General features: G+C 44.1%; 2 protein-coding genes across 2 annotated transcripts; one reads left to right on the forward strand and one right to left on the reverse strand.

Annotated features, from left to right (window-relative positions):
• Window positions 1–14240: 14240 nt before the first annotated feature.
• Window positions 14241–16446, reverse strand: LOC103349623 (nodal homolog 2-A). The gene is made up of 3 exons (XM_008262228.4): window positions 16139–16446; window positions 14871–15535; window positions 14241–14524 (listed from the first exon to the last, which is right to left on the reverse strand). The coding sequence occupies exons 1-3, from the start codon at window positions 16317–16319 to the stop codon at window positions 14378–14380; spliced, it is 993 nt and encodes a 330-aa protein (XP_008260450.2). The 5' UTR covers window positions 16320–16446; the 3' UTR covers window positions 14241–14377.
• Window positions 16447–46996: 30550 nt separating this feature from the next.
• On the forward strand, window positions 46997–121654 carry MAP3K1 (mitogen-activated protein kinase kinase kinase 1). The gene is made up of 20 exons (XM_051853771.2): window positions 46997–47501; window positions 86621–86771; window positions 89081–89281; window positions 93825–94025; window positions 95188–95304; window positions 95684–95832; window positions 99723–99844; window positions 100666–100747; window positions 100865–101048; window positions 102935–103213; window positions 106693–106814; window positions 108617–108708; window positions 108976–109165; window positions 109459–110740; window positions 111112–111264; window positions 112488–112650; window positions 114317–114448; window positions 115262–115404; window positions 116388–116519; window positions 119082–121654. The coding sequence occupies exons 1-20, from the start codon at window positions 47023–47025 to the stop codon at window positions 119229–119231; spliced, it is 4524 nt and encodes a 1507-aa protein (XP_051709731.1). The 5' UTR covers window positions 46997–47022; the 3' UTR covers window positions 119232–121654.
• Window positions 121655–144179: the final 22525 nt, after the last annotated feature.

Here is a 144179-nt window from a genome sequence, read left to right on the forward strand (position 1 = left end):
TTGCTTAATAAGTTTAGGCTTTCAGAATCTTGCATATTCTATCTGGGAGAAGGGAAAAACCTCACAGCCCTGTTCACCAGTAAAACTGTATTGAAACATAGCCTGAAAGTGATGTGTCTAGGTATTTTTTACTAAAATGATGCATCGCTGTTGTTTCTATCGAATATCTAGTGGGTTCTGTACTCACCCGGGGAATACAGCTCTGAAAATAGTACTTCCTCTTGACCTATTTAAGCCCTCATTGTCTCCCTTTGCTTGCTTCCCCCTCAAATAGCTCACAGGGGCATCAGTCAATGTAAAGCTGTTACTCCTTTTCCTTGCTAGACCCACAGACAGGGGCTTTTATTTAAGATGAATCACCCAGTTCCCTCTTTCCATCTTTGATAGTTCAACATCTATGTGGCCACAAGGAAAGTTTTAAATAGCTCAACCTTCAGCTGTGTCTCTGGCGGGAACCAGGAGCAAGAAGGATGATCTTGTCTGAACAATCTGAAATCGATTCCTGCCTCGACAGAACACGTCCCGAAGTCTTGCTTCCCAGAAGAATGCAAGACTCGAAGCAGAACATCGGGGCTGAACCCATGATGGGCTGCACGGGCTCACCTTGAAAGGCCTTTGGCTCAGCTCCTCTGCACCTCATTATTAATTTACCTTGTGCTGCAGCCGACACTGGGAGAGGAACACCCAAGAGCAAACCTCCCCCAGGAAGCCCTACGGGCAAGGCACACAGGCCACGACTTGCGGTTTCTGGAAAGTCACGCCTGAGCAGCACAGCATGGAGAGCGAATCATCCAAGCAACACAAGTCTGCTTCTTTTCTAAACTGGCCCTGGAAAAGCACCCAAAAACATACAAGCCCAGTGATGGTCCAGAAGGTCATCAGATGAAGCAAAAGCATAAATCAGATAACACAGAGGACACCTTGGTGACATGAAAATGTGATACACTAAGGTTTTTTCAAAAGATTTGTTTATTTGAAAGGAAGAGTGACAGAGATCTTCCATCTCCTAGTTCACTCCCCATATGGCTGCGACAGCCAAGGTTGAGCCAGGGCGAAGCCAGGAGTCAGGAGCTCCATCTGGTCTCCCACATCTTCGGTGGCAGAGGCTCATGTACTTGGGCCACCTTCTGCTGCTTTCTCAGTTGCATCAGCCAACACTGGACCAGAAGCAGAGCAGCTAGAACTCAAACTCACGGTCCAATATAGGATTCCAGTTTTGCAAATGGTGGCTTCTCCCACTGCACCACAAAGGTAAGTTTTACACATGAAATGGAATGAATTGAAACTAAGAGATGGACAGGTTACTATAGCAAATATACTTGTTTAAAACTCCTCCATGGGCGCCCATGTTTGACTTGGCAGTTAAAAGACCCACACCCCACACCAGAGTACCTGGGTTCCGTGCCCAGCTCTGGCTCCTGATTCTAACTCCCTGCTGATGCAGACCCTGGGAGACAGCAGTGCTGCCTCAAGTAACTGGGTTCCTGCCACTCACAGGGAAGACCCAAAAGCTGGATTCAGTTCCCAGCTCCTGGCTTCTGGGTCATGCAGTCGGCATCTGGGGAGTGAACCAGCAGATGGGAGCCTCTCTCTCTCTCTCTCTAACAAACTTTTTGGAAAGCTTTTTCCTGGGGCCAGTGCTATGGTGCAGCAGGTTAAGCCACCGTCTGCAGCACCAGCATCCCACACGGATGTCAGCTCAAGTTTGAGTCCCAGCTGCTCTACTTCTGATCCAACTCCCTGCTAACTTGCCTGGGAAAGTGGCAGAGGATGGCACGAATATTTGGGTCCCTGCACCCACGTGGGAGAACTGGAAGAAGCTCCTGACTCCTGGCTTCAGCCTCGTCCAATCCTGGCTGTTTCAGCCATCTGGGGAATGAACCAGCGGATGGGAACAAATCAATCTCTCTCTCTCTCTGTAATTCTAAAACAACAACAGCAACAACAACAACAAACCAGCTTCCTCCAATGATATGGATGTAGGTGAATGTGTGTGTGTGTGTGTGTGTGTCTATACACACAAGATTTGTTTCTGGACTGACAATCATCAACAAATGGTCTGTTTATTTTTCATTTTATATTCAGTTTAAAGCTGTTTGATTGCACTTATTCACCATATGGGAGTGATGCTTCTTTCTAATATAGCCAGTGTTATTTGGGAAGTTGGATACAAAGCATTAAAATTTTCTTCTATATCCTTTTCTCTTTTTTAAAAAATATTTTTATTTATTTATTTGAGAGGTGAAGTTACAAAGAAAGGAAGAGGCAGAGAAAGAAGGCTTCCATCTGCTAGTTCACTCTCTAGATGGCCGCATCTCTGGCAGGTCAGAAACCAAGAGCCTGGAGCTTCTTCCAGGTCTCCCACGTGGATGCAGGGGCCCAAGGACTCGGGCCATCTTCTACTGCTTTCCCAGGTAATAGCAGAGAGCTGGATGGAAAGAGGAGCAGCCGGGACTAGAACTGCTGCCCATATGGAATACCAGCGCAGCAGGCAGAGGCGTACCCTACTATGCCACAGCACCGGACCCTCTGTTATTCTTTTCTGATATTTAAAAATTTAACATGCTGGGGCCGGTGCTGTGATGTAGCAGGTAAAGACCCGGCCTGCAGTACCAGCATCCCACGTGGGTGGCCAGTTTGAGTTCCAGCTGCTCCACTTCCAACGAGGTCTCTGCTATGGCCTGGGAAAGCAGTAGAAGACTGTGTGAGTCCTTGGGCCCCTGCATCCGCATGGGAGACCTGGAAGAAGCTCCAGGCTTCTGGCTTCGGATTGGCCCAGCTCCAGCCATTGCGGCCATCTGGGGAGTGAACTAGTGTGAATGGAGGACCTCTCTCTTTACCTCTGCCTCTCTGCAACTCTGACTTTCAAACAAATAAATCTTTAAAAAAATATATAACAAGCTTTCTAAAATTAAATATAATTTCCCATTCAGTTTTCCAAAAACTGAGGAAGAGTGAAGCCATCACATTAAATGTAGTGCTAATAGAAGACATTCTCTAGGAATCCAAGTGGATGTTTTCCTGTTAGCATTTTTATTCCACTGCCTGTGATCAATAGATTTTAGTTATCACAATTATTATTTTATATTCTAGTTAGAAAAAAAAAAGTCCTGAAATTAAAAAAAACTTAAAAAGCATCTTAAGCCCCACCAGGACCAAAAGTTTCCTGGATGCTAACAAGTTACAGGATGGTCATATTTTGAGCAGAGCTATAGAGGGGAAAAAAATGTAGATTTTGCATATAGTATGCTGCCCCCAGAGCTGTGGATAGATTTGTACTTCTCTGGTCCTGGTCCTCACAAAGTATTATTGTTTCATTTTCCCATTGTCCAAGCCCCAAGGCCCTTGGCCGAAGAACCAGGGCTCTGTGCTGGGTTTGAACTCCCCATCGGCAGAGGGTGAGAAGACCAGCGAGGCAATATGTGTGGAGGCCAGCACTGAACCCGTGCCACACCAGAAGAAGCGCCCCATTGCCCCTCCTAAGCCAAAACCGCCACGACTCCCCGTAAACAATCAGTGGTCCATTGCCTGTTATAAATAGGCTTTAATACACAACCAGCTGTCTGAGCGGGAGTTTATAGCTGTTGACCAAAGACACATTAGGGAAGGGAAATGAGAGATGTCCACATAGCAGAAGGGCCTGTGTGCAGCCTGTCAATGAGGCTGCACACAAAACACATACTTAAAATAATGTCAATGTGCCGGAATCCAAGCTAAAATTCCAGGGGCGGCCCGATGGGCTGAACGGGCTGGGGTCCTATTCAATAGATGCGGTATTCTTCTCCCACAGGCACCCTCGAAGTCAGGATGAGGCGTAAGTGGCAGTTACCAGCAGAAACCCTGGAGATGCTTCAGTGAGAGCGCGAGCAGCAGTGGTCCGCCCGTGATGAGAACTAAGCCTCTGCCCTGTCCCGTTTCCTGTCCTGTTTGCTTGTGTCTTTCCAGGACTTCTGCTCTTTGTCTTTCAGGGCTCCCCACTTGAGGGCCCCTCTCTAGGAAGAGTGTTGGGGAACTGTTTCTTTTTAACCAGGCCCAGGCCTGGGGGCAAGGTGATGTCTCAGAGGTCTGCTCAGGTGTGGTCTCCTCACTTATGAGGAGCTAGCATTGTGGCGCAGCAGGTTAAGCTACTGCTTGTGACAACAGCATCCCATATGGGCACCAGTTCAAATCTCAGCTGCTCCACTTCCAATCCAGCTCCCTGCTAATAAGCCTGAGAAAGCAGCGGATGATAGTCCAAAACATCTGGGTCCCTGCACCACATGGGAGACTAAGATGGAGTTGCAGGCTCCTGGCTTCAGACAGGCCCAGCCCCAGCTGTTGTGGCCATCTGGGGAGTGAACAGTGGATGGAAGATCTGTCTCTTCTTCTCTCTCTGTAATTGCCTTTCAAATAAATACATTTTTAAGAATTCACTTATGAAATAAAAAATAAGCCTCTTATGATTGCTTTTTTTTAGAAAGCTTTTATTTAAGGAAATCAAATTTACAATTGCTTTTGAACTATCCTGAAGTATCATCCATCCTATGATCCTGGATTACCCTTAAACTAGTGAAAGTGATAGAGGATTAGAGTAAATTAGAGGGAAAAAACATTTCCTCTGATTGGGAGACATGCAATTTTGTGCCGGAGCCTAGTTTTAAGAATTAGAAAGGAGTTGCCGCTGTGGCACAATAGTTTAAGCCACTGCCGGCGGCATCCCATAAGGGCATCAGTTCATGTCCTGGCTTCTCCGCGTCCGATCCAGTTCCCTGCTAATGCTCCTGGGAAGCATCGGTGGATGGCCCAAGTGCTTGTGTACCTTGCACTCATGTGGAAGACCCAGAAGCAGCTCTAGGCTTCGGTCTGTCCCAACCATGGCCATTGTGACCATTTGGGGAGTGAACCAGCAGATAGAAGCTCTCACTAACTCTACCTTTCAAATAAAACCTTAAAAAGAAATTATAAGTTCTTCTGTTTTAAAGATAGAAAAACTTGGCCGGCACCGCAGCTCACTAGTCTAATCCTCCGCCTGCGGCGCTGGCACACCGGATTCTGTCTCTGTTGCTCCTCTTCCAGTCCAACTCTCTGCTGTGGCCCAGGGAAGGCAGTGGAGATGGCCCAAGTGCTTGGGCCCTGCACCTGCATGGGAGACCAGGAAGAAGCACCTGGCTCCTGGCTTCGGATCAGTGCAGCACACCAGCCATAGCGGCCATTTGGAGGGTGAACCAACGGAAGGAAGACCTTTCTGTCTCTAACTCTGCCTGCCCCCCCCCCAAAAAAGAAAAACTTTAAACTGAGTAGATAAAGCATTTTGAGGAATCTTCAAAGAGATCATGGAAAATTGATTAAAAGAAGTTCATTGTGTCGCTCCCCGTCTTCGTGGAGGAACGACACAGGACCCTGCGCTGTTCTTCTGTCTGCTCGGCCCTCCCCGGGTTTGCTGCTGGTTCTTCCCGGGTTGGCTACTATCCCTTCCACCTCCGTGGAAGGGCAGTTCCCCCTGGCCACATTCCCCACTTCCGCAGGGGAGCGGCACACCGCCGGCCGGCTCTTCTCGGGGGCTGCACAGGTGTTCCCTTAGATGTTCCCCTTAGATGTTCCTGGTGCATGCCGTTTCTCTCCTCCTTTATAGTCCTCCTCCACCAATCCCAACTCTGCTACCCACACGCCGAGCACGCTGCTCTCCTCCAACCAGGAGCAGGTCCTACAGTTTATTGGTTGAACTGGAGGCAGCTGTGCGGAAGCTGTTTACTTCTCTCCCAGCGCCATATTGTGGGAGAGCAGATGCATAGAATAAGTCTTAATTCCAGTAACTTAGTCTAGTCCGAATTGCTCCCCACACATTGTGATATTAAGTTTTGAAATCCATGTGTGTGGCACCTTCAAAAAGTTCATGGAAATTGTATATTATGAACAAATTATGCATGGATTGCAATTTCTGCAGCCAAATAAACATTTTAATTCTTTTTCCCACTACCTTTCTAAAACACTCTTGCATGGTGATGCGTACAGACACATTTGCCGTATCTCCCCCCCGGGACTGTATACAGTACTTTTAGCTCAATAAACCGCTGCTGCTGAGTTCTCTCTTGCAAGTCCACACCTCCCTCGCTGTACTTTCGGAGGACTCAATGAGTTAGCAAAAGAGTGCCATGCAGTTAGCACTCAATAGCATAACCTATTTTCAGGTGTTTTTTTTTTTTAATTCACTTTAAACCTTGTTTTTTTTTTTTTCAGGCCAACTTTCTATTACCATCTAGTGTATACACAGAAGTGCACATGTGTGTACAGCTTGATCGATGGTCACAAACAGCGCAGCCATGAGGCATCAGTCCAGAGGAAGAATCAGAGCATTCCCAATACCCTAAGAGCTCCCCTCACACTCCTCTCTAGTCCCTTCACCCCACCCCTTCCCCAGCATGCGGTAACCACGATCGTAACTTTTGTTATCCTGAAGATAGCAGCATTGCTATTGTGTGTGCCAGAGGCCGTTTTATATTTTTATTTGAGAGGCAGAGAGAGATATACAGAGTGAGAGAGCAAGCGAGCTCCCATCTCCTACTTCATCTCCCACATGCCTGCAACAACCCCTGGATGATGTGGGACACAGATATTGTAATAGTAGGCTAAGTACCTGCCCCTAAAATGTTTAATTGCAGTAAAATCGGCATAAAATTTACCTTGACCATCTTTAAGTGTATAGTAGCATAAAGTACAATCACATTATTGTACAATCATCACCATAATCTACTCCAAAACTTTTGTCTTATAAAGTTAAAACTCTACACTCATGAAACAGCGACCACCCATTTCCCTCTTCTAGCCTTGGCAGCCACCATTCTACTTTCCATCTATGAATTTCACCATCATAGATACCTCACACAAACGGAGTCAAAGAATCTGTCCTAATTTTGCCTAGGTTTTTTTTTTTTTTATTGGATTTTATTTCAAAGGCAGAATAACACAGGAAGAAAGAGATCTTCCATCTGCTGGCTCATTCCCCAAATGGCCACAACAGCCAGGGCTGGACCAGGTTGATGCTAGGAGCCTGGTACTCCTGGGTCTCCCACCTGGGTGGCAGGGGCCCAAGTACCTGGGCCATTTTCTGCTGTTGTCCCGGGTACATTAGCAGGGAGCTGGATCAAAAGTGGAGCAGCCAGGATTTGAATTGGCACCCATCTGGGATGATGGCATTGCAGGCAGCAGGTTAAACTGCTACACCACAAAGCCAACCCCTACCTGGGTTTGTGTTCTATAAGAGTACACTTGTATAGGTGCATATGCCTGTGTGTCAGGCTTCTTTCCTTCTACGCCAAGTATAGCTGCCATCGCATTTGTAACACATTCTTATCATCATATAGTCCTTCCCTGTGAGTATGCCACAATTAATTTGTTCAACCGATAATGGCCATTTAGGTAGTCTTCAGTTTGGAATTTTTGCTAATACCACTGCTACATCTTTTGGTAAAATATATACCTGGGAGTGTGGGAGTATAGCTGCTAGATCACAGGGTATGTATGCATGTGCCCAGGTTTGGTAGATTTTCTATTACCTTTCTAGTTCAAGTCGCCATCGAGATGTGGCCTCTTGAGTCATATGACTTACAAGACCTATTTCACGAAGGAATCAATGATAAATACCCATGATGCTGTGGGCTCTGCCCAGAACAGCTCTCTCCTTAGTATTTATCAGCCCACTTAACCTCAACTTCCTCCACCCCAACCTTCATAGTCCAGTTCCATGGACCTTTCTATGCTTACCCGAGTGCCACTCTCCTACCTTTATTCCTCCTAGGCCACTGTGAGTGCTGCTTCACACAGCCTGCACCTTCTCTGTAGCTGGTTTGACAACTGCTCAACCCTCAGACTTCTGCTCCCTGAGAAGTGAGTCCAAAGTACAGAAGCACCCTCCTCGGAAGGCACATCATGGCACCATGAGTCTGCTTTCTCTGGTGAGTTCAGGTCTGCAGAAGAGGCTCTGACATCCTCCACTTAGCACCGGCCACCTTGGCTTCTTCAACTTTTAGGAGCTGCCTGTACATACAGATTAAACATATTCAGAGCCTCCACCTTGCGTTCTCCACTGATAGGAGACATGAGACTTAGAATATACACAAATCCGAAACACAGATTGGCAACAGCCACCATTTTTCATCTATTTCAACACCATTTTGATGCTCCAGCTGGTATCAAGACTCGCTAGTATTTAATAACACCTAACTCAAATATAGGGTAAAGTTACTGACTGGGACTTCAAGACCAGGGACAAGTTCTGAATGCACTGGACTGAATGGATCTTGAGTGTTGGACAAAAAAGCAATGCTCTGGAACCACATGGTGGCACTTACACAATGAGCGTGGCAATATATACTGCTGGCAAAAAGTTGGCTCAATTAACATTGCAAATTTCAACTAACATCAGCAACCTGGACGGACCACACAGGAATAATGTAAGTAGAAACCATGGCCTAAACCAAAATGTATTTTATTTGAATCTTTTCCCTCTTTCATTAAATGTAAGGTTATATCATGCTCATAATAGGACTGATCCTAATACCTTTTCTCCACACGTTACTCTGAGTTCAGTGAAATCTAAGTCATCAATGCACAAAAATCAATAGCCTTTGTATACACAGACAATGCCATGGCTGAGGAAGAACTTCTAAGATCAATCCCATTCACAATAGCTACAAAAACAATCAAATACCTTGGAATAAACTTAACCAAGGACGTTAAAGATCTCTACAATGAAAATTACAAAACCTTAAAGAAAGAAATAGAAGAGGATACCAAGAAATGGAAAAATCTTCCATGCTCATGGATTGGAAGAATCAATATCATCAAAATGTCCATTCTCCCAAAAGCAATTTATACATTCAATGCAATACCAATCAAGATACCGAAGACCTTCTTCTCAGATCTGGAAAAAATGGTGCTGAAATTTATATGGAGGCACAAGAGACCTCGAATAGCTAAAGCAATCTTGTACAACAAAAACAAAGCCAGAGGCATCACAATACCAGATTTCAGGACATACTACAGGACAGTTGTAATCAAAACAGCATGGTACTGGTACAGAAACAGATGGATAGACCAATGGAACAGAATTGAAACACCAGAAATCAACCCAAACATCTACAGCCAACTTATATTTGATCAAGGATCTAAAACTAATTCCTGGAGCAAGGACAGTCTATTCAATAAATGGTGCTGGGAAAATTGGATTTCCATGTGCAGAATCATGAAGCAAGACCCCTACCTTACACCTTACACAAAAATCCACTCAACATGGATTAAAGACCTAAATCTACGACCTGACACCATCAAGTTACTAGAGAACATTGGAGAAACCCTTCAAGATATTGGCACTGGCAAAGAATTTCTGGAAAAGACCCGGGAGGCACAGGCAGTCAAAGCCAAAATCAACTATTGGGATTGCATCAAATTGAGAAGTTTCTGTACTGCAAAAGAAACAGTCAGGAGAGTGAAGAGACAACCGACAGAATGGGAAAAAATATTTGCAAACTATGCAACAGATAAAGGGTTAATAACCAGAATTTACAGAGAGATCAAGAAACTCCACAAAAACAAAACAAACAACCCACTTAAGAGATGGGCCAAGGACCTCAGACATTTTTCAAAAGAGGAAATCCAAATGGCCAACAGGCACATGAAAAAATGTTCAAGGTCATTAGCAATCAGGGAAATGCAAATCAAAACCACAATGAGGTTTCACCTCACCCCGGTTAGAATGGCTCACATGCAGAAATCTACCAACAACAGATGCTGGCGAGGATGTGGGGAAAAAGGGACACTAACCCACTGTTGGTGGGAATGCAAACTGGTCAAGCCACTATGGAAGTCAGTCTGGAGATTCCTCAGAAACCTGAAGATAACCCTACCGTTCGACCCAGCCATCCCACTCCTTGGAATTTACCCAAAGGAATTTAAATTGGCAAACAAAAAAGCGGTCTGCACCCTAATGTTTATTGCAGCTCAATTCACAATAGCTAAGACCTGGAACCAACCTAAATGCCCATCAACGGTAGACTGAATAAAGAAATTATGGGATATGTACTCTTTAGAATACTATACCGCAGTAAGAAACAACGAAATCCAGTCATTTGCAACAAAATGGAGGAATCTGGAGCACATCATGCTGAGTGAATTAAGCCAGTCCCAAAGGGACAAATACCATATGTTTGCCCTGATCGGTGACAACTGACTGAACACCAAAAAGGAAACCTGTTGAAGTGAAGTGGACACTATGAGAAATGGTGACTTGATCAGCATAGCCCTGACTGTTAATGAACAACTTAATACATTATCCCTCTTAGTAGTTTTTTTGTCTGTTCTACTTAATATGACTTGTTTAATTCTGTAATTAATACAGTTATCCTTAAGTGTTGAAATTTAACTGAAATGTGATCCCTGTTAAACATAAGAGTAGGAATAAGAGAGGGAAGAGATGTACAATTTGGGACATGCTCAAGCTGATTTGCCCCAAATGGTAGAGTTAGAAACAAACCAGGGGACTCCAATTTAATCCCATCAAGGTGGCATGTACCAATGCCATCTCACCAGTCCAAGTGATCAATTTCAGTTCACAATTGATCATAATGAAAGGACTAAGAGTCAAAGGAAGCACATAAACAAGTCTAGTACCGGCTAATACTAACCAATAGAATAAAGGGGAGAATGATCCAACATGGGAAGCGAGATACTCAGCAGACTCATAGAATGGCGGATGTCCTAAACAGCACTCCGGCCTCAGAATCAGCCCTAAAGGCATTCCGATCTGGCTGAAAAGCCCACGAGAGTATTTCAGGCATGGAAAGCCAAGACACTCTGGCAAAAAAATAAATAAATAAATAAATAAATCTGTGAGTGAGATCCCAGTGGAAAGAACAGGTCTTCAAAGAAGGAGGTACCTTTCTCTGAAGGGAGGAGAGAACCTCCACTCTGACTATGACCTTGTCTAAACAAGATAAGAGTCGGTGAACTCAAAAGGCTTCTATAGCCTTGGAAACTCATGACTGGTGCATAGGGAGATTACTGATGCCATAAACAGGAGTGTCAGTTTGTAAAGTCAACAACAGGAGTCACTGTGCACTTACTCCTCATGTAGGATCTCTGTCCTTAATGTGCTGTACATTGAGACTTAATGCTATAATGAGTACTCAAACGGTATATTTCACTTTGTGTTTCTATGGGGGTGCAAACTGTTGAAATCTTAATGTATACTAAACTGATCTTCTATGGAAAAAAAAAAAAAAGAAGAAATTATCAATTCCCAACTTGACTCTCACTGGGATTAAACATGACAATAGGTCTGATTTCATCATCATTTAAAAAATCATCTATTTTTTTCACTTTATGTTTGTGTGGGAGCAAACTGTTGAAATCTTTACTTAATGTATGCTAAACTGATCTTCTGTATATAAAGAGAATCGAAAATGAATCCTCATGTGAATGGAAGGGGAGAGGGAATGGAAAAGGGGAGGGATGCGGGTGGGAGAGACGATATGGGGGGGAAGCCATTGTAATCCATAAGCCGTACTTTGGAAATTTATATTCATTAAATAAAAGTTAAAAAAATAAATAAATAAAAGAAATCTAAGTCATCACTTGTAGAACTCACCTTTAGTCTTGGATCAGCTGGGGAACATAGAGACACTTTTTTTTTGACAGGCAGAGTGGACAGTGAGAGACAGAAAGGTCTTCCTTTTCCGCTGGTTCACCCACCAATGGCCACTGTGGCCGGCACACCGTGCTGATCCAATGGCAGGAGCCAGGTACTTATCCTGGTCTCCCATGCGGTTGCAGGACCCAAGGACCTGGGCCATTCTCCACTGCACTCCCTGGCCACAGCAGAGAGCAGGCCTGGAAGGGGAGCAACTGGGACAGAATCCAGTGCCCCGGCGGGACTAGAACCCCGTGTGCCGGTGCCGCAGGCGGAGGATTAGCCTGTTGAGCCGTGGCGCCGACCGAGACACCACTTCTGAGAACGGTAATTTAGCATAAAGAGCACATCCTCTCAGATTATACATTATAGCTATCTGGATAAGTATACATTAAAGCTATCTAGATTAAGTTGATAGTGTAGATGAGAAAGGGCAGACATCAGTGAATTGGAATGAAAGACTGGAAAAGAAGTATTTATAAAACAGAATTTACTACGTGGTGGACTAGTTTACAAATCAATGGAGACATGTCTGGATAGTGGATAAAGTTCAGGCAGTTCACTATTTGGGGAAAAAAGGTGATCTTTATCAGCTAAGAATGCATTTAACTGCAAGTAAGCAAAGAGTCAACTAATTAACAGTGGCCTTAAAAGCCAGGATGTAATTTCTCACTGAAATCAAAGGTTGTTGCCAGCAGTAGCTCACACACTCAATGACACTGGAAGGCAGAGTCTGGCAAATTAGGGCCCAAGGGACAATCAATGCATTTATAAGTGACCCATAAACCAAGAAAGTGGTCTTTAAATGAGTGTAAAGAGAAACAAGCAATACTTTGTGACAAGTAAAAGTTATAGAATTCAAATTTTAGTGCCTATGAATACTTTATTGGAATCCAGCTACATTCATCAGTTCCCATTTCCTCAACGGCTGCTTGTATGTCACAACCGGAGTCCAGTGGTTGTAACCAAGACTGTCAGACCCTCAAAGTCTAAGGTGTTTACTGTCTGACTCTTTGCAGAAAAAGCTGGCCGCCCCGACCCAGCTTCCTTCTTTACAATCTTGATTACGTCACCCCCAGAAATGTAGTGTTTTATCACTATGAACCAAGCTCCCAGAACTATGGCCAACACTTTCCTGGAAACCCTGAAGACTCCCACTTCGACCAGGACAGAACATCTCATGGCCACACCCAGAAGCAAGGGGAGGCTGCAGTCTCTCCCAACCCAGAAATAAATTTCAGAAATATGATAAGGCTACGAACACAGAGTCCAAGACACACAATGATTTTTTCAAAGGAAAGATTAAGTAAATATGAAGCCTGTGATTAGAGTGGATTGAAATGTTTTTGCCAAAACTAAAAAGGAAGGAAGGAAAGATGGCTGTTTAGGAAGGCAGAGGGGGAGGGAGAGAGATGTGGTTGTCTTAGAATTACTTATGAAGTCTGTTTATGTTAATAAAAATTTTATAAAAAACCCAGAGGCAATAATGGCTGTGATTCACTTATTTACAACTCTTACTATGGTTTGTCTCCACCAGAACTCATACTGAAGCTTGGTTCCTAGTGAAACAGCGTTCAGAGGCATGGAGCCTGTGAGAGAGATTAACACTTTCCTCACTGGAGTGAATTCTCAGGAGATACTGGAGGGTTAGCAGGAGAGACTTATTATAGAGAGAGCCTGGCTCACTTGCCCTCACGTGCTCGGTACCTTAGTGATACCACCCAAGAGTCTAACAAGCCATTTTTGTATTAACTTCCACACTGGAGGACTTCCACGTATCTTATTTTGGTCTTAGGTTCTAAGGCCTTGTTACAGAGATCATTTGAGTGAATGCTATAATGGACCAACATTGGTTTCAAAGAACATTTGCAGTGCTTCTCTTTTCTGTGATCCTTGACAATGAGTTGAAACCCAACATCCATTCACTCATTCCAATTCAGAGTCAATGACACAAAGAGACAGACACTCAGCAGAAGAGACCCACAACAGTACAAGTTTTATTGAAGTGAAAAAAAAAAAAAGCTAACACCACTCAGCTGAAGTCATAGGCAGAAGCTTCTTGAATACAGGACTTAATCCTTCCATAAGGCCAAGGATCAATCCACCAAGGATCTGTCTTGAGCTATGTCCATCATTCCTGGAACCTCCCATGCAGTTGACAACCAGCACCCAATGGTTAGTAAAAGATCTGGTGCCCTACACCCACGACTAGCCCATGATAGAATGCTCCCTGGGACAGCGTTCATTTATTCCAAAGACAAGGATGCTGTCATTCCAAGGCTTATGCCCACTTTGGAGCAGCCCCAGGCCTATCACAGAGACAATAGCAGTGGAACAGCTTAGAAGGGTCCAAAGCAGAGCCCTATTTAATCCAGTTTTAGCCTCCATTTGAGCTCCTGTTTCCCCACCTAAATAACCCCTATAGTGGCACCAAGGCTGTCCTGTTCACAGGGTCTAGGACACAGCAATGGACATCCACCCACAATTAGCCAGCCCAGTGAAAACAATGACTAGAAACAGAATTTAAGGGGCCTCAGCCCATACTGGGAAGTATTAGAGTTAGCCCCATAATGCCTTCCTTTCTACCATGCTTTGAGAAATAGCCAAATCCCACCGCCCTCCAGGGGACTCTAATCAATATGAGGACCAACCCCAGCAGCTAACTAGAATCCCGAGTGCAAGCATGCGTGGGCCTGCAGGAGGCTCCAGGGCATCTCAAGAGCAACCACACTTTTCTATCAGGGATGTGTTCACATGGTGCACACTCATCTTGTGTTCGTCATCCTGGACCATCAAGGAGAGGAGCCTGACCTTGGTGGGAACACAGGCCCGGAAGAGCTGGGGACAGGTGGGTGCATCCCTCTGCATGAAGAAAAAAAAAAAAAAAAAAAAAGACATGAAGGCGAATGCCGTTACAGCAGCAAGCTTACAGCTGAGTGTATCAGGAGACTAGGCAGGGCTAAGTGGGAAACGAGAAGTCCTCGTATTGTGGCCACTTCAGACAGTCCTCAGGAAGCTGATGTTGCTCATGAGCCACGATGAAAAGGGATAAGGGTGCAACGAGGGAGAAGAGACTGACTACATTAGTGCTGGATTATGTTAGTGCTACCCTCAGTGGTTTGGGCTCAAAGGAGACAGGCCCAGAATGTTGAGAACTAAATGCCATCAGTTATAGCCCCAGAAGAGAAAGCAGAAGGTTCCAGCTTACCTTGTGGCACTCAAGGTTGGGCTGATGGAACTCACTGTTCAGGGCCAGGCAGGTTCCCTGACAGTGAGGGGAGCTGAAAGTCTTGGGGGCGACAATACACTCGCCCCAGGTAGCTCTGTGAAGGTTCACCTTGCGATCCACCAGGTGACAGAGCTTCTCTGCTGGAAGTGGAGTCTGGCCCGGGTCTACGTCCCAGGGATTCTGGCCCGGCGTTCCCAGGATCAGCTGTTCCACGTTAGTGATGAAGGGCTCCTGGACGTAAGGCAGGTGAAACAGAGGCGGCTGGCTGAAGGCTGAAGATATGAACAGCAGCACCATATCTCGCTTGCCTTGGGTGCTGGAACACTCATTCAGGCGGACATCGGCCACATCAGTGGATGGAATCTTTTCTTCTGTCAAGAGGGTAGGCACCACCTCCATCCAATATGTTAGTAAACAGTAGATCTCCAGTAAAGATCCAGTCTCTGAGTGATAAGATGAGAAGATAACGGGGAAAGAGCCCAGGAGGAATTTGGAGGGGCCCCTCCGATGATCCTTGAACTCCAGAATAAGCTCAGTAGCATGCGGGGCGTTGGGTACCCAGGCCCACAGCTGTACCAAGGAAATCCCCACGAAGGGAGCTGCCTCGAAGTAGAGAAGCCAGTAGCTGTGTAGGAACTGGGCACCTGTGGGGAAAGCAGAGGAGCTCCAGGAAGCTGCCATCACAGAAAGTCTCACAGAGGAAACCTATGAAAATCCCATCTCCCTTTAGGTCATTCTCTCCATTTACCCAGCCTTAGTGCATAAAGCCAAAGCTTAGCAAACCCAACTACGAAAGTCTGCTCTTGATTCCACAGCAGACGGTGATGGACTGAGCTTTCTCTATACTTGTCACCCCATCGCTGGAGTTAAATTAGAGAATGACAGTAGTAGGGCTGATAACCATCCCCATCACGTGACATAGGGCAAGCCACCTGCCCCATTAAGTCTCCTGCCACACCCTAAGTGGCCCAGGATACCAGCTGTGCACTCCACACTTGAGAGCATCAGGACATCAGCCATGGAAATGTAAGGCAACTACGTATCCAACCTGCAGAGCTGAGACCAGGAAACAGATTCTGTTCCTACTAGACCAGCTGAGAAGTATTCTTGCCCCTGATTTCTCGCTGGATCCAGAGGCCCAGGTATCCATGGTCATTTATACCCTCCCCCGACTAACTTTACAAATGCTACCAGGCAGTTTCTGGATCATCCCTTCCCTAGCAGAGACCAGAGTCCCAAATACTTACTTTTGGATGTGAGAGTAAAGCCATGTTGCCTGGCAACAAAGATCTCATTCACACGGGAAGGCAGAATCCGGGCAGCACAATCCAAAGGTTCCACCCAGCTAAAATGCATGCACAAGAACCCCAGGGCTAAGAGCCCAGAAAGAAGCCACGAGCAGCCCCTCCCCTGGCCACTGCCTTCCATTGCGCAGCTCTCAAATGCTGGGCTGAGCCCTTTGCTGTCTTTAAGTAGCCACCTGCCCAGGTGTGGGTCCTAGTCTGACCTCTACAGCTTGAAATCCAAGGAAACCTGATTTCAGGTGAGAGGCTCCGCTATGCCCAGGACAACTTTAATACCTCCTTAGAGACTGGGGTGTAAGCAGTAATCATGTAGAGCATTTCTCAAGCTCAGCCTCAAAGGAACGGGCACATCAGTAGTAGATAAGCACCCTTGGGTAGCAGGAGGGCGATTGTGCCAGTTCAAACACTGGCAACAAGGACAGGTGCGGACAGTTTACAAACACCCTATTTAACTCAACTGTGTAACCTCCAGAGGAGCGGCTCCTAGACTTCAGTTAACATCAGAATGATCTAGAGTCTCTGTTAAAACAGAGATTCCTGGGCTCCCTTCTGATTCAGTACGTTTTGGGCGGGGTCTGAGAACTCACCTAACAAGTTCCCAGTTGATGCTGAGGCCACTGAGGCAACTTGGGCAACCACTGACCCACCACTGGCACACAAGACACTCGGTACGTTGATGAAATGCTAACAAGCTATGCCTGTTACATTTTGCAGCCCTAGAATTCTTTTGAAAAATCTTTCAGATTAAAAGGACAAAGTTCGCTTCATTCGAAAGTACCAAAGGAAGCACCCACATAAGGAAAGTAGCATGTGGGAGTCATGCTCCCAATAGTCTTCGGTTTTGTTTGAGGATAGGGAAAATCTGCATCTTCCAAAGGTAAAAAAATCACAAACAAGAAGCTTATATTGTCCTCTTCATGCTGGCCAGTATTTATAAGTGATTGTTATGAGCATCCTAGATACATGTTAGTTATGTATATACATACACACATGTGTATGCATATGACGGTACTTCAAAAGGACAGTGGGAAATGAAATAAGGTAAGTTTATCTTTGTGCAAAAATAATTTGAAATCCATTCATAATTTTTCCATGATATACATTTTCCATTACTTTTTGAATACTCCTGATACACAGGTATGTATATGTATATTATATGTATATGTGGTAGGAATAATTTGGCAATTAAGCTCACCAGGTAAAGTATACTTCATTTACAAATTAATTTGCATTTCACAATTCCTGCTTTACTTGAAAGACCAAACCACACATATACACACATACACATACACACACATATACACATACGCACAGATAACATATACATACATATAAGCAAAAGAAACGTGAGGTTTATTCATTCTCTTAAAAACCAAACCAAAACAAAACAAAACAAAAAACATTTAGAGCCGCCACCGCGGCTCACTAGGCTAATCCTCCGCCTTGCGGCGCTGGCACACCAGGTTCTAGTCCCGGTCGGGGCATCGGATTCTGTCCCAGTTGCTCCTCTTCCAGGCCAGCTCTCTGCTGTGGCCAGGGAGTGCAGTGGAGGATGGCCCAAGTGCTTGGGCCCTGCACCCCATGGGAGACCAGGAGAAGTACCTGGCTCCTGCCTTTGGATCAGTGCGGTGCTCCGGCCGCAGCGCACCGGCCACGGCGGCCATTGGAGGGTGAACCAACGGCAAAGGAAGACCTTTCTCTCTGTCTCTCTCTCTCACTGTCCACTCTGCCTGTCAAAAAATAAAAAATAAATAAAAAAACATTTAGCATGTTTGGCTAAAGTTATGTAAATAGTCATATCACAAGTAATGAGAATCAGTATATTCCATCTTCAAAAACACTTCCCTGGCATTAGCTGATGAGTTTACACAGCAGTTTTGTGAGATGGCCATGATTACCCTTGTTTTGTGGATGAAGAAACTAAGAAGGAAGGAATGACTTGCCCAAGACAGGGCTGGGTTAGCTCATACAGAATAAAGACAAATAAATAAAGACAATTCCTTTGAATCTTGGTCTCTTAAAAATTAAGAAATACAAAACTGAACCAAAGGAGGAAATAACTCAATTTAGAAAACTGAACTTTGGTAAATGAAATCGGTATTTTTAACTGCTGGGAACAGAATATTGAAAGCTAGTAATTTGTATGCCCCCAAGGTTCCTAATTACCACCGCATCCTCTGTGTTATTTTTCTAGTCAATGAGAGATTGATGATAACTTTCTTTTGAGGTTATATTCTTTGCTTTTTAATGAGCAGCTGCTTGTGCAACTCCAGCTAAATATATAGTAAGCTTATGGAATTTCTAGTTAACATGGCTTTCCTTTCTGCTTATTTAAATTAACCTTCAAATCCTCAGAAAGCAGCAAAGGGGCAGCTCCCACCTGATCCCCCAGGCCTTCCCTAAATGGCTTGGAAAGCCGTATCAGGTGGATTGCATTAAGTAAAATACTGCGTGAATTTGTAAACTGCCTTAAATAGAGACCCTCAATAATAAGCTCACATGAGAAGCTTGTTTGCCTATTTTATAGCTAAACAGCTGCTGTTTTGTTAGTATCTTCTGCTTTTTTTAACGTAAGAAAATCTCAAAATGAATCATGCAGACAAGAGAGGCCAGGTTGCTTTCTGTGGTAACTGCTTTTGTATGACCATCTCCTAAGACTCTGAAAGTTTTGAAAAAGGAAGCAGCGAGAAGAGATAATTCACTAACCAGCACACTGAAGAAAATGTTGGCCAATACGTTCAACTTCCATTCCAATGGATTAGATTTCATGTGTCACTGCCATGCTGTATCTGATTGTGCGATGAGAACCTGGACTAGCAAACGGTGAGCCAGCTTCTCTGAGACTCTACAGAGCCTGTCAAAGGCCTCATCCCGGCAGTGAGGTAGGACTGACTTCTGACGTTGCTGACTTTGGCAAGCCCAGGCCCTCACCATTCAGTTCTGTCTGGATGTGGAAGAGTCAGAAGCAGATAAAGAACACAGAGATCCTAAAACGCCCAGGATCTTCCTGGCTCTCGGGATAATATACGTAAAGCCCTTGATAAACCATGAATAACAAGTTCCTTCTGAATGTCCTTGGACTTTGTACTTACAGTTACCTTAAAGCTTTTCCTTGAGAACCATGCCAGCTAACACACACACAAATTAACATTTACTCCAATATCTACATGCAGAGTAATTCATGGATAAATTATTTACTTATACATTTTTACTAATAAAGATGCACGTAATAGAAGTGGAGTAAGTATAAATAAGAATTATTTTTCATACTTCCTGCTCCTAATGGATTATCTTTGGAGACTAATGTTTCAATCAAATGTTAAGTTCATATTGAAAACAGGGATTGACAATTATAATTAACATATATGCTTCTAAATATTACTAATTCTTGTGCATTGCCTATATTAACTTGTTTGAGTTTTATTATCAGCCTTAGACAATAGGAATAATGATGTATTTCACAAATGATGAAATTGAGGCACAGACTTGCTACCTAATTTGTCCATGGCCACACAATGAATTCCCAAGCAGCAGGAATAGGATTTAAACTCAGGCTATCTGGAGTTAGACTGGAGTCTATCAAGCTTGAAGACCTGGCAAGTTATTCTCATGCTAACAATAGGTAACAGGAGCTCTCTGCATTAGCTTCCCTAACACCTGCCTGATGGTAGCTATCTTAGACTGCTTCTGATGTTCCTCTCTTGCATTGGAACTGAAGTATATTTTTGCTGAGAGACAGAGTGGGATATCTACCATTTTTGCTGGTTCACTCCCCAAATGCCAGCAACGGCCAGAGTTGGGCCAAGGTGAAGCTGGGAACCCAGAACTCAATCTGGGTCTCCCCTCTGGGTGGCAGGGACACAAGAACTCAAGCCATCACGTGCTGCCTCTCAAGGTGTGCATTAGCCGGAAGCTGAAATACAGGGCAGAGCTGAGACTCAAACTCAGGAATTCCAATATGAGATGTGGGTATCCCAAATGGTGTCAACCGCCACACAGATGCCAGCCACTGAAGTACTTCCATATTTATATAACAGCATTGAGCACAGCACATGGTACCTAAAAGGCACATGGTGGGGGGTTGGTGGCATAGTGGGTAAAGCCTGCAGTGTTGGCATCCCATATGGGTACTGGTTCAGGTCCCAGCTGTTCTGCTTCTGACCCAGCTCTCTGCTATGGCCTGGGAAAGCAGCAGAGGAGGGCTCAGGTACTTGGACCCTGCACCCACGCAGGAGAGCCAGAGGAAGTTCCTGGTTCCTGGCTTCAGAAGGGCCCAGCTCCAGCCGTTTGTGGCCATTTAGGGAGTGAACCAGCAGGTGGGAGATCTCTCCCTCTCCCTCTCCCTATGTCCCCCTGCCCCTCCCCCCCACTCCCCATCTCTCTGTAACTCTGCCTTTCAAATAAATAAATAAAAATAAATTTTAAAAGCACATGGTGGGCATTTTTTGAAAGGATAGTTGGAGAACAGAAAAAAATATTTGTAAAAATGGATAGATGAATGGATTTTGAACCAAACCGCTAGATATCAGCTGGAAATTAAATATCCCTGAGATAGGGATGCCAACAAGAGAATTCAGACTCTCTTCTTAATGAGGGATTGTCTTGTTGCTAAATCAACACAAGGAAAAAAAGACCATCTACTGATGCGACTCAAGTCTCTTCATGTAGGAATATGGTCCCTCATGAGTCTCACAGGTGTGTTCACTAAACGTGAAAATGGATCCTAAATATGTAAGAGGAGGAGAAACGATCAAGAAAACTTAGAAGAAGGAAAAAGGGAGAGTGCCTCGTCTTAGGAGCTGTGGTATGGTAGGTAAATGTGTGACGTGGGAAGGTGAGCAGGTCCAACAGTAGAAGCAAAGAGCCACAGAACTCAGTGTATGTACAGAGGAAGCTTCAGAAATCAGTGAAGGAAAGGGAGAACTATTCTAACCAGCTATTCATATGGAACAGTAAATCGGGCCTTATTAAATTAGGAACAATAAATTAGGCCTCATCTCACAAGGTTACAGATCTAAGAAAAATATATTAAAATATATGAAAAAATAAAACTTAGAGTGCATTATAATTAAGTATCTAGGCAACAAGAGACACCGCACACAAAATTTAAAAATTACACACTAATGGAGAATACACGCGCTGAACTTTCCCAAAATCAAGTAGCCTTAAATATAAACTTCTTAGAATTCAACACATCAACGTGAAGACAACTTTCCATTTCTTTTCAAACAGGAAAAGGGTAAGAACAGACAATGTCACCCAGGGATGATCAACAAATCCGTGAAAAGATCTCCTTCTCCCCAGCCATCAGGGAAATGCCAATGGAAACACATAAAACACCATCACACACTTTAAATATTGGCAAAGAAAAGGAAAAGTCGGATGATGTAAACAGCTGGGGGAGAGGCTGCGGGGGGCAGCGGCCTCGGCCAGTGAAGCTGAGTGTGCACCCCCAGCATCTGACAGTTCTTCGTCTAGAACTGCCCTGAGTCCGTGTCCCACCCAGCGCAGGAAAGCTGGGCGAGGGTAGCCCCGTTACAGCCTCTGCATCAGCACAGTGGTCCCCGCATCTGCTGCGGTTTTGCTTTCCAGTCTCAGGTCCCCCTGCTCCACCAAAGTCCGAAGGTGGTAAGTGGGAAATTTTAGAAGCCAACAATTCTAGATCACGCCCCTTCTGAGGGGTGTGGTGACAGCTCACGCCCTCCCCCTCCATTCTGCCTGGGGCTGTGAACCATTCCTTTGCCTATTAAATCCGCATGGTATATGTTACCCACCCGTTAGTCATTTACTAGTTGTCTCATGTCTGAGATCGGCTATCGAGGTTTCCAGCGTCGGAGCGCTTAATAACCCAGGGCTGTATCACAAAGCCTCGCCCATTCACCTCACTGGACTCCTGGGGGCAGTGTGTCAGTCATCACAGGGAACAGGAAGACACTGAGGGGGAGAGAGAGAGAGAGATCACACATGTAGCTTTTGTTGCAGTATATCATTAAAATGTTTCTATTCTATTATTGTTCTGTTTATTGTTTACCTAATTTATAAATTACACTTTATCATGACTCCATATGTGTAGAAAAAATATAATAGTACAATGTAATATATAATATATTACATTAATATATAATATATATAATAATATAAAATATAAATATAAAAGTACAAGGGTACTTTTAAAAGTTCATGGAAAACAGGATTAAGAGATATTTTCATGTAAAAAAATGAATCCATACAGTTTTTCTCTTTTTAAGAATTGTTATTTGGGAGACAGAGACAGACAGACAGACAGAGAAAACGCCCATCTGCTGATCCACTCCTCAAATGCCTGCAACAGCCCAGTACTGACCATTGATAGTCTTTCTCTCTCCCTCTCTTTTCCTCTGTTCTCTGCCTCTCAAAAGAAAAAAAAAAAGAAATTTAAAAAATATATATTTAGAGGCCTGAATTAAAGACATTCCTTGAATCATGGCACACTGTGTTACCCTCGTGGTATTTTTAATTTTTTAAATTTATTTTCTTATTCTTTCCGCTTTTTAAAGATTGATTGATTGATTTGAAAGTCAGGGTTGCAGAGAGGGAAAGACAGAGAGAGAGAGGTTGCAGCCGTTGGTTCACTCCCCAGGTGGCTGCAATGACCAGGGCTGGGCTAGGCAGAAGCCAGGAGACAGGAGCTGCTTCTAGGTCTTCCATGTGGGTGGCAGAGGTCCAAGCACTTGGACCAGCCTACACTGCTTTCCCAGGAGCATTAGCAGGGAACTGGGTTGGAAGTGGAGCAGCCAGGACTTGAACCAGCGCCCATATGGGATACTGGTAGCTGGTGGCTTTACCTACTATGCCACATTGCCGCCCCCTACTTTTTCCCTTTTATTCCCATCTCTCACTCTGTTTTCTCCTTCCCTCATAGAGAGCCATTCTGCCATTTTTAGTGAATAGGATGATGTTTGCATGTATTCTGATAAAATGCATATTATTGTTTTGTCTGCATGTATTTTTGTAGTAACTTCATCAAGTTATAATTCACAGTCAATTCACCCACTTAAAGTATACCAATCAGTGGTTTTTAATACATTCACAGTGTTGCAACCATCACTACAACCAATTTTACAATATTCACACAATCCTCCAAAGGAACTCTGAACCCATTAAGAGTCTCTTCCCTTTCTCCCCTCTTCCTGAAGTCTAAAAACCACTAATTTGCTTTCCAGCTCCGTGGATTTACTGATTCTGGATATTTCATATGAGTGCAATCACATAATATGTGGTCTTTTGTGTGTGACTTCTTCCACCAAGCATGTTTTCAAAATTTGTCATGTTATAACATGAATCAGAGCTTCATTCCTTTTTTAGGTAATATTTCATTTTATAGATGTACCATATTTTTGCTTTATCCACTCAACAGCTGATGTACATTTGGGTTGCCTCCAACTTTGGACTAAACAATGCTGTGTGGTGCATATTCATGACAAGCTTTTGCATGGCTGTGTATTTTCAGTTCTCATAGATGTGTACCCAGAAGCAGAACTCCAGGGCCCTATGGTAACTACTCATTTAACATTTTTTGGGGAATTGCCAAACTGTTTTTCGAAGGGACTGCATGATTTATAGCTCATCAGCAATTTCTCTACAACTTCACCAGCATTAGTTATTAAGTCTCTTTTTTTTATGATAGCCATGGGTATGAAGTGGTATTTCATTGCATTTTTGTTTTGCATTTCCCTGATAAAAATGTTGGGTAAATGCTCATTGGCTAGGTGTATATCTTATTTGGAGAAATAATCCCTTGCCCATTTAAAATTTGGAGTGTATTATTGAGTTGTAAGAATTTTTTTTTTATCTTCTGGATACAAGTCCTTTGTCATGGTTATCTTTTTAACTTCCCAACAGTGTCCTTTGAACACAAAAGTTTTTAATTTTAATGTAGACCAACTGACTGATTTTTTTTTCTTTTGTTGGCTGTGCTTTTGGTGTCAAATCTAAGAAATCACTGTCTAGCCAGTGCCGCGGCTCACTAGGCTAATCCTCCGCCTTGCGGTGCCGGCACACCGGGTTCTAGTCCTGGTCAGGGCGCCGGATTCTGTCCCTGTTGCCCCTCTTCCAGGCCAGCTCTCTGCTGTGGCCAGGGAGTGCAGTGGAGGATGGCCCAAGTGCTTGGGCCCTGCACCCCATGGGAGACCAGGAGAAGCACCTGGCTCCTGCCATCAGATCAGTGTGGTACGCCGGCCACAGCACGCCAGCCGTGGCGGCCATTGGAGGGTGAACCAACGGCAAAGGAAGACCTTTCTCTCTGTCTCTCTCTCTCTCTCACTGTCCACTCTGCCTGTCAAAAAAAAAAAAAAAAAAAAAAAAAGGAAAAGAAATCACTGTCTAATACACTGTCACGAAGCCTTTCACCCACATTTTTTCCTAGTTTTCTACTTTTAGCTCTTACACTAGTGGTATATGCCATTGGGTAGAAACCCTTCATTCTTTTGCATGTGGCCATCTAATTGCCCCAGAACCATTTGTTGATAATTATTTGTGCCTGATTGAATATACTTAGCACCCTGATCAAAAGCCCATTGACTCTAAATATGAAGGTTAATCTCTGAACTCTCAGTTCATTCCACTGTTCCATACATCCATCCTTAGGCCAGTATCGCTCTCTCAATTACTCTGTAGTAAGTTTTGGAATCAGTAAGTGTGAGTTTTCCAACTTTGTTCTGCTTTTGCAAGAGTGTTTGGGTGTGTATATTTTTAAATTTATAGTATATTTTATTTTCTATCCATATATCCTTTTTCACATTTGACTTCAAAACAAAGTCCTAGTGATAACTTTATATAAAAACTTCACTTTCACCTTTATAGAAAATTTTCTTTTGGAGGCTGACATAAACACTCAGGCTCCCCTTGCAGGGAGCACGGAAGCCGTGCAGGGCTAAATGAGACAGCTCTCCTGAACCAGCCCTTTCAGTGACAGTAGGGTTCTTCCTTGAAGTTTCTTCTCAGTGTAGTGTGCTCGCTCGCTCGCTCTCTCTCTCCCCCTGCCTTGTTTCATTAAACTCTTGAGAGATTTAGGACAATTGCTCTATCTCTGATAATTCTCTGAACAGCTCAAGCTGCAGCTAAGTGAATGTCATAATAATAGGATTTTTGGGGCCGGTGCCGCGGCTCACTAGGCTAATCCTCCGCCTTGCGGCGCCGGCACACCGGGTTCTAGTCCTGGTCAGGGCGCCGGATTCTGTCCCTGTTGCCCCTCTTCCAGGCCAGCTCTCTGCTGTGGCCAGGGAGTGCAGTGGAGGATGGCCCAAGTGCTTGGGCCCTGCACCCCATGGGAGACCAGGAGAAGCACCTGGCTCCTGCCATCGGATCAGCGCGGTGCGCCAGCCGCGGCGACCATTGGAGGGTGAACCAACGGCAAAGGAAGACCTTTCTCTCTGTCTCTCTCGCTGTCCACTCTGCCTGTCAAATAATAATAATAATAATAATAGGATTTTTGGGAATGTTTTTAAATTATGTATATAGCATGCACACACAGATAAGCACTAACCATAATGATATAGCTATGAAGCTATGAGCTAGGAACTCAAGCCAGGTCTCCCAAGTGGGTGGCAGGGACCCATGTACTTGAGCCATCCCCTACCACCTTCAAAGGCATGCCTTAGCAGGAAGCCAGAATGGAGGATGAAGCTTAGGCTTCCAACCCAACATATTGATTTGGGATATGGGGAATCTCAACAGGTGGCTTAAGTGCTGTGCCACACACGCACCCCAACATTGCTCTTTCTCCACACTCTGTTTGGATAATAGCTATTGAGAAAATGCTGAATTAGCCTGCCTGAGGATGCCACAAATCTCATTCCAGGACAACCTTCAGCAAAACAAATGTTCTGCCTCTCTTAAGAAGAGTTAGCAAAAGATCTGATGAAAGATGTGATGAGGAGCTGGTGAAGGCGTCAGCAGAGATTTTCGGGAAGTGGGCCAGTGGCATACGATGGAATAGCAACCGTGGCCAGCAAGACTAGCAGGTTTATGGGAAAAATTAGCAGAGCACTTTCAGCGAAGGGCCCTCTGATGACAGGTTCACCCGCAGACCTGAATTACAAGCAGCCCATGGACTTCTCCAATAGCCAAGGAGAATAGCTCCTGAGAAGAAGAACTGGATTAAGACATTCAGAACCCTAAAGCAGAAAAACAACAATAACCACAACTAACGCTAACCTCAGGAACAACAGTCGTTCTTCATGGAGTCACTGTGGGTAGCAGCCATAATCACGTAAACCCTGAATTCTTGCAAAACCTCACTTATACAGTTTAACTCTAGGGAGAGCAGAGGTGAAGTATGGTGAGAACTGAAGGGGGAAGAGAATTAAATTGTCTTCCAGCGACGTGGGAAGACAACAGAGGGAGCCTAGAATGAAATCATCAAGAGGTGGCAATAGAGAGAGTTGAAAGACGAAAGACACACAAACGAACTGCTAAAAGGACACCCCGTGGTCCCCTCTGAGGGCAGTGGAACTGGGAAGGGAAAGAGATAACTACTGTTTTTCGTCACAGGACTTGAGACACTGCTTGAGTCCTTAAGCTACTTTTATTGGTCAGACTGCTTGTTAAAGAAAGGAGGAGGGGTGCTGGTGCTGTGGCACAGTGGGTTAATGCCCTGGCCTGAAGCACCAGCATCCCATATGGGCTCCGGTTCAAGACCTGGCTGCTCCACTTTCAATCCAGCTCTCTGCTATGGCCTGGGAAAGCAGTACAAGATGGCCCAAATCCTTGGGCCCCTGCACCCACTTGGAAGACCCAGAAGAAGCTCCTGGCTCCTGGCTTCGGATCGGCGCAGCTTCAGATGTTGCAGCCAATTGAGGAGTGAACCACTGGAGGGAAGACCCCCCCCCTCTCTTTCTCTCTTTCTCTCTGCCTCTCCTCTGTGTGTAACCCTGACTTTCAAATAAATATATAAATTTAAAAAAAAGGAAGGAGGAGGAACAGGAGATGGACATTGAACTTGTGACCACTGCAGTAACTCACCAACAACCAAACTCTGGCAGAAGTGATGGAAATGAGGAAAATATGGGAATGCATTGAGAGCAGTAGTTTCTCAGGAAGCAAGGAAAAGACTCCATGCCTGAATGTGGAGGATTAGATGCAAAGCTAGGTGAACTCTCAATTTAGAGAAAAATAAACTAACATGACGTTGCTCATGCTGTTCTCTTACAATTAGCAAATTGTTGCCTACTGTGCTATCTGATTATGTAACTGTAGAAGTTAGCACTTGATTTGTATAGAGCTATCATTTTCATGAACTGTTACATGGCTATATCACTAACTGTACTATAAACTCCTTTGCTTTTTATCACTTTTACACACCCTCTTGGCTCCATATTACTAGGAATATAGTAGATTCTTTATAAATAATTCCTGGTTAATTGGTTTTGGTAGAAAAAACGGGCTTTACTTTTGATGCCCGATAAATGAAAAGACATCCAAATCTATAACTCCTGAGGTTATTTTATTCGTAAATACTTTATAAATGTTAGCTTCTGGGGAATTTTACTAACAAATACATACACAGTATTTTCTGTGCCCCAGACCCTGTTTTCCATGTTTTAACTAATTCAGTACTCATACTGACTCCAAAACATAGGTACCATTATAGTCATCACAGTTGTGGCCGAGGGGGGAGGAGAGAACGGGATTGGAGAAGATAGAGGTCATCGTAGATGAGTGGCTGGGAAAGAATTTATATATATATTTATTTAATTAATTTTTGTTTTTTGAAAAAGGCAGGGAGACAGAAAGCTGACATTACTGACTCACTCCCCAAATGTCCTCAAGAGCTAGAGATGGATCAGGCCAAAGCCAGGAGCTGGGTCCCCAGCCTGGGTGACGGGAATTCAAGTACTAAGACACCATGCTCTGCCTCCCAGGGTGCGCATTAGCAGGAAGCTGAATTACGAACCCAGGCACTCCATCTTAACTGCTCTGCCAGATGCCTACCTGTGGAAAGAATTTCTGAAGGAGAGAGGATATGAGCAGGCCACACTTTGGTTTATTGTAAGTTAATTTATCAAAAAATCAATTTGATAAATTTTTTGATTTTTTTTGTCAAAAAATTCATCTACAGCTCTGTCACCATATGGACATCAGTGCAGCCAGGAGCAGAAAGGAGCAAAAGTATTCAAACTGTGAGACTGACAGCCAAGATTGAGAATCCCTTGACAAGTCTACAGATCTCTAGCCCCAAACCTGCAGCAAAGCTTCAAGGAAAGTCCCCAGTAATGCAATAAATTGGTGGTGCAGCAAATAGATCATTTGTGGACTTGATTTTTGGTGAGCTGGTTTGTGGCAATGAATGGATTTCTGCTTCAGCATCTGGAACTGAAATTTACAAATATTGCTTAGTCCTATGGTCCTCAGCCTGATAACCTGGAATCCTTTTTTACCATAACCTACAGGGAGGAACACGCTTGACAGACCACACACATTCATGAACCAAAACAGTCACATTGTCCTTGGCTAAGACAAGGTGCTCTGGTGTTTCCTATTGTATTTCTCTTGCTTTAAAAAGAAAAATACTGGTTACAACACAATAATACAATTTCCTAATTGTTCAGTTGGTTATGACTCGTGGCTCAGGAAACCTGGTAACAGAAGGCTATTCCAACTGCCCTGATCTGATCATTATATCTTGCATGTATGTATTGAAATATCACACCCCATAAAAGTCCGGGGGTCCTTCAAAAGTTCATGGAAAGTGGAATTCAAAGGTAAGGCTATTTTGGTGCAAAAAAATTAGAAGTTGCAAATCACTGGTGTGAGATCCATGGCCTAAGGGGTTGCTGGGGAAGGGACATGCTTTGATCCTGGGAGACCCTCGCTGGCCTCTTCCTTTTCTCTGCCAAACTGCTCTGTTCCCCCTTTTCACTGATAGAACTTGCTATCTGCCACTTGTAGAACTTTCTCCGATTCTTGTTCCATGAGTAAACCAAACACTCTCTGAAGCTTTTCACCTCCTCTGCTCTCCTGTCTTGGAATCAAGTCATCAATACTCTAAAGCTTCCCAAGGGGACAAATTGCTGGTAATAAAAAGCACAGAGGGGATAAGTGTTGTGCTGTGTTGGCTGTATCTGTCCGCTCACCCCCTTTAAGACCTCTTGAACTCTAGAGGAAGAGGCAGAATTGCACATAGATTCTTGTGGTGGGTTTTCAAGTATAGTAAAGTCGATGAGTCATCGTTTCAAGAAAAAAAACAGTCTTGGGCTGCACTGATTGGGCTTTCAGCTCTTCTGGTTAAAAGCAGTATTTTATGATTTTATTTCTAATCCACTGACATGTAAGAATCAAAGGGAAAAATAGGAAAGGCACCCCATTTCATTTGTACAAAGGATATCTTTATTCTTCCTGGAATCAGCAATCTATAATGGGAAGACCCCGAATCTAGAATTAGAAGCTTTCCTGTCAATTTGTCAGCTAAGTGATTTTAGACAAGATGAAAAAAAAAATTCTCTCTTGGGCTTCATTTCCAACTATGAAAAATGGGCAGAATGACGTCTGCCTCAAAGAAGAGTTGTGGGAGTTGTGGCCCAATGGGTTAAGGTGCTGCTTGGGACACCCACATTCTGTATCCAAGTGCTGATTCAGGTTGATGACCCAAATATTTGGGCCCCTGCCACCCATCTGGGAGACCTTAAAGGAGTTTCTGATTCCTGGCTTCAGCCTGACCCATCCCTGGCATTGCAGGCATTTGGGGAGTAAACGAGGAGATGGAAGATGGATCTCTCTCTCTCTCTCTCTCTCTCTTCACTCACTTTGCCTTTGAATCAATATTATAAAAAAGAATTATGGGAAAATGAAATGATAATGCAAAAGGACACCCAGAGAGCCCTCAGCAAACATGGGTTGAATCAAACCCTAGTTCTCAGAATGGAGGTTTTTTTTTTTTTTTTTTTAACATTTTTAAAAGATTTATTTATTTGAGAGGTAGAGTTAACAGAGAGAGGGAGAGACAGAGACAAAGGTCTTCCATCCGCTGCTTCACTCCCCAAATGGCCACAACAGCTGGAGCTGAGCCAGTCTGAAACTAAGAACCAGGAGTTTCTTCTAAATCTCCCACGCCAGTGGAAGCAGGTGCAGGAGCACCAAGCACTTAGGCCATCTTCCACTGCTTTCCTAGGCCACTAGCAGAAAGCTGGGTAGGAAGAAGAGTAGAGGGACTTGAACTGGCGTCCATACGGGATGCCGGCGCCGCAGGCGGAGGCTCAGCCCACTACACCATAGCACCGGCCCCCAGAATGCAGTTTGTCCCTAATTTTAGTCTTTCCATCAGTGTCTTTAACATTTTCTAAATTTTGTTCTTTGGATTATCTGGTAGTCTTCCTCTATTCAAAAATTATCAACTCAGAGTGGGCATTTAGCCTAGAAATTAAGACACACACATCCTACATCAGAGTGCCTGGGTTCAATTCCCAGGTCTGGCTTCTGACTCCAGCTTCCTGCTAAGGCAGACTCTGGAAGGCAGCAAGGGATAGCTCAAGTTATTGGGTTCCTACCACCCACATGGGAGACCTGACCTGTATCCCCAGCCCCTGGTTCTAACCCTGGTTCAGCCTCAACAGTTGCAGGCACTGGGGTAGTGAATCAGTGGATGAGCGTTCTTTCTCTCTGTCTCTGTCTGTCTCTTAAATAAGTGAAATAAAAATTTAAAAGCAAAAATAATCAACTCACCTTGGGGGAAAATAAAAATCAAAAAAGGAATTTTAAATATTGCAATACAATAAAAAGGATGAAAATCTTGTTTGAGACGTTAATAAGCTCACAGATTAGTCTAGGCTCCTGAGCCTACATTGGTAGTGGAGGCAGAGAATCTGACTATAATTCCTCTGGGTGAGGAGAACAGCAAATTTCCACAGAGAACCCAACTGATTGTCATTTTGTGCCATCCATTTGTCAAGAAGGGCCTCTCGACTGTGACCTAAGCTGACCATTATTCTCATTCTTGATTAGGTTAATATGAAAGGTTATGGCAGGTGCTGAAATACTTCCCTGGAAAGTTCATGGAAATTGCATTCAAAGAAAAAGAAAGAGATACCAGTGTCGGGGGCCAAAAAAAAAAAAAAAAGAAAGAAAGAAAGAAAGAAACAAAACAAAAATCAGCTGAGTTAGAAGGAGCCGCTCTGCAGAGATGCTGGGCCAGCGTGGAGGCTGACAGCTCCAGATCGTGACACGCCAGACTGCCTGGGAGCCACCACTCCCCACTGCCAGAGCAGAGGGTGGACAGGAAGAGTTGGGTCTGCGCCTCAAGCGGCGTGGGGCTCCCCAGTCTGGCCAACGTGCCTGCATGGCGGTTGGAGAATGGACAACTGCAAATGCCCTGGAGCTCCTCGCTCTCCCTTTGGAATCTTAGCCCTGGGAACCAGTCAGCTATTTCAGGAAGAGAGAGAATGACGCCTAGAAAAAGGTGGCAACTTAAACATCAGCTGAGGTTCGTTGTTGTGCTGCAAAAACTGTAGCTTTTCCATTACAATCCTATATGATGTCCATCCCTCATAGTTTTTTTTATTTGAAGAAAACAATCCTAAATTTTGCTAAGTTCAACACATTTTGTCAATATCTTATTTCTAAAGAAGGAGATGAATCGTTAAAATAAAATTTTGGGCAAGTCTGAGATATAAAGGGATTTAAAAGAATGTGAAAGGGGACCAGTGCAGTGGCGGCATCCCATATGGTCACTGGTTCAAGTCCCGGCTGCTCCACTTCTAATCCAGCTCTCTGCTGATGGCCTGGGAAAGCAGTAGAAGATGGCCCAAATCCCTAGGCCCATGCACCCACGTGGGAGATCTGGAAGAAGCTCCTGACTCCTGGCTTCTGCCATTGCAGTTACTTGGGGACTGAACCAGCAGATGGAATATCACTCTCCTTCTCCTCTCTGTGTAACTCTGCCTTTCAAATAAATAAATCAATCTTTTAAAAAAGAACATGAAAAAAATATTTCCATGGTCTTATTCTGCATAGTCTAATGTTTTTCTTTCCTTAAAATGAGCTGGCCTCACAGTGTTTTCATATTTCCTAATGAAGTATGATAATATTCACGGATTTGACATTATCTTAGTAACAAACAGATAGTCTGTGGTTCTCCCAGCATTCTGAGCACTTCTAAAAGGAAAGTCATTCTTAGTTTACTTCTTACCTCAGAGTGGGCTAGGATCCTGGGTGCCATAGACTGAGGTGAGTGACTGCTACTGTTTAAGCTTCCTCATACACAGATTGTCATAAAGCATGACAGGTTGGCATAGCAGATTCCTCAACCACACATCTGAAGCCACAGACGGATCTCGCAGCTGCCAATAAATATGCAAGAAGGAGAGGGCTTTCTGCAGAGAGTCCTGTGCTCTAGGGCTGTTGCTGCAATGGTAATTTTATTTTTTCATGTTGGAAGTGATTTTCTTTGCAGTTTATTTTTTTCATGTTAGAAATGATTTTCTTTGTAGTTTAATCAGAGATGTAAGTCAATGATAGGTGTCCTTTTGGGAAATGCAGAGTGGTACCAAGTCCAAAACTATTGTTTCCCCTCATCTCTTCAGTTGTGTTTTTTTTTTCTTCTTGGCCCACCTTTTCCTTCTGCTTTGGCTGCAGATCTGTCAGCTGTCTGTCCCTCACTCCGCACCAGGTGAAGGATGCCTGGGATCACGGGGTCAGCTTTTACATGGGCATCAACCTGGAACTGTGAACAGGCAGCCCCTCCTAGAGCAAAGCTTGTTGAATGAGGACCAGCACTGGGAGGAAAAGTGACCCACCCTCTCCCATTCTGGTGCTTCCAAAACATCATTTTTAAAAAAAGATTTTATTTATTTATTTGACAGGTAGAATTACAGAGAGAGAGAGAGAGAGAGAGAGAGAGAGAGAGAGAGAGAGAGAGAAAGGTCTTCCTTCCATTGGTTCATTCCCCAAATGGCCGCAATGGCTGGAGCTGCACCAATCCGAAGCCAGGAGCCAGGAGCTTCTTCCTGGTTTCCCATGCGGGTGCAGGGGCCCATACTTGGGCCATCCTCCACTGCCCTCCCGGGCCACAGCAGAGAGCTGGACTGGAAGAGGAGCAACCAGAATTAGAACTGGCGCCCATATGGGATGCCGGCGCCTCAGGCGAAGGATTAACCTAGTGCACCACAGCGCCGGCCCCTCCAAAACATCTTACTCTCGGTGTCTCATAAGACCCTGTTTATTTAATTTAGAAATAAAATAAAGAGTTTTGTAATTTCACTATAAAGGCATCACAAAGAATTATTTTGAATGAAAACTATCCAGAGAGATTATATATTTGTAAGCAACTTTTTAAAAATCATTTATTTATTCCTTTATTCTCATTTTATTTGAAAGGCGGAGAGACAGAGAACACAAACAGAAAGAGATGCCCTGTGTGCTTGTTCAGTCCCCCCAATGCTCACAACAGCCAAGGCTGGATCAGGTTGACGTCAGGAGACAGGAATTCAATCTGGGTTTTCCACCTGGGTGGCAGAGAATCCAAGTACTTGAACCATTATCTACTGCTTGCCAGGGTGTGCCTTAGTGGGAAGCTGAATTAGAAGTGCAGGAGCTGGGACTTGAACCAGCCACGCCTGTATGGAACACAGCCATCCCAAGCAGCATCTGAACCACTGAGCCAAACACCTGTGCCTGTGAGCGACTTTGAGTTGGTGAGTTCCTGAAGGAGCTTTCTCAAAGATCCCAAACTACTACTGATTACTAGAATACAAGGACCTTGGAGTACTGGACCCTGTCACTGTCCAAAGGCGACATAAGATCTGAGATCAGGGCCAGCATTTGGCATAGTCGTAGGGACACTTCTTGGGGCATACATATCCCATATCATAGTACCTGGATTTCAAGTTCTGACACCACACCCAATTCCAGCTTCCGCACGATGCATAGCCTGGGAGTCAGCAGATGATGGCTCTAGTATTTTGATCCTTGTCACTCATGTGGGCCTCCTGGCTTCAGTCCAGCCCAACTCTGGCTGTTGCAGGCATTTGTGGAGTGAAACAGCAGATGGGAAATCTTTCCTTCCTTCCTTCCTTCCTTCCTTCCTTCCTTCCTTCCTTCCTTCCTTCCTTCCTCCCTTCCCTTCCCTTCCCTTCCCTTCCCTTCCCTTCCCTTCCCTTCCCTTCCCTTCTTTCTTTCTTACCTTCTTTCTTTCTTTCTTTTTCTTTCTCTCTCTCTCATATAAATAAAAAATTTTTAAATCTGAGGTCAACACAACTCTCTAAAATAAGCAACAAAGCAATATTAAGCATTGCTGACACAAAATTAAGATCAATAGATAAAGGGTTTCAGAGACCTTAATTTTTTGTGTATACAGCCTAAAGACCGGACATCCCCCACCCTAATAGATGCTGTAAATATTATCTTTTACCTATGCTAACATAATATGTAGCTAAAACAAACTCAGCAGAGTTTGGGTTAATTAGTTATAATAGCAATTAAAATTATGCAGTTAGAAGCCGGCACTGTGGTATAGCAGGTTAAGCTGTGTTCTGCTGGTGCCCTGGCTGTGGTGTATCAAGAAAAACCACCACCTGCTATGCCGGCATCCCATATGGGTGCCAGCTTGAGTTCTGGCTGGTCCACTTTCGATCAGTTCTCTGCTTTGGCCTGGGAAAGCAGTGGCAGATGGCCCAAGTGCTTGGGCCCCTGCACCCATGTGGGAGACCTGGAAGAAACTCCTGACTCCTGGCTTCGGATCGGCTCAGCTCCAGCCATTGTGGCCATTTGGGGAGTGAATCAGCAGATGGAAGACCTCTTTCTCGGTCTCCACCTCTTTCTGTAACTGTCTTTCAAATAAATAAAATAAATCTTTTTTTTAAAAAAGTGCATTGAAAATGAAATTAAAATAGTCCATTAAAAATAAATAGATAAATAATGAAAGAAGTCATTGGAAAGGATTTACATAGTTAAAACAATGAAGTTTTAAATGCATAACTTTAATTGTTATTATAGCTAATTAACCTGCAATAACTGCTGAGTTTGTTTTAGCTATATATTATGTTAGCATATGGAAGAGATAATATTTACAGAACACCCATCATGGGTCAGAAGGTCTGGCCTGCGGGCTGTATAAAGCCCACAGAATCATCAGGTGCAGCCCCACCAAGGCAACTGCAGGCAGGACTCGGAAATCAATAAATCCATAGCAAGCTGATTTTTAGGTTGATAATTTTGCATGTCCCATGAATGATGTTATAAATTTCCAAATGGTCCCTGGCAGGAACAGGGGCCCCTGTGAATGTTATGCACTTTAGATAAATTCAACCTTATTTATTGCTACCTCTCATCCCACTTTGAACCTCCCCCAAAAGCAAACCTCCATACAGGATTCTAGTGCAAACAGTAGATTTGGGAAGTGAAGGAAACACTGATAGAGGTATGGAGAAGTGAGGAGGGAAGGCAGCCAAGCTGGCTAGCACTGCTGGTGATTAGGACTCAATCCTGCTAGGAAAAAAAAAACAAATCTAGGAACCACTGGAGAACAAACCCCCCGAGTTATCTACTCAAGGGGCAAGAAAGCTGATATGCTGGTCAATGTTTAACAACTAGCTCTGAGAGCAGGTGGGAGGGCTCTGATTTGTAGCATTTGCCAATGGCTGTGGTGTAAACACTCCCATCATGGTCATCAAACTGTCAATGTGACATCACTGACCTTGAAGTTGACAAGAGGTGTGGACTTTAGGCATTTGTAAATTGATACAAGCCACCTCCAGAACACCACTGGGACTCCCATCATCAGCTAAGGAAATGCTTAGGGGGCCCACATCCTGTCTGCCATTTACTCAGCAAAGTGAGGCTCAGAGGCCAAAGAGATCTGGCACTTCCACGGAGACGTGGCTTGTATACACACAGTAATGATATGGGAGAGGACAAAAGGGGGAGGCTCCAGTGGTGACCCTTACATCTCCATATTAGTGCTGACTGAAGGGTGTGCAGCCTTCCCACGGTCACAGAACAAATCATGAAGGGCCAGGATTCAAACACAGACTTGCCTGATACCAAAGTGTCTCTGGGCCACACTCTCCTACAGAAAGCTTTAAATCTCACAGTGCATCAGTGAACAAAGAAAGTCATATTGTGCGACTTAAGATAGATCTAATTGCTTTACCAAGTAGATCTATACAAGCAATGGTTCAAGACAATAGAATTTTATTCCTGAGAAGGAATTCAAGTTGTTGGGGGTGGGGGTGGGGACAACCCTCTGTTTAATCATTCAGGAACCCTTTTATTCTGTTGCTTTGCCATCCCTCGGGCCATTGTAGTCATCTGTCCAGCTGCACCACTTCTTTCAAGCGGTGGCTCACATTCTACTGGTAACAGTCAGTCATGTGGCCATACCTAGCTGCAAGGTAGGCTAGAAAACATGGCACCTGGGGCTGGCCTTGTGGCTTCAAGGGTTAAGCTGCCTCCTGCGACTCTGGCATCCCATATGGGTGCAGATTCAAATTCTGACTGCTCCGTTTCCAATCCAGTTCTCTGCTAATGGCCTGGAAAAAGCAGCAGAAGATAACCCAAGTGTTTGGATCCCTGCCATCCACATGGGAGACGCAGATGAAGCTCCTGGCTCCTGGCTTCAGACTGGCCCAGCCACAGTTGTTGCTGCCATTTGAGGAGTGAACTGGAGGACAGAAGACCTCTTTATCCCTCTGTAAGTCTGACTTTCAAATACATAAATAAATCTTTTTTTAAGATTTATTTAATGGGGCCGGCACCATGGCGCAGTAGGTTAATCCACCACCTGGGTGCCATTATCCCATATAGGCATTGGTTCTAGTCCCGGCTGCCCCTCTTCCAATCCAGCTGTCTGCTGTGGCCTGGGAAAGCAGTAGAAGATGGTCCAAGTCCTGGGGCCCCTGCACCCACATGGGAGACTGGGAAGAAGCTCCTGGCTCCTGGCTTCGGATCAGCACGGCTCTGGCCGAAGCAGCCATTTCAGGAGTGAACCAACGGAAGGAAGACCTTTCTCTCTGTCTCTCCCTCTCATTGTCTGTAACTCTACCTCTCAAAAGGGCCATCACAGCCAGAGTTGCGCTGATCCGAAGCCAGGAGCCAGGAGCCAGGAGCTTTTTCCTGGTCTCCCACATGAGTGCAGGGGCCCCAGGACTTGGGCCATCTTCTTCTGCTTTCTCAGGCCACAGCAGAGAGCTGGATTGGAAGTGGAGCAGCCAGGACTTGAACCTGTATTTTATCAGCTACGTCAAAGCACTGGCCACAAATAAATAAATCTTTTTCTTTTTTTTAATGAAAAAAAGGTATCTGACTAAGCAATTGCTTCCAGCTACAATTACATGGAAATGAGCAGGAATAGGGGAATTGACAAGCAGCTGTCTCTAACACATCTTCCCATGTGTTTCAGGGGTGGGGAATCTTTCTCCTGCCAAGGGCCATTTGGATTTTTATAAAAATATAGCATTCACGGACCATACCAAATTCTCAACTTAAAAATTAGCCTTCTAGGCCGGCGCCGCGGCTCACTAGGCTAATCCTCCGCCTAACGGCGCCGGCACACCGGGTTCTAGTCTCGGTCGGGGTACCGGATTCTGTCCCTGTTGCCCCTCTTCCAGGCCAGCTCTCTGCTGTGGCCAGGGAGTGCAGTGGAGGATGGCCCAAGTGCTTGGGCCCTGCACCCCATGGGAGACCAGGAGAAGCACCTGGCTCCTGCCTTCGGATCAGTGCGGTGCGCCAGCTGTGGCGGCCATTGGAGGGTGAACCAACGGCAAAGGGAGACCTTTCTCTCTGTCTCTCTCTCTCTCACTGTCCACTCTGCCTGTCAAAAAAAAAAAAAAAAATTAGCCTGCTGTAGATTTATTGAATTTTGAGTCTTGGGAGTGGTTGCCTTGCGGGGCCAGACCTAATAATTTTGCACGACCTTATATGCCAGGTCAGACGTTCCCCATCCCTGTTGAGGCTATGCTATTACCTTCCTTTTCTTTGTATAATCAATTTTAATATCTACAGTGATTAAAATGTAAGTTTTTATAGCTAGTCTGCAAAGATTTTTCAAATGTAAGATTTGGAACAGCCTGGGACTTTGGGTTGAAACACGACGCACAGTGTAGCATGTTCTTCTCCATTCACAGATATGTGTTGGGGAAGATCGTGGTCAAATTTTCATTTACTTAAGTTTAAGGCACTGGGGAACAAAAGCTATGGTGAGGAAACAACTATGAATGATCTCCGGAATATTTTCCTGTTCAGTAAGAAAGTAACAGCTAGTCATAGAAAGACAACGAAGATAGTATATATATTGGAATAACAGACAGACATTGCAGCTTTGAGGTTAAAGGAACAGGCTGTGGAGCCAGGACATCTGCGTTCAAGCCCTGCCCTCACTGTTTCCTAGCCCAATAGCTTCACTTACCTGACCTGTGTTTCAGTTTCTTCATCTATATAAAGTGGTTTATTGTCTAGATTAAATTAATAAACGTGAAGCATTTGTCCCTGGACTGACACATAGTTAATGTTCAAGAAATGTCTATGAATCTATTTAATAGTTTGTAGCCCCGTTTGCTCTCTAGAATGTTCCATGATCCTCATCCCACGACGTTTCAGATTTGCCTCATGTGTTGCAGATGCTACATGCACCTGGAGGCATCTTTTTCATTTATGTGGGCTGATATCCAAATGTGCAATGCCTTTGGATCTTATAACCCTCAGCATCACCCTGACCCCAGGCCACTTTGTAAGGGGGTCTACCTTTTGTCTCCCTCCACCAGTAATCTTCACAGGGGACCCTAAAGGGCCTTTTCAAGGCCTGGGGTTGCCATCTCTCACCTTCCTTAAACTTTCCTGAGGCTCCATGGCTAAACACTGTTTTTCTGTCATTTTCTTGTTTCTTGGATCCCTACTTCCCCAAGTCTCCTCCTCCTCCCCTTTAATAGAAAATACAGAGAAACAAATTCCACCTTTTAAAAAGCAAATGCACAATTAAATTTGCAAACGAAGTACTATCATTTCTAGGAAATGGAACTCCCTGTTATGGAGGGATTGTCATGGTTGAAGATCTAATCCTGAGACCCTGTAGACAGTTGATGTTTTGTAGTCACCTAAACCAGCTCCTGCTTGTTGAGCATGTGCTATGTGTAAGGCTTGAGGGAGGCGAGGATGATGCAGTGGAATGCTCCCCACTTCCAGTCTCACCTCTGGTGGAAAATGTAGACATGGACATGAGCGGCCTTAACACAAAGCTGCTTTGTGAGTTCCTTGGGGGAAAGTGCATTGTCTAATTATCTCTACTCCCAGCATCTGGAGTAGGGCCTGGCCCCTGGCAAGTGCTTTAGCAGTACCTCCCTCAGACCTGGGCAGCGGGAGACTCTGCCCTTGGCCCTGTGGTTTACAGTACACCATGTATCACAAGTTTAGAAAACAAGTTCATCAAAGGACACAGCCGCCCTCCACTCTGGGCTGTGGTGTGCAGAGGGCTCTCAGCATCTCCGTAACCTTAAATATCTGGTCTGCTGCCCGGTGCCACACAGCCTTGGGGCAACACTGCTTCCTGTGCCTTGCTCCTGGCCTGTGGGTGTGCCGCCGCCGATGTTGAACAGCATTGCTTTAGAGGAAAGGAGGATCTCAATGGTGGACACATTTAGTAGGAGACAAATGTGCTAACTTGTCAGACCTGTCCCTTCAGATTATGGGAAAGCAATGGTTTCCCAAATAACAACAGTGCACATCCTATCACATGACCGTCCATGCTGTTGTTTCTCAATGTCCTGTGTCATGGGTCTCACACTACTTAATGTTTAAGGGCAGAATTTATAACGTTTGCACCTAAACGCTGAGGAACATTATTGTGGTATTAGACAATATGTATTGCTTAAATTTGTATTGGCATAGATTTAGAAAATACATACGAAGAGTCGCTATTCCTTAACTTGGCAAATATAAGACTATAGTGGGTGTTTTATTTTTTCTTATCCCTAATCTAACCCAATCAGGGATTTCAGAGTCCATAAGACACACAGGTCTTAGGTACTGTAGTTTGGTGTTCCTTTGCAATACACTGGTCACCAGCTACAAGTAGCCTTAGGAACTTGCGATGTGGCTTGTCTGAAACTAAGAAGTTTGAGATGTTCTGTATGTGTAAATTATGAGATTTCAAAGATCTAGCACCAAGGTAATATTGTGTACACTGACCGATTACATATTGAAATTGTATTTAAATATTGTGTGTGAAGTAAAATGTATTATTGACATTGATTTACTCTACTTTAAAATCTGACTACTAGAAAATTTACAATGACATCCATATATATAGCTTGCATTTTTTGCTTGCAGCCTATCTGACTGAACAGCATTCCTCTAGTGGTACCAATTGTGTTTGCCTTGTCAGCAGCTCTGGCCCCAAAGTAATGCAAATCAATTGCAAAGTGCAGGTGCAAATGTTGTAAACGGTGCAGAAGCAGAGAAAGCCACTGGAAGGGGTACTAATTCCTCAGGTTACCTGCAGCAGGATCCAGCCAACTTTGAACTAGTGAGCCATAAAGCAAGAGAAAACTACAAGGACATGAGTCTAAAACTACAAGTGAAAATGATAAGAGGACTCTGGGAAAAACGTGTAAAATTTTTTCACCAAAATGGTACCTGTGACTAAGCCACAAAAACAAAATGAAAAAAAAAAACAAAAACAAAACCCGGCCGGCGCCGCGGCTCACTAGGCTAATCCTCCGCCTAGCGGCGCTGGCACACTGGGTTCTAGTCCCGGTCGGGGCGCCGGATTCTGTCCCGGTTGCCCCTCTTCCAGGCCAGCTCTCTGCTGGGACCAGGGAGTGCAGTGGAGGATGGCCCAAGTGCTTGGGCCCTGCACCCCATGGGAGACCAGGAAAAGCACCTGGCTCCTGGCTCCTGCCATCGGATCAGCGCGGTGCGCCGGCCATGTCGGCCATTGGAGGGTGAACCAACGGCAAAGAAAGACCTTTCTCTCTGTCTCTCTCTCTCACTGTCCACTCTGCCTGTCAAAAAAATAAAAAAATAAATTAAAAAAAAAAAAACCACAAAACTCAACATACATCCAACAAGAGCAACCAACATGGCTCATTCAAGAAGAATCAGCACAGGTTTGGAAAGTGAGCAGAATTATGCTAATGTGACTCAGATTAAATTTCACAAGTTATAGCTTTAATTTTTTAATTTTTTTTTTTTGACAGGCAGAGTGGACAGTGAGAGAGAGACAGAGAGAAAGGTCTTCCTTTGCCGTTGGTTCACCCTCCAATGGCCGCCGCGGCCGCCGTGCTGCGGCTGGCGCACCATGCTGATCCGACGGCAGGAGCCAGGTGCTTCTCCTGGTCTCCCATGGGGTGCAGGGCCCAAGCACTTGGGCCATCCTCCACTGCACTCCCTGGCCACAGCAGAGAGCTGGCCTGGAAGAGGGGCAACAGGGACAGAATCCAGCACCCCGACCGGGACTAGAACCCGGTGTGCCAGTGCCGCAAGGTGGATAGCTTTAATCTTAAAGATTTATTTTATGTTATTTGGGAAGCAAAGCAATAGGGAGAGGAAGAAGCAGAGAGAGAGATCAATCTTCCATCCACTGGTTCACTCTCCAAATAGCTGCATCAGCCAGGTTTGTGCCAGACAGAAGCCACATGCCAGGAACTCCATCCTCATCTTCCACATGGATGTCAGAGGCCCAAGCACTTAAGTCATACTCGGATGCCTTCTGAGGTGTGTTAGCAGGAAGCTGAATCAGAAGCCGAGCAGCCAGGACTCCAATCCACACTGATATGGGACACAGGTGTTGTAAGCAGTGGCTTACCCGGCTGTGCCACACTCTAGGCCCTATGGTTTTATTCTTAAATATAAAATCCCAATTCAACTCTTTTTTCATTATTCACTACAAAATTTAGATTCTAAGGATATAGTCCATGAAATACACGCAAAAAGTTTAGATGGGCTCACTAACAAAAGGGACTCCTATAGCCATCTTGAATATTTGGCTTTAACTTAAAACAAACAGGGTTTTGTTTGGTTTAGTTTGGAGGTTTCCGCCAGTATTTGGTTGTAGGGCTATGGTCTCTAGGCCACTGTTAACAGTTTAATGTATCTTTTTCATATATTGCACTGTCTACAATTTTCAGCTTTAGTTTCTTTAAAGCAAAGCGATATGTGGAAAGTAAGTTCTCCCAGATTCAAATCCTTCCTTCCCAATGTTTTACAATGGTTATACCCACAACTAATTTGGCATATTTTTTTCAGTGTCTCCCCTCATTCATCTTTTCAAAATATTTAACTTCCTTGGAACAACTTTGCACACTCACACACTCATGTTTTATTGATAATCAACTAAGTCATATGTCATTAAATTTCACAAGGACAGTGCTAAGAAGTGCTATGGGGTTTGGGAATAAGTACAATGGATTCTCCTGGGGTCTAGAACTCACTTGGTGGGGACAGATGGGAGCAGGTGCACACCAGCCCATGGTCCTGAGCATTTCCTGTGCTGTGGCATCCCTCTGCACACAGCACACCACACCAGTGACTAGTATCTGCTCTTAGACTAACCAGCTAAGTGCAGGCTGATCAAGAGACTTTCAACTATGTTACTTACAGTGCTCATGGAGAAGGTCATTTATCCCACAGAAGACAAGAGTTTCTGACCTAGAATGCCTGGAAATGCCTGGGAAATATGGTGTCAGGAAAGGACTTGGACAAACCAAGTTCCAGCTGAGCTCCTGCTCAAGTATTCCATAATGAATATTTATAAGGCTGATAGAACACCAGCTTTTGCCCTGTTATCAAGGTTTTATTCTTCTTGTTTTATGTCTAAGACGTAGATCTGACAAACAGAGCTCTGATGTGAAGATATTCCCTACTGAAGGATCTGAAGTTCTATTGGAGTCAGCATGATAAATACACACCCACAAATAAAATATTCACAGGGGCAGTGGTTTGGCAGAGTGCTTAAGATGCCTGTATCACAGATTAGGGTGCTTGGGTTTTGAGCCCCAGCTCTATTTCCAAGCTAGCTTCCCGTTAATGTGCACCCCAGGAGGCCACAGCTCAAGTTCATGAGTCCCCATCACGCAAGTGAGATACCTGGATTGAATTCTGTTCTCCTGGCTTTGTCCTGGCCCAGCCTTAGGTATTGTAGGTATTTAGGGGAGTGAACCAGCAGATGGAAGATCTACATCTCTCCTTCAGGTAAATTAAAATTTAAAATAAATTTTTTTAAATTTTTAAACTTTTATTAGTAAATATAAATTTCCAAAGTACAGTTTATGGATTACAATGGTTCCCCCCCCATAACTTCCCTCCCATCCACAACCCTCTCATCTCCCGCTCCCTCTCTCATTCCATTCACATCAAGATTCATTTTCAATTATCTTTATATACAGAAGATCGATTTAGTATATATTAAGTAAAGATTTCATCAGTTTGCACCCACACAGAACATAAAGTATAAAAGACTGTTTCAATACTAGTTATAGCATTAATTCACATTGAACAACACATTAAGGACAGAGATCCCACATGAGGAATCAGTACACAGTGACTCCTGTTATTGATTTAACAATTTGACACTCTTGTTTATGGCATCAGTAATCTCCCTAGGCTCTATGAGTTGCCAAGGCTATGGAAGCCTTTTGAGTTCGCCGACTTCGATCTTATTTAGACAAGGTCATAGTCAAAGTGGAGGTTCACTCCTCCCTTCAGAGAAAGGTACCTCCTCCTTTGATGGCCCGTTCTTTCTACTGGGATCTCACTTGCAGAGATCTTTCATTTAGGGTTTTTTGTTTTGTTTTGTTCCCCAGAGTGTCTTGGCTTTCCATGCCTAAAATACTCTCATGGGCTCTTCAGCCAGATCCGAATGCCTTAAGCACTGATTCTGAGGCCAGAGTGCTATTTAGGACATCTGCCATTCTATGAGTCTGCTGTGTATCCCACTTCCCATGTTGGATCGTCCTCTCCCTTTTTTATTCTATCAGTTAGTATTAGCAGACATTAGTCTTGTTTATGTGATCCCTTTGACTTTGTAGATGGTAATATTGTAGATTTGTAGATGGTAATTGTAGATGGTAATATTTTATTATTTTTGTAGATCTGAAAAACAAACAATATCCAGAAAAGGAGACCATGTCTTGCATGTGCAAGTAGATGCTTAATAAATATAGGATGAACGAAGTACAGCCAGTGTGCAGTAAGCCTTTCCATGTGGGGTCTGTGATATTTATGCATGATGAGGAAATGCCCTGTGTTAAATTTAATCCTCCACATGAATGTGGTAAAGGAACTGAAGTGTGACCTGGGCGATTCCCAGCAGCACTACGTGGAAGCAGTGATCTGTAAAGCACCGGCTTAAAGGTTACCCAAGTCGTCACGCCACACATATTACTGTAAGTTCTACACCCTAGTGAGGATGGGAAGAAATAGTAACTGGAGTTTTCAGTGTGAAAGCAACCTCGAAAGAAATACAAGTGTTCTTTATGAAATTAAAGACATCCAATCATGCCAGTTCAGGTCTCTATTAGCTTCCTGGTTGACATATGTCTCTGGGCAGTGATAGAAAACTTGGATCCAGCTGCACCAAAATCAGACCTAGAGGCTTGACTGTCCTTAAAACTCAGAAAGTGCAGTAGCAGTCCGCTCTTATACAGTTAAATGCTCTCCAAAGCCAGCCTCGTATTCACCTATGGCAGAAGGAGAACGAAACACACCCTTTGATTATTTTTCTCCCTTAAAATCAGCCTGCGAGTGAGCCTTTGGCTTCAGGCCATCTTCCCACACTGGAGGGTCTGGGTCCTGTTCCAGGCTCCAGTTCCTGACCCCAGCTTCCTGCTGTTGCAGACCCTGGGAGGCACTGGTGCTGGCTCTAGTGGAAAGGTCCTTGCCACCCACATGGTAGACCTGACTTACGCCCCAGCCCAGTCCTGGGGAGTGAACTAACAGATGGGAGCTCTCTCTTAAATATATAAACAAGACTTTTTAATCAATGTGTCTGTATGCAGATGCAAACAACCACCTGAAGTAGTTGCATGAAAAATTAAAGGAAAAATGAGTCAAAGCACCAGACTTTTGGAAAGAGCACAGTTAAGTTTCTCTGGTGGTGTGAAAGGCATGCAGGTGGGAAAATGGTAGCTAGTCCGCGGCATGACACCGAGTGGCGTCTCATTTTGTCCCGTTTCACTCGCTACCAGAGGCAAAAGACAATGCTTTCTAGATCCCTTTTTTACTCTCCTACTCTAGCCAAACCACAATTCGAACAAATCTGAAAGGCTACAGACTTCCACTTTTCTTACAAGCACCTGAGTAAGCCTGTGCGAGGGCGGAAACGTGCACCCTTTTCAGTTTAGGATTTGGTGGGTGTGACAATCCAGGAAGACCTGGGGAATAACTACTGTTTGGTTTGGACAATGCACTTGACTGCCGTTAAAAAGCGTATAATTACAGTCTAAATGTAGACTGAAAGTTCTAACAGATTTACCTAAAGTTTCAAAATGTGTACCATTGGATGTAGCAATCTCAAGCTATCCTGTGACGGGCGGGCGGGACAGCAGCAGCAGAAGCACTGCGCTACTAGGAAACCAGGACCCTTTCTAAAGTCCACGTGGCATCACCTTGTCCCCCACTTAACATTACACCTGGGAAGTCAAAGGAATTATCTAGCAGACGGTTCAGGTATAGCTGTATACGAAGACCAGCACGAAGGCTCCCTCGTCTCTACGCGAGGGCAGCTCCCTCTCCGATGCTTCCATTAACTACTCCGCACAATAAATCTAGAGACGCTGCTCCTGGGAGATTGCCCAGCGCAGACGAGAGGGGACAGAAACGCGACGCAGAGCTCTGTCGGGGGAAAAAAAAAATAGGGGTGTGGGGGGGTAGGCGTCTAAAACCGCTAACACGCAAAGGTGAGCTTCTCCGCGGAGGCTCCCAGGGCCCGCGGGGCGGAGGGGACCCCGGCGGCCGCCCGGTCCCGCCGGCGAGAGAGACGTGCGGCGAGCGGCGTCGCAGCCGCCGAGGGCCGGGCGCCGGCCGCGGGTGACAGGAGCGCGCACTTCCTGGCACGGCGCTGGTTCCTGCCCCCAGACGCGCTCGGAGCGGCTCGAGGCCGAGCGAGACAGCGGCAGGGACCCCCGCCGCTCGGGGTCTCCCTCGCGCCCGGCGGTGTCAGGAGGTGGACAAGGTGTTACGGGCAGCTCTCGTGTTCGTCCCTGGGAACGGCGCGGTGGGGCAGGGGACCTGAGGGGAGGCACTCTTGTCTTTAAGCCGAAACACAACTTGAGCTTTTCGGGCCGCAGCACCCCGGGTTTGCTTTCGCTTTGCAGCGTGCGACAGCCCCGGGCACCACCTGCGCCACCTCCGGAGCGGAGCCGCGGCAGGGTCTGGGGGTAGGGGGAGGCCGGTCTGCGCCCGAGTTCCCCGACGCTCACAGCCAGGGGCCGTGCGGCTGACGGACCGCACCCCCGAGTTCCAGTGCATTGATTTCTGTAGCGAGCTCCGGGCAAGCCGGGGCGAGACCGCGGCGCGAGGCTCCTCCTGTCGCCGGTGCGGCCCGCACTACCTGGCAGCGCCGCGGGGGCAACGCGCACAGCCCAGAGCGCCCCCGCAGCCGACACCGCCGAGCCCACGCAGCCCGCCCGCGCGGGGCCGAGCGCAACGCCCGCTCCTTCCCACCTGCGGCCGCCGCCTCCGCCACCGTCGCGGGCCAGTCCGCACGCCCGTCACCCAGGCCGGGCGCCCGGCGGGCGGCGCTCACGCAGTTGGCGCAGCGGCCCTACGCCGGCGGCGCAGCGCCCGCCCGTCCGTCCGCCCGCCCCCTGCGCTCTCCCCGCCCCCTCCCTCCCTCGCAGGGGCCGAGCGAATGTAGCCCGCGAGAGAAAATGGCGGCGGCGGCGGGGAATCGCGCCTCGTCGTCGGGATTCCCGGGCGCCAGGGCGGCGAGCCCCGAGGCGGGCGGCGGCGGAGGGGCCCTCAAGGCGGGCAGCGCGCCCGTGGCAGCCGCGGGGCTGCTGCGGGAGACGGGCAGCGCGGGCCGCGAGCGGGCGGACTGGCGGCGGCGGCAGCTGCGCAAAGTGCGGAGTGTGGAGCTGGACCAGCTGCCCGAGCCGCCGCTCTTCTTCGGCGCCTCGCCGCCGTCCTCTTCCACGTCTCCGTCTCCGGAGCCCTCGGACGCAGCGGCGGGTGCGAGCGGCTTCCAGCCGGTGGCGGTGCCGCCGCCTCACGGAGCGGCAGGCGGCGGCGCCCACCCTGCCGAGCCGGCGGCCGCGCCGGACACAGGCGCCCCGAGCCCCGCGGGGGCCGAGCCCGGGGAGAAGCGGGCGCCCGCCGCAGAGCAGCCTCCTGCAGTGGCCCCCGCTGGGTGAGCAGCGCGGCGGGGACTTGGGGGGGCGGGCGGACGGGCAATGAATGAACCCCGGGCGGCGCGCACGGCGTCCTGGGGCTCGGCGCAGCGGGACCGCGCGCTGCTCGCCGGGACCTGCGCCCCCAAACTCCCCCGACCCCCTCTGGAGGCGGGCGGCGCCCCAGAACCCCGGCTGGGGCACGGGACGGGGGCGTGCGGGAGTTTGTTATTGTTTGCAGACATGTGACAGGCGTGCGAGCCGCGCTGCGGGGACCCGTGGCGAAAAGGTGTGGGGGGCCCCCCGGCTGGCTTTGTGGGGCTGCCGAGGTCGGGGCTCTCCGAGGAGCCAGGGCGCGGCGTCCCGAGGCCAAGCCGAGGGGGCGGGGAGAAGGCCGGCCGCGGCGCCCCAAAACGGTGTCCCCGGGGCGGGGGGCTTGGGGGGCGAGGCCCCATCGTGCTGCAGGGTGGGTGGGGAGCCCAAGGTCGGGGCTGGTGGGGGCAGAGAGGCAGGGCCGAGGAGAAAGCGGCAGGTCCCCGGGGACGTGACAGGCAGCGCCCCGCGGCCCGCCGGGGGCCTGGAGTCTCAGGGCAGGTACTGGGAGCCGGTCCCGGGCGCGGTGCACGGCCCGGTAACCCCTGTCAAAGCGCTGCTCCACGGACTGCAGGCTCGTGGGCGCTTGCAGCCTTGCAGGACGTGCGGGTTTTCGAACCTCGTCCCCCAGGGGTCTGTGGGTGCTCTTCGGGAATGCAAAGTTGCACCGCGAAGACGCGAGGGATCCCTGCTCGGAGTTTGAATGTGGCCTTTGAAGTTTGCGTTCGGCGGAGTGGTGCCGGAGCCAGGACCGGATGTGTCAGCCATTCAGTTTGAAAGCGGCGGTGACGGCTCCCCAGTCCCTCCGGCGTGGCCCCGGGGCCGCGGCGCGGGCGCGGTGCTTCCTGCTCCGCGCGGCTGCGGGGCTGCCCGCAGTTCTGGGGCGCCGGTGTTGCGGGCTGCGGCTCGGGGAAGCCCTCCGCTGCGTGTCTGGAAGGTCATTGGGACCCGCTGTGCTTTGGCCTCGCCCTGCTTTGGCTCCTGCAAAGTGTGTGTGTGTAAGATGATTGTGAGTGTGACAGCCGTAATCCTTGATCGTGGTCACAGGAATCTGACTAGTGTGTGCAGAGCGCGAAGTCTTGCAGGAAATGTTTTTGTGACAGTCGCTCGTCGCCCTTTGGAATTCTGGAACTTGGTGATGGGAATGAAGTGTGTTTTATTGTGAGGAGTTTGACAGTGGGAATCTGTGGTTTTGCTTAGATATCTAAAGCCAGTGGCACTTTTTGTGCCTTTGGTCAGTTCTTTAAAATCAGTTTATTATGTGGATGTGCCCCCCCCCAAAGAAACCTTAAAACTATGCTCAGCGCCATACCATGGCAGTGTTGAGACGGAGGGGAGGTCTGGGACTGGTATTTTTCCGTGTGCACTTGTACGTGTAAATTGGCATTAAAAACATTCCCCTGTACTTTCCTGTTTCTATGTGGATTAGATTCAAACTTAACTAGTATCACTCTTTGAAGGCAGTTGTTACTGCAAGTGAACTTTTTAATCCCCAGTTTGAGAGATTAATTTTACCTAATTTCATGAGACCTAGGTTTTCGGATAAATAATCTGGCAAACATCAGCCCTCTATTCACTTTCATGAGCTGTAAATGTAGTATAAGAGCAACCAGTGTAAATACAAAACTTGTTTAGTGTCATCCCTTGACACAGACCGAGAAGACTGGGGTGGAAGCAGACAGAATTGAGGAACTGAGTCGTCCATGCTTAATTTTTGGTTTTACAGTGTAGTTATGAAGGCTCCTCCCTTTGTCTAAGAGGTGTGTTATGGCACAGTATGTAAAATAACAGACAAATATGATCTTTTGTTTACTTTTATTAGCCAGAAAGCCGTTGGTTATATGTAAAGATTACATGTTATGTAAAGATTTCATTCTAATAAAATGTTGATTTCTTATACTTTTGAAATATAGTGTTCCCCCCATTTCCTTGACATGAGGATTGAATTTATTTGAATTTATTGGTATAAAACTGATTATGGAGAAATTACTTGGCATTAAATTCTTTTACTTATTTATATTGCATGATTTTATTTATACCATGTGTAGTCTTAGAAAAAATTTTGATGATAAAAATTCAATTAAAATCTCCATTGAACTTTACATTTTTGCTTTTTAGACAGGAATTACATTCATACTTTCAATTCAAAACTCTAACACTGAGATTTTGAAGTATTTTTGTGTTTCAATAATAAAGGTCTGGAAATCCCTTCTGTCTCAAAATTTATTTTTTTGAAAAGGCACCGCTGTGGCTTTTTATTTCACAATTTCCTTCAGTATCTGATATTTGGGTATGAAAATTGAAGATGCATAAAATACATTTATAAAGTATACATTTTACAAATAATAACTCATTAAAATTGAAGAACTTAAATCCCTCTTTTTCAGGGCAGTAACTGAAATGAGTGAGTTTTATGCCTGTAAATGGTGCCCAAGTGTTTGGAATTTTTCCTTATATTATGGAATTAGGGCCTTTTCTTCCTATTTACTGCCTTTGAAGAAAAATTACAGTGTTACTCCCCATTGAACAGGCTGTTGTGAACTTGGTAGATATAATTACTCCATCCTATTTTTGTAACTTAAAAAACCAAACTATCAATTTGCTGGCCCTATGAAAGAACAAGATATGCTGTACTTGTTAATGTTAGTTTTTGTTTAAAGATATTTCATAGACTGTTTTTATATTTTCATATAGCCCTCAGTTTCACTTCCTTGTAGGAGCTCTTCAACTGAAAATATAATTTGGTAACTTTTATCAAGAGAAGTTTTAAAATATCACTACCTAAAAATAAGTCCTTTACAAAATTAACTTGGTTATTTCACCAAAATAGAGGTAATCACATAACTTAGTCTTACATGAACTTTTAAGTTTTGTGGTTATGAACTGTCTTCGTTTCATTTTAAATTAGGTAAGAAAATTAATGCCTTCTTCAGAGATTAACTTTATTAAATATAGTTCTGGAAGAGAAATATAGAACTAGAATGGTTGCCAACTTCTGTTTTCTTTTCATATCTGATTTTGGCAAGGATGACTGGTTAACCAGCATTCCTTAATATATGATTTCCAATACACTATAATAACTCCATTTTGTTAGGAAAACAGGAAGTAGCCCTGTCCATTGATATTCTTTCACGTCTTCTGCAGCACTGGGAGCACAATGTGTTGCAAGTTTTAGAAATGGTCACTGACTTGAGGATGTCAAAATGTGGAGAGGAAGGAGTGTTCTTGTGCTTTCAACAGGGCAGAAAAACCAGCTACAGCTTGCCTAGGCTGAGTCTGCTCATCAGTCCTTGACACTGGCTGTGTGCATTCCAGAGGAAGAATTGGTGGGGTGGCAAGGTAGTTAATGGGGACTGGATTCCCCTGAGGAAAAACGGGCATTCAGAAAAGCTCTGTGTTAGTCCTGCTTTTCCATCTTGTACCCCAGTCATTTTCTTGAGGTAAGGGGTATCTTGGAAGGCAGAGAAAAAAATTATAACAGTCTCCTGAGGCTGCTTAAGAACTGTGTGTACTTGCACCCCTGCGACCTGGGAATGCTTTGCTTCTAATGCATAAACCAAGTATATCCTTTAAACTTGGTGGTTTCCTTAGTTCTGGCCTCTTTTTATATCCTAGGTCAAGAGAGAGAGCTACACGAGTAGAATGTGAGGAAATAGGTAATAATAGGAAAAATCCAAAGTTGTCTTTAAGACATAATGTAAGAACGTTTTTAATCCTGAAAGAAATAATTGGGTCCAGAATTATTATAAATGGTTCATTGCAAAACAATAATATTAGTCAAGAGCTCTTTTCAAGTTGTAAAAAATGTAAGAGGCTGTTACCGATGACTTAAAACATGTTCATTGAATAAATGACTATGCTTAGCTACCTTCATGCAGTCCCTTTCCTTGCCTTGTGTGTGTCAGGCAGGTTCCTTGTATATTATCTCACTTAATCATCACTGCAGCTCTCTAGGGCTTTGCACCTTCTGTTTCCAGACGGTGGGAACTTGCTTGCAGAGGTGAAGGCCCATGATCATGCAATTCGAAGACAGCTAGGATTCAGCCCCAAGTCGGTGTTACTCCACAGTCCATTGCTTTATTCTGTGGTGCCTCCTGTTTCCTTTTCAAATTAGTAATCAAATTAATTGATGGGTTTTAAGGAGAAAGTTGTTCTGCAGGAGAATAACTAGACTCCTAGCTAGGTCTCTTTGCTGTGTTAAATTTGTCTGCTAGTGTATACAGGCATACTTCAAAAGGTTCATGGAAAATGCAATTAAAAGTTAAGTTTAGGAACTGACATTTAGTCTGGCAATTAAGATGCCTGTGTCCCACACTGGAGTCGCTAGTTGGGTTTGAGTTCTCTCTCTGGCTCCTGAGTGCAGCTTCTTGCCAGTGGAGACCCTGGGAGGCAGCAAGCAATGGGTCAAGTGATTGGGTTCCTGCTACCCATTTGGGAGGCTTGGGTTGAGTTCCCAGCTCCTGGCTCTTGCCCTAGTCATTGTGAACATTGTGGGGAGTGAACCAGCAGAAGGGAGCTGTGTCTGTCTGAAGTTTATTTTGGTGCAAAAAATTTTGAAATCCATGCATGTAGAGGTCTCCAAAAAGTTTATAGAAATACATATTATGAAAAGCTATATGGATTTCAAAAGTTGCTGCACTAAAATTAGCTTTTAATTCCATTTTCCACAAACTTTTGAAGTCCCCTCATGTATAGTGCATACTTTTCCATAATCTGGCCTTGTGCATAGGATACAAGTATACTGTATTTAGTTCCCCCCATCATGTTAGGCGAAAAGGATAAGTGATTCGTGTTGAATGTTTACTTAAATTTATTGATGTATGCTATGCTAATCATAGGTAAAAGGAGGTCTAAAAAATTGGAATTAACACCACTGGTTCATCTTAACTCATTACACAGGGACAAATAGTTCCAGTGTTGCTGGACCCTATCCCTTTGTTATTGTTTTATATTTCATTCATTCAGCATTTATGAAATGTTGCGACGTGTGGTTCTGGTGGTGGATTGTAATGTAAGCTTGTTTGACAATATCAGGCAAAGTGCCTGAGAGAGAGGGGTGTAGGGGCCCCAGATTAAACTGGGTGCTCTGAGTCTGATCCACAGCATTCGTTCTTGTGCTGAGTCCAATGGTACCTTCCTGGCTTTCTGAGCAGTTAACTGGCCTTCCAGGTTAGTAGTGAAGAGTGGTGGGTTTGTCCTACCTGCTTGTACATTTGACCTGCTAGTTTTTGAACCTTTGGCCTCTTTCTCTTCTCTTAGGACAGTTACATGGTAGATTGGGGGGAAAAGGCTATGTAAATGCAGGTTCATTTCAATTTCAAACTGTTTCTACCTGCTTTGTTAAGCAGAATGTATACAGAACTGCAAGTTCAGCTGTGATTTTCTTTTCCTTGCAAAAGGAGAGCAAGAAATCAGGTATCTGCCAACAGGAGTTGTAAAATTCAGGCTTTATTGTTACTAATAGCAATCCTGCTAGTTGGGAAAGCGGCTTTAGGGAAATATAAAACACCTCCGTCAGGGGTCGGGAGCCTTTTTCTGCCAAGGGCCATTGAGATATTTATAACATCGTTTACAGACCAGACAGAATTATCAACTCAAAAATGACCATGCTATAGATTTATTGAATTACGAGTCCTGCGTGTAACCTGCCTGTAAGCCCTGGCAGAGCCTGATCGATGATTTCAGATGCCTTGGATGGCCCAGGGGCCTGACAACTCCCCTCCCCTGGACATAAGATAATATCGTTGCAGTATATACTGCATGGCATATCACGCGTGGTTGTTATGTTTGGTGTAGAAGGGAGTTCTGTACCGTTGGTCTGAGTCCTTCGGAATACCGGGTGGGTTAATTTGATAAAATAGAGTGAGGTGTGATAGCAGACCGGGGAGATTTGTTAAGACCCACCACGGGTATAGTTCTGAAAGTACATATCTGTCACCTGGGACTCATTAGTGACACCACCAGACCCTTTGAAGACTACAGGAAGTCTCTGAGCCACATGGTACAGCTCCACCATGTTGTAGTTAGTGTGTTGCCTGTGTTATGTGGAAACATCGTGATAGTAGGTGTGCATAGAACAAGGAGAGGGTAGATACTAGGCTGCAGGTGGAAGCTCTCCTCTTGACGAACAGACCTTTAAAGTTCTTTTCTTTGTTGCCTGAATAATCATTTAACTGATACATTATCAAATAATCTTCAAACTGGTCTTGCAGCATTCTGAATACCAAGTATCGGTTGATAGCAGACCTGGGATCCTGTCTTGTTATTTGCACCATCTCCTAGCACCTAGATGAGTTGCACACCTATGATTTTTTGGTGCCCCTGAATGTTAGCACAAATTGGTTTTTCCCAAGTGGTTATTTTTAATTAAAATTAAAATTACAGTAATTTAGTGTTCTAGCTTAAGGCAAGATTTGAAAACAAGAACTGTTGTGCATTTTTGTACATTGCTTGGTATTTAGTAGCAGCCATTGGTATTTAGCAAGCAGCATTAGTAATACTCATATCGATCAGTTTATATAATGTAAAATTACAATTGTTTGTGTATTTAAATGACTATTTGTAGTTATACAATAAGTGGAGCCATGCCCAGGCAGGCAAGTAAGGAGAAAATTGAGTTCCTGGTGTTTGAAAGTGTCTAGTTACTTGTGTTAACGTTAGCAGATCCTCAGGGTGGTCCTGTGCCTTCTCTTGATCCTTCTCTTCCACTCCCACCCCAGTCTCACTAGTACCCTTGGATCACTTACTGGCCATTCACAAATGATTGCAGTTTATTTTCCTAGCTATGACCTCCCCTGAACTCCAGGCCTGCACCTGACTGTCAGTGTGACATCCCACACTCAGATGTCCAAAACCAAATGTATAATCCTCCTGAAACCTTCTCTTAGAATATTCCTTCTCATTCCACTGCAGAACCGGAGCCGATGGGTCTTCCTAGACAATCGAGTCAGCCTCTCCTTCACCTCCCATGCGCTGTCGTCCTCAGGTGCTGGCCATCTGACCTGTCACGTTCCTAGGCCAGCTGCCCATCATCTGTCATTGGGACTGACGGTACAGCCTCTCTGTATCCTGTTTTCTCCTTAGTGATCTGTAATCCATACTTATGTGGCCAGAGTAAGTATTTCAGAATATAAATCTGATCATAACTTCCTCCCTCCAGAAAAGTAAATCAAATAACAAACTTAGAAATGCTTTCCATTTGGCTAAAGACCAGAGAATCCCCAGTGCACAGCACCAAGTCCCTGCCTGCTCTGGCTGCCACTTGCCTCTCAGGCGCTCTCAGCATACATTTGCTCTTTTTTTTTTTTTTTTTTTTGCAGAATTGCCTCCTTTCATTTCCTCAGATTCAGCCTTCTGCCTCCTGTCCTCATAGGTGACGTCCGCATGACGTCCGCGCCTATCTCAGGGAAGCCTCTGGTCCCCTAGATTGTCTCTGTAGCCCTTTGGAGTGTCCTCACTGTCAGTGTAATGATTTTACATGTGTTACCTCCCCTGATGAATGGCAGCCATCCCCAGAAGTCCCTGAGACTTGAGTGCTCGGGACCCGTTGCTGAGGAACCTAGCACCTAGCACAATGCCTGACATGGCGTGAAGATTCATTGACTAAATGGATGGAAGGGATAATGGCATGGGATGTTCCAGCTGGTGGACTATCTGTTCTTCCCCTTTGGTCAGATGTAGTTCACAAGCTAGCAGAGAACGGTAAAAGTCTAGACTATCTGTGTTTCCAAATTGTAGGTTTCTGGTAGACTCATTGGGAGGTAGCTGGACTTGTAGGCACGCCTAGTGCCTCAAGAGAAGTAGGACAGCCTAATGTGGTAGAGAGCAAATGGGTGTACTGCATGATCATTTTATGGGTAAGAGTTTGCTGTATGTATAGAATTCTTTACCTAACTAAAAATTTGAGATTACACATACACAGGTATCATGCACTAATATAATTACTCCTTTTTTCAAGTTCTCAGATACTATCTAAACTTAAGATTCTACTTTTAGGATTCATGTCTCCAAAACTCTACTTCATCCTCATTAATTTGACAATAATTCAACTTGGGATAAATAGAGGTTCACATTTACATTAAAGAAAAGATTTGTCAGGCAAGTACTGTATGAGAGTTCAGCAGCCAGGAACCCATGTGACAGAAAACGGTTTAACATTTATTTCTGGAAACTGAACCCAGCAGCCTCCCTTATCAAAAACATGATTTAGCACTAAGAAGTAAGACAAAAAGGACTCCACGCAGCCAAAGGTTCTGAAATAAAATCTGTGCTTTGAAGTCCTTTGATTTACACTTAGGAAGAGCTCCAAGGCGTTTGTCTAGGACTGTCACCAACTTAAGATGTTGTTCTTGCAGTCTTATGAATTTGCTGTCTCCAGCACGCAGCACCTAAAAGCAGGCAGTGTGAGCCCAACACGAGGCAGGTTCCCTTGAAGGCAGCAGCCTTGGCAGGCAGGACAGTAAAACATTGCAGTCGGGGGCCACCTGGTGTTGGTGTGGTCACTTCCACCTGGGAAGCCTCCCAGAGTATAAATGTATTACATTCCAGCACTGTTCAGCATGACTTTTGGATATCATTCTGATTTGTAAAGTGAATGTAATCAGGGCTGTATATCATAGCTTTTGTGTATCAAACTGGCGACTGTGGCTCATTACCAAAGAGTTGCTGTATACTCAGTGAATTGAAGTTAAGAGTGTCTAGTATAACAGAAAATGATCTTTGAAGTGGTAAACCTTAAGTTATCTGGAGGATGTAGTTTTGTAGCCCTGGTGATACAGAATAAATGAAGTATACTCTAGAATTGCGTACAGTTGGATGCTTGCTGCTCTTAGAAACATCTTGCGGTTTGTAGAAAAAAGTTTTTTTGCTGTTTTGGCTAGACTAATTTTATATATTGCACTTTCTTTAAAATACTTGTTAAGTATTAAACCACCCCCACCAGCACCAGTGTGTACTGCCTGTTTTCCAAGATGGATCACAAGGATGGTCAGGTACCAAGACCCAGCTTTGTAGCATTGACCAACCTAATTTACTGCAAGGATTTTGGTTTAATGAGATGGTTACTTGTGAAAACACTCTTTAATGTCTGCATGTTCTAAGATGGTATTTACTTGGATTTAAAACAGACATTTACAGTTTCTTATTCCTTCTTTTTCCTCAAAATACCTTAATCAGCTGGCTATCTCTTACCTATTTTCTGGATTTCTATTTGTGCTCTTAATTTATTTTCATTGAATCCCAGATTTTAAAAAAGGCACGATAGATTAATATGTCTATTTGTCTTTCTGGAAAAGTTCTAGCATCTTTTTTAAAAGATCTATTTGAAAGAGTTACACAGAGAAAGAGACATCTTCTGTCTGTTGATTCATACCCCAAGTGGCCACAACTGCCAGGACTGGACCAGGCCAAAGCCAGGAGCCCGGAACCCCATCCTGGTCTCCCATATGAGTGGCAGGGGCCTCAATTTTTGGGCCATCTTTGTAGCTGGATTGGAAGTGGAGCAGCCAGGACTCAAACTGTTGCTTATATGGGCTATCACTGTTGTGGGCAGCAGTTTAACTCTGTGCCACAATGCTGGCCCCAGTTTTAGTGTCTCAATCTAAACTTACTTTGAATATCAAAAATACATTTCAATTATTCTAGTGTACTGGCACCTCTCTGCTGTTAGACTATATTGTAACAAAGTCCTAATGGTGTTTCTGGGATTCAGAATTTGTCAAATTAAACTTTATTTATAAACGATTAGACAGTTCTTCTGAAAGCAGGATAATTTATCTTTTTAAAAATTATCTTTATTATTTAACTAACAGGTCTATACTACATATACCACTATACAGTTTACTTTTCTTCTTTACAATATATTGTATCTCAGCAAACACCCTTTTTAATGACTACATAATATTCCATCATCTGGTGTCTCATTAATTAACCAGTTTCCTATTTTAAACTTCTACCTTATTTCAGAAGTGAAATCGCCAAGTCAAAGAGTGTGCATATTTAAAAATTGGATCACGGAGCCCAGTGGCTCCTTTCCAGTTAACCTTGACATTGCTGCGTGTGAGATGCCCGTTGCTCTGCATTTTTCCCAAACCTTCCTACATTCTTCATCGGTTGCTCCTTTTTGCCAGGCAGGTGGATGAAAATGGTTTCTCCTTTTAAGTCGTGCTTCTTGGCTTATTAGCATCATTGTGTATCTTAAGTGTATTGACAGTTTCATGCTTTGATTTTCCTTTCACAGGTAGGAGAGAATTGTTTATTTCTGATCAGTTTGTAAGCTCTCTTTGTATAGTAGGAAGATTTGTTGTGGTTGTTTTTCCTCTGTTGACTTTGACGATGATATTTTTCCATTAGAAGCATTGGGTTTTTGTTTCGTATTTCAGTTCTTTGTTTTGTGCCTTGTGGTTTTTGTTTCATATTTCAGTTCTTTGTTTTGTGCCTTCTGTGTTTAGGTCATACAGACAGGCGTTTGTAGTGACTGAGAGTAAAGGTGTGTGGGTTCTAGGCAGGGTTGCCCCACCACCAAGCAGTGTGACTGAGGAGTTAACATCTTTGGCCTCAGTTCCCCCAGCTATAAAGTAATGATAATGTTTGTACTTCAGAGTTGTGAAGACTGGAAGAACTCACGTTTGTGTAGCTCTTGTAACAGTGGTTGGTGAATTGTGGACACTATTTGTAATAGCAGTTACTCCTGCAGCATTTCTACTAGTAATTTTATGGGTTTCAAAAGGTAATTTAATTTCAGATCCATCTGATGGTTAAGGGCTGACTTAGGGCTCTATTTTCTCCAAATGATTGGCTAGGTGACCCAGCACTGTTTATTGAGTAAAAATATCCCCTTTTTCATATACTGAATTTTCAGTATATTTGGAAATTCCCAACTATTTATTTCAGATCTTTTTCTTGCTCCAAGGGTCTGCATTCCTAAGTAACCAAGTTTCAAGTTTTATAGAATGGTGACAAGAAAGCCAGGCATTGACCAGAAAGAAAAGACGACACCAGGTGATTGTCAGCTGTACCTTTGCTGACTCATCCTTAGTGAAATTTTGGTGGCTAAAGCTCCTTGGCTGTACTGCCCGAAGCCCACATTGATTGTCTCCAGGACAATTCCTGCAGGCAGACAGCTCTGCCAGGCCCAACACCCTTCCTCCCCGGTATCTGCGTCCTCACACTCAAATTTCCTTGTCGCCTTGGGTGACCGTTTGGGTCAGCACTGCCACGATCTCCCTCATTGCTCTTAGTCTTCTGGCTCTCTTGGTTTCAGCTCCCCCCAGTCGCTGGTTTCTGTTGTTGCCACTTGCCTGCTGCCCTAACAGTCCTTTCTCCCTCTTGCTGTAGCTGCTAACCCAGGGTCAGGCCTCTGGGAGCCTTTGCTTCATCCTCAGCAGGAGCCTGTATCCCTTACCTAGCTCAGAAGGCCCTGGCAGCCGGGCCTCTGCTCGCCTCCCCACCCCTTCCGGAATAGCCCCCGGTAGTCCTTTGGCACTATGCTCGTGTTTTCATTATCTCAGCTGACCCCTCTTTCTCAGTGTGTTAGATGCTCTTTCCTCTATCTGGAACGCTTATGCCTTCTGCTCCGAGATTTTTTCTTGTGTTTTTATTCCCTTTGCAATATAGAAGTATTTGTATTCTACTAAAAATAAATGGAGCTATTTGTAGAACTTAGTACTATACTGTGGATTCTGCTAACTGTGGTTTAAAGTTTCTCAGTGTCAGAGATACTAGATTTGCCACTTTGAACCCTTGTAGTTTTTCCTCTCATCATCCATGCAGTTGTGTCTTTCAGATCAACAGTGCTTACAAAGAGGTGTTTGGAAAGCACACGTTATTTATTGGCTAGTGAATCAAATGTTCTTGTTTGTGTTAAAATTGCAGAGTGCAGTCTCAGGGAGGAGGTGCTGGTGCCAGGCCACATGTTGCTGTCCTTGAACAGAACCCGAGGCCATCATAGTTGAGACAACAGTTACGTTCAAATGCTTTAGGCGGAGAGCTTGAAGTGGATATGGGCACCTCCCTTGGAAGGTTTAGATCTACTGATGAGTTGCAGGTAAACCAGCAATCCACATGTGGGGTCACTCAAATCCCTTTTGGGCCAGTTTCTGGGCATTCTTTTCTGGAGAAATGAAAGAGCAGAGTGATAAGCTGGCCAGAGAGAGTAACTCTTCAGCGCCGCCAATTCCTCCTGGCCTTCAGGAAACACTCCCAGGTGAGCCAGGTGCCAGAGACCCAGCAGGGAGGAAGTCTCCTTTGAGCAGTCCCTTGGCCTGAGGAGGGGGTGACCTGGTGACAAGGGGGCTTCTGTCTTCAGGCAGCTGGGGGTGGAGGAGGTAGCTGTCTGTGATGGGAGCTTGGGCACCAAGCCTTAAAGAATGTGGAGGATGGAGGCAGGTGAAAGGAGTTGCTGGGAGGTTTCCTGGCCTGGGGCTGCGTCGTGAGCACCCAGGTCCAGAAAGCAGCAGCTGTAGGACCATATGGAAGATGGCATTTCTCGTACCAAAAGAGAAATGCAGATAAATAGTTTTGGTGGAGACAAGGTGTAGATGGGCACAATGACCAAGCTGGGGACAAGAGTCCCACCTCTGGCTGGAAGGAGCTCTCTGCCTTGCTCCTGCTCCCACTGGCTCATCCTTAGATGTCAGTGCTTAGACAAAATAAAAAGCCTTTGTTGTTGGACAGGTAACTGCAGTGCAGGAGGAAGTGGGTCAGGAGGCCCCAAGAAGGCGGAACTGTAGCGCTGTGCCAGGCAGTCCGAGGCCATCTGTCTGGAAGCTGTGCCTCTTCCCTCTCGTTTCAGAGTCTGACACAGTGGGCAGAGATCTCATGTGGGACAGAGTCCCTCCACTGTGGTCCTAAGTTTGGTTTTGGAACTGCCTGGCTTAATTTCAGAGACAGTACTGTGTCTGAACCTGGGCCCTAGGGATCAGACCTGTTAGCTCCTCACTGCTGATGGATTCCAGGGAAGTCACTTAACTTCTCTGAGCCTCAGGTTTCTCATCTCTAAACTGGGGTGACGAGATGATGAAGCCCAGTCTTGACTTGGAAAAATACTCCGTTGTGGCTAATGCTACTGGAAGTGACTGAGGACTGCCTGCTGAAACCTTTGGCCATACAGAGGACGAGGTTAAGAGTCTTGCTCAGGGTTACCTTGCTAGTTACTACTAGGTTAGCAAAAAGCGGTTTGTGCCGGTGCCGTGGCTCACTAGGTTAATCCTCCGCCTGCGGTGCCGGCACACCAGGTTCTAGTCCCAGTCGGGGCACCAGATTCTGTCCCGGTTGCCCCTCTTCCAGGCCAGCTCTCTGCTGTGGCCCGGGAGTGCAGTGGAGGATGGCCCAAGTGCTTGGGCCCTGCACCCGCATGGGAGACCAGGAGAAGTACCTGGCTCCTGGCTCTGGATCAGCGCGGTGTGCCGGCCGCAGCGGCCATTGGAGGGTGAACCAATGGAAAAGGAAGACCTTTCTCTCTGTCTCTCACTGTCCACTCTACCTGTCAAAAAAAAAAAAAAAAAAAAAGGCAGTTTGTGTGGGTTTTGCATTGTGCGCATGGTTCATTTTTCCTAGAATGATTTGCTAGGTGAGTATAAAACTGTGACTTTCAAAACTGTGCGATGCAGGATGAAACATTTCATCAGTAGTAGATAAATCAGACCTTTCATCACTGTGACCGAAGGCAGGTCCTCTGGGTTTCTCATCTGTGAAAAGAAGAGACTGTCTTACATAATCTCTTAGTTCCCGTCAAGCTCTAGCAACTTTCCAAAAATTTAATTTGAAAACTGTTTCTTGTGGCTAAATTTAGCTGTAATTTTTGAAACAACAATTGAGTTTTTGAATTTACCAGTTCTAGGTTTTGTGAACTGGGTACCCCAATGTCAAAGAGAAATACAGATGAAAAGCATTGGAGGCTCAGAAAAGAGAAATCCTGTTAGATGACATTAAATGACAAGAAAGATTATAATAATGCTAGGAGAATATTATTTTGCAAAGTGGAGAAAATAATGGAAAAGTAATTAGCATGTTTGTGTTTAACAAATGATAGTTTGAAACTAACTTTGAATTTAGTTTTTTTCCACATTACTGTTAAAAACTACCTTTTGTCCCCCAACTGTAAGTGCTTACAAAAGCATTCACCAGGGATCATCAGAATAAGCAAAGCGATCCTTCCTATGTTTATAAAGACCTTTTCATAAATAAATATATGTACACGCATACTTTTTTATTTAGAAATTTAGAAGTGCACTGCTGGGGAAGGCATTCAGCACGGCTGTTGCATCTGCTTGAGTCTCAGTCTGCTTCTCATCCAGTTTCCTGCTGATGTGCACTCTGGGAGGATGCAGGTGGTATCCTGAATGCTTGGATCTCTGCCACTTACGTGGGGTACCCTGTTGGAGTCATTGGCTCTTGGGTTCCTGGCCCAGCCCTGGCTGTTGGAAGCATTTGAGGACAGAACCAGTAGGTGGAAGATCTCTTTCTCGCTCTACCTTTCAAATAAAAATGGGTGGAGGAGGCAGGGAGAAACAAAAAGAGAAAGGAAGGAAGGAAGGAAGGAGGGAGGGAGGGAGGGAGGGAGGGAGGGAGGGAAGTGAAAGGGGAAAAGGAAATGCATTGCTCATTGACATGTAGTCACATAATTACAAAGCTGTGAAAAATTCAGCTTAATAATTTGCATAGAGTTGGCAATTACTGAAATGTGTGCATTTCACTATGAATCTTTTTTTTTTCCTTAATCCAATAATTTAGGGCCCATCTTCTAGAAAATGATGACTTTCAGGTAGATTTGGGATAAGGCCTTAACTGGTTTAGTCATTGTGGGCTTCAGAAGCCCTTTTTGTCTTCGACTCCTGGTGGTGATAAATACTGGCTCCTTCCTTCTCGGTCACAGCCTGTGCAGCTCCCTGGTTCTTACCACTGGGCACAGGTGTCCAGGTCTGTGCTGGGGGCACCTGTAGTGTACTGCTAGCAGTGCTCCCTGGACAAAGCTGTCGTAAGGAACAGGGTGAAGTCTTTCTGAATCTCCCTGACCTTAGCACCCTCCACCAGCTGACTGTCACTGGCTGTGAAAACTGGCTGTCAGTTTTTTCACCAGGAATAAGGTGGCTAGACTGCCTCCTGCACAGTGCAGACTGAACCCCTCCTGCAGTCCCCCTCTGCAAGAGGATTTGCCAGAGGAGTTTAAATACTGCCAAAGACACATGAGCACAAAGCCTTCCCTTTGTGGGTTCCTGTCCAGAAAGGCAGTTTTGGCATCAAAGAGAAAAGTTTGTACTCAAGACCTTCTTGCTTTTTCTTCTTTCCCTACTTCCTGGGCCAAGTTTTGGTGATAAGATATAAAATTATTAGTATCTGATGTCAGCTTATCTCCAAATTCAGCAACTTGCTGAAGAAATGTGTTCAGAATTACATGTGTAAGAACATATTTAATTCTTCCCCAAAATAATGGTACTTCAGAAATTCTGTGGAAAAATGGAATTAATACATAAGTTTATCTTGGTGAAAAAAAATTGAAATCCATGCTTAGTTTTTTCATAATATGCATTTTCTATGAACTTTTTTGAAGACCTCCTCATACTGAATGAGACAGATTTTAATTAATAAGAACAAATTAGTGGATTGCTACATTTCCTCAGTGCTTTGTTCAACATGAATCTCATTTATGAGTCCCTTATTGAGCCAGTGTGAGGTTGGTTTTTGTATCAGATGTAACCCATGTGCTTTATGTTTTGGATTCCCTATGCTGTATTCTTTCTCCCGTGCTGACTTCCTGTCCTCATGCTATTGGGGTTGCCTCTGCCCAGCTGTTTTATTTTGTGTGTATTTAAATTGCATGAGCTAAATTTCATATGGCCAGTAGTGTTAAAATCTGTCAGAAAAGTTAGCCTGAAGATATAGAAAATGTTATGCTGTGAGTTAATGACTTTTTAAAAGATTTATTTTATTTGAAAGGCAGAGTTACAGGGAGGGAGGGAGGGAGGGAGAGAGAGAGAGAGAGAGAGAGATGTCTTCCATCCGTTGGTTCACTCCCCAAATGGCTGCAACAGCTGGAGCTGCACTGATCCGAAGCCAGGAACCAGGAGCTTCTTCTGGGTCTCCCACACGGGTGCAGAGGCCCAAGGACTTGGTCCATCTTCCACTGCTTTCCCAGGCCATAGCAGAGAGCTGCTTTGAGTAGCTGGGACTCAAACCAGCGCCCATTTGGGCTGCTGGCACTGCAGGCAGTGGCTTTACCCGTTACGTCACAGTGCTGGCCCCAAGTTACTGATTTTTTTAATACCCAACCCAGAGTTGATTTTTTTTTTTTAATGTACTATAGGAGGTTGCCTGTGAAAAAGCTTTGATAATAGCAGTTTGCTTTGTAAAAAGTTTCTGATGAGGAATATAATATATTTGGAATATTGATACAGTCTTGCCCATGTGCCTAGGCAGCCACACCTGTCAGATCTTTTTTTTTTTTTTTTAAGATTTATTTATTTACTTGAAAGAGTTACACGGGGGAGGGGGGTGTCTTCCATCTGATGGATGGTTCACTCCCCAATTGGCCGCAATGACCAGAGCTACACCATTCCGAAGCTAGGAGCCAGGAGGTTCTTCTGGGTCTCCCACGTGGGTGCAGGGGTCCAAGCACTTGGGCCATCTTCCACTGCTTTCCCAAGCCGTGGCGGAAAGCTAGATGGGAAGTGGAGCAGCTAGGTCTTGAACTGGTGCCCATATGGGATGCCGGCACTTCAGGCCAGGGTGTTAACCCGCTGCACCACAGTGCCGGCCCCAGATCTTTTCAAATACTATATTCTTAAATCATTTAAATAGCCTGGAAATTTTAAACATTTTGGCATTCTAGGTCTTCCACAACTCTTTACCCATAACATTGGGTTAAAATTTTCTTTTTTTGGCATTGTGTGTGTGAGTTGAGGGTTCAGAGATCTGGTTGCTGCAGAGACCTGAAAGCCATGCTCCTCTGGGACCGTGTCATCTGCCATTTGCACCTGGGGACACTGGTGTGTTGGTGCTCTTGGCCGCTGGGCCCTTCACAGTCTCCCCCACGGCCCAGTGTTCTGAAGTTCCTTACACTCTGGGAAGTGGGAGCACACTAAGTCAGGGGCTGTCTGCTGCCCGGCACAGGTACCTCCAGGAACTGTTCTCCTGAACACAACTTGATCAGCAGCACAGCGGCCTGTTCTTGCTGTGGCATGGGGACAGCTGATGGGATTCGGTAAGGAGCCTGGATCAGCATGGGACTGAGAATAGGACTAGGTCGAATCAGTCTTTGGAACTTGGGCAGCAAAACCCCAATCAGACTGGCTTTCTTCTAGGAAGTTAGACTGACGCAGGAAGTGGGACCACCAGCCCTGCATTTAACTCTTGATTTGTAACATCTTGTTTTTTCTTTTTCTTTTTTGGTAGTTCAAGTTTAACCAGACCAGCTAGCTATGAGGGAGGCATTTGGTCTGCCATTTCAACAATTGGTATCCTGTTAATTTCTGTACTTACTAAATAAGATTTAAAATCATTGGTTCTTTCTTTTAAAACCTTAAACATTAAAAACGAAAACCTTTTGAACAGTGTTGTTTACTTAAAGATGTCTTTGATTGCCTATGTAGAACTAATGCAAACGTTTGAAACATGAATCCCTTGAGAATTTTCTTTGCTGTCGCTCCCCCATTCGCGGAGGAATGACACTAAACCCTGCGCTGTTCTTTCTTCTGCTCGGCCCTTCCCGGGTTTGCTGCTGGTCCTTCCTGGGTTGGCTGCCGACCCCTCCACCTCCGTGGAGGGGCGGCTCCCCCTGCCACTTTCCCCACTTCCGCGGAGGAGCGGCACACACCGCCAGCCGGCTCTCTCGGGGGCTGCTCAGATGTTATCTGGATGTTCCCTGGTGCATGTTGTCTCTCTCCTCCTTTATAGTCCTCTTCCTCCAATCCCAACTCTGCTACCCACACGCCGAGCACGCTGCTCTCCTCCAATCAGGAGCAGGATCAGCTCCTGCAGGTTGTCAAACTGATGAGGCAGCTGCGTAGAGGTTGTTTGGTCTCTTTCTCTCAGCGCCATATTGTGGGAGAGCAGATGCATAGAATAAGTCTTAATTCCAGTAACTTAGTCTAGTCTCAGTTGCTCCCCACACTTTGCCCTTTCAGTAGTCCCATAGTATACAGTGAGATCAAAGTCATACCTGGTGTGACTTTTTAAATTATCTGTTTGGAGCTCCTCAAATACAGAAAGCAGCCGTGAAACATTTTTACATGTTTTGTTGTTAACATGAAGTTCTACTAAAAGAAGGCAGACTGTAAACACAGACTTAGTCTTTAGTCTTACTGAGCAGGGTACAAGAGAAGAGAGGGGGCCGCAGGCCATAGATGGAGTTAAACTTCCTGCCTGTGCACATTGCTGCAGCAGAACAGGAGATAGCTTGTGTTTGGTGTGGCCTGAGTTAAAGGTGGCCATTGCACTTTGCCCTTGACACAGTGCCTGCCCAGATTTTGTCTCCAGTAAATGACCCGCCCATATCAGGGCTGTGGGACTACCCTGGAAAAGGAGGTGTTCCACTGGACCTGGGGAAGTGGTGTGGGTAAAAGGGTGGTGTGGGTAAAATCAGGACCTGCTTGCCTTGAGCCTTGGCTCACCCCTCAGTGTCCTAGTGTCCTTGTCTGTTTTCTTTCAGTTTTCTCTTCTTTTAAATTTTAATTGACGTTTTTACTTGAAAGTCAGAGAGAGAGAGAGATTCCACCCACTGATGATCCACTTCCCCAGATGCCCACAACAGCTGGGACTGGCCTGATCCAATCCAGGACTACCATGTGGTTATCAAGGACCCAACCACTTGAGCTGTTACCAGCTGCCTCCCAGGCTGCGCATTAGCAGGGAGCTCGAAGCCAGAGAGCACCCATGAGTGAAACTCAGGCACTCTGATATGGGATGCGGGTATCCCAAGCCAGTGCCCTGAAATTTCTCCTGTAATTTCCATCTAAATGTAGCTGTTAGAGATTATAAATGAATCCTTGGGGGAGAAAGCTGGTTTGCATTTCCAGTGATTTTAACTGTATTTCAGACTTCAGCATTCTTTTAGTTGGTGTGTTTAGTAATTTGAGGTAATAAATACATACTTTATTATATTTGTCTCTGTGCATAAAGATAATATACAGTAATAAAGCCCAGCACCTAGTGTAAAGTTGGCCTAGATGGACGTCAGTGCGTCTTTTCTCTTCCCAGATGGTAAAGCATGCCTGCTCTTCCAGTATGGGGCCTTTCTTTCTGTGTGCAGGGGCACCTTCTTTGATAACTAAAAGAGCTTAGTGGCTGTCAGAGAATTTAGTAATCTGTCTGCCCAACAAGCAAAGGCGATTATCTTTAACTGTAGACAGGTCACTCAGGGAAAACTGAAATCTCTGTCAAGGTAAGATAAATATCCTTGTCCTTCACTGTGGCTCCGACACTCCATTATTTTGTGTTCTTCACTACTGTCCCATGAGGCTTTTACATGAGCTGCTGGTGGAAACTCACACTCACTTCAACTCAGTACACTATGGTGCTAGTACCCCAGTCATCCCCAGGTCCAAGCTGGAGTCAGGGGAGGTAGGAGGTTCAGCTCTTGTGTCCTCTAGCTAGGTATTGCGTTCTTGCAGCTCGTTTCACGTGAACACTGAGGGGGACTTGCAGGTCCTACCGGAATTTAACAGGATTTGTGTGCTCTGAACGTGTTGCTAGCTTGATCGGTCCAGCCCTGGCTGTTGGTGGCCATCTGGGGAGTGAACCAATGTATGGAAGATATTCATATTCTCTCTCTGACTTTCAAATAAATGAAAAAAATCTTAAAAAAAAAAAAAGTGGACACACACACACACCCCACCCTAATATAGAAGATGATCCAGAGTCCGATTCCTGAAAATGATTTTGCCACATGCATTTTATTTACAAGTGACTTTAAAAAGAACATATATAAAGTAAGACATGCCTTACTTACCTTGTTATGATAACAGTGAACTCCGCCTGCTGGATTGAAGTTGCAAGGCCTCTGATGAGTTTCTGTGTAATGATATCTTTGCTGGGTGGAACGCTGGGTTGCTCAGAGTCTGACACAGGTGCCACGGATTGTCGAGTGAATGGCTGCTTCATCGTGGCAGTGGTAATTCCCTGCTAATAGACCTGGACTCATCCATACCTTTGAAAGCAGCAGGGAAATTTTAGCTCAGTTTCCTCCCAAAGGAGTGCCAGTACTTCCTGGAAGAGAGTGCAGAGGGCCTCATGGAAGATTCAGAGGGAAGAAGACTTTTTCTAAGGAGCAGATGACCTGCAAAAGTGATGTCTGCAGACAAGGGCTACAAACAGCTTTGGTTCTCCAGACAGAGCAGCTTTCGTGGGGTGCTGGGAGGGGAGCCGCTGTATTCCCCGATGGATGAAAGGAATGTGTGCCGAAGCTCAGTCCACTCTGGAGAAGAAGCCTGGAGGAAAAGGGAAGTGGAAGAGAGGTGGAGGCCAGAGGGTACAGAGACAAGCATTGAGGGGTGGGTTTGTGTGGGGTTCATTTTGTCTTAAGAAGAGGGGAAGAATGCTTGCAGGCCAGAAAGAGCAGAGAGAGCAGGAGGTTTTATAAAGTCATGAACATGCTTTTCTGAAACGTTTAGATTTGTCAAGGAGGAGGCCTGGAGGAGGTTCAGTGACAGGTAATTAGGGAGCCAGTCTTATGACATATACATAGGAGTTTTCCATTTACATTTTTACAGCCCATGGTAAAACAAAAATGAATTCGCTGAACAAATTCATTGAGACTTGAGTCTGCCAACACTAGGAACAGAGCAGTGGTGAAAGACAAAGCTCCCTGCTCCCGTGGAGACCGCGTTCATATAAGTGGTTACAAGTGTGCTTTGAACGCACTTTCATGGTTTCTGCTTGCATGGAGTTTTCACGTTTTGTGGACTTGTTTTAGGGGTATCTGAACACTTCCTGTAAGTGTGCAGAGGATTGCATTGTCTGCAGCCCTCTGGGTGGCTTTTTGCGTCTCTGCCTTCTTCCTAGCTGTGGCTTTTAGTCATCTCATAGAAATACCGTCCCTGTCCGTGTGTTACCTGGTCAGTGTGTGTATCTGAGTGGTAGCCAGACAGATGTTGGAGTAAAAAGGCATAAGGATGGCATCTCCTGGGAAGTGATCCAGGAATACTTTTGTGGTGATTATAAACTATCAAAGTTGGCCAGAGCCGCGGCTCACTAGGCTAATCCTCCGCCTGTGGCGCCGGCACCCCGGGTTCTAGTCCCAGTTGGGGTGCCGGATTCTGTCCCAGTTGCCCCTCTTCCAGGCCAGCTCTCTGCTGTGGCCCGGGAGTGCAGTAGAGGATGGCCCAAGTGCTTGGGCCCTGCACCCGCATGGGAGACCAGGAGGAAGCACCTGGCTCCTGGCTTCGGATCGGCGCAGTGTACCAGCCGTAGTGGTCATTTGGGGGATGAACCAACGGAAGGAAGACTTTGTCTCTCTCTCTCTCTCTCATTGTCTATAACTCTGTCTGTCTTTCTCTCTCTCACTGTCTAACTCTGCCTGGCAAAAAATAAATAAATAAACTATCAAAATCTTAAAATAGTTTTTAGAAAAATGATTTAGGGCCTATTCAGAAATACCTTTATAGATATCACCTGTTCCTCCTGTATACCGATAGTATACCTCCTGTGTACCTCCTGTATAATGGGCTAGATAGTGATAAGAGTTAGGGCTGAGACTTTGACACTTGCTCAGAGGGTCTTATCTCTGTAGCCAATAGGGAATGACTGGTTATGTATTAATGACTAATGTGACATTCCCTACACAGGTCTTTTGAAGTTTTGTCAGTTCACTGCCTGTGAATATGTGTCATCATGGCAGAGTTGTTGAGAATAACTGTTTCAGGTTGTTGTTGACCATTTGGCAAACTTGTGTTGGAGGACTGGAGTGGGAAAGGGACCCACAAGGGCCCTACACACTCTGCCATCCTAAAAATGTTTACTTAGAACAGTCTACAAAATTAATTGAAGTCTTGTGGTTTACCTTAATTCATTTGGATTTTGTGTTTTGGACATAATTGTATTTTTAACCTAAACTATATGCCCTTCTCACAAATCTCAGGATAAAATCAATACTCTACAAATAGAAGCTCTAGTTTTCATGTTTATGCTGAGGGTTCAAATACATCTGCCAGTGGTAGCCACCTTTCCTGCAGCCCCGAGAATCCAGGTTTGCAGAATCTGGATTCACGGTGCCAGCACTGCTCCCTCCTGGACCAGTTCCCGTTCTTCCTCTCAGGTGGCTTCCCTGGTAGGAGGCAGTCTCATGGCTCCTGCCTCTTCTCCCTTTCCAGCCATAATATCTGCGGGTTTTCTTCAAGGCTTTATATTCCCATGTACCACTGAGAAATCAACAACCATTAACAAAAATTATATACATGGGTAAGTTTCAAAAGTCTCAAAGTTATGAGAAAGGTTTTTTTTTTTTTTTGGATGAAATATAAATGAATTTAGATCCATGATTCTTAGCTTTTTTTACTCTCCAACTCAAGTTCATACTGGGGATGAAATCTTATTTTTCCCAAGACTAATGTTCTAGCTCTTCTCTCTTTCTGTAGTGTCCCCTGGGACCAGTGGCAGAACTGTAGCTTACACAGAGGCCTTAGTGAAGTCTATTGACATCTTTTTTCTTTTTTAAGATTTATTTATTTATTTGAAGGACAGAATTAGACAGGCAGATCTTTGATCTGCTGATTCACTCAAATGACCTCAATGGCCGGGGTTGGGCCAAGCCAGAGCCAGGAGCTTCATCGGCGTCTCCCACAGGAGTGCAGAGGCCCAAGCCCTTGGGCCATCCTCTGCTGCTTTCCCAGGCTCATTAGCAGGGAGCTGGATCGGGAGTCGAGCGGCAGGGGCTCCCATATGGGATTCCAGAACTGTGGCATAGCGGCTTCAGGCCCCATGCATTTACATCTTAGCACTCTCATATCCAGAAAGCTTTGCTTCCTTATAGCCTGCCATGTAGAAATACCAGACATAGGAGGGTCAGGGCTGCTGTGTTGAAAAATGAGCAAGTCCAAGAGGTTAAGTAGAGCAGGGAGGAAGAGTCATGTGTTCATTCATTCAGCACCTATGTATTGACCACCTCCCTGGGCCGGGTGGTCTGCCAAGGCAGAGGACATGAAGTTGAGACCCATTTCTGTCCTCCAGGATCTCAAGTCCAGTGCTAGTGACAGGTAAGTAAGAGGCCTTTATAACGGGGTGCTATTTGCTGAGTGAGAATACGGAAGAGCCCTGCACACTGTGGGTTAAGTGCTGTGGACCGTCGGGGAGACCGAAGGCAGCATCTGGGACCGCTTCTCCAAGGAAGGGAATGAGCTGGAGCTTGAGTATTGAGATAGAACCTGCAGGGTATTGAGACCAGGGGATGTGGCTAAGGAAAGCCAGACAAATTTGTGTTTCTGTTTATTGATACTTTTTTTCTTCTGTTTGCTGGATGAATTCATATTTTATTAACTGTCTGCTTTTTTTCTTTTAAAGAATTTTTATGTGATTTATTTGAAAGAGAGAAATCACTCATTCTCTGGTTTACTCCCTAAATGTCCACAAAACCAGGCCTGGGCTAGGCTGAACCAGGAGCCAGGAACTCAGTCTTGGTCTCCCGCATGGGGAGCAGGGACCAAAATCAGTGTGTCAGGACCTGCGGCCTCCCAGGGTGTGCATTAGCAGGAAGCTGGAATGGAGAACAGAGTCAGGACTTAAACCTAGGCATTCCAGTAAGGAATGCGAGTGTCCCGAGTGGTTGCTTAACCGCTGTACCAAATGCCTGCTGCTGTCAGCCTTTTTCTTCGATTTTTTTTAGTTTAAAAGTTTTGAGGTTGCTAACTTTGGCATAATATGAGCCAGAATGATAGTGAATTGAGTCAAAATTATTCTAGGTAAAAAGAATGTTCTATATATGCTTATGAAAAAGTCTATTGTCATAGTTTAAAATGGGAGTAATATAATTTCTATATTACTAGTTCTTTGTTCCATTTCCATTCAGATTGTTCTTTTATATTTGAAATCATTAAAATTAGAAAATGATTATGGTGAGTGTCTTTTGAAGCATCGAGCAAGCTAAGTAATAAGTCAAAACCTGCCAGTGTAAAGTAAATGCAATTATTTTGTTCTGCTAAATTGTAGCTTTGCTACAGTGAAAAGAATTGACAATTTATGAACTTGTCCAGGATCCCATTAAAATGAGGAAGACATTATTTACCAAGACAGTAATGATTCAGACTGCATTTAGGACAGGATGTTGGGGTTAATTTGCCTTCTTTTTCAAGCAATTAGTAGGCAGATGACATCTTTGCTATTGATAATTGCCTGGGACATTTTTCAGTGAAAGAGTGCCACCTACTGAACAAAGATTTTTCTTTTCCCCTCCTGTTGAGTTTGACTTTGAATTCTTAGTTTTTCTGACTGTCTGCTACAGTTGGCTCCAGTAGGTAGTTTATGCCTGACAATGTTCCCATCTTATGATGGATTAACCAGGGTCTCTGGGATTCTTAGAGGGAGCTGATACCTCCAAAACCAGGTGTAAAAACAAAATCTAAACATAAGCATGACTCACCTGTTTACAAGTCTCATTGCAGAGTACTTACTGGCTCAGAAGTCTGTGTGTGTGTTTGGTCTTAAGCTGTGTACATGAACTCTCAGTAGGAATAGGAGAGCAGATGCCTGGGCAGAAATGAACTAGTCTAAGGAATCATTGAGAGGAGTGGAAGAGCGCATAATATTGGCCTACTGGTTCTCCTGGGGATAATGCTAGTGGAGAGCTTGTTTGATTACAGCTTGGCCATTGGTCACTGAGAGGAATCCTGAGGTCAGGTTAAAATTCCGAAGACCTACTTCAGAGTAACTCCACTGGCGCTTTTTCAGTATATCTTAGCGATAATGTATTGTTTCATTGGCAAGAGGTTGAGAACATCAACACTAGCAAACATTCCGAACTAAGAATATTGTTTCAGAATTTTATATGGCCATTATTTTTAGTATATTGGCATACTTTTTGGTGTTAGCAGAATTTACATGAGGCATCGATCATCTCCAGCTTTTCTCTCTTATTGGACTATGCAAGTAGAAAGTCATGTTTTAAATTTAATTTTATTTTGAAAAGAGAGAGAGATGACCCATCCACAGATTCACTTCCCAAATGCCCATAGCAGCCAGGGGTGGGCCAGGCTGAAGCAAGGGACCAGAAATTGAATCCAGGTCTCCCATGTGGTGACAGGGACCCAAATTCATGAGCCATCAGCTGCTGCCTACCAGAGTACACATTATCAGCAAGACACTTTGATGTGGAATGTGGGCAGCCCAAGAGGTGTCCTAACCACTGTATTAAACACCTACCTCCAGGGAGATAGACTGTATGCTGAATTGATTTATGCTTGCTGATATAGATACATAGATAGATTAATCCCATATGGAATAATCTATATCAAGATTCTGAGGTGAGAAATAAAAATCTATAAGGTAAGATGTTAGAATTCATTCCACATGTCCTTTTCTGTAGTGGGTATTGTGGCACAGTGAGTTAGGCCACCAGCTGGGACGCCTGCATCCCATATCAGAACACCAGTTCAAGTCCTGGCTGTTTTCCCATCTAGCTCCCTACTAATGCTCCTGGGAGGCAGCAGATCATGGCCTAACTACGTGGGTCCCTGCCCCCCACTTAGGACACCCAAATGGAGTCTCATGGGTTCTGGGTTCTGAGTTCTGGCTTCAGCGTGATCCAGGGAAAAGAAATGGACAGTTTATGAACATTTGAAAGCATTGGGAGCTACTGGGTGATGGGAATGGCAAAGAATACTCTGTACAAATAAAGCACTGGGAGGTGCTCTCCAGATTGCACAGCTGAAGGGTGTCTGTGGGCCCAGTCCTGATCCTGCATCTCCCTGGCGGGAAGATTGCATTTATACCTAGACAGCAGCGCTAGTAAAGGAATCGTGATGTTCACACCAGCCAGCCCTAAACTGTCATCTTGGATCTTGATCCGGTTTTATAGGTTTTTTTGGTCCCCAAAGCTTTGTGAATTACTTAAGGTCACGTTGCAGGTTAATGGCACAGTCAGGATTTGACCTGGAGTTTCCAGACCCCAAACCTGACTATTTTTCTTTAGTTCCATGAAACTCCTACAACATAGAGTAGTATTCAGTGGCATGACTTTATTTTTAAGGAAATATTTCAAGCATACAGAAAAATACAAAAGGATTATACTAGAGAACAGAGTAATGAACAGATGTAGAACCTTTATCTGTATGTAATAAATGCTTTTGTTTTATCATACTTGCTGTAGTTGGGCTGTGTGCATATGTTTAAAAGAAATTAACACTAAAAAACAATTGAAGCCTCCTGTGTCCTCTGTCCTCCCTTCCCACCCTCTGTAGTCAACATTGTTACCCTCTGAAACCGCAAGAAATGGTTGTATTTGCTGCTGCCATGTGTTTTTCAGATAACATCACTAAAAGAAATTATGAAGCATTAGGGTGGGGAGAGGAAGGGCAAGGGTTTTGAAGCCAGAAAGACCTAGTTTACAAATCCAGAAATCCCATTTACTGTGGGTAATCAAGCCGCTTAAGCCTTCTGTGAGCATTTCTCAGAGCCTGATCACACTAAAGGCACGCTGAACTTTGTGGTAGCTGAAGAAGTCTTGTATTGAGATGCTGAGACTGCTGGTGGTGTTTTCTTCTCTGGATTTTTCTTAGTTGTATCGACTCACTGGAGTCCGTTTGTAGAAATGATCAGCAGGATTTCTTCAGTGTGTTCCAAGGAGCACAGCGTCCTCCAGGGTGTTCTGCTACAAGGCAGGGGACTTGCATGCCAACAGTGTGGAGAATCAAAACGCCCTTCAGTCTTACAGAGTCTCTGAGGTTTCCTAGGATAGGTAAACCTGACTACATTGTCTCTAGTGTTTCCTAATCTGCAGAATCTTAAGAAGGTTAGTGTGAAAGGGCAGTTTTTTGGCCAAAGCTACCATGCTAAGCAGAGATGACCTTGTGTTTTGTTGCTTCTGCTGTGGTGTCCGCTCTGCAGGGATCAGAACCTTCTGTCTCTTTATTCTCCCTTGCCTTGCCCAGTGTTTGTACATGCTAGCCGTGCCCACGTTCATTGAATCGAGTGGTTTGCTAGCGTCAGAAGCGGAGAGATGAAAAGCTGCAGTTGTCAGAAGGACGTTCTTCCTCATGCTTTTCACCAGCAAGAAGCAAGCAGTAATAATTCCAGTTGTTCCATGGGGTGGACGGAAACCATTCCCCTAGCAGAGACTTTGTATTCTTACTCAGCACTGTCACCACTGCCCCATTTCAGAACAGTACAAACAATTTAAGGGTTTTATTAATATAAAGGTACTCAGAATGTTAAAAATTTAACTTCTTTAAAGATTTAACTACTACTCTTAAAATGAGAACACACACACCCTGGGTACTGGTCTTGTTCTTTTGACCCGACTTCAATTCTGAGCCTGGACTACCACATTTCTTGAAAGATCATTGATAGAGTTGAATGTCACACACCTGTTCGGAGAAAGTACCAAAAAAAAAAAAAAAAAAACATAGTCCAGGGCCTCTGTGTAAGTAACTTGGATCTTTTTGATGAAAACTGAATTGTGAAGGGACAGCCCTGGTTTTGCAGATGGCTGCACTGTGCTGCACACTCCTGTTCCAGGGTCCTTCCGGGACGGCACAGCACATGGCCTTGCTGAGAACGGCCCCACAGTGGTGAGGTAGGAAGTGCCAGTGTGCTTCAGTAGAGTAGTGTGGTCTCAGTAGGTTTATGCATCACTGTCTTGTAAACACTTCCTAGGTTTGTCTAGGGCACAGAAGGGGAATTCTTGAAAGGAAATACACATTAGACAAATATTGTTTTAGAAAAAAAGATCATCTTTTTTGCTTGCTGATCTGTGTTCAACATTTAAGGAAGAGGATGCTCACAGCATCCCACTTTTCCTCCAAAGGGTTCTTTTAAAGGATTTTTGTCAAGTGTCAAGGACACAACAAAGGAAGGAATAAACAGTGGAATTTTTAGCACTGAATATAAAAAAATACAAGCTTTACAGGTTTTTGTTGGAAAGGGACAAATGGAAAATGGTCCCAAATTGATCTTAAACTCCATCTGGAACCACTGGCTCTCAGAAAATAGTTGACGTTACCGGTTGGATTTTCTAAGTGGTGGAGTGGAAGAGACCAGTGTGACTGCTTCCCTTGGACACAAGGCTGTGGAAGAGTATTACTGAGGCGCTGTTACAGAAGCGACTACTTTGATGAGTGAGATACAGGTAGTTTTGGAAACTATTTAGTAACTTTCAGAGAGAGCCAGCAACTTTACAGTTCCTTTATTTTGCCTGTCCTTTCTTTTGCAGCACTGTTTTTCTGTTAAGGTCTTCATGTATTTTGTGAGATGATTCTTAGAAAATCTACCAGACTCATAATTTTGTCCAGTTCTGATCATTTTTTACAGTTTCCACTTACCTACCTGAATATCACCAACAAATTTAGTAATGAGTGCTTTTCATGAAACTTGAGTCTTGGGTCACTGTCACGCTAACCCACGCTGGCCTCACTTGACCCCGAGCACAGACAAGGGCTGCTAACTCGGAAACCTGCCTGCCCTCGATGGCCCTCAGCTTCTGCTGCTGCTCCTCAGCTGCTTTTGAAAGAGAGTTTATCTGACCTCAGCTCGCTGGTGTTCCAGGGTTCTCATTTCCTTACCAGTCTAACTCCATGACTTATTTGATTCTCTTATCTTTAGGATTTTCTTGAATTCTTATAAATTTAAAGAGTATTGCATAGTCTTGGGTCTGCCCAACTCACTTCCGCCCCACCCCCAGGTCTGGCACATGTTGCGTTGCCTGGGTCCTCTTCTCTTCTTCAAGTTGAAGCTTCTGTTACAGTTTGACATTTTTCTCAGCCAGCCAGCACATATTGCTTCCATGGCTTGACAAAGTGCACATAGTTGGTATCATTCTTAAATAAATTTGTTGAGTTTCATGCTTATGTTTTAGCACATTTGGAAGGAAGAATTATTCTTTCTCCAGATTTGAGTGGAACATAGCATTTCCATTATTGAGTGATGTCATTAGTACTTGAATGTGATGGTCTTGATGGAGTATGCCAGCCAGACACAGGTGTACCAAGGAAGCACACTAACCAAGCTTGGACATTCCTCTGGGTCTAGGCAGGTATAATGAGTGATTTAGAAAATCTTTTTGCACTGTATCTTTTTCTTGTTTTATCTGAGTTTGAGCCATATGGACTAACGGCCCCTTTGTTTGATACTTAAACCTGTCCATCTGAAAGGCTAGCCTTGGTGTATTATTTTAAATGTGTCAATAACTTTATAAGCTGTTGAAGTAACATCCAAAATGTTTGTATGTTCATTCTAGTATACTGACTTATCCTCAAGGCAATTTTAATCCAATTCCTGTTTCAGTATTCCTTGTGAATATCTACGATCAGCAAAGATGCCTTTGAATCATAAAATTCTTCAGTAGAGTTCAACAAAAATTCATAAAAGGAGACAAACTTAGAATCTTTTTCTTCATTTAATGTATCCTCTACCTCATAACACAGGCTGAGTATTCCTGATCCCATATCAGAAGTGCTTTGGACTTCATTTTTTTGTTCAGATTTTGGAATATTTGCATATACATAATGAGACACCACAGAGATGGGATCCAAGTTTAAATACAAAATTAATTTATGTTTCACATCCACCTTACACCTGTAGTCTGATGGTCAGTTTACACAGTATTGTTAGTGTGCCTGCATTTTCACTGTGATCAATCATCCAAGGTCAGGTGTGGCATTTTCTGCTGTGGTATCATGTTGGCATGCAAGAAATTTGTAGGGGTTTTAAAGTGCCTCAGGCTTCAGACTTTCAGATTACAGCTGCTCAATCTATAGGACCCTACTCTGCAGTTGTATTTTATGCGCACATTATTTGATAGTTTTAATTGGCCTGAAATTTGTAGCACAGAGTTTGAATTCCCAGTGATAGTTTCCTCAGCCATCTCTTAGTTTATTCATTGTTCTGTAGAAGTACTAGTTGCTTTAGAACATGCAGTATAGGAGAACCATACAGTTTTCTTTCTGTTTCAACTTGTCTTCTCAAAAGGGAGCCTGGGACATGTAGTTTGCCCCATAATCTAGATCAAAGATAATTGAATAAAAAAAGATCTAAACTTGCCTACCTTGAAGAATGATTTGATACTGACTGGTAACAATCTGCGCCATTTGTAAATCCCCTATTCTTAATTGGCATAGTTGTTAAAAGAATCTTTTAAAAGATTTATTTATTTACTTGAAAGAGTTTTGGGGGTGCCGTGGGGGTAGCGATCTTCCATCCTCTGGTTCACTCCCCAGATGGCCACAATAGCCAGGGCTGGGCCAGGCTGAAACCAGGAGCTTCTTCTGGGTCTCCCATGTGGGTGCAGGGGTCCAAGAACTTGGGTCATCTAATGCTACTTTCCCGGGCACATTAGCGAGCACCTGGATTGGAAGCAGAACATCTGGAACACAAACCAGTGCCCATATGGAATGCTGATGTCTCAGGCTGCTTTACTTGCTAGACCACAGCACCGGCTCCTAAAACAGTCTTACAAATTACTAATTTAGAAATAGGGAAACCTTTCGTATCTCCTTCCTGTTCTCTTTGAGATTGTTTACACGTCCCCGAAGGCACTAATTTGTGGTGGGGGTTGCAGGCTGTTAAAGGCCGTGTGTTGCCATCACGTGTAAAATCCCAGCATCTTATGGTGTCATTTTCTAGGTCTGTGTCAAGTACAAATGACAGCAGCTGCTGGCACCTGCAGTTGTGTGTGCTGGGCTGGGAGCTGCAGGACCGGAAAGGAAAGGACATACACTGAGGGAACCAACCCTTTCCTTGTCTAGGTCAGCTGGGTGGAGGTATTTGCAATATGAGTGTCCCTTGTTTGGATTTGGTTTTGGTTAGTTCAATGCATAGTCTATATGTTTCTGTATCATGTTGTTTTTCAAATACAACTTTTCAAATTCTTGTAGTTCTTGCTAGTGAATATTTCTAATTTAAAACTTGAATGGTATTTTAATAGAAACTAATCCACAATTCCAGATAAAAGGATTTATAGGATGTGTGTGGTTATTTAGAATATTCTATAAACGTGAATCAATCAGAATCACTGAGGTGTTTTTAAACTGCTGGTGTTCATGGTTTATAATCAGTCACATTACTTTGTTATTTGGCTTCCATATTATTTAACTGTTGATGTAATCAGAGCACGAGTTTTTTCAAAAGGTAAATTCTGTACCTGTATCTGTCAAGGAACCAAATAGAGAGGTTTGCACACAATACTGGAAATAACACACACACGTACACACCCATAAAATGATTTCTGATAGAGTTTAGCATATTATAAAACTGAATGATAGTATGGCCATACTCAGACTAAGAAATCAGTTGTTACATTCAAGAGAGGGTGGTTATATGGGGAAAAGGTAGTACTTGCTTTTCCTTTTCACTGTAAATTCATAACACATATGCTGCATGGAGTTTTCAGAATCAAACATTGCCGAGTATAGCCTGGAATGAAATCTTCTTGGAATTGATTTTCATAATGTGAGCCATTTGTATACACGGTTACTTCTTTTGTAACCTTGGTTGTGTTGTAAAAACTGCATTGTCTAAAGATGGAAGGTTATTTAATCTTTCTTGCCAGAAGATAGGGTATCTTCAGAAAAACTGTTTTCTGGGAAACAGAATTGTACCAGTATTGGGATACAGATATTTCAGTTTTGTGTTTGCTTGCATATACATCAGATACAGGGCAACAAATTTTAATTTTAAGCACTTAAAATGTTCATTTTCCTATTCCCCTATAGGAGTCACTTGTATCTGAGTTTAACTTCTGCATTTTTTTAATATTCAGACTGTATCCCCTTGAACTTGTAATTTAACCTCTCCCTTGTCCTTTTTCTCATCTATAAGATGGGATAGTAACAGTCTTACCCCATGAGAAATGGCTGAGCTAATCCCTGTGGAGCTGCTAGTGCACTGCCCCTTGGGTGGGAAGGAAGCATTAGCCTCTCTGCTTCATCCCTTTGACTCTATCCTCACCCAAGGCATTCCTTCTCTTGTCCTTTCCCGGAAACTCACATTTTGAGGATCTCGCGCTGGACTTGCTCTCATCTCTCGCAAAGCATGTGAGTTTGAAGGGCTCTGCAGCCCCACCAGTGTGAGTACTTCGCAGTGGACTGCAGTTGGGTGAATTCCGCCTGTCCCAGGCCATGCAGTGTGTTTTCCAGGGTTCTTCAAGATTCCTTAGACACCAATAGTTCCAGATTTGCTCTATGTAGTGTTATTTAGAGTAACCTAACCGTTACAGAGGTCTTTATTTATGCTAAGGTTAAGTCCCATTGTTTCCAGGAAGGTTTTGTATGACCTTTATAGTGTTAGTTCCTTCTGTTACTATGAACTACACTACTAAGGAGCAGAATTACTGTGCTTCCTAAGTCTCACTGTGAACCTCCATGAAGCTGGTTTGTATCGGCAGCGTAGCTACCTGAGTGCTAACCGGTGAATCTGATTCAGGTTGTTGCGGCGCTGCTTTAGGGTCAGTCCTGCTGGGACAGGGGCTGGGGCTGGGTCCTGCTCCTCGCTTACCAACTGTGTGGCCCTCATTGGGACCCAGTCCCTCTAAGCCTCAGATGGCAGCCACCTTGCAGGGTTGCTGGGAGGCTGAAGTAAGTTAATACACATGTAGCGCCTAGCACCCTGTTGAGCATGTGATGTTAACTTGTGCTGTTACGACACAGCCTGGAAGTTATGGCTCCATAGCACTGCTTGTTGATTAGCATATTGCTCCATTGTAATGGTGAACCCTGCCACAGGTAACTGAAGAAATCATAGTGGACTTGGGAGGCACTATTTTTGCTATTTACCGAGTGTCCCCTGAGTGCCAGGCACTGAGCAGGACCAGTGTTTCAATTGGGCTCCTCAGGCTTTCAGAGAACAGAGACGTGTTTATTTCTTTGCAAAGTAAAGAATCCATGAAGAAGTTTTTTATTTTCTATTTTTTAAAAGATTTATTTATTTATTTATTTGAAAGTCAGAGTTACACAGAGAGAGGAGAGGCAGAGAGAGAGAAAGAAAGAGGGGTCCTCCATCTGATGGTTCACTCCCCAATTGGCCACAACGGCCAGAGCTGCGCTGATCCGAAGCCAGGAGCCAGGAGCTTCTTCCGGGTCTCCCATGCGGGTGCAGGGGCTCAAGGACTTGGGCCATCCTCCACTGCTTTCCCAGCCCATAGCAGAGAGCTGGATTGGAAGTGGAGCAGCCAGTACTCGAACCAGCACCCATATGGGAATGTGGTGCCCCAGGCCAGGGTGTTAACCCGCTGTGCCAGTTCACTGCAGCACACAGGCAACCCCTGGAGAACTAGTTACTCATCACCCAGAGCAGTATAGAAGTTACCAGACAGTATCTCACAGCACATGGAGGGGCCCAGGTATCGCTCTCATGTTTACTTTTATTGGTTATTCCCTCTGTAAGTTCATCTATTTCTGATTAATTTCTTTTCTCCCTTACTTCTGTCTCACTGCTTCTGCTTTTTGCCTTGTTATCTCTCTGTTTACATGCCTTGCTTGCTGCAGTGATAGGATGCATGTATCTTGCAGTCAGACTCCCAGAGAGAGAAAATCTGATTCAGATGTCTGGTACCAGTATAGTCTTTGGACCAACCTCATGTGGACAGCAGGGTGGGTTCAATGTAGAAACCGTGGCACCCTCAGCATCACAGCCCACCTTCAGACGGGAGGGCTGTGGCTGGGTGGGCCTTCATGCATCCTGACCAGAACACTGGGTTAGGTGCCTTTTGTGGCCTGTCCAGGACCATTTGGCATTAATGGTAGAAAAGTGAATAAAATATACCTGTACTGGAAGAGCTCATGACGTGATGAAACAGAAACATGCTTAAGCTTTTTTTTTTTCTTTTGCCATATGACAGTTAATACTTAGCATGCCAGGAAGGTTTAGCTAACTGCCATAGAATGGTGATAGGGATTCTTTATTGACAGCATGATGATGACAAAGGGTATTTCTAGTGAAGAAAATAAATCTGCACAGTGTCAAATATCTTGGTGTGCTTAGTATTTGCTGTGGGAAGAGGGCAGGAGTTAGCTTTTAAGGGGCTTCAGGAATAGGGTCTAGGTTATGGTACTGTGACCTTTTTAGGAAGATGATCATACCCAGAACTAAAAGGAAGCAAACTCGTAGAAGAATCAGCAGTGACTCGACCAGGTCAGATGAAGGGAAGACCATGTGGCTTCCCTGAGAAGGGCCATTGCGGCATCTCAGGTTTTCACAGGTGAACTCTCCAGGTTGAGAAGGTGTCCAAGACTAGAAACCTAACCTCAGGGGAGAAAGGATCCTTGAAGCTCTAAGTCAACCAGAAATCCACTCGCAGAAATCCACTTGGATATGTGTTTTGGATATCCCCAAAACAGCAGGAAGCCTCATGTTAGCTAAATAAACAGGAAAGGAAGCTAAAGCCTCATCTGTAGCAGTATTTTAGTTTCTGATTTTAGCTAGCTCAGATTGTATTTGCCTATTTTTTAAATCTTGAAGGTAGTTTTCTCAAAGCATGCTATGTTGCTAAAATCTCTTCTTTGTAAAAGTCAAATATATGAGCTATTATTTTAGTTAAACTAGCAGGTATTTTTCTAGTCGTGGACAAGGCAAAAATAATGCCCAAATATTGGTGTTTAAACCAAGGTAAATTAGATGTGGCTGGCATCACCAGGGACTTTGCAGCTGTTTAATTTTGTTTAAAAAAAAAAAAAAAAACAGATTTTTTTCCCCTTGCTATTGCTCTGATATTAATTGAATCATTAATCAATGTATATATACATGCATGCATGTCTGGTAAATATCAAAATCATATACATAAGTGTGTATATGTGTGTATATATATAATATGTTAGGATTATAACAAAATAAGCAAGGATGTAATAAAAATTTGTTTTTTTTCCCATTTGATTTCCATTTCAGAGACAAATGAAACTGAGTAGGTGTAATTTAATTTCTTCCTGGCAGGTAGAATAGGATTTACTGTATATTTCATTGGTTCTAAAATCCCTGTGGCTGTAAATTGTATCATTATTTTATATACCATGAAAAAAGTGGGGAAAACATGCCAATTAAATTACAATAACATTTGATTGTAAGTGGCATTAAAATTTCAGATATTAAAATGTGGAAATTATATTTTAAGATTAGTGATATGTAATTATTACTGATTATAAGAGACATTCAGATTTCAGGCATTAGATGTGGGTAAAATAAATTTTAAAATTAAAAGATAATTTTGAAGACGCGAGGAAGAACTCTGGTTTATATTTGCAGATTAATTCAGAAACAATGAAAATGTTTTATTGAAATTAATGAAATACAGAACTATGGAAAGATTCATTAACATTAGTAGTCATTAAACTTTAAAACCAAGAAGGTGCTTGGGATTGCCAAAGCTGATCATAAGTGATCGTTCACGTATAACGTGTGTGTTAGTGTCTGTTTTGAGTCACATGTGGTTAGATATGAGGTTTACGGACAAATAAAGCTTGTGGGCCCTGCCCTCCCTCGTGGAGCTCAGCGTTCATGGTGGGGGTGGTGGTCGGCAGTGCTCCTGAGCACTGGGAGAAGAGACAAGCGCTGTGAAGAGCTGAACTGGGAGTTCTCCTGTGGACTGAGAAGGACTCAGGCCTTGAGGAGAGAGAGGTCTTGTGGGTGGAAAGACCCAGGAGAAAGGGTGCGGAGTAGGAAACAGCCTGTGCCGGGGGAGAGGTCTTGGAGCCTCTGAGGCCTTGTTGAAGCAGAGGGTGAGGTGCGGCCTGGTTGGCAGGAGCTGAAGTGAGACCAGACCGTGCAGGGCTTCCTGGGTTGTGCTGAACACTGGGCTGTTAGTCCAAGCCTGGGGGAAGCCCGCTGGCCGGTTTTAATGAGGAAGTGACCCTGTGAGGAAATCTCCGTAGGATCCTGTGGCTGGTCCAGACCAGGTCAGTCAGCTACTTGCTCTGGACGTTGTGAGGGAAGGTAACATTTTCTTGAATACAGACATGAAATTGCTCAAAAGTTTTAGATTTTGGATTTTCCAGTTAGGATGCTTAACTAGTATGCAAATGATCTTTTCCAAAATTCAAAATAGCTGTAAGATCTGAAACATTTCTATTTCTGGCCCCAAGGAGTCCAGAGAAAGGATATTAAACCAGTATCAACGTACCATCAAAAAGCCTTAATTTGGGCCGGCGCCATGGCTCACTAGGTTAATCCTCCGCCTGTGGCGCTGGCACCCCAAGTTCTAGTCCAGGTCGGGGCGCCGGATTCTGTCCCGGTTGGCCCTCTTCCAGGCCAGCTCTCTGCTATGGCCCGGGAGTGCAGTGGAGGATGGCCCAAGTGCTTGGGCCCTGCACCCACATGGGAGAGCAGCAGAAGCACCTGGCTCCTGCCTTCAGATCAGCGTGGTGCGCCGGTCGCAGCGCGCCAGACATAGCGGCCATTGGGGGTGGTGAACCAACGGAAAAGGAAGACCTTTCTCTCTGTCTCTCTCTCTCTCACTGTCCACTCTGCCTGTCAAAAAATAAATTAATTAATTAATTTAAAAAAGCCTTAATTTGTACATTTTGGCCCAGCAGTGTTTCTGGGCATTTATTTTAAAGAAAAGATCTCAGATGTGTTCAGCTACTAGTACATTCTTCCTTACTGATTATAATAAGAAATTGGTTTAAATGATTATAATATTTTCAAACAAATAGAAAGGAAATGCAAATCCTGCAGATTTCAAGAGGGCCCCTTCATCCTAGACAGTTTATTTACATGAGAAGAGTCCTCTGTGTATTTGGGTAGGCTCTAGGAAGAGAGATACTGAAAATGCAAAGCAGAGGCAAGATGTTTGAGGGAAGAGACAGGTCTAGGGCCAGAAGGTGGGAGATGACCACCTTTGTTAGGTAGTGTGGGTAGCGCTTGTTTTTTGAGAGCCCCCTGGGAGCCTAACCACACCTCACAGAATTGGTACTGAAGGAAAGATTGCTTGCTGTTCAATCCACAGGTGAACTATGGTGTGCAGTCAGCCTGAGACTTGGTTCCCTCTAAATCTGAGCCATCCTGAGGACTTGTGGATGGAGCAGGATGGATTTGGGGGAAAACATTCTCCACTTCCATCCCCCCTCTGTACCTCAGTGTTCTTCACGCCCCCACCCAGCCACCTCTTCCCCTGCTTGCTGCACTCAACTCTGCCTTCTCTTGTCTCCTTCCTCTTTTCCCTTCCTTCCCTCATGCTTCCTCTGCCTATACTGCTGATATTCATGTTTTATAATATAATCAGAGCACGGAAAACCACCAACCATTTCAAGTAAATGAAATAGTCTTTGTTTCTTTTTTTTTTCCCCCATCTCATATTGCTTCTTCCTAGGTGACAGCTTTTACATCTGTGTGGTACTTCAATTTTCAAGGTTCAGATCAAATGTTGTTGCTAGTTGTATTCCTTAAAACACCTAGACCAGTCCCTGGCACAGGTGTTTAATCTCCGACAGTATCAATGCTTCTGTGAAACCTGGACTGCTTTCTGTCCTTAGTTTTAAGTTGATGTTTTGCTGCTTCTCTGAAGATTTTGCTTCGAAGCTTTGATTAGCTGAAAAGTCCTAGAGGAGTCTGAACTACATTTTAGTAAGCTCAAGGTTATCGTCTCTGGTATTTCCTTTTCCTGGCAGTGGAGGAAAATCATTTTTCTTTAGCTTTATACACTTTCCAGAATCATTGTCGAAGATTAGCTTGGTATTTTAAAAATCATTATTTCTTCCACAGTAAAATTTTCCTTAGGAAATGAACCATGTTTTAAAAACCACACATATTGTGGTGGGTGTGTACATACGTCTGCAGATGGATATAAATATATTTTGAAGTTGGTCATTTTCCTAGGCATGCTTTACCTGTTAGACTTTGTAGAATTAATTTTCACAAGTTCTTAGAGATTGTTTTATTCCACTAACAAAGTAACAAAGTTACAATGTTTGTTCCAGGTGACTTTCACTCTGTAGATATGGAGTACCCCAAATACTTAGATATGGAGTACCCCAAATACTTAATGAATTGTTGGTCTAGGAAAATGCAAGTTTAATCATTTAGGCTTTGAAAAATTATTTCAGGACCATAAAAGACATAGTTGCGTTTCACCTACCCTATTAAATATTTAACTCATTTCAGAAAATAAGCATCCCTGCCAGACTCTGTCTGTACTGATTGATGTTTCTGGAAATTCTGGGAGTTCAGGATCATAATACAGCCTCCTAAATACTTGTCTGATGTAGACGTGGTGGCATTAGAAGCCATGCAGTCCTCATGAATGTGTTTGTTGATATAGTGCTTAATGTCTGGGATCCATCTTGTTAGCTGCCCAGGAGCAGAAAGAGTCGCTGTGAATGTTGCCAGTAAGCCTGCAGTTTCTAAATAGAACTCTTCTTTTATAAGGCATGGTTGTCAGACAATGTTTAGCACTACCTGCTTTATAATAGTTTTACAATAATGTTAGTATACAGTTCACAATACTTTTATAACTTTCGTGACCCATTTGGCGTTTTCATCTGTTATCTTTTAAAAAACCATTTATTTATTTATTTGAAAGGCGAGTTACAGAGAGGGAGAGGCGGAGGCAGAGAGAGAGAGAGATCTTTCATCCACTGGTTCATTCCCCAAATAGCCACAACAGCCAGGGCTGGGCCAGACTGGATCCAGGAGCTTCATCCAGGTCTCCCATGTGGGTGCAGGGGCCCAAGCACTCACTTGGGCCATTCTCTGTCACTTTCCTAGACACATTAACAGAGAGCTGGAACAGCCAGGACTCAAGCCAGTACCCATATGGGATGCCAGTGTTGCAAGCAGTGGCATAACCACTAAGCCATAATGCTCACCCCTCTGTTATCTTTCTGATTCCGTGTCCGTTGACAATGCAAAACAATCCACAGGGTTGTTTGTCCTAGAAAGTGACTTCTTGTATATAAATTTCTCATTCTCCTTCTTTCTCTTTCCATTCTAGTCGCGAGATGGAGAATAAAGAAACTCTCAAAGGGCTACACAAGATGGATGATCGCCCAGAAGAGCGGATGATCAGGGAGAAACTGAAGGCAACATGCATGCCGGCCTGGAAGCACGAGTGGCTGGAAAGGAGAAATAGGAGAGGCCCTGTGGTGAGTGGCGGGGGTTACCTGCTCTGAGGAAGTGGAAAACTAAGCATGACTATATCCCTTGTAAGCTTTGCTTCCACTAAGTTTTAAGTGCAATAATTTTATTTGCTTGGTAGGCTGAGCACTTGGAATAAATCATAGTTAAAACTGTGCTTATTTAGTGACTTAAACAGTTCTAGGAACTTACCTGGCGGAGGGCTGAATGCTTGAAGCAGCACTGCCCTCTAATGTTGGCGTCTAAAACCTTGTGTTGGTTTTACATTGTACTTCATTCTAACTTAAAACAATCTTACAATCGATTTTAGATGCTTGATCTCTAGGATAGGCTCCAAGAGCTCTTAGTTCCGGAAATCTTACAGGAAAGCAGAAAATAAACCCATGAGGTGGAAGATGAGTTAAACAGCTGTAAGATTTGCCGGAAGAAAACCTAAATTCCTGGATTAGGCAAGGCGGAGAAGTTCCAGCCTCTGCCCTGGTGATCCTGTTGTGAAATGGGCTTCGCTGCTCTCACTGGGAGGAGAGGTCCCAGTCGTTCCAGTGTATCACCTCTGCAAGCTGAGACAGCAGCTTGATTCATCTGTACTTTGGCAGTGTAAACTACACCCCTGCCATGTGATCACCTCACCCCACACCCGTCCCATGCACCTGTGTGAGTTTAGGTGTAAATTAACGAAGCATGTGAAGATGTGGCTCCTCAGTCGCACTAGCCACGTTCCCGATGCTCCGTGTACTGGCTGATGGCACCTCTCAGGCAGTGCGATAGAACATTTCTGTCGTCTTAAAAAGTGTTAGTTAGGGGTCTGGCGCTAACTAGGATCTGCTTAAGTATCTCAGAACACACTGAGGCTTTGGATACCCCATCGTCATTGAGCTGCAGTCTGTTAGGTATATTCTTACCCTCCCACCACTTGTAAGTCTAACCTGTGGAACTGCTCAGCTGCATGGACCTTGACTCCTGTCCTTTCCATTTACCCCTAACATGAGGTAATAGGATGGGGATGCTTCGCCATTTTAGCTGTTCACGTCAGAAGATAAAGCGGAGTCAAGGATTTGTCTTGGAAAAGGGAGCGTTCTGTTGAAACATCTTGAAGATGATGGCAGTTGGAGAGGCGTATAGTCCCACTCGGTCAACATAAGGAAGCTGTCTGAAGTAGAAACATGCTGCTTTCTGAGCTCTGAGCCAGAGGTGTTCACACAGAGCCTAACTCTTGAGAATACCGTACAGCAGAGATCACAGCTGTCCAAAGAGGAACCTTCCTTACACATGAACTAAGAATACCCAGTTTTCAAAGACCAACTTTTGGTTTGCCTCAGGCTCCACTTTGTGGCAAATACCGAAGTACCCTGCCTGTGTGTAGGATAGAAGTGAAAAGACATGTAGGATAAGACACATAGCACATAGTTCTCAAGAGTAACCACACCACCCTACATTGATGGTTTACAGTCTCAGATTATCCTTGGGAAACTTACTGTCTGCTTGGGATGTCTGATTTTGTTTGTTTTTGTTATCTTATATGTAAGCTGCTTGATGTTCTTCTTGAAATATAATAAATAAGGTGGAAACATCTCCAGATGGTACAATAAATAAAAACAGAGTAATGGCATGACATACCATAAAGCAATCTGTGACCAGGTACAAATGCGTGGGGTGGACAAAAGAGTGGGGGGGGGCTCAGGAGAGAGAGAGTGTCAGTGGTGGTGGGGGTGGGAGTGGGGCTTTCACTCAGCCTTAGAAGACAGGCCGAGTTTGTCCCACAAGAGTGGGCTGCCCAGGTGCTGCTGGCTGGAGATGTGGAGTGGGAGGGAGTGTGGGAATGCCACGAGAGGAGGGAAGGTTAGCGCGTTTGGTGGGCACAGCGGCTGCTGTTGAGCAAATGATTCTATACTCATCAGCCAGAGGAGCACTTAAAATTATGCCCAGTATTGTTTTCAAGATCCTGAATTTTTTCAAAGCAGATTTTAAAAAATCTTCAGTCTGGAATTGAGTAAATTAGTGTAGAAGTTGTAAGTCCTCCTTTTTCCATATTTGCTTACTAACTTTTCATTGTTGATTTTGAATGTTAAGTAAGTTAGGGCCTATAGCACTACTTATAAAATTTGATAGGATAACAATTTTAATTGTAATCCCTACATGAATGAAATTTATGTAGTAAAAAAAGAGTCTTTAACTTCATAGCTTTAAAGTAATAACAAATAAAAGTTGTTCTGTGACTGTATATTTCATAATAAAAAGCTCATTAAATTCATTTCTTAGCATTTACTTGTCTGTTACATTTTTAAGTAATAAAAATATTGGGACACTTTCATTACAGGTGGTAAAACCAATCCCTATTAAAGGAGATGGATCCGAAATGAGTAACTTGGCCGCTGAATGTCAAGGAGAGGGCCAGGTGGGCGCTGCGTCTCCAGCCCCCAAAGGCCGGCGCAGCCCGTCTCCCAGCAGCTCCCCTTCAGGTCGCATAGTGAAATCCGAATCGCCAGGAGTAAGGAGAAAAAGAGTTTCTCCGGTGCCTGTAAGTTGCTTCCGCAGATCGGTCGTTTTCAGGCTCATTCGTAGCACAGAAGAGATTGGCCTGCTGTGTGTTGTTAGAACAGCCAACCTCCCAGCGCAGACACCTAGAGGGCATGAGGTTCCAGGAATCCTTTCTAGCAGTCCACTAGGTCAGGACTGACTTTCTGATAAAACTGAGAAGTTGTTTATGTCTTTCCCTGCATTGATGTTTGCAGGGAAATGATGGATAGAGCTCCTGCTGATTCCTCTGCCCAAATTAGAGCTGTGGCAATAGAAATTGTATGTTTCATTGCTGTATATTGGCCATTAGAGAAGAAAAAGCCCATTTCATTTCGTCAGAATGCCTTTGATGAAGGAATAGAAATGAATTTTATTAAATCAGCCCTTGTTTAAATACACGCCTGTGTGATATTCTGTGATGAAATGGGAAACGTACATAAAACAGTAGTTGTCTCATGTTAAAAATATTTGTGTAGTTAGAGTTTCAGAGCAAAAATTCAGATTTTAGAAAACTTATCTATACCACAGTGACTGTGACAGTTTCTCAATACTTAGACTTTGTAATGAGATTGGTGATGTCAAATGTAATTTTTTATACTCTCTCTCACTCTCTCACTCTGCCTTTCAAATAAATACATAAATCCTTGAAAGATTCCTTTTAATATCTATGTGAGATTTTTTTGGGTACTTGAATCAAAACATCCTATCACAGCAGACTGAATGCAGAAGCAGCTGTGAGAATCTTGCTGTTTTCTGTATTAAGCCAGACAACAAAGAAATTTGTAAAAAGGTAAAAGACTCTAATGGTGAACTGCATGTTTTGTTTTGTTTTAAGATTTATTTATTTGAAAGAGTTACAGAGGGAGAAACAGAGTGAGTGAGCTTAGGTCTGCTGATTCACTCCCGTAATGGCCACAGTGGCCAGAGCTGGGCCAATCTGAAGCCAGGAGCTTCCTCTGGGTCTCCTGTGTGGGTGCAGGGGCCCCAGTACCTGGGCCATCTTCCCCTTTCCCAGGTGCATTAGCAGGGAATGGATCGGCAGTGGAGCAGCTGGGACTCGGAGAACTGGCACGCATATAGGATGCCAGCATTGCAGACAGAAGCTTAACCTGCTGCACCATAGTGCCAGCCCTAGAAATGCATGTTAAAGCTTTCTAACTGAGAGAGCAAATGAGAGAATGGAAAAATGATGGAGAGGGTGACCAAAACGGGGATGTTTGGTTTTCCTCAGATCTGGAGTTGTTAAAGCATAGAAGTCCTTGAAAAAATACATGTAAGGGCTAGTGCTGTGGCTGAAGGAGTTTAAGCTGCTGCCTGTAGTGTCGGCATCCGTATGGGTGCCAGTTCCAATCCCAGCTTCTCCACTTTCGATCCAGCTTCCTGCTAGCACGATTGGGAAAGCAGCGGAGGATGGCCCAAGTGCTTGGACCCCTGCCACCTGGATGGAGCTCCTGGCTCCTGGTCCCTGCTTTTGCAGCCGATTAGAGAGTGAATCAGTGGCTGAAGATTTCTCTCTGTTTCTCTCTGCCTCTCCCTCTTCCTCTCTGTAACTCCATCTTTCAAATGAACAGATTTTTAATAATAATAAGTACACGTAAAGTAAAACCCATGATACCTAACAGTATTTTTGGCTTTGTGTTGATGCCTTCAAATTAACATTTTTTCCTCTGGAAACAATAACATTCATTAGCTTGTGAATATACAGATTGCTCAGGGCTCGGCAGGGCTGGCTATCTCTGTTTCCTATGGCATGTGCTGAAGCTGGAACACCCTGGAGTGCTTGTTCCCTAACTGTCACTTCAGCCTAGATACTGCGACAGTTGGGGCCTCCTGGCATCTTTTCTCACAGCATGGTGGCTGGGCTGCAATCACAGTGCTTCAAGAGGGCAAGTCCCAACCTGCCAGCTCTTCTGAAGGCTCCACTTGTAGTTTACAAACCTAGTGGTAAACCCAGACCCAGAATCCATGGAGGAGGGGCTATTCAATGCCATAAATATGAGAGTAACTCAAGAAGTTCACAGGTTAAAAGAGTTACAAGATAAGTTTATTTTAATGTAAATTTTTTTTAATTCATGCAGTTTTATTTTTCATAATAAACCTTTCCCATGAACATTTTGAAGACCCTTTGTATACATGGATTTCGCACCAAAATAAACTTGTTTCTTAATAAAGTCTCCATGGACTTTCTGAACTGCTCTTGTGTAACTCATGTACTATACAATTCACCTGCTTAAATTGTACAATTTAGTGTTTTTTGGTATATCTACAGGCTTGAATGCCCATCACTGTAATGAATTTAAAACATCTTCATCACCTTTAAAGAAACCCCAAACCCATAAGCAGTTTTAAAATAAGCATGAGACCATTAGCCTGGGGTTGTTTCTAGGAAACCAAACTGAGCTTTAGCCAGTCAAGCCAATTGATTTTATAACCAGGAATTTCTGTCATACTTGCACAAATAAAGCAAATCCCTGTAGCTAATCTGGTGATTTCTTTACCTTGCTTCTTGTTAAGCATGTAAAAACTGGCTGTTCACACTGCTGAATCAAAGCTGTCTGAACCCCTTCTAGTTTTGAATGCTGCCTGAATCATGAGTCATTTCTGTCTTCAAATATTCTGTTAAATTTAATCTGTGTAAAGTTTAATAGCAGTTTCTCCCCAGCCCCAGGTAACCATGTACCTATTTCCTGTCAGTGTTCAAGGATACTTCAAAAATCTTATGGAAAATAGAATTTATTTTGGTGCAAAACAAATCCATGCACAGTGTTTTTCATAATACACATTTTCTATGATCGTTTTGAGGACCCCTCATATTTGCCTATTTTGGACATTTCATATAAATGGAAGCACACAGTAGATGGTTTATGGCTGGCTTCTTTGACTTAGTATCATGTTTCTAAGGTTCATCATGTTATAGCTTGTATTAGTACTCCAGTTTTAGTTGCAGAATAGTCTTCTTTTGTATGCATATACCACATTTTGTTTATCTGGTTGTCAGTTGGGATGTGTTCCACTCTTTGGGCTATTGTAAATAATGCTACTGTGTATAGCCACATACAGATGTTTGTGTGGACGTGTTTTTCTGTCATTGGGGCTTACACCCAGAAGTGAAATTACTGGAATCGTTCATTTTGAGGGACTGTTTTCCAAAACAGCTGCACTTCAGGTTCTACCAGCAGTAAATGAGGATTCTACCTGCTTCGTGTTCTTGCCAACATCTCTTGTCTTTACAGTTAGGTATGCTGAACTGGGGTTTCCACTGGCACTGATGGAAAGACAAATGGAATGGAATGAGGGGAATAGGTATTACTCATGCCGCAAGAGAGTTCTGTCCCCTGCAGTGAGATGTTTTAGTTGAGGGGCCCTCTCCTCAGTGTCTAAAATTACTTGTTATAGAAGACTATTTAATGAAGCTTTAAGTATAAGCCAGGAGATTGGAGGTTTGATTTTTGCCACTAGACATAGTTGTTTTGCCTGCTTAGGATATGTGCTTTTTTATGCTTTTTATTTTTATTGACATAATTTTTTTCCAAGCCCAGATGCTTGCAGAATAATTTTTTAATTTGCACGTGGTTGTCTGTCTCAGCCAAAGGTTATATCCTTGGTTACAGGGATGATTGAGATTTTTTTTTTAAATGTGAAACTTCATTACAAATCGCTTTTTTAAAAAAAAATATTTATTTATTTACTTGAAAGGCAGAGTTTCAGAGAAAGAGCAAGAGCGAGAGCAAGAGAGAGAGAGAAAGAAATGTCTTCCATTAGCTGATTTACTCCCCAGATGGCTGCAACGACCGGAGCTGTACCGATCCGGAGCCAGGAGCTTCTTCCTGGTCTCCCACATGGGTGCAGGGGCCCAAGGGCTTGGGCCATCTTCTACTGCTTTCCCAGGCCACACAAAGAGCTGGGTTGGAAGTGGAGCAGCCAGGACTCCAACTGGTATCCATATGGGATGCCAGCACTGCAGGCGGCGGCTTTACCAGCTACGCCACAGTGCCAGCCTCGATGATTGAGATTTTAAAAGTTTACCTGAGGCCGGTGCCACAGCTCATTTGGCTAATCCTCTGTCTGCAGCACCAGCACTCCGGGTTCTAGTCCTGGTTGGGGTGCCGGATTCTGTCCCAGTTGCCCCTCTTCCAGGCCAGCTCTCTGCTGTGGCCCAGGAAGGCAGTGGAGGATGGCCCAAGTGATTGGGTCCTGCACCTGCATGGGAGACCAGGAGGAAGCACCTGGCTCCTGGCTTCGGATCGGCGCAGTGCGCTGGCCACAGCGGCCATTTGGGGGGTGAACCAATGGAAGGAAGACTTTCTCTCTGTCTCTCTCTAACTCTGCCTGTCAAAAAAAAAAAACAAAAAACAAAAAAAAAACAAAAAAACTGCACCTGAGATGAGGATATCTGATAAAGCCTTTTTGCTTTTTTCTTCTTTAAATATATTTAAGCACTTTTCAGACTGTATTCTGCTGCATAGCTATTTGGTGTGACCTTTTTCGGTTCATAGTTTCTTGTCAAAAAGTAAGACACTTAGTAACAAAACAATTTTGTAAAGTTTCAGAGTGGCCGGATCACACCACCCCGGAGAGCGCCCTCACCAGATGGCTTCTCACCATACAGCCCCGAGGAAACAAACCGCCGTGTGAACAAGGTGATGCGGGCCAGGCTGTACTTGCTGCAGCAAATAGGACCCAACTCTTTCCTGATTGGAGGGGACAGCCCGGACAATAAATACCGCGTGTTTATAGGGCCACAGGTAGGAGTTGTCACCACTTTATGTGTTACTAGTATCTGTGAGCAGCTCAGATTTATGTGCTATCACGTGCTTACATCAGTTGGGGAGGCAGGCATTTGGCCTGGCAGTTCAGGTGCCACTTGAGACACCCGCATCCCGTATCTGAGTGCCTGGATTGCGTCCCAGCAGTGCTGTGATCCCAGCCTACCGCTGATGTGCATCCTGGGAGGCAGCAAGTGCCGGCTCACATAGTTGAGTTCCTGCCAGGAGACCTCGATTAAGTTCCTTGCTCCCAGCTTCAGCCTGGCCTGACACAACTGTTTGCAGGCATTTGGAGGTGTGAACCAAACCAGCAGATGCCTCCCTGTTTTCTCTGTCTACCTAATGAAGAAAAACATGTTTTAAAAATTTACATCAGGGGCCACTGTTGTGGCCTAGCAGGTAAAGCCGCTGCCTGTAATACTGGCATCAGTTCGAGTCCTAGCTACTCCACATAAGATCTGGCTCCTTGCTAATGTGCCCAGGAAGGCAGTGGAGGATAGCCCAAGTCCTTTTGCCTCTGCACCCACATGGGAGACCCGAATAAAGCTCCTGGCTCCTGGCTTCAGCCTGGCCCAGCCCTGGCTATAGCAGCCATTTAGAGAGTGAACCAGCAAATGAGAGATCTTTCTTTTTCTTTCTGTCTCTCCCTCTCTCTGATTTTCAAATAAATAAGTAAATAAAAATTTAGATCAGTGACTTTTAGTAAAGTTTCCCTAAAATGTATTTTGTCTGGTTAATATTTTTCTTTAACATACTAATGAGATTTTTACTATGGCTTAATATACCATCAATAAAATAAATTTGATGTGTTTAATAAGTTCATAAACAATAAGACGTTAATTCATGGAGATAACCAGCTATATAGACTTCTCTTATACCTCTCTTGCATACAGGAGGACTTCAAAGAGTTTATGGAAAATGTGTATTATGAAAAAATTATACATAGATTCCAATTTTTTCATATAAAAGTAAACTAATCTTTTAATTCTATTTTTTCATGTACTTTGGAACTACCCTTGTATATGAAGACAATGAAAAATGTGTATTTATAGATAATAAATTTGGAAATTAAAATGATAAACTTACAAGTTCTAATGGAACCATAGATTTATTAATTTGTAGGTCTTTTTTAACTCTTCAGAACTGCAGCTGTGGGCGTGGAACATTTTGTATCCATCTGTTGTTTGTTATGCTCCGGGTGTTTCAACTAGAACCTTCAGACCCAATGCTGTGGAGAAAAACCTTAAAGAATTTTGAGGTAATTTTTTATAAATGCTTTAGAGTAAAACTGCTAGCAGATTTTTATTTTTGAAAATTTTCCATGGGCACTAAATTTAAATAGACAGTGATTGATCTGAAGGTATGAGGATATATAAGAATTATTCTATGCTTATAATTGTTTTTTATTTATATAATCTATTAAGTGATAAGTTCTTTCTTCTGGACTGAAAAAAATAACAAATACTGGCCTGCTGTTAAAACACTATCAACTATATGTATTCTTATTTTTGAAGCTCTTCAATCAGCTTTATGAAAAACTTAATGCAATAAAACCAAAGAATTCAACCTTTAGTACTCTTCATATGTATAATAATTATGGCACAAATGTCATTGTTACTGTCTTTTTCCAATGTTAGGTTGAGAGTTTGTTCCAGAAATATCACAGTAGGCGTAGCTCAAGGATCAAAGCTCCATCTCGTAACACCATCCAGAAGTTTGTTTCACGCATGTCAAATTCTCATACATTGTCATCATCTAGTACTTCTACATCTAGTTCAGAAAACAGGTTAGTATTTTTTAAGGAATTAAAACCATTAATCTAGTATTTTTAATTTTAGGGATTTTTTTAATATATGTTAAGTTGCTGTTTGATGTAAGTATTGAATCTTTCAGGTTAAAATCAAGGGTAAAAAATATCTAAGGTCATCTGAGTATAAATGTATGGACATTTTGTCCTAAAATTTAGAGTTTTAAAAATGGAACATTAATACAATAGTGTCCATTTTGTAAGAAAAATCAAGTTGCAGATAGAAAAACTAACTGTCATTCATTACTTTGTGCCAAGCACCTTATAATTATCTTACTCTGTAACTTAAAATAACTTCATTGGGTAGTTTGTCTCACTGTTTTATGGGTAATGAAGCGGAGGCATTGTGTAATAGAAGGAACTGTATGTAGGGCTTTTAGAAATAAACTATACAGGACAAAACAGTTCTGTAAAATCACTTTCAAATATAGGATTTTCTGCTGTGTGACGTCACTGCCTCCTTCACAGGTGTCTTCAGAGAATTCTTAAATAGGCTGTTTTACCTGGGAGAATGCAAGCATGTTCTTCAAGACGAGTCAGCTGTAATTCAGAGATACAGTAGCTGTTTTTCATAATTATTACTGAAAATCTACAGTGCTTCTCAAACTTCCATTGCCTAATTGAGTTCATAAGAATGAACACATAAGCCTAAAGAACCTGAAGTGTGACCCAGAATGATAGGTGTGAAGTTTTCAGTGAAGTCTCTGGTATTTATAATGGTTCATGTGAATTTCCTTTCCATTCCATGACTTTGCTTTATTGATTTTAATGTGAAATTGAAATGTTTAAACTACTTCCGAAAGAAGTGCTGCTTCTCTTCCCAGAGCATCTCCTGTGTGTTCCTAAGGCACTCTAGCTTGAGAAACACTGGTGCCAGTGGTTAAGTTCCACCCTCATCCCATCAGTCGTTTAGGTGTTGCAGTTTCCTTGAGATTCAGGAAGAATAACGAAGTGATGTTATCATGACAAGTACCCAGTGAAAAGGAGAGAGAGGTGTTTTCCTCTGGAAAAAGTAAATGTTTGAATTTTCTTAGTTTTGATTAAATGAACTGATTTGCGAATTCTAGAGCTCTAGAGTTGTTTGGGATGTTGACGATGTTCTAGTGTCTGTGGCTCAGTGACGAGTGCAGCCTGGAGAAGCTGCACAGCTCCTGTGAGCAGAAGCCTAAGTGGAACCTGGGACTGTGCAGTCGCAGGGCGAGGCTCTTCCTCATCTTTCCCAAGTAGAATGAAGAAACAGCTTTATTTCTCAAGCAAAGTGACCCAGGCTTTATTCTACAGCTTTTCTCCTTTTGTGACATTTCTCTAACTTCGCGTTTTCGAGAAGAATAACAAATGCTTAAAAATCAGGTAGCCAAAGTTAAAATAGATTCCTTCTCAGATGAAAATAGAAACCTTACAAATATGGGCTGGCCGTGGTTGTGAGTTCTGTTGATTGGTTTGGATTGGTATCTCCATAGAGAACTCGCAGAAGATGTCACCTTCCCATACTGAGATTATACTATTTATGTAGGTAAATGTAATTACATTATTCTTATACATAAATATAAAACAAAAACCTCAGTAAGAAGAAAAAATTTATCTGGAGATCTGATTATATAAAATTTTGAATGGTAAGTCAGAAACAAAAAGAGGACAAACAAAATGAAAATACTTAATTAAAATTATGAACAAAACCTCACCCCAAAAAACTCAGACTACAAACAGGAACCTAGGATCCAAGTACATAAAAGAACAAAAGGAATGAAGAGAATATTCACAGAAAAACAGTTTCCAGAGGCTGGCTAACATATGAAAACTGTTCAGTCAGTCTCATTAAAAGAATTCCCATTTTTCAAAAAAAAATACCAGTTTTTATAGAATTAGTGGAGACTTTTCTAATCAGACAGTTAAGTTCTTTAAAGGACTTGGCTTTGCTGTATAACCTTTCTGGAAAAAAGCATTAGGGCTTTTTAAAACATTTATCTTCATTGATCCAATAAATGTATTTTTTTGTTTTTGTTTTTTTAAGAAAAATAGTTTGGGAAATATACAGGCCTTACAAGATGGCTTTTTCTCATAGTTTAATGGTGAAAAATTGAAAACAACTGAAGTATCCAACAGCAAGTGAATGGTTGACATATGCCTATGATGATTGTCTCATGCCATCATGAAAATTATGCTTTTGAAGAGCATTAATTGGCAAGCATGGAGAAGTGCTCATAAGTGAAACCAAATTCTGGTTATAATTTATCATTCATGAACCCAATTTTTATTTATAAAAAGTCAAGTGGATACATAAAAATTTAAAGAAATAAAAAAAGTTCAGTTGTTATTGACAAGTGTTATTGCAGATTTTTTCTTTTTAATACTTTACATTGTGGATCGTCAGATCTCTGGCACTACTCAGCTATGCCTTTGTAGACTGAAAGTAGCTATGACGGTATGTAAACAAATGAGCATGGCTGTGTGCTAATAGAACTTTATTTACAGGGCCGGCGCCGTGGCTCAGTAGGCTAATCCTCCACCTTGCAGCGCCGGCACACCAGGTTCTAGTCTCGGTTGGGGCGCCGGATCCTGTCCCGGTTGCTCCTCTTCCAGGCCAGCTCTCTGCTGTGGCCTGGGAGGGCAGTGGAGGATGGCCCAAGTGCTTGGGCCCTGCACCTGCATGGGAGAGCAGGAGAAGCACCTGGCTCCTGGCTTCAGATCAGCGTGATGTGCTGGCCGTGTCGGCCATTGGAGGGTGAACCAACGGCAAAAGGAAGACCTTTCTCTCTGTCTCTCTCTCACTGTCCACTCTGCCTGTCAAAAAAAGAAAGAAAAAAAAACTTTATTTACAGAAGTGCACTACAGGCTGCTTTATTCTCCTTTTAGTTTGTTGCTCCCTGCTCTGTACTTACATGATTGTACTTCTGGAAGAACTGCTGAAAAGAAATAATCTGAAAAAGCAGCACACAGATATTTATAATGGTTTCTTAAAAATCTTAAACTATAGAAGAAATGGCTCAAATAAAAAGTACACTACACATTTAGGATCCTTTTAGTTAGTGAAAAATTGTGCCACCATTAAAATTATGTGTATGGTGGAAGCAACTCCGGTATTTGTTGATGGATAAACAAAATACGGTACATACACATGATGGAGGAGCTCTGAGCCTGAATAAGGGAACAGACTTTGACATATACTCCAGCAGGGATGAACCTTGAGACGTTATACGAAGTGAAATAAGCCAGTCACGAATACTGTGTGATTCTATTTCTATGTGCTACTTAGTCAAAATGACAAAGACGGAAGGTTGGTGTTGCTAGAGGCTAGGGGAGGGGAGAATGAAGTGATTGTTGGATTGCTGTGAAGTTTCGGTTTGACAAGACGAGACATTCTGGAGGGGTCGGAGGTAATGATTGACAACGTGAATGTATTTAATACCACTGAACCGTGTATGCTGGAAACTGGTTAAGATGGTTGATTGTATGTTACATGTGTATTTTGCCACAATGAAAAACTGCTATTATGTGATGTGTTTGTTCATAGTCAGACCTGATAGCAATTTGTTCATTTAAAAAATATACTGACAGAATGAGACACAAATGCTCTTTGTAAGATTGCAGTTCAGGTACGGAATTGTCTTCCTAGCCAGGGCAGCTTAACTCACACACAATCTGTAAATGCACAGGTATGGGAGTTGGATTTAAAGTTAGTGTAAATCAATAGGAGAAATCAGTTTCTCTCAAATACTTAGATGAAAGATGCTCTGAAACAAGAATTTATAATATATTCACAGTCTAAAATGGCAGAAATTGTTTGTGGTATGCAGCATTAATTCTCTTACCTTTCGCTTTATGTGTGTGTGTGTTTGGTGCTTAATGCTTCTGCTTCTCTTTCCTCGTAGCATAAAAGATGAAGAGGAGCAAATGTGTCCTATCTGCTTGTTGGGCATGCTGGACGAGGAGAGCCTGACAGTGTGTGAGGATGGCTGCAGGAACAAGCTGCACCACCACTGCATGTCCATATGTACGTGACTCCTTTTCTCCCTGCACTCAGGAACACGGGTGCCCTGGGAGCTGCTTGAGGATTCTGATGTGGCTGGGGGGGAGACTGGCAAGAAACCAACCAAAAGGGTTAGATATATAAGCCATTGGTGAAGTTTTCCACAGTTGTAGAGTTTGGAATCTGTTAGGAGATGAGCTGTGTGAGCAGAGGAATGTGGTCTAGTCTGGTCCGTGTGGTAAAGGAGTGCCTAGAGTTAGCAGTGCTAGCCCAGCTAGCCCAGCCCAAGGCCTGGGTAGGCAGTGCAGAGGGGCGAGCATCCCAGCAGCGTTGGGAAGACCTCTCCAGGTTCGTAATCCAGCAGACAGGACATTTTGAGTGTGAGCAAGCAAGTTACATGTTACCACAACTAGTGAATCCTGCAGTAACCATTGCAGATAGTTACACATCTAAATAAATACTTAATGTTGGGCCGGCGCCATGGCTCACTTGGTTAATCTTCTGCCTGCGGCACTGGCATCCCATATGGGCGCCAGGTTCTAGTCCCAGTTGCTCCTCTTCCAGTTCAGCTCTCTGCTGTGGCCCAGGAGGACAGTGGAGGATGGCCCAGGTGCTTGGCTTCTGCACCCACATGGGAGACCAGGAAGAAGCATCTGTCTCCTGGCTTTGGATCGGTGCAGCGCTGGCCTTGGCGGCCATTTGGGGAGTGAACCAGTGGAAGGAAGACCTTTCTCTCTGTCTCTCCCTCTCACTGTCTATAACTCTACCTGTCAAATAAAATAAATAAATAAATGCTTAATGTTAAACAATTACGTTTTTGTAAGCTTTTTTCTTTAATTTTTCAGGGGCAGAAGAATGTAGAAGAAATAGAGAACCTTTAATATGTCCCCTTTGTAGATCTAAGTGGCGGTCCCATGATTTTTATAGGTAAGAGTTTTGAATTAATGACTTGTGTGTGTTTAGTAAAAAAAGTAACAGGGTTTTCAAAATGTGGTTTAAGTGTTAAAAACATTTTTTAGCAAGTATTGTCATTTTTTATTTTAGCCACGAGTTGTCGAGCCCTGTGGATTCCCCCTCTTCCCTTCGAACTGCACAGCAACAAACCCTACAGCAGCCACCTTTGGCTGGATCACAAAGAAGGACTCAAGAGAGCAACTTCAACCTTACTCACTATGGAACTCAGCAGATCCCACCTGCTTACAAAGATCTGGCTGAGCCATGGATTCAGGTCAGTAGCTCTTTGTTCATTTCTCCAGGAAACACAGACAATGTGGGCATCCCTTTCCCTCAGCAGTTTATAATGTAACAAAAGAAGATGCTTTTGCTGGCCTCCATCATGACTCTTATTTCATTAAGATTTTTAATGTTCCTTTAGTATTAATACTGTGCTGCTGTTTATACAGCTTAAACTTCAAAAGTTCTTTGTAGTTTATCCTCTCATGTCTAGAAACATCTTTCTGAACTAACACACATAAAAGGTTATCTAAAGACAGAAACTCAGCTCTTTCAATGCTAACTTTTTCTAATGTTTAATGCCCCTTCCTGCCAAGAATTTCTGTTGCTTATATGCTGCTGCTTAGTCTCTCCTTTCTGTGTCCTAACAGTGCATAGTGGGTACCAAATAATCAGAGTGGATGAACAAGAAGGAAATATGTGGTATTGACCTTATGTTAGTCATTCGTAAGGATCGTTTCCATTCCTTTATGTTCTTTTCTGATTGCTTTTTCATCCTCAGTAATGTAGGGCTTTTTGTTGGTTTGTTGAATGCTTAGTCTGTTGTTCAAAAAATGTAAGACCCAAGACCAGACAGTGTCTCCAGTGGACACTAGTGAAGTAAAATGATTGTTCCCAATAACCTGCTAAATTCTGCAAAGTCAATATACTGTATATCAGTAGGGTTTTTTCATTTTTATTTTTGTGTGCATTATCATCCTGCAGCTTTGAAATTCTCTTTTCTCAGCATACCAATAAACCATTAGGAATCTAATAAAATCTGCAAAATTAATAAATGCATCCTAATTCTTTTATGTAGTTCATTAGTAATGTTTCAACAGAAGCCCTCCCCTGCTCGTCATGAGCCCTCAAGAACCGTCAAGCTGGTTCTGGGCGGCCTTGGATGCTGTTCTCTCAGAGCAGTGCTCTGGTTTGTTTCTGTTTAAGCTTTAGCTCAGACTAGGCTGTGGATTCTGGGTTCTTTAGTAAGAACATCATGTAAAACAATTAAAACTTAATAGCGGTTTGCCACTTAACAGTGCCAGAAGTTCACTCATTATATTCTAGTTGGTTTTTTCTCCTTTATAGCAGCACATATTTTTTAAAATAAGTATGTCGTTCGTTTTCCCCAAAATGTGTTTACACATCTTGACTATCTAGAGATTTTTGCACATGATAAATTGTGCTAGGTGTTACGCTTGCTTTTACCTGATAAGCTGAAAGTCAAGAGCATTTATGCTTTCCTTTCTTTGCTGTGTCTCTGGAGGGTCGTGGTAAGGATGCTGTCAGGACACACACATTAGTTCTAGGTACTGCACTGTCCTTTGCTATTGTGAGCACAAACATTTTTTCTTTAGTTTTTGATTTGCCACTCTATGCACTATAATCTTACCTGGTTTTTTTTTTTTTTTTCTGTTTAAGGTATTTTTGATTTAGTGGGTTTTTTAAAGCCATTTTTTGGTCTAAGACAAAAACCAAATAAATGCTTTTAGTTTACCACTAGCGTCTGCTCTTGAACCACTCTACTGTGTGTCCCAGTGTGGCTTCTGTAAATCCTGTTCCAGGCTTTTTCTCTGGAAGGGTTTCTTCACAGTGTTTTGTTTGGAGGATGGTGTGGGTAAGCCTGAAGGGTACAGACCTAGGCATGTATACTTATCCGTCTCATTCTTAATGGAGTTTACTCTTAATTTTTCTTACACTAATGAGTGGTAATGGTTTGAGAATCACCAGTTAAACTTGAGTGTAAAATTCCTCATCACTATCTTAAATGGCTGCACATATTTTGCAGTTGTGTAAAGATGTCAGAAATGTCCAGTTTTTCTGTAGAAATTGAAAAGCTTGCTTACAGTGCTGTGGGTTCACCTGTTTTTCTTCCCGTTGAATTCACTGTGTTTGATACAGGTGTTTGGAATGGAACTCGTTGGCTGCTTATTTTCTAGAAACTGGAATGTCAGAGAGATGGCCCTCAGGCGTCTTTCCCATGATGTTAGTGGGGCCCTGCTGTTGGCAAATGGGGAGAGCACTGGAAATTCCGGGGGCAGCGGTGGCAGCAGTCCGAGCGTGGGAGCCGCCAGTGGGTCTCCACAGGCCAGCGTCTCTGGGGACGTGGTGGAGGCGTGCTGCAACGTCTTGTCGGTGGTCTGCGCCGACCCTGTCTACAAAGTGTACGTTGCTGCTTTAGTAAGTAGCTTTATTCCCTAACCATCTCATTGCGGGGTTCCTTTGCTGATTGTTTCAGATACTGTTTTCCAGATACAATAGAGCTACTTTATGTGACTTAACTCTGGAAAATCTGAAGTGTATTTTTCTTCCAAAATCCCAGGAAATGACAGTTTTCCATGTAACCGACCTCTCATTTAATTTTCCATTGTACTGATTTTAATCTGGTCAGGTTTCCTTACGTGCAGTTAGCTGTCCCCATCAAGCAGCAGTGTCCTGCTGTTCATACCTTACCGTGTTCCTGAGCAGGTACTTGACATGTGACTAAAGTGATAATAACTTAAGGGATAGTAAAGGGATCCAAGTTACTTTGCTTTTTTTTTTTTATTTTTTTTATTTATTTATTTTTTTTTGACAGGCAGAGTGGACAGTGAGAGAGAGAGACAGAGAGAAAGGTCTTCCTTTGCCGTTGGTTCACCCTCCAATGGCCGCCGCGGCTGGCGCGATGCGGCCGGCGCACCGCGCTGATCCGATGGCAGGAGCCAGGAGCCAGGTGCTTTTCCTGGTCTCCCATGGGGTGCAGGGCCCAAGCACCTGGGCCATCCTCCACTGCACTCCCTGGCCACAGCAGAGGGCTGGCCTGGAAGAGGGGCAACCGGGACAGAATCCGGCGCCCCGACCGGGACTAGAACCCGGTGTGCAGGCGCCGCTAGGCGGAGGATTAGCCTAGTGAGCCGCAGCGCCGGCCCTACTTTGCTTTTAATTTGGTATCTGTTGATATTAAGGAGAATTTCTTTTTAAGAAGCATTTTGCATGATTTTTAGTAAGCATTTTTGTGTGGAAACACAGGAGCCATTTCACAGAAGAGAGTGCCATGACACTAACTGTCATGACCCTGTCCTGTTTTTCCATGAAACATGCGGAGGGACAATGTGTGCCATAGAACAGTGCTCTTCACCCAGCTTTTTGCCTCTTAACTTCCTACCGGTTTTCTAACACAAACTTTTAGGCACACTTGACTGCCTGGTATGTTTCTCCTTTCGAGGGTCCATCTTCTGTGAGCTGTCCCTCATCTTCCCAGCCAGTGGCGACCCTGTCCTCTCACCATATTGCTCTCCCTGCAGATGCCATCTGGTTATCCTGCAGTTCAGACTGTCAGCTGGCCTGGAAGCCGCTTGAGATGGGCACCATAGAAAGGATGCCACGTTCTCGTCCGTTGGCAGTTATGTAGTGTGCCAGGCTCAGCAGAGACAGAAGTGGTCCTACCTTCAAAGCTTTTCTTCTCTTTTCTTCCACCACACACCTCCCTCTTTCCCTGTCTTTATTCTTCCCTCTTCCCTCCCCATCCCTAGTTTTTTGCTGAACCATTGTGGAGTTATTTCTAGGCATCATGACATTTTGTCCTCCAATCACTTAGCATGTGCCTCTTAAGAATATTTATATTGTGGGGCTGGCGCCGTGGCTCACTTGGTTAATCCTCCGCCTGCAGTGCTGGCATCCCATGTGGGCACCAGGTTCTAGTCCTGGTTGCTCCTCTTCCAGGCCAGCTCTCTGCTGTGGCCTGGGAAGGCAGTGGAGGATGGCCCAGATGCTAGGGTCCTGCACCCGCATGGGAGACCAGGAGGAGGCACCTGGCTCCTGGCTTCGGATCGGCGTAGCTCCAGCCGTGACGGTCATTTAGGGGTGAGCCAATGGAAGGAAGACCTTTCTCTCTGTCTTTCTCTCTCACTGTCTAACTCTAGCTGTCAAAAAAAAAAGAATACATACATTGTTCTGTGTAACCAGTTGCAACCAGCATGTTCTCCTTAATAACAGTATTACTGCATACTGTCAGGTTCCTATTTCAATCTTCCCAGCTGTGCCAGCAGTATACTTTATAGCTAAACTGCAGACTTTATTCACGTGTCAGTTTTCCCACTAACAGTTTTTTCTGTCCCAGGATCCAGTCCAGGATGCCGCATCGTACTCAGTCATCCTTTCCTCTTAATCTGTTGATCCTCTGTGATGATTCCTCAGCCTTCCCTTACATGACCTTGACTCCTGAGCCTTACCAGCCAGTTGTTTTGTAGAGTGCCCATCCATGTGCGTGTTTCTGATGCATACCTGTGGTTATTGTGCACTTTTCACAAGATTACCACAGGGGTGCTGTACCCTTCCCTCCTCAGTACACTGTAACAGTGGCTGATGCTCTCAGTTTGAGTGATGTCTGCTTTCTCCACTATGAATTTACTGTTAATAAATATCGGGCTGGCACTGTGGCATGGTGTGTTAAGCTACCGTCTGCAATGCCAGCATCCCATATGGGTGCTGGTTTGAGTCCCAGCTGCTCAATTTCTGACCCAGCTCCCTGCTAATGGCCCAAGAAAAGCAGTGGAAGATGGCCCAAGTATTTGGGGCTCCTGCTACCCACTTGGGAGACCCTGAGAGCCCCTGGCCTCCAGGCTTTGGCTTGGCTCAGCCCCAGCTGTTGCTACCATTTGGGGTTCACAGTTGCAGCAGCAATGGAAGATCTCTCACTTTTTTTCTCTCGCTTTCTGTAATCTGACTTTAAATAATAAATCTTTAAAAATAAAAATAAATAAGTATCTTGAGAGATACTTTGAAACTGTATAAATAAGAGTTGAAATTTTGCCCATTGATGTTACCGTTTGTCAGCAAATCTGACCTGGAGCAATTATTACTACACTATTAGAGCTGGTCTTCTAACGTTGATTTTTCTGTCGTCCTCATTCTTTCCACATTAATTAATTGGAATTCTTCTGTAAAGAAGAGCTGTCTCTTCCCCATTCATGTATCTATTCAGATTTTTTTTTTAAAGATTGTATTTAATTTTTTGAGAGGTAGAGTTAGAGAGAGGGAGAGACTGATTGTCTGTCTGCTGACTCACTTCCCAGGTGCCTGCAACTGCCAGAGCTGAGCTGATCCAAAGCCAGGAGCCAGGAGTTTTTCTGGGTCTCCTACACAGGTGCAGGGGCCCAAGGACTTGGGCCATCTTCTGCTGCTTTCCCAGGCCATAACAAAGAGCTGGATAGGAAGTGGAGCAGCCAGGACTTGAACTAGTGCCCATATGACACGCTAGCACCACAGGCAGAGGCTTAGCCCACTACACCATAGTACTGGCCCTTCTATTCAGATTTTAATTTACAATAATGTGAACTTGTGGGTGTTCTGGGGATCATAGGTAACGCATTATTTACTTTGTTGCTCAAATTATCCCAACTTTGGCCATCAGGAGCTCTTTTCGGTTAGATCCTATTCTTATTAAACAGTAATTTTTCAAATTATTTGAATTCAGACTTTTAAAAATTGCTGAGTTTGGAGAATTCCTTTCCACCACATTTGTTTGTTTATTTGGCTATTTGTTCATGCCATTATAGACTGATGGATTTATTCTGAGTTATAATCCATCCCTATCATTATTTTGTCGCTCAGAGTGTCTCAGATTAGTCCATTGTCTCTAATGCTCCTGGTTAATCTGACCTTCAGTGTTTCCTCCCCAGAAAACATTGCGAGCTATGCTGGTGTACACTCCTTGCCACAGTCTGGCAGAAAGAATCAAGCTCCAGAGACTCCTCCGACCAGTTGTTGACACCATCCTCGTCAAGTGTGCTGATGCCAACAGGTAAGGCCTCACTGATGAGCCGCTTCAATCCGTCGTGTAGGAGAGACCTCACACCTGGGGAGTACTTGCCACATTTATTAAATGCCTGAATACTGTTCTGTAACATTAAGTTGGAAATTAAAGTTCTTAAGGACTAGAGGAAAGAATTAATGACAAATAAAAGCCAGCCTAACAGCATAACACAATACATTATTATATTGATTCTTTTAAATAATGTTCTTAATCTGAAATCCAGTTGATATAAACATTAACAAATATCTGTAGAGTTGAATCTGATTTTAGAAGATGAGTTACACAGGATAGGAACCAGTAAAATCATTATGTCTGGGGCCGGCGCCGCGGCTCACTAGGCTAATCCTTCGCCTAGCGGTACCGGCACACCGGGTTCTAGTCCCGGTCAGGGCGCTGCATTCTGTCCCGGTTGCCCCTCTTCCAGGCCAGCTCTCTGCTGTGGCCCAGGAGTGCAGTGGAGGATGGCCCAAGTGCTTGGGCCCTGCACCCCATGGGAGACCAGGAGAAGCACCTGGCTCCTGCCTTCAGATCAGCGCAGTGCGCCGGTGAACCAATGGCAAAGGAAGACCTTTGTCTCTGTCTCTCTCTCTCACTGTCCACTCTGCCTGTCAAAAAAAAAAAAAAAAAAAAAAATCATTATGTCTGCTACACATTACTATCAGGAACCCAAAAATTCCATTATTTTCAGTGTAACAGAATTTTAAGGAGAGTTTTTATAATTTTTTATGAAATCCCATTTATTTCTGAAATATCCTTGAAAATTGATAAGGAACAAGAGTAACCCTAACTTGAAAGAAAAGTCTGATATAGTGAAATGAGGAATAGGGACTGTATAAAAATCAGCACAAGCCATTCTTTTAAACCAATTGTTGTCTTTTATTTTCCTGTTTCACCAAGTAGAAGGAAAAGACCACTTCCTTTAATAAGCATAGCTCCAGTAAACAGTTGCTTGGTGGTTCCCATCTCTACATCCCAGCAGATCTTGAAGTGTTGAGTCTTCCTTGTGTTGCCTCAGTCCATTTTTTCTTTTCCTCCCCAAGTTAACTGAGTTTGCAGAGGATCTCAATAATTGTGTGATTTGACTAGTTTCTTATCTCCCAAAGTTTATCTTGCATTCATTTGTCTACAGAAGCCTACCTACTGAAAGTTTTCTTGTTGCTTAGAGAAAACTTTATAACTGAATAACATGGGCAAATTCACAAATAATTTGTAAAATGCATATAGAAAATCTTGTCATTTTCAATACTAGAATAGGCTTTTTTTTTTGAGAACTTAAGTTTGTGGCATTTGTTTTTCAGTTTCTGAATCTAAAGTTAGGTTGTTCATTTGGTCGCTTGAACAAGTTAAGCCCTAAGAAATACTTTAAAACAGCTTTTTGATACTGGGAACTCATTCTGGCTATCTCAGAGAATATAAGGGATTTGAATGGGAGCTTGTTTGTAATTCTTAGTGAAGTTCGGAAATCAAAATGTCAGCATCTGCATTCTTTTTAACAAGATATAGTAATGAAAGTTAAACTTTTATCTCATTTGATATTTAAATCAGTACATCCTAAGAGCCAGTGCTGAAGACTCTGTGCTTAACATAGAGGATAAGTTTAAATTTATGAAATTAGAGCTAATAATGAATTTCTAGTGGCACTGTTATGTTTCACCTCTAAAGGTGAAAAAGTAAACACTCTGAAAATGTGATTTTCCCACTTTCTCAAAAAGCGTTTCATTACTGCACTAATACTGGTGTACATTGTTATCTTACATCCAGGATTCACATTGCTTTTCTTTCATTTTCAGCCGCACAAGTCAGTTGTCCATATCAACACTGTTGGAATTGTGCAAAGGCCAAGCAGGAGAGTTGGCAGTTGGTAGAGAAATACTTAAAGCTGGTAATTAATACAACTTCAAATTAATACAACCTGTTGCATCATTTTTCCTAGCAGTCTGTCTAATGTCGTAATCCCTCATGGGGCAGTTACAAGATTTTGAAGTAATTTAAATGGATTCGTTCAGCTATAGAGACCTGAATGAATTGAAGAGAAACTCTTAACATTAATATAATTTGGAGTACTTTTATTGCCTTATACTGTTTATGTTTTGTGTGAGATTTTAGCATCGCTATTTTTCAGTCATTTATTTTGACTTTCCTTTTTTAGGATCCATTGGAATTGGTGGTGTTGATTATGTCTTAAATTGTATTCTTGGAAACCAAATTGAATCAAACAACTGGCAAGAACTCCTGGGCCGCCTTTGTCTTGTAGATAGACTGTTGTTGGAGTTTCCTGCTGAATTTTATCCTCATATTGTCAGTACTGACGTCTCACAAGCTGAGCCTGTTGAAATCAGGTAGTTTTTCTTCTCTTTCTCCTTCCTTCTTTCTCATCCTTTATGCCCCTTAAGAGTGACACATATTAGAACTATGAAAGATTCAGAATTTACATAGAGCATAGGTAGGATACTGATACCTTAATATTTGATTGACATAAAAACCTGAAAGCTAGGCTGTGTAATTACAGATTTGTAAATCCTTTATATTAAGTGGCTTTTTGAAGTGTACAAAGTGTAAATTGAAACCATTTTATCTGCATGTATTTTTCAGTAATTTGAACTTTTGTAGTGATGGAATTTTTTTTTTCCAGGTATAAGAAGCTGCTGTCCCTCTTAACCTTTGCTTTGCAGTCCATTGATAATTCCCACTCAATGGTGGGTAAACTCTCCCGAAGGATCTACTTGAGTTCTGCGAGGATGGTGACCGCAGTGCCCCACGTGTTTTCAAAGCTGTTGGAGATGCTGACCGTCTCCAGCTCTACTCACTTCACCAGGATGCGCCGCCGGCTGCTGGCTATTGCGGATGAGGTGGAAATTGCTGAGGCCATCCAGCTAGACATGGAAGACGGCCTGGGACGCCGCCAGGACAGCTTTCTGCAGGCATCTGTCCCTAACAGCTATCCCGAAACCACAGAGAACGGCTCCCGTGAGTGCACAGCCCATACAGAGAAAACTGGAAAAGGATTGTGTGCTGCAAAATTGAGTGCCAGCTCAGAGGACATTTCTGACAGACTGGCCAGCATTTCACTGGGACTTCCTTGTTCAGCAACAACAGAGCAGCCAAAGCCAGTGATTCAGACAAAAGGCAGACCCCACAGTCAGTGTTTGAACTCTTCTCCTTTATCTCATCATTCGCAATTAGGGTTCCCAGCCTTATCAACCCCTTCCTCCTCGGCCCCATCTGGACCAGCCGGCACTGTAACAGATGTCTGTAAGCATAGACCTCAGGGATTCGTTCCCTGCAAAATACCCTCTGCATCTCCTCAGACACAACGCAAGTTTTCTCTACAATTCCAGAGAAACTGTTGTGAAAACAAAGACTCAGATAAACTCTCCCCAATCTTTACTCAATCGAGACCCCTGCCCTCCAGTAACATACACAGGCCAAAGCCATCTCGACCTACGCCAGGTAATACAAGTAAACAGGGAGATGCCTCAAAAAATGGCATGACACTTGATCTGAGCACTACTTCCAAATGTGACGACAGCATTGGCAGTAGCAGCCATGGTAGTAATGCTGTTATACCCAGTGATGAGACAGTGTTCACCCCAGTCGAGGAGAAAGGCAGATTAGATGTCAATACAGAGCTCAACTCCAGTATCGAGGACCTTCTTGAAGCTTCCATGCCTTCTAGTGACACAACAGTAACCTTCAAGTCAGAAGTTGCTGTCCTGTCTCCTGAAAAGGCTGAGAATGATGACACCTACAAAGATGATGTAAATCATAATCAGAAGTGCAAAGAGAAGATGGAAGCTGAGGAAGAAGAAGCTTTAGCCATTGCCATGGCAATGTCAGCATCGCAGGATGCCCTCCCCATAGTTCCTCAACTGCAGGTTGAAAACGGAGAAGATATCATCATTATCCAACAGGATGTAAGTATAGAGTCTCCTAAGAGGAGACAGAGTTTGCTTGGATCGTGCTAAATTCAGAAATGCTGCTTTTAACAGAGCTTAATCAATGCAGTCAGGTTTCTCACAGAATTATTAAGTAATGATGTTTGTCTTGTTTAAGCAGCAATACTCCTTGCCTTATTTCTAAGGCATCTGTATGTGATTCTGTGGACTCACTTCTGTGATTCTGTAATGGGGATCACTTCTGCATTAGACATCGGTCACTCACAGCGGCCGTTCAGAGTCAAGTATAATGGTGTTTTGGGAACCCAGACTGAACAAGAGTAATATTTTTTCACAGAAACCTTACCCTTTTAACTGAACAGTAAAGATTGCTTCCATTTAACATACAGACACCAGAAACTCTACCAGGACATACCAAAGCAAAACAGCCTTACAGAGAAGACACCGAGTGGCTGAAGGGGCAGCAGATAGGCCTTGGAGCGTTTTCTTCTTGTTATCAGGCTCAAGATGTGGGAACTGGAACTTTAATGGCTGTTAAACAGGTAAATATCTAGTGAGCATATAAATGAAATGATTCAAATTATAAAAAGCATGAGCAGGTAAAAAGAATAAATGAGGTATCTTTGTGTGTATGTGTATTTTAGTTCTGTAAACTTTGGGAAACCTAAATTTCAAAGTAGATATTGCCAGACCACCAGAACCGTCATGAAATAGTTTATGAACAGTTGAAGCTTGGTAAGAGATAATACCAAGGTAGGCCTCATAGAAGTTAGATTTTAAGATTTATGTATTTCCTTGAAAATCAGAGTTAGGGAGAAACAGAGGGAGATGTTCTATCCAGTTGTTCACTCCCCAGATGGCCACAGTGGTCAGGACTGGGCCAGGCTGAACACAGGAGCTTCTTCCAGGTTGCCCCTTTGGGTAGCAGTGGCCCAAGCACTTAGACCGTCTTCCGCTGCCTTTCCCAGTCTCATTAGCAGTGAACTGGGTAAGTGGAGCAAACAGGACGAGAACCAGTGCCCATGTGGGAGCCCGCGTTGCAGGCGGAAGCCCTACTCAATATGTGAGCACTGGTCCCCCTGTGCTTTACTTTTTTAAATGAGCATGCTTATCAGGATATGAATTTTAAAATTATAAAGCTTTCATTTTTAAAAGTATTGTTTTTAGCCAGCACCGCGGCTCAATAGTCTAATCCTCCGCCTAGCGGCGCCGGCACACAGGGTTCTAGTCCCGGTCAGGGTGCCAGATTCTGTCCTGGTTGCCCCTCTTCCAGGCCAGCTCTCTGCTGTGGCCAGGGAGTGCAGTGGAGGATGGCCCAAGTGCTTGGGCCCTGCACCCCATGGGAGACCAGGAGAAGCACCTGGCTCCTGCCTTTGGATCAGCGCGGTGCGCCGGCCGCGGTGGCCATTGGAGGGTGAACCAACAGCAAAGGGAGACCTTTCTGTCTTTCTCTCACTGTCCACTCTACCTGTAAAAAAAAAAAAGGGTATTTTTTTTTTCGATGAGGCTTTTCCTATTTTTACTCTATAGAGAATTGGCTGTATCTCAAGTTTTTGTATTTTTTTTTTACATTTCAGATGCTTGCTTGGCTAGATTGACTGTCCACAAGCATCTGATTTGGCCTTTTCACAAAGTACATCATGTTGGCAGCTGCTATTAGTGTATCAGCTAATCAGGATTTGTCATTTTAGATCAGATTGTTAAGTGAAAGCTGTAATAGAATCTCATCAGAATTCAACACTTTGTGAATGTTTATTTGAAATAGGTGACATATGTCAGAAACACGTCCTCTGAGCAGGAGGAAGTGGTGGAAGCCCTGCGAGAAGAGATCAGAATGATGAGCCATCTGAATCACCCGAACATCATCAGGATGTTGGGAGCCACGTGTGAGAAGAGCAACTATAATCTCTTCATTGAGTGGATGGCAGGTGTGTGCATGCTGTAGATTAGACTTGTACATACTTAACTGGCTGCTGGTAAGTCTAGGAAAAAATTTTATTAAATGCCTTGGATTTCCTAAAGTAAGTCACCCCAAACATAGAAACTGCAAATACGTTATCTTTCATGTAAATATAAATAGTTACTGCCTCTACCTTTTTAATTGTTCTAGGTGTTTTTAAATAATTGTGTAGCATTGTTTTATAATTTTTTCCACCTGCATATAAAAGATCCCAGGTGATCATCACTAACTGGATTGATTTAGGAGTGTTCCAATAATAAACAAAATTAAGATACAATTGGAGAAACCTAACAGATAAACTAGCACTGAAGCATAAAGTTAAACCTTGTCAACTCGGACAAAGACTAAGTTTTATCTTGTGTTATACCATGTATATGGTAAAGTGACTTGAGTTACGATAGATTAACTTCTTAGGTTCGTATGTGTTTTAAAATGCCTTTTTGTTTGCCTGTCAGTTCTTGAGTGTATTTTTTTTTTTTAAGGTGAACAAGTTTTGTGTATTTCATATATACAGATTTAGGAGCACAGTGATACTTCCCACCTACTGTCTCTCTTCCTTCCTTTTTCTTTTACTTTTCTTGAGGATATACAGAGTAGATAGGTTGATTATTTAAATGAGGATCTTTGAGTGTGTTACTTGTCCCAGGTTAGAGCTAGTCAGTGGTCACTGTGGATGCAGCCTAACTCTGGGTCTTTTGGCTCTTCCTTCTCATTCTCTTTATCCTCTGCTCAATAACATGTTAGCATTTTAAATTTTTTCTTAAGATTTAGTTGAGACAGATCTTCTATCTACTGGTTCACTCCACAACTGCCCACAAAGGCTGGGGCTGGCCCAGGCTGAAGCCAGAAGCTCCTTTCATTTTCCCATGTGGGTGGCAGGGCCCCAAGTACCTAAGCCATTATCTGCTGCCTCCCAGGTGCACTTGCAGGTAGCTAGATCAGAAGTAGAAAAGCTAAGACACGAAGCAAATTCTTGTATGTGGGTTGCAGGTGTCCCAAGCAGCAGATCAACGTGTTGGGGCCACAACAACTGTCCTCATGTTAGTATTTTTTACTTAGCCATTAATAAGTGTTTTGGTTGGTTGGTGGGTGGCAGAGAGAGAGATCAAGCTCCCATTCACTGGGTCCCTCACCAAATGCCTCTGAAACTGGGAACCAGCGCTCAATCCAGGTGCCCATGTGGAGGGGCCCAACTGCTTGAGCCATCAGATGTTTCCTAGAGTCTGCTTTGCAAGAAGCCGGAATCGGGGGCCAAAGCTAAGACCTGAAGCCACATGCTCCAGTATGGGCAGACCTCACCCCGTCACGTTCTGTATATTTTGGTTGAGAAGGCAGAAATGAATAGTACTTTTCAGGAACAGTTCTAGCCAAAATTGTTAACTTTAAAAGCTTCTGAAGTCTTGTCCGTCCCCTTAACTTGTTCCATGAGGGTTCCATGAAAATCTCTCCTAATATAGACTTTTGAGATAGTTCAGGATGTGTTAGTTCATTTCAGTTTCACTTCTGGGATATAAATATAACGTTTCAGATGTGAATGTGAGCTCATACAGTAACAAGCTTAAGGAACCAAAGTGTAATGAATACTTTAAATTCTGGCTTCGGTTTATCATTAGTGTTTTGTGTTTCTCTTCTAGGGGGATCTGTGGCCCATTTGCTGAGTAAATACGGAGCCTTTAAGGAATCAGTCGTTATTAATTATACTGAGCAGCTGCTTCGTGGCCTGTCCTACCTCCATGAGAACCAGATCATTCACAGAGATGTCAAAGGTGGGGCATTCTTGGTGCATTGTTGGTGACAGTGAGACAATGCACGTAATTGCTCTGAACCAAGTGTCTAGCTGAGGGATTGTTCATCTTGAGCTCTAGGATGTTAGAGCTGTAAGGAGCGTCGGGTGGCTTGATCCGTGTTCCTCACGCTACAGGCAGTTGCTTTCCCTGTGTCGGAGGCTAGCTTTTCACAGATTTACTGCTGTTGGTGGCAGAAAGTGTAGAATTTGGGTCTCTTGACTTCATGGTGTTCTGACTCTGAAAACATTTCTGTTTATTGAGAATAACTGGAATATCTTAAACTTCTTTCAAGAAAAATCCTTCCAAATATTTTGCAAGTTCAGCTTATTTTTGTTCAGAGCAATGTTGGTCTTCTGTCATAAGTCTCTAGCTGGTGTTTGATGATGTATTGAAGTAGTTCTGTAACATTAAGCTGTGACAGTTTGACTTGGTCTAGATCAGTTAATGCTTCAACAGAACTGTCTTAAAATGAAAGTCACACTAAAATTGTAATTTTGGAAAAAAAGTGTTTGTTGGAAATCATTCTGTTGAAGGTCTCAGTACTTCAGCTTCACTGTGTCCCTGTGCCTGTCCTTCAGACCGGCCCTCTGAGGCTTTCGGTTACTTTGCCGGAGATGACCCGGGTCCCTGTAGTGATCACGCAGTGAGGGGACGAGACCAGCTGCCATGGCGCCTGGGACAGGAATCCCCTTCTTTTCTTTGCCGCAGTCCCGACTTCCTCAGTAGCCTCTTCTGGATTTTTAATCTGTCCTTATTTTGTTAACATAGGTCATTTGCTCTTCTTGTTGACAGGTGCCAATTTGCTGATTGACAGCACAGGTCAGAGACTGAGAATTGCAGATTTTGGAGCTGCAGCCAGGTTGGCATCGAAAGGCACTGGTGCAGGAGAGTTTCAGGGACAGTTACTGGGGACGATCGCATTCATGGCACCTGAGGTGAGAAGCAGCTTTGAGTGCAATAAAAGAAAATGTTTGGAGTTCTGTGCGACAGCATTACACCATATTATCAAGCATCGGTATCCTATTTATACTTACCAATTAGAAGTCTGCAGCCCTAAAAATAAGATTTTAATAGTATTCTTTTGTTTTTTTTTTTTAGAAGATTGATTTTATTTATTCAAAAGGTAGAGTTACAGATATCTCCCTCCACTGGTTCACTCCCCAGGTGGTTGCAATAGCTGGGGCTGGGCCAGGCCGAAGCCAGGAGCTTCTGCTGTGTCTCCCAATACTTGGGCCATCTTCTGTTGCTCTCCAAGCACCTTAGCAAGGAGCTGGATTGGAAATGGAGCAGCTGGGACACGAACTGGCCCCCATGTGGGATGCTGACGTTGCAGTCAGTGGCTTAGCCCACTACACGCCACAGTTCCAGCCCCTTAATAGTAGTCTTCATTTCAGGCCTTTCTGTCTTTATCTTGACAGAATTATAGAAGTTCGGCTTTAGTAGATTTGCTCAGTGTTTCTAACCAGGAATTGCTGGGTAATTTACGGTAGCTGTTTTGTAGTAAAACCAAAGTGCACACAATAAAAAATTGTAATAGTTTGTCTCTTCTGAAGGGAGATGAACACACAGAGGTTGGTCTTCCTGGCAGTGGGAGACGTTGAACTTGCGTGGCTCCTGTGGCAGAGCCCTTCATGTTCATGTGATCAGTCAGTGTTGTCCTCTGGTCCCCTGCTTTACCAGGAGCACTGGGCTGCCTCCCAATTCTGTGACAGGACTCTAGAATCTCACAATTTCCCAGAATATTTGTTGCAGATAGGAGAGTAATCTTGTTAGTGAAACAGATGAAACAGCAGATAGTCCATGTCATTGCTCTTGGTACCGTTGTTTTGCTCTGAAGTTAAAAAGCTAGTATTCATAACTGCAAAATGGTTTTTATTTAAATAAGTCCCATTTCCAAATTAACTCTTCTGTATTTCAGGTACTAAGAGGTCAGCAGTATGGTAGGAGCTGTGACGTCTGGAGTGTTGGCTGTGCTATTATAGAAATGGCTTGCGCAAAACCACCTTGGAATGCAGAAAAACACTCCAATCATCTTGCTTTAATATTTAAGGTAATTGTGAGGTCAGAATTTCTCCTTTGGGCTCAAAGTGACAGGAGGCATATTCTCACAGGTTCTCGCTAATGATCAGTCCAACACAAAGTTAAAGCTTCCTTGAAATAAATATGTCTCCAGGAACTTGGGGTTGTCAGTGTTGGTGGCCTGTGTGATCAGTTGTCACTAGTTGAAGTAGGCATGCTTTGTAAGTCACTACAAACACTGAATTTTCTAATACTGAGTCATTGCTCATGTTCAAGGGGGCTTCAAAGTTTATAGGTATGTTCCTAAACTCGTATACATGAAATGCATGAAGAAAAGGTTTCTAGCTTTAAAAAATTGTGGAAACTTTTTTGCTCCAAAATAAATCTTTTTAGTTCTGTTTTTCCATGGACTTTTTGAAGTCCCTTGCATATATCTGTCACTTTAAAAACTAGAAGATTGAGCCGGCGCCGTGGCTCAATAGGCTAATCCTCCACCTTGCGGCGCCAGCACACCGGGTTCTAGTCCCGGTTGGGGCACCGGATTCTGTCCCGGTTGCCCCTCTTCCAGGCCAGCTCTCTGCTATGGCCAGGGAGTGCAGTGGAGGATGGCCCAGGTGCTTGGGCCCTGCACCCCATGGGAGACCAGGAAAAGCACCTGGATCCTGGCTCCTGCCATCGGATCAGCGCGGTGCGCCGGCTGCAGTGGCGGCCATTGGAGGGTGATCCAACGGCAAAGGAAGACCTTTCTCTCTGTCTCTCTCTCTCACTGTCCACTCTGCCTGTCAAAAAAAAAAAAAAAAAAAAAAAAAACTAGAAGATTTATGTATTTTCACAATTCATAATTTTTTAAAAATTTAATTTTCCATTTTGTGTATCTAAAAAATTCACAACCAGGTCTTGCCAAATTCTTTCTAGCTTTTTACAGCTATTAAATCCATTCTCCATTTCCTCCATGGACTAGTGGAGTGGTTGAGATTTTTAGCTTTGAGCAGTCCCGTCATAGTAGTACAGGCTTTGGAGTCAGACCCTCTTGTTTCACACCCTGACTCCAGCCCTCAGTGGCCATGGGACACTAAGATGACTTTTTGTGTTTACCCTCGGTTTGCTCATTTGTGAAATGGGTGTAAAAATAGTGCCTACTTCATGAGATTATGAAGAGAATCAGATACAGGAGGGCCTTGGGCACTTGGTGCCCACGTTACCTCTCACCTGCCATGTGCTCTCTGCACGTCCTTAGCCACCTTGGACAACCCCTGTTTCATACCATCACTCTTCTCCTGTCTTCCTCCGTCCTCCCCCGTCCCTTTTCTGTGGGTCAAACTCTGGCTGCCCTCGAGTCCCTTCATGTGTGATGCACTTCTCTTCCTCCCTGGACAGAAGGTGCTCAGTAAACACTCACGGCCAGTATCGATTTCAAAGTTTGATGCTGTTCTCAGAGTTTTGGTGAAACCCTGGAGATAATAGGAAGTGAGTTCATATTGCACAGTTGCATTTTAACAGGTTCAGTTACATTCTGCTTCGTAGATAGAACTAAGAGAATTTTTGTGCAGCATTTTCAGTTTGCTTAACTTCTAATGAATACTTTGAGCTCTGTGAAGGCAACCAGATAGAAAAACAGCTTTCTCAGTTCTATGCCATGTTTGTGGTGGTTTAAATTGTTGTAGCCCCCCTTCCCCCACCCTGTTTTAAGCAAATGACTTGGTAATATCTGCTGAAATTTTAAATAGACTTGTGCTCACTGTTAGAAATTTACTTTACATGTACCTGTAGAAAGTTGCCAAGTTCAGGATCATCTATTACACTATTGCTTATAATATCCCAGACCTGAACTAGCTAGGGTATCCATCCGTAAGAAAGTAATTAAATTATCCACACAATGCAGAGCTGTACAGACATTAGAGAGTAATGTGAGGCTGTTGGTGTTGATGTAGAAAGTGTACAAGATCTATTGATAGGTGGAAAAAGTGTTTAAAGTGATCCCTTTTGTAGATTTTTATGAAGAAGATCTAAGGGGTGTTTTCTTGTGATTAGGAATGAGTAGGTAGGTTTAAATGATTTAATATTTAACCTGTTTAGCAAAGAGTTAGTTCTTCATAGTGTTTGATACTAAGAATTAGGATTTATGTGACACTGAAGGAAAAAATCAGTGCAGTTGTGTTTTGGATGTACTAGATAGACTGGACAGATTTAGTCTTTTACGCTTCAAATATTTCTGTGCTTAAAAAGGAAAATGTTCAATGAAGCAGAAGTAACAAACCATCTAGGAGAGTGACTCTCAGGAAAGTAGGATCCATTTGAGTAAGTACATTTCCTACTTGATCATTTGTTCTTTGAGATAGTAAAACCTGTAGCGCCCATCTGAATAGGGTATATTTGACCCGATGCCAAAACCCTGAAGTTTGACCGGCGTTTAGAGGAAGCCTCCCCTCTGGTGGGTGAGCTTTCCCGGGGTTTTTCTCTTGGCAGAGAAAGTCCTCTCCCTTTGCGTCAGCGCCCCAGCTGAATGGATGACCGAGGTTGAGTGTGTGCACACAGGCTCCCTGGCGCAAGGCCCAGCTACGGGAAGTGTCAGCCCTCTGGTCTTTTCTCCTAGATCGCTAGTGCAACTACTGCTCCATCCATCCCGTCACATCTGTCACCCGGGTTACGGGACGTGGCCCTGCGCTGCTTAGAACTGCAACCTCAGGACAGGCCTCCCTCAAGAGAGCTACTGAAGCACCCCGTCTTCCGTACCACGTGGTAGCCAGTGGTGCAGACACGCCGTCGCAGAGACAGGACGCTCAGCCAGAGCAAAAGACTCGTGTGAGGAACCACGCTGATAACCTGCTGGCCTTCGTGCCCCTGAGCAGCCGTGACCGAGGCCAGCGGGAACCCTTACCTAAGTATGTGATTGACAAATCATGATCTGTACCTAAGCTCAGTATGCAGAAGTCCACAACTTGTGCAGAAACTGTAAACCGTGCCTTTCAAAGAACTGGCCCTAGGTGAACAGGAAAGCAGTAAAGTTTGCATGACTAAATAAACAATTTTATATTTTGGAGCACTTTTTCAGCAATATTAGCAGCTGAGGGGCTCAGGATCAATTTGAGTGTTTCAATTATTCTTCCATTTTCTAGAGTGATCACAAGCAGGGGGCTCTGCAATTCCGTTGTTTTTGTCACTGGCTATGAAAAATCAGTATCTGCCTCTTCAAGGTCAGAGTGTGCTACAAGTAGCAGTAAATCCATATATTTTTAAAAGTTGATAACTTCCTGATGACCCACAGTTGACCTTTATTTTTTTAATTCCTGGGCAATTGTGGCTCATTGTGCATTTTACTGTTGGCCCATTCATTTCGTTTTTGCAAATTATGGTTCTGTATTTTCATTTCACCTTCATTTTTCTTTTACATTCAGGGAAAGGTGATCTTTTCAAACCAGAAAAAATAGAACTAGGTGTGAACTTGAGTTTATTAAATATCTTGCTACTGCAAGCATTTTTAAAAATACTGATTTAATTTCATTTGTTTTTCCAATTGAAACAAAGCGCTACCTACGTTGAGTCAGTCACTGCTCTTACTGTGCAGGTTAAATATAAATTAACTGAAAATCAACTGTTCTGTGTGATGCAGCTTACAACCAAGATCAAGATTACCTTGAAATTTATTTGAATTTTTTTAAACATCTTTGGTTTCTCATGGTAAACGGTAGGAAGCTTCACGCCATTTTAGTCTTCCTCTGTGTTTAACAGTTCCTCATTCACCATCACCACCAAGAAGTCGAACTGCTATTTTCCTTCTACCATGCATCTTCAACAGTAAGCCTGGTAGACAATTAAGAAAAATTTAACTGAATTTTAACGTATTCAATTGCCAATTGAAAATGTCTTTGAACAGTTTTGCTTTGAACTTGGAAAATATGTTCAGAGAAAAAAGTGAAATTGAATTGTATTTACATACTAATCCTTTGGATTTTGCACAGCTGTCTAGAGGTTTTAGTCTGGGGTAGAATTCAGATGCATGGAATCTCAAAGGAAAATGGTTGTTCTTTTACCTTTTTCTGGTGAGTCTTTTAAATTAACCATTAAATACAACTTTGAGATGTTTTAACTCTTCAGAAGCCAGTGTGAAATGGAATTGGTTATTCTCAAAGACTCAGGATAAACTAAATAAGCTATATAGAGTACATTTAAGATGTACAACACAAATTGGAAGTAAAATAAGTTACAAGATAAGTTTACAGGGATATATTGCATATAATCTTCAAAAGGCAGTTTTTTTATGTGAATGTGTTTTAGTAAAATTTTACATTCCTTTGTTTTGGAAGATTGGCAATATTTGAAGAGTTAAAAAATAGTACAGAAATGTGAAGTTTGGTAGCTGTATATGTGTTGTACTTGACTTTTTTTTTGGACTACTTAGAATTTTCACAGTTCTAGTAATATTGTTTCCGATTCTTTCATGTGCAAGCTTTAAAGGATGCACTCTTGCCATTGTATGTCCTGGAAGGTTACTGGTCAGACAGGCCCTGCGTCTGGCAGAGGTGTCACCTGTAGAAACTGAGGAACCTCAGCTCATCAGTATTACCTTGTAGATCACCGTGCCCACCACATTCCCAACTCAGACTGGCTCTCGCTGTCCAAACCAACTGGGTTTGAGTTCCTTCCCAGTTCCCTCAGCTTGCTGGTAATTGTGCTGGTTGTTTTTGTTTTGTTTTCAATGCAAATGTGATGTAATATTCTTATTTTCTTTGGATCAAAGCTGGACTGAAAATTGTATTGTGTAATTATTTTTGTGTTCTTAATGTTACTTGGTACTCAAGTTGTAAATAGCGTCTACTGCTGTTAATTCCAGGTCTACTACCTCAGGTGTCCTATAGATGTTTCTTCTACCAAAGTTCACTTCCACAATGAAATGACATTTGCTGTGTGACTACGATTCCTAAGACTTCCAGGGCTGAAGGGCTGACTTCTAGTAGCACCTTACTGTGCAAGCAAATGTTACAAAAAAAAAAGAAAAAGAAAAAAAAAATCTCTGGGTTAAGAAAATTTGGCTTAAATGTATCCTTTGTTATTTTAAATATATCAAGATATTTTAATTAAAATTTTTACCCCATTGAACCAATTTTATAGTATTTGTACCTATTTTGGTGTTTTGTCTTTATAGTAAATAAAAGTTTTTGAACAAAAGTTGTTATTTTTGTTTTGAAATAATTTCATCCTTATAAGAGGGTTGTAGATGGGGCTGTTGTGGAGCAGGGGGTCACGCTGCTGCATGTGACACCAGCATCCCATATGGGCCCTGCTTCAAGTCCTGCCTGCTCCTTTCCTCCTCCAGCTCCCTGCTAAGGGGCCAGGGAGGTCAGCAGATAGTCCAAGGGCTTGAGCCCCCTGCATTCCTGTGGGAGACCCAGATGGCTTCAGCCTGGCCCAGCCCTGGTCATTGCAGCCACTTGGGGAGTGAACCAGCACTCCGCGCCCAGACTGTCTCTTGTACCACCCTCCTTGGTGCCGTCGCTCTGGCACAACCTGTGTCTTGCCCTGCCTATTTCTCCCCAGGCTCTGCCTGCACTCCCTCTCCTGCCTCTTCCCTGCTCCCTCCCCCTCTCTCCATCACTCTCTTCCTCCCACAAGAGCCTGTGTGCCCACCCTCCTGTCTCACTCTGCCTCCCCTGTCTCATGCCCGCCCGCCCGCCTGCCCTATTTCTCACCCTCCCACTGTCTGGCTTGCTGGCTTACTCACTCTCTCGCCCTCCCTCCCTGTCATGTGTAACAGGTTGGATGGACCTGAAGGACTTGATATTAAATGAAGTGAGCCAGGCACAAGAATTCGAATACTGAATGATGATCTCACTCGTTTGTGAAATGTTTAAATTTGCCCTCACGAGTTGAGAGGCTGGGATCGTCCAGTGGAGTGGGACTGGAAGTGTTAGGGCTGAATTCTGGTGTACTTCAGCACAAGACAGGGAATATAGTGACTAAGAATGGGGTGGGGGGAGGCAGCACCAGAGATGCCAGCATCCCGTATAAGTGCCAGTTCAAGACCCAGCTGCTCCACTTCCAACCCAACTCCCTGCTGATGTGCTTGGTAAAGCAGCAGAAGATGGTCCAAGTGCTTGGGCTCCTGAACTCATGTGGGAGACCTGGAAGAAGCTCCTGGTTCCAGCCTGGCCTGGCCCTGGCGATTGTGGCCATTTGGGGTGTGAACCAGTGGGTGGAAGATCTCCATCTCTCACTAACTCTGCCTTCCAAATAAATAAATCCTTTTAAAAAAATGTGTTGTACATATCAAAAGTGTGAGAAGCAAGCAAGGACTTTGAATGCATTCTCTAAGAAAAAAATGACAGAAATTTAAGATGAATATGCTAATTTCCCCGATTTTCACTACACAATGTATTATGAACCAAACATCACACTGTACCCCAGAAAACAGGAGCACATCAAAAAGTTGCTTCCAGCAACCACAAAACACCAACATGAACAGCTGTACACACACCACGTCACCTTCACAAGAACCACAGAGACCAGGTGAGTGCGGCTTCAGAAGAAAGGTCACATCGAAGAAACAAGAAGGAAAGCAGGGCCCACGTCATCGCTCCCCCAGCCCTGGGAGCCACATGTGGAAAGACGCCTCCTGCTGGGGAGACAGTGAGCCGAATCGCAGTGCCTGCCAAGGCCCACCATGACAGTTCAGTCAGACTGAGACCCTTGCCCTTAGCAGTGGAGTGGGTATTTGGAGCCTCCACAGCTAGGCGGCTCCTGCCACCCCTGGAGAAGCCAGGAGAGGGTGTTTGGAACAAGGCCTGCAGTCCCTAGACCAGCGCCTGGTCTGATAAAGCCCAGACACCTCTTGCCCTCCAGCCTGCGCTGACTACGCCTCTAGACATGCCCAGCATCGGGCAGACTTGCACTCCCCAGGTTGGACTCGTTTTAGGTGTGTTGCTGCTGACATCTGGTAAGCTTATCAGACACTCCTGAGACTCCAGTGACCTGTGATGGTGGGACCCAGATGTGACCAGTCTGGGACTGCCTTTACTACTCTCCTCCCACCCTGGGCAGATGACCAGGGGCCATGGGACTGGGTCTCGGAACAGTGCTGTGCTGAAAAAGCCCAAGAATGGGCAAATCCTGACAGTCTGCGAAGACTGGTGCCTGTGAACAGGCTCTGCATTTGCTCCAGTATCAGACACCTGTGCCCTCATGAGACAGACTTGTTTGGCTATGTATCACCCCTGGATTCTTGCAGGCCTGGTGTGTGCCCTCAGGATTGCACAGGGCCTGGTGACCAAGTGTGGGGAGCAATCCGGACTAGACTGTTACTCGAATTAAGACTTATTCTATGCATCTGCTCTCCCACAATATGGCGCTGGGAGAGAAGTAAACAGCTTCCGCACAGCTGCCTCGAGTTCAACTAATAAACTGTAGGACTTGCTCCTGATTGGAGAGCAGCGTACTTGGCGTGTGGGCAGCCGAGTTGGGATTGGCGGAGGAGGACTATAAAGGAGGAGAGAGACGGCATGCACCAGGAACATCTATGGGGAACATCTAAGGGAACCCGTGCAGCCCCCGAGAGAGCCGGCCGGCGGTGTGCCGCTCCCCTGCGGAAGTGGGGAATGCGGCCAGGGGGAACTGCCCTTCCACGGAGGTGGAAGGGATAGTAGCCAACCCGGGAAGAACCAGCAGCAAACCCGGGGAGGGCCGAGCAGACGAAAGAACAGCGCAGGGTTCAGTGTTGCTCCTCCACGAAGAGGGGGAGCGACATAATGGTGCCGTGACTCGGATATGAAGCCTAGGCAGGGTCTTGTGTCGTTCCCCCACGAAGACGGGGAGCGACATAATGGTGCCGTGACTCGGATAGGAAACCTAGGACGGATAGGAAACTTAGGAGGGAAGAAACGGGAAGAACTGGGAAAATATCGGAGAGAGAGACTAGCAAACAGCCTAGGGAAAAGCCGGACGAAAAAGGAGCCGGAGGAAGCTGTTGAAAGCCTAGGCATAGACTCAGATACGGACTACGGACTACGGGGGGAAGCTAGGAGAAATCTCTAAGGTCGAAAGCGAAAGTGAAAGCTAGAACAAACAGACTCGGACGCGGACTGTGGGGAGAGGCCAGGAGAAATGAGGGAGGAATATCGTTGGAGGAAAGCTTGGGGAAACATACCGGGTAGAGAAAAGTGTTAGGGAAATTGAAGCCGCGGGGGGCAGGCCAAGGCGGAAACGGAAGCCACTTTGGGGTTCTCAAGCTAGCCCGGGAATAGGGGGCGAAAAGTTGAAACCAGAAGCTGAGACGTAAGCCAGGTTGGGATCCGTCTGATTAGCCCGGGGAGCAAAGGACGGGAAGCCAAATCGTGGGGCGGAGACGTACGCTGGGTTGAATTCGCCAGGCTAGCCCGGGGAACTTAGATTGAATGCTAGTGGCGGACACGTGAGCTACGCTGTGTTACTCGCGGAAGCCGCTGCGTGCAGAGAGAGCACGGGGCGTGAATAGATAGGGAACTGGGCTGGCGAGGCCGTGGTTCAGACGCGAAAGGGTTAAGCGTGGAGACCGCGGAGCGCGCGAAGCCGAGCCGCGCAAAGCCGGGAAGCTGCGCAGATGAGAGAGGCGCGCGGGCTGAAGCGGCGCAGAGCCGGGAACCCGCCGGCGGGGCGAGGTGCCGGAAAGCCGCAGGGATAAGAGAAACAGAAGTTTTAGAAGTAAAGTGAGAAAAATAGGAATGCTGGAAGATAGAAGTAAAATGGGAGAAATAGGAATGCCCGGAGATAGAGAAATAGAGAAATAAAAAGGCCTCCCTACAACACTGCAATGTGAGAGCTTGGATTCGGTCTGCCTAATCAAGTGAGGCGATGAGCACCTGCGGGCAGCTAGCAGCTTATGCGCCGCAGGTCACCGAAGACAGGCACGAATTAACATCAGTAAGGCTTCCCCACAATACAACAATATTAAGCTTGGATTCGGTCTGCCTGATTTAAGGCGGTAAGCGCCAGCAAAGCTCGACCAGAGTATGAGCTGCAGGTCACCGAAGATAGGCACGAACCAACACTAATAAGTCTCCCCCACAATAAGGCAATGAGAAGGCTTGGATTCGGTTTGCCTGATAGGTCTTGTAAGTCCCCTGCAGGCAGAGCAGAGCATGCGCTGCAGGGCACCGAACACAGGCACGCATCAGCGCCTAAAAACCTCCTCACAACATGGCGAAGAGAGGACCCGGATTCGGTTTGCCTGATAGGACTTGTAAGAGCCTGTGGCAACTCTAGCAAGTAGAGCAGAGTGTGTGCCGCGGGACACCGAAGACAGGCGCGTATCAACGCTAAAAAATAAAAAGAAAGGGGGATCTGTGGGGAGCAATCCGGACTAGACTGTTACTCGAATTAAGACTTATTCTATGCATCTGCTCTCCCACAATATGGCGCTGGGAGAGAAGTAAACAGCTTCCGCACAGCTGCCTCGAGTTCAACTAATAAACTGTAGGACTTGCTCCTGATTGGAGAGCAGCGTACTCGGCGTGTGGGCAGCCGAGTTGGGATTGGCGGAGGAGGACTATAAAGGAGGAGAGAGACGGCATGCACCAGGAACATCTATGGGGAACATCTAAGGGAACCCGTGCAGCCCCCGAGAGAGCCGGCCGGCGGTGTGCCGCTCCCCTGCGGAAGTGGGGAATGCGGCCAGGGGGAACTGCCCTTCCACGGAGGTGGAAGGGATAGTAGCCAACCCGGGAAGAACCAGCAGCAAACCCGGGGAGGGCCGAGCAGACGAAAGAACAGCGCAGGGTCCTGTGTCGTTCCCCCACGAAGACGGGGAGCGACACCAAGACCTAGGGGCTGCCTCTCTCACAGGGAGCAAAGAATCACAGGACAACCATTCTGGGACTCTGTCAGGCTGAAAAACCTAGCATGGGGCAGATACTAACAGTCCCTGCCCCAGGCCAGCGCCTGCAGGCAGAACCTCTGGACCTGCTTCGGTGCCCAGTGATGTCTGTGGTCCTGATGGAGCAGCCTCTCCCCTAGCCAGCACCACCAGTGGTTGATAGGCGCAGCATCAGGCAGTGAGCCCAGCTCAGCCACGCACAGGCCATAGGGTGAGTTTCGGTCCTACCCATGAGCTGCACTGGTCTGGGTGGGCTGAGGGCTCCAGATGTGATCTAGCAATATGGTATTTGTAGGCACAGGACAAGAGTCTGATCCTACCCTAGGCCCAGGAAAAGATCCATAGGTGGACATTATCCCCCCCCCCCTTTTTTTTTTTTTTTTTGACAGAGTGGATAGAGAGAGAAAGGTCTTCTTTTGCCATTGGTTCACCCTCCAATGGCTGCCAACGGCTGGCGCGCTGTGGCCGGCACACCGCGCTGATCCGAAGGCAGGAGCCAGGTGCTTCTGGTCTCCCATGGGGTGCAGGGCCCAAGCACTTGGGCCATCCTCCACTGCACTCCCGGGCCACAGCAGAGAGCTGGCCTGGAAGAGGGGCAACCGGGACAGAATCCGGCGCCCCAACCGGGACTAGAACCCTGTGTGCCGGCGCCGCTAGGCGGAGGATTAGCCTAGTGCGCCGCGGCGCTGGCTGACATTGCCCTCTTTTAAAGGTACTTCCTCAGGATATAATCAATGCTTCACCTGCAGGACTGAAACAAATTTGAATAGGAGAAGTCCTGGAAGGCTGCTCAGAGAAACAGGAGCAGCAGACCTCGGGTCAAGGACAACCTAGGGTGCTACCTAGTGCTGATACAGCTAAAGTATCCAGAGGCTCAGAGAACACAGGCTGCTTGGGATTTCTGGACAGACAGCCACAGACGTCGTCCACTGTGCGGGTGGCATTGCGCACCACAAGCGTCAAGAGCTTCCAGGAAACAGCTTTCAACTAAGGAGCAGAACAAGGTGCCAGAAAGCAGCCGCCTGGGGCCGAAATTTCCAAATGCTCAGATGAAGATTTCAACATAACTGTTTTAAGGAAACTCAATGAAATCTAAGAGAATATAGACTATAACGTTTGATAGAAGTAATTAGACAAAAGCTAGCAGAAATCCCTCTACTGAAAAGTACACTTGGTGAAATTTCAAATGATAGAAGTTACCAATACCAGCTAATATTCGAGTTACTGGGATTCGAGAGGGACTTGAGAGTGCCACAGAGGTAGGAAGCATATGCCGAGAGAGGACGACAGAAAACCGTCCAAACCCACAGAAAGATACAGCTACCCAGGCACAGGGGTGTCAAAGGCCTCCAGTCAGAGTCCGCCCCACCAAGTCTACCCCAAGTTAGGATATAGGACAGAACTATTAACATCTCCGCGTTTAAAGAGGATTCTCAGATCTGCAAGCAAAAATAAAGCAAGTAACACATAAAAGTGGTCCTAATCCACCACACTGCAGACTTCTCAGCTAAACCTTACAGGCCAAGAGGGAGTGGGATGAGATTCTTACAGTACTGAAGGTACTGTAGTAGCCAAGACTACTGCATCCAGCAAAGCTCTCCTTCAGCTATTAGGGAGAAAGAGTCCCAAACAGACAAAAGTTGGGAGTTTATCACCACCTGACCTGTTTTACAAGAAACATTCAGCAGGAGTGCGCACAGTGGTACAGTGAGTTAAGCCACCACTCGGGATGTCTGCATCCAATATTACAGTCCTAGTTCAATCAAGTCCCAGCTTCTCTGCTCTGATCCACCTTCTATCCAGAACTTGGGGACCTGGCACCCACACGGGAGACCCAGATGGAGTTCTGGCTCCTAGCTTCGGTCTAGCCTAACCCTGTCTACCACAGGCAATTGGGGAGTAAACCATCAGGTGGAAAATTTCTGTCATTCTGCCTTTCATATGAATATTTTTTAAAAAGGAAAAAATGCCAAAGGAAGTTCTTTACATTGAAAAAGATACTAGCAAGAAGAAAATATTGAAGATGAAAAACACTGGGAAGAGCAACTATACAAACAGTTCAAATTGGTCCAATATTGTAGATGTGATATGTAAATCATTCATAGCTTTACCATGAAGACTAAAAATATGTAATCATAAAAATATTAAGGCAATATTGAAAGAGGTCAAAGTTAACATTAAAAATTCAAAATGCAGGGAAGGGGGCCGGCGCGGTGGCACAGTTGGTTAATCCTCCGCCTGTGGCACCGGCCTCCCATATGAGCACTGGTTTGAGTCCCAGCTGCTCCTCTTCCCATCCAGCTCTCTGCTATGGCATGGGAAAGCAGTAGAAGATGCCCCAAGTCCTTGGGCCCCTGCATCCATGTGGGAGACTGGAGGAAGCTCCTGGCTCCTGGCTTCGGATAAGCATAGCTCTGGCCATTGCAGCCATTTGGGGAGTGAACCAGCGGACAGAAGACCTTTCTATCTCTCCCTCTCACTGTCTGTAACTCTCTCAAATAAATAAAATCTTAAAAAAATGCAGGGAGGAAGGAAATACAAATGTAAAGTTCTTTAGTAGGATTTCTTATCTCCTTTCTTATCTATCTTTACAATTAAATTATTATTTCAAGAAAGCCTGCTTTAGCTAACAAGTTTTTTGTAACCCTCATGGTAACCACAAAGCAGGAACATGTACAGAGTTATCAAGAATAATAAGCAAGGAATCAAAATACACCAGAGAAAATCACTTATCCCTAAATGAAGACTGTAAGAAGGAGAAAGAAGCTATAATACGAAACACACAGAAAAATGGCAATGATAAGCCCTCAGCTATCAATTACCTTAAATGTCTAGGGACTAAATTCTCCAACAGTGACTTAATGGATTAAAAAAAAATCCAGGGGCCAGTGCTGTGACACAGCAGGTTAAGCCATCCTCTTCAGTGAAGGCATCCTAAACGGGTTCCTGTTCAAGTCCCAGCTGCTCTGCTTCTGATCCAGCTCCGTGCTAATGCACCTGAGAAAGCAGCAGAGGATGGCCTAAATCCCTGGGCCCCTGCATTCACATGGGAGACTTGGATGAAGCTCCTGGCTCCTGGCTTTGGCCTGGCCCAGCTCCGGCCATTAAGGCTCTTTGAGGAGAGAACCAGCAGATGGAAGATCTCTTTCTCAGTCTCTGTCCCTTTATAACTCTGCCCTATAAATAAAATATTAAAAAATAAATAAATAAAAAGAACCCAATTACATGCTGCCTACATCCTATACGGGCACCAGTTCATGTCTCAGCTGCTCCTCTTCCAATCCAGCTCCCTGCTAATGGCCTGGGAAAGCAGTAGAAGATGTCCGAAGTGCTTGGGCCTCTGCACCTACATGGGAGACCTGGAAGAAGCTCCCGATTTTGGATCAGCCCAGCTCCGGCCATTACAGCCATTTGGGGAGTGAACTACAGATGGAAGACCTCTCTCTGGGAAAGGAAGGAAGGAAAAGAAAGGAAAGGAAGAGAAAGGAAGGAACTTCATCTCTAAGGACACACAGACTGACAGTGAAAAACTAAGGCAAGATATTCCATGCAAATGAAACTCAAAGGAAAGCAAAGGAGCTGGCACTGTGGCGTAGCAAGTAAAGTTGCCACCTGCAGTGTTGGCATCCCATATGGGTGCCGGTTTGAGTCCTGGCTGCTCCACTTCTCATCCAGTTCTCTGCTATGGCCTGGGAAAGTAGTAGAAGATGACCCAAGTCCTTCGGCCCCAGAAGAAGCCCCTGGCTCCTGGCTTCGAATCGGCTCAGCTCCGGCTGTTGCAGCCATCTGGGGAGTGAACCAGAGGATGGAAGACACCCCCCCCCCCCGCCGCCTCTCCTTCTCTGTGTAACTCTGACTTTCAAATAAATAAATCTTTTTTTAAAAAAAAGCAGGATAATATATATTTTAAATTAAAAAACAGGGGGATTGTATTAAGATGGTGGAGTAAGGAGGGAGCTTACTGCTCTAGTCTAGGAGAAAATACTTTTTAAAAAGTGGAGAGAGTTCAGTCTCAGGGAAGAGTTAAGGAGAAAACGGCAGAGGAAACTCCACGCTAACTAGAGAGGCACAGTGAACCTACATGGAGGGTGTGGACACCCACAGCTCAGGACCCCAGCAGCCGAGAGCTTCGGCACCAGCTTTGGAGAGCGAGACAAGACCAGACTGCAACAGCCCAAGCCACTGGCAGTAAAGCTACAGGAAGAGCCTGGAGGGAATCTGGCTTGGAGCTCTGTGGGGGATAGTGCACTTGCCAAGCTAGATGAGAAAAAAAGGGCAGCACATTTCTCTCCCCCTGATCATCCTGCAATGGTGACCTGTAACAAGCCAATAAAGAGCGGGCACCATTTTAGACATATGTAACAGCTGTGCCAGCTCATGTCCACGCCTAGCAACAAGCCGAGCTGAGACTCCCAAGTCTGGTGGGGAGGACTGACATGGGGCTGGGGACTCGTGACTGTGGAAGGCCTGTGTGCCAGGACTGTGAAAACACCGAGGCTGCGTGGGAGAACTCAGGGTGTGGCTGGGACTTTGGGCAGTCACTGTGGGAGGGTCCACCTGCTCAGGGCTCCCTTGTTCCTGGTGAGGGACACTGGTGGGGAATGTGCTTACACTGAGGGCTGCGCAGATCCTTTGTGTTGTGCTTGTGGAAGCACAGACAAATACCATACCCACTGGGGCCAGCAGCCAGGCACTGGTCTTCTTTGAGGAGAGGAAATAAGCTAAATCTACACCAACAGAGCAGAACAAATCTCCCCTCTGATTTAAAAAAAGATTAACCACACCTAACCTCAGTATCAACTTAACATTCCCATCACTTGGAGCACTGAACAGAGCTCCCTGGCCATACTCACTACAGGTCTTTAGGTATTCCCTGAAAGCAACAGTCCTCTGATCCACTCAGATATAGTACAAAGATAAAAGCTGCCACAGGAAAAAAATGAGTATCTCCACAAATACCCAATAATAAATTCACCAATTCAAGAAACAAAAATAAGGAACACAACATGACACCCTAAAAGAATACAACACTTCCATACGAGATTGTAAAGATGAAGAGATTGAAGAAATGCCAGAAATGGGATTCAAAACATTGATATGATTACTTCGAAGTAAATCAGAAGGAAATACATGAACTAATGAAATCTATGACATGAAAGAAAATTTCTCCCATGAAATTGAGACCTTAAAGAGAAAGAAAAATGAAATTTTGGAAATGAAGAATTCAATAAAACAAAAAATGCAGTGGAAAGCCTTAACAGAATCAGTGAAGCAAAAGAAGAATATCAGACTTGGAGGGTAAATCGCAGGAAATTATACAGTCAGACAAAAAACAGTAAGAAGAAATTAGAGAACTAAAAACCATATTAGGAATCCACAGGATACTATAAAATGACACAATATGAGTTCTACAAGTTTCTGAAGGCACGGGAAAAGGGTTAGAAGATCATTTTAGTGAAATAACAGAAAACTTCCCCTAATTTGGAGAAAGAAAGGGACATCCAAGTACAAGAAGCACAAAAAATTCCTAATAGACATTCCCAGAAAAGATCTTCACCACGACACATTGTAATAAAACTCACCACAGTAAAACATTGAAGATTCTAAAATGTGCATGAAAGAAACACCAGATTACTTTCAGAGGATCTCCAATTAGACTCACAGCTGGCTTCTCCTCAGAAACCCTACAAGCTAGGACAAAATGTCGAAAAATATTCCAAGTCATAAGAGAAAAAAAACTGTCAACCCAAAATACTGTGCCCTGCAAAGCTCTCATTTAAGAATGAAGGTGAAATAAAGACCTTCCACACCATACAGAAATTAAAAGATCTTGTCACCACCCACTCAGCCTTACAAAAGATGCTTAAGGATGTGCTACACAAGAAACACAGAATCGTGGTCATCACTATGAAAGAAGCTGAAGGCAGAAAAACTCCAAGTAAAAATACAAAGGAAATACAAAGTAAACAATAGGAATATTTATGGAAAAATGGAAGGACCAAGTCCTTATTCATCAATAGACACCTTGAATGTGAATGGCCTCAACTCTCCAGTTAAAAAATACAGATTGGCCAAATGGATTAAAAAAAAAAAAACCATCTATCTGTTGTCTATAAGAAACACATGTCACCAACAAAGATGCATGCAGACTGAAAGTGAAAGTATGGATAAAGATATTCCATGCTAACAGAAACCAAAAAAGAGCTGGTATAGTCATCCTAATAACAGACCAAATAGACTTTAACACAAAAACTGTTAAAAAAAAAAAAAAAGAAGGACACTCTGCAACAATTAAGGAATCAACTCAACAGGAAGATGTGATTATAAACGTATATGCACCTAATTACAGAGTAACTGGCTATTTAAAAGAAATGTTGAGACTAGCACTGTGGCACAGTGCGTAAAGCCACTGCCTGCAGTGCCAGCATCCCATATGGGAGCCAGTTTGAGTCCTGGCTGCTCCACTTCTGATCCATCTCTCTACTATGGCCTGGGAAAGCAGTAGAAGATGGCCCAAGTCCTTGGGCCCCTGCACCCACATGGGAGACCCAGGGAAGGCTCCTGGCTCCTGGCTCCTGGCTTTGGATCAGCGCAGCTTCAGCCATTGTAGCCATATGGGGAGTGAACCAACGGATGGAAGATCTCTCTCTCTCTCTCTGCCTCTCCTCTGCCTGCGTAACTCTGACTTTCAAATAAATAAAATAAATCTTAAAAAAAAGGAAAGAAAGAAATGGGCAAAGGACCTGAACAGACATTTTTAAGAGAGGAAATTCAAATGGCAAACCAACATGAAAAGATGCACAGATGCACAGGATTACTTGCTCTCAGGGAAATGCCAATCAAAACCACAACGAGGTTTCACTTCACTCTTGTTAGAAGGGCTCTCAGAGAAATCAGCAAACGCTGGTGAGGATGTGGGGAGAAGGGTACCCTTATCCACTGCTGGTGGGAATGTAAACTGGTACAGCCACTGTGGAAGACAGTAGGGAGATACCTCAGAAATCTGAATATAGACATACCATATGACCCAGCCATAACACTCCTGGTAATTCACCCAAGGGAAATGAAATCAGCATATGTAAAAGTGATCTGTATCCCCATGTTCATTTCAGCACAATTCACAATAGCTAAGTATGAAATCAACCCAAATGCCCATCAACTGAAGACTGGATAAAGAAATTATGGGATATATACACTATGAAATACTATACAGCAGTAAAAAAATGAAGTCCTGTCGTTTGCAAAAGTTGGATGCAACTGGAAACCATTATACTCAGTGACATAAGCCAGTCACAAAAACCAAATACCGTATGGTCTCTCTGATCTGTGGAACTAATAGTCTATAGGAGCAAAACTGACACCTTGAGTTGAAATCATTTCAACACCTGCTGTTTTGACAAAGAACAACGTCTTCCTTGTTTCTGTTCTTTCTTTTTTCTTCATACTATTCGGTGAACTCTTCTTAGTATAGGGTTAATCTCACAAGTATATAATTAATTGAAAACTGACCTTTGTGAAACATAAGAATTGGAGGGGCCAGTACTGTGGCGTAGCTGGTAAAGCTGCCACTTGCAGTGCTGGCATCCCATATGGGTGCTGGTTCGAGTTCCAGGTGCTCCATTTCAGATTCAGATCTCTGCCATGGCCTGGGAAAGCAGTGGAAGATGGCTCATATACTTGGGCCTCCGCACCTATGTGGGAGATCCACAGGAAGCTCCAGACTTCTGGCTTCAGCCTGTGGCGCAGCTATTTGGGGAGTGACCCAGCAGATGGAAGATCTGTCTCCTTTCTCACTGTAACTCTGACATTCAAATAAGTAAATAAATCCTTTAAAAAATTTGGTTATCAGAGTCTGGGGAGGAAAGTGGAGTGAGAGGGGTGGGGAAAGGTTGGTTGATGCATACTGGTTCAAAGCTAGTAGGAATAAAAAGTCTAGAGTTCGTTAGACAGTAAGGTGACTATAGATAAGGTACTGTGTCTATTTTTCTAGTTTAAAACATTTCAAAGATCTATAAAGATATGTTAAATGCTTGAAAGGACAAATATATTTACCCTGATTGGATATCACACAATGTACACGTTACCAAAAATCACATAATACACTATAAACATGCATACTCTTTATGTATCTGTTAATATTTTTAAATAAAAAATGGGAAAAACAAATATGAGAAAATGAAGAATAAAATGTTATTAACTTTTATCTGGAGATGTGCTTTTGATTTTAAAAAAAAATTTTTTTTAGAGTTTATTTGACAGGCACAGTTAAAGAAAGGCAGAAGCAGAGAGAGAGAGGAAAGAGAAGTCTTGCATCCACTGGTTCATTCCCCAAAGGCTACAGTGGCTGGAGCTGGGAGTTCTTAAGTCAGGAGCCAGGCGCTTCTTCTGGGTCTCCCACATGGGTGCAAGGGCCCAAGGACTTGGGCCACCTTCCACTGCTTTCCCAGGTGCATTAGAAGGGAGCTAGATCAGAAGTGGAGGAGTCTGTTCTCAAACAGGAGCCCTTATGAAATGCCACCACTGCAGGTGCCAGCCTCGCTTGTGATTTTTAAACTATCCTTTCTAGTAGCAATAAGCACAGCCAGTGCCTCTTCCACTCTAAGGCCCACTCCCTAACTAACTAGCAATAGGGCTTCAGATTTGGAGACATAAAAGACATAAAAGAATAATGCATATTATGCATATAATAATGCATATTAGTATTTTTTAAAAAAAAGATTTATTGGGGCTGGTGCTGTGGCATGGCAAGTAAAGCTGTCACAGGCCTGCTGTGCCACAGCGCCAGCCCCAATAAATTAATCTTTTTATCCCATATGGGCATCCCTTATGGATACGGGTTCAAGTCCTGGCTGCTCCTCTTCCGATCCATCTCTCTGCTTATAGCCTCAGAAAGCAGTGGAAGATGGCCCGAGTTCTTGGGCCCCTGAACCCACATGGGAGACCTGGAAGATGCTCCTGGCTCTGGATCAGCCCAGCTCCTGCTGTTGCGGTCATTTGGGGGAGTGAACCAGAGGATGGAAGATTGACCTCTCTGTCCCTGTCTGTAACTCTGTCTCTTGCATAAATAAATAAAATCTTTTAAAGAAGAAAAAAAGATTTATTTGAAAAGGCAGAGTTAGAGAAAGAGATACTCCATCTGCTGGTTTACTCCTCAAATGGCCACAATGGCCAGAGCTGGGTCGATCCAGAGCTAGGAGCCAGGAGCTTCTTCCAGGTTTGGTGCCCACATGGGATGCTGGCGCTGCAGGCAGCAGCTTTACCTGCTATGCCACAGTGCTGGCCCCCTATATTTTGTTATTGTAAAATCTCGCAGTGCTCAGAGATTAATGGAGACCTGTCTAAAGATCACAGCTTTGACAGGACTCCTCTATGCTAAACTTGGAGCAATTTAATCCAGCAAAACAATGACGCTAAGATGCTGATTTACAACCATCCATGATCCACAGGGCAGGGAGTGGAAACCTGAAAGTCGTCCTTAGGGAAAAGCACCAGCTAAGAAATCCTGCAATGAATATGGAAAGAGTCAAAGAATTGCAACTGCATCATTTTGCAGTCCCCAGTGTAATAGACTCAGACAAGAATCTTCAATGATGCAGAAGTCATTTAGTACAACAGTGCCAGCAAACGAGATCTTCCCAAGGCTAGGGCATCCCCTCCATAGGTGATTTATTAAGTACAAAGGAAAACTGATATCTTCCAATGGAAGTCTGTTGATGGCCACTTAGGGATGCTAAATGCAGCCCCTTTTCCCGAACAGTGGGACACAAAATACACAAATACATAAGTATGCATACATTTACATGTGCCTTTGTATATCTAAGAGAATATTGTTGCAACGTGTTAACAACTGGTAAATTTACACAAAAGATACATGACTGCTCATTGTACTGCTGTTAGAAATTTTCAAAATAAAAAGTAGAGAAAATGTAAGTTTTCCTTTTTTTTTGGATTGGATTATGTTCTGCATTTTACGTTAATTCCTTCCCCAACCCCTCTTTCTTGGTCCGAGTTCTTATTTCAGTGATAATTTGAACACCAGTGGAGCGACTTAGGCAATTACATGACATCCAGCAGAGGGCAGCAAAGTAAAACTTAGAGGGCATTCTTCAACAGGGTGTGGACTCTTCCAGATACCTGAAAATCCAACTTCAACTCAGCCCTTTCTCCAGGAATAGAGCAGAAATTCTGATGTTTTGCTCAGAAAACTGAACTAACTCATGACAATCACTGAGAACTCCAGTTTTGCAGTCTGAATCCCAGATTCAATCTTGCTGTCTCCTCTCCTGCTCTCCTGCTCTCAGCACTGTTTGCAGCTGGCTGGCCATCCAACCATCCACCCACTGTTTCTCTCAAGTTTCCCAGACTCTAGCTTTCCAGCCAGTGCTCTGCTCATGAACCTTCAGTGACTCTCCACTACTAACTACTTCCAACCTCAAGATTTCCCTATGGTCTACCCTTACCCTGCCTAAAACCTCCTGCCCTTTTCCTACTGCAAAATTCCTGCTCTGCTCCTGTTAATACATTCTTGCTCTCTGAACCATTGTGTTCAATCTCACTTCTCCATGTTTGTTCACACCAGTTCTCAAAACTGTGGTCTCAGGGCAGTTGGGAATCTTCCAATTGATACCCAGGGCTGTACACATGCACACATACCTCTAACCATGTCTGTTTATTACAATTACTTTCCAGTAGATGGCAGTAAAGCAGCCAAAGGGGTAGCTTTTGCTACTTCACACTGAGACCAGCAGAAACCATTTTTCTCCCTCTTTTTATGCAATACTTTAGGTAGGTCCTGCAGCACAAAATGACTTAAAAATACTTTGTGTCTAATGTCACTGGTATGCAACTACTACTATAAGTCATAGAGTTAGTTTTAACTTCAACATCAGATGAAATGTCTCAGCATGTAACTTCCTTCCTCAAAATTTTAAATCACAGAATGTTGTTCTAACACACACTTCCCGAATATTTTTGTCTTCATGTCTCATTAAACTAAGAATATCAGGAACCCCCAAAGAGGTTTTGTTTTATGGCTTAAATCTATTACTGTTTACTGTATATTAGACTTAATATTAAATATTTATTAAAGCATTATGAGAAAATAGCTATATATCCCCCCCAAATACAAGAATGGCATTAATAAGTATTTTTGCCCATCTTCCTAATTTCTGCCTTAATTAAGGGTCATTGGATTCTCATTGTTTCTGCCTTCAACCTGTTTTCTTTTCATGCATCATGTAACCTCTGGAAAACTCCACGGAAATAAAGACAAATAGTAGTACTGTAGTACTATTTGTAGTACTAGTACTTAGTAGTACTGTAAAAATCATTTGGGGAGCTGGTGCTGTGGCGTATTAAGTTAAGCCTCCCTGTGTGGCACTGGCATCCCATATGGGTGCCAGATTGAGTCCCACCCAGCTGCTCCACTTCTGATCCCTGCTGATGGCCTGGGAAAGCAGAAGATGGCTCAAGTGCACAGACTCCAGTACCCATGTGGGAGACTTGGCTCCTGGCTTCAGATCAGCTCAGCTCTGGCCATTGCGGCCATTTGGGGAGTGAGCCAGTGGGTGGAAGACCTTTCTCTCTGTCTTTCCCTCTCTAACTTTGCCTCTCATATCATTTTAAGAAGGTTTCCAGAAAGATAATAATTTTGACCTTACAGACCCCAAAAAAAGTCCTAGGGACTCCCAGTGTCCCCGGGCCAGATTAGGAGAAATGCTGGCTTCTGCTCTCCCCCACTTCCACCTTTTGGGTACTCATTTCTCTTTGAAGCACTCCTAACTCTACAATTCATACAAAAATTCTATAGCAATAAATATTTAAGTTTTCTAAATTATGTTTTCCCAATTAGATCCAGACATACAGTTGTCAATGAATCAAGATTTCAGATAGCCTACAGAATATCCATCAACACCAAATGCCAACTTTCTTCCAGCAAAGAATTCTCCAGCCCTGTTTCTCTAAACACACACACGTACATAAACACATACATGCACACACACACAGGCACATGAACACAACTTCTCTTGGTTGGATCATCCCCATCGGCACACAAAAACACCATCAGATCCTTCCATCTCACCAACTCTCTGCTTTTGGGTACATTTCTCTGCCTCCTTTTAAGCAAAACGTACCGGAAAAAGAGGCATTACACTTGTTTCTCCTTCCTCATCTCATTTTTTGACACACTCAAATACACCACAATTTTGCCTCTCGCCAAATTATCATGAATCTACAATTTGGGAACTTCCATGGTTTCTATTCAATCTACATATCTTCGCCTTTTCCATTTTTCCTTGGTATCGCCATCCCGTCCTCTGGCAGAAGACTAATTTAATCTCCAGCTATGGCTTCGGAGCTCCAGATGTGAATATTCAACTACCCACTTGACCTTTCTCAGAGGCACTTTGAAACTTCACCCTCCCACATCCAGTCCATCTGCCCACATTCTGTCAGCTCCTCCTCCAAAATGAAGTCCTACCCACCCAGCCACCCACCGTCTCCACCTTCACAGGTCGCTACTTGGCCAGGCTTGCATCATCTCTCGACTGCCCCCTCCTTGTTGACTTTGCTGATACGGTGATTATCTAGCTATTCCCTACATAGCCCAAGGTAAGCTTTAAAAATACAAATCAGGATGGGTGTTTTGTCTAACAGTTAAAATGCTGCTTAGGTCACCCACATCCCAGATCAGAGTGTCTGGGTTTTGATTTTCCGCTCCACTCCCGATTCCAGCTTCCTACAAATGCGTACCCTGGGAATGCAGAAGTATGAAACAAGACCCCTGTGGGGAGCAACCCGGACTAGACCAAGTTACTCGAATTAAGACTTATTCTATGCACCTGCTCTCCCACAATATGGCGCTGGGAGAGGAGAAAACAGCTTCTACACAGCTGCCTCCAGTTCAACCAATAAACAGTAGGACTTGCTCCTGATTGGAGGAGAGCAGCGTACTTGGCGTGTGGGCAGCCGAGTTAGGATTGGCGGAGGAGGACTATAAAGGAGGAGAGAGACGGCATGCACTAGGAACATCTATGGGGAACATCTAAGGGAACCCGTGCAGCCCCCGAGAAAGCCGGCCGGCGGTGTGCCGCTCCCCTGCGGAAGTGGGGAATGCGGCCAGGGGGAACTGCCCTTCCACGGAGGTGGAAGGGATAGTAGCCAACCCGGGAAGAACCAGCAGCAAACCCGGGGAGGGCCGAGCAGACGAAAGAACAGCGCAGGGTCCTGTGTTGCTCCTCCACGAAGAGGGGGAGCGACATAATGGTGCCGTGACTCGGATATGAAGCCTAGGCAGGTTTAGTGTCGTTCCTCCATGAAGAGGGGGAGCGACAGACCCCTACCTTACACAAAAATCCACGCAGAATGGATTAAAGACCATATCTATGATCTGACACCATCAAATTATTACAGAACATTGGAAAACCCTGCAAGACATTGGCACAGGCAAAGAATTCCTGGAGAAGACTCCAGAGGCACAGGCAGTCAAAGCCAAAATTCATAATTGGGCTTACAAATTTAGAAGCTTTTGCACAGCAAAATAAACAGTCATCTAAGTGAATAGACAACTGACAGAATGGGAGAAATTATTTGCAAACTATGCAACTTACAAAGGATTAATAACCAGAATCTACAAAGAGATTAAGAAACTCAACCACAACAAAACAACCCAGTCAAGAGATGGGCCAAGGACATTTTTCAAAAGAGGGAATCCAAATGGCCAACAGACACATGAAAAACACGCTCAGGATTACTAGCCATCAGGGAAATGCAAATCAAAACCACAATGAAGTTTCACCTCGCCCCAGTTAGAATGATTTTCAAACAGAAATCAATAAACAACAAATGTTGTCAAGGATGTGGAGGAAAAGGTACCCTAATCCACTGTTGGTGGGAATATAAACTGGTACAGCCACTGTGGAAGACAGTATGGAGTTATCTCATAAATCTGAATATAGACCTAACCATATGACCAAGACATCCCATTCCTGGAAATTTACCCAAGGGAAATGAAATCATCATATAAAAGAGTTATCTGTACCCATATGTTTATTGCAGCTCAATTCACAAAAGCTAAGATATGGAATCAACCCAAATGTCCATCAACTGAAGACTGGATAAAGAAATTATGAGATGTGTGGAATACTACTACACAGCAGTAAAGCAAACAAAAAAATCTGATCATTTGCAAAAAAATTGATGAAACTAGACAACATCATATTTAGTGAAATAAGCCAGTCCCAAAAGGACAAATACCATACGTTCTCCCTGATCTTGTAACTAATAGAGCATCTAAAAGGTAATCTACAGAAGTGAAATTAACACTTCGAGAAGCAATGACTTTAAACAGCCCTTGTCTCAACTGTTGAGGAACAGTTTGTTTTTTCATACAATTTGATAAACTCTTAGTATAGATTTAATCGTATGCATATGAAGTTAATTGAAAATAGATCTTAGTGGCCGGCGCCACGGCTCACTAGGCTAATCCTCCGCCTAGCGGCGCCGGCACACAGGGTTCTAGTCCCGGTCGGGGCGCCGGATTCTGTCCTGGTTGCCCCTCTTCCAGGCCAGCTCTCTGCTGTGGCCAGGGAGTGCAGTGGAGGATGGCCCAAGTGCTTGGGCCCTGCACCCACATGGAGACCAGGAGAAGCACCTGGCTCCTGCCATCGGATCAGCACGGTGCGCCAGCCGCAGCGCGCCAGCCACGGTGGCCATTGGAGGGTGAACCAATGGCAAAGGAAGACCTTTCTCTCTGTCTCTCTCTCTCTCTCACTGTCCACTCTGCCTGTCAAAAAAAAAAAATTTTAAAAAATAAATTAAAAAATAGAAAATAGATATTAGTAAAAAAATAAGAATGGGAATAGGAGAGGGAGGAGAAAGAGGGGTTGGGAGGGTGAGTACAGTAGGAAGAATCACTATATACCTAAAGTTGCATTTATGAAAAGATAAATAATTATACATTCAAAAAAAAGTCCCACAAATATGTACCCTGGTAAGCAAAAACTGATGGCTCAAGTACTTGGGTCCCTACCACCAATGTAAGAGAACTAGACGGAGCTCTTGGCTTTCGGCTTCAGCCAGGCCCAGCCCAGACCATTATGACTATTTGGGAGTGAACCAGCAGATGTGAGCTCTTTCAGACAAGTCAGTTTTTTTAAAAATCTTACTGTTCCAACCAACCCTTGTTTAAAACCCTCCAATGACTTTATTGCACAAGGAATCCCAATTCTGGGGCCAGCACTGTGGCACAGCAGGTAAAGCTGCCACATGCAAAGCCTGCATCCCATGTGGGCAGTGCTTTGAGTCCTGGCTGAGCCACTTTAATTTTTTTTTTAAATTTATTTGAAAGAGTTACAGGGAAAAGTAGAGACAGAGAGAGGTCTTCCATCCGCTGGTTCACGCCTCAGATGGCCACAATGGCTAGAGCTGGGCCGATCCGAAGCCAGGCATTTCTTCTGGGTCTCCTACGTGTCTGCAGGGGCCCAAGGACTTGGGCCATCTTCTACAACTTTCCCAGGCACATTAGCAGAGAACTGGATCAGAAGTGGAGCAGTAGGACTTGAACCGGTGCCCAAATGGGTTGCTGGTGCTGCAGGTCAGGACCTTAACCCACTGCACCACAACGCTGGCACCAGCTGCTCCACTCTTGATACAATTCCCTGCTAATGATCTGGAAAAAGCAGTGGAAGATGATCCTAATGCTTAGGCCTCTCGCCCTCCCCCTCCTCCCCCCTCATTCTGCCTCTCCCTCTCTCTCTTCCTCACTCTGCCTCTCCCTCTGCCTCTGTCAAATAAAATAAAAAATAAATCTTTTAAAAAAACAATTATAATATTCATAAACAACTTTATTCCAACAAATTTGAAGCCTTAGATGAAATTAAAAAATTCTATAAAAAATATAACTTACCATATGACATAAAGTGAAACAGAAATTTTCAATAGCCCTAAATTTAAAGAAATTAAACTTGAATTCATTATTAAGGAAGAAAACCTAAGCCCCGATAGTTTCACTGGCAAATGCAATTGGTCTAAAATTTTAAAACATACTTCAAACTAAGTGTAAAATGACATAGCACACATAAAAGCCTGCAGGGGGTACAGGACAAAGTGACCGACCTTTGCTGCTCACCGCTGGACGGCCAGTTCACCAGGACCGAGAGTGGGTAACAGGAAAGGGTTAATTCAAGTTCCCAGAAGCTCTGGGAACAAGAGTGATGGCTGGATCCAAACTGCTCTTTTCCACCAATAAACCATCAAAAAAAGGGTTTTTAAAGGGAAGAGGCAGCTGCAGGTGGAGGCCAGAAAAAAAAAAAGTCTGATCAATTGATAATTAAGCAGATCTTCCATACCTGCTCCAACGGCCAGGGCACTCTGGATGTCAGCCAGGTGGCGGTTTCTTACTAATGGAGCTCAGCTGGTTGGGTTGAAGGTTGCAGACCCTCTTCTCAGTGGGGGTGAGGCCTGCCTTCCAAGTCAATTCCTTTCAGTAGGATCCTCAAATTGTCCACAAACATTATTATCCCATGATCACAGATAATTCACAACACCAGCAATGGGCTCTTGTCAGTCAAAATACGAGAAGGGAAATTACACGGGTTTGATCAAAGAGGAATTCATAACTAAGTAGAGGTATCTCAGAAATCCCATCCAAGGACAGTTCAACAATGTATCATTATAATTTTGTACATTAACAGAAGACTGAAAAGAAATTGTATGGTAGGTTCAGTGAAAGGATTTGATATTCACTGCTCATTTAAAATTTAATATGGGGCCCGTGCTGTGGCACAGCGGGTTAAGCTCTAACCTGCACATATGGGCACCAGTTGAGTCCCCCGCTGCTCCACTTCTGATCTCACCTCCTGCTAATGCACCTGGGAAAGCAGCAGAAGATGGTCCAAGTCCCTGGGCCCCTGCACCCACAAGGGAGACCTGGAAAAAGCTCCTGGCTCCCGCCATTGGCTTGGCACAGCCCTGGCTATTGGCCACTTGGGGAGTGAACCAGCGATGGAAGATCTCTGTCTCTCCTCTCTCTCTCTGTAACTCTGCCTTTCAAATAAATAAATCTTTTTTTAAAAATTAAGGCAAAAATTCTTGGAGAGCCAAAAATAAAAAAATTTCATATTCCATAAAATATACTTTTCAGAAAATTACAGCAAATATTAAAGAGTGAAACTAGAGGAAATACGGCCAGAGACAAAGAAGAGCAGGCACCCTGCCCCCAACACAAACCTTGAAAAGTGGCTGCTCCCAATTAACCAGTGAGGCAGCTCCCACTGTTACCGCGTCCAGGTTGGGAAGATGTCCTAGGTTCTGCTTTGGTAACTCCAGGCGTAACTCTGCCCTATAGTCTTCCCCAGGTATCCCTTTTATAAACATGCCGGACCCACCGGCCATGGGAAGTGCGGTTCTAAGTCACGTAGGCTGCAATCTGAACCCACCAGTGCTGTAACAGTTAAGGTCTGATGCTAATGAACCTATAAGCAGTGTAAGAAACTCAGGATTGTTGCTCAGTTCTCAGGAAGAGATTCCAGCTGAGCCCGCTGGTGTGCGTAAACTGCCAGGATCCTCCACTGTCTCTGGTGCCTGTTTGAACAAAGGGAGTTTTCCAACTCCAGGTTTCTGTAATAAAACCTTAGAGATTGAAGAAATGAAATAGACCCACAGAAATAAAGTTAGATTTCCAAGATATCTTTGAGTAATTTAAAAAGTTGCAGATATAGTATTTTTTTTTAAAGATTTATTTATTTATTTTAAAGCCAGAAAGAGAGAATGAGAGAGAGAGTGTGTCTTCCATTTGCTGACGGTCACAATGGCTGGAGCTGAGCCGATCTGAAGCCAGGAGCCAGGAGC

The sequence above is a fragment of the Oryctolagus cuniculus genome, chromosome 14 (assembly GCF_964237555.1).
Source record: "Oryctolagus cuniculus chromosome 14, mOryCun1.1, whole genome shotgun sequence".
Classification (NCBI taxonomy): Eukaryota; Metazoa; Chordata; class Mammalia; order Lagomorpha; family Leporidae; genus Oryctolagus; species Oryctolagus cuniculus.

What these genes read in the sequence shown, in the direction of transcription:
- LOC103349623 (XM_008262228.4), bottom strand. Translation starts at nt 16,319, where the DNA reads ATGGAAGGCAGTGGCCAGGGGAGGGGCTGCTCGTGGCTTCTTTCTGGG. An exon ending in CTTTACTCTCACATCCAAAA is followed by an intron (nt 15,536 to 16,138) that starts GTAAGTATTTGG and finishes CTTTCCCCACAG; the next exon opens with GTGCCCAGTTCCTACACAGC. An exon ending in CCAACCTTGAGTGCCACAAG is followed by an intron (nt 14,525 to 14,870) that starts GTAAGCTGGAAC and finishes TTCTTCATGCAG; the next exon opens with AGGGATGCACCCACCTGTCC.
- MAP3K1 (XM_051853771.2), top strand. Translation starts at nt 47,023, where the DNA reads ATGGCGGCGGCGGCGGGGAATCGCGCCTCGTCGTCGGGATTCCCGGGC. An exon ending in ACATCTAGTTCAGAAAACAG is followed by an intron (nt 95,833 to 99,722) that starts GTTAGTATTTTT and finishes CTTTCCTCGTAG; the next exon opens with CATAAAAGATGAAGAGGAGC. An exon ending in CGGTCCCATGATTTTTATAG is followed by an intron (nt 100,748 to 100,864) that starts GTAAGAGTTTTG and finishes TTTTTATTTTAG; the next exon opens with CCACGAGTTGTCGAGCCCTG.